The sequence below is a fragment of the Lycorma delicatula genome, chromosome 3 (assembly GCF_047948215.1).
Source record: "Lycorma delicatula isolate Av1 chromosome 3, ASM4794821v1, whole genome shotgun sequence".
Lineage (NCBI taxonomy): Eukaryota > Metazoa > Arthropoda > Insecta > Hemiptera > Fulgoridae > Lycorma > Lycorma delicatula.
In genome coordinates, this window is record NC_134457.1 from 134,148,690 (window position 1) to 134,292,868 (window position 144,179).

Here is a 144,179-nt window from a genome sequence, read left to right on the forward strand (position 1 = left end):
AGGGATCTGTATTTTCTATAAGTTTGTATGTTGTGCGTAGTGCTTGGTATATTACTTTAGCTGCTGCATTATACCTGGTTTATATTTGGTTCCAGCTAGAGCTTTGCATTCATTTCTTATGTGTTCCACTGTTACCTTTTGTTGGTGGTATCTCATGTATATGTCATTTGTGGTGGGTGGGTCGCTGATTTTGTACTTTTTGTAATTTCGAGTTGCTATGACTTGGTCTTGAATGAGACGTAGGAACCCTATGTTTCGGGGAAAAGCTGATTGTCCTGTAACCAGGTTATGACTATTTTTTGTTGATGTGGTCTTGTGTAATATGATATCTGTGTTTTCCATGGAGTGTTTTCTGTGACTAGGTGTTCATCTTTTCTTGTGATTGTGCTTGGTTGTGTGTCTGCTGCGAGACTTGTGTGAGATAGGGCAAGTGGTGTGTAGTTTTTGTCTGCTTTTACTATCACTGTATGTAGGCTGGTTTTCTTCACATGAAAGAAATCCCTGAGTGTCTGTATTTGTTTTGTGTGTAGTGAATGCATGTATATGATTCCTCTCCCCCTCTTCTTTTCTCTCTGTGGTTAGTCTTTCTTTGCATGTGTTGTATTGTGACATTCTGTGTTTAGTGAATTCTGAGTGGATGAGGATAGAATGTTTTCTGATTGGTCACACCATTCAGAAAACATTTGATAATGGTAAAGAAGTACAAGAGGATGGGTATAGTAAATGTGTTGATGGCTTTGTTTATGTTTTTAAATTTAGTTTTGATTTTAGAGGTGTAATAGTCAATATTTGAATTCATTTTTAGGTTGCATTTTTACATGTGTGTGATTGATTTTTGTATTGTGATGGAAGTCTAGGTATTTGTATGTTTAATTTTTGAGCATGTTATCAAGTGTTTCATTGTTTACATTTTCAGTTTAAGAGTGATTTTCCCATTGGCCTTTATTAATACCGTTTATTTATTTACTTTACTTCATTTTTTTACTTTATTAGTACCGTGTATTTACTTATTCCAAACTCCATATTGGTGTATGAGGTGAAAGTTTCTATGATTTTGAAGAGTCCTTTTAGTTGTATCTCTGTGGCTACATATAGTTTAATGTTGTCCATATAATTCTGTGGTAGTTAATTCTGTGATGGTCTGTTTTTTGGTATCTGATGTGGTAGCAATAGTCTGTACCGTTGAGTGTGTTTGAGAGTAGGTTGAGGCAGAGACAGAACCAGAGTGGGTTGAGGCCGAGACAGAACCAGAGGGTGCTGAGTGAGTCTCCTTGAAAAATACCATGTTACATTTAGAGGTCATCTGTTTAGATTTGTCCAGTTTGTTTTTCAGTTGGATTTTGGTCTGCCCTGTCTACATGATTTGTGAAACTGTGAAGAAACTGTTTGAGTTATAGGTTGATCTTGTAAATTTCTATGACTTTGATTAGCCAGCTATGGGGTGGTGAGTCAAAGATTTTTTTGTAGTCTATGTAACAGGTGTGAAGGTTTCCATTTTCTTTTTCAGTTTGTCCTATTATAACACTATCTGTGATGACTGTTCTTTGCATCCTGGTTTTGTTTCATGCGTTCTTTCTGCTCTTCTTTGAGAATGTTGTTTCTTCTGTTAGATATTGTTCTATCTTCATGCTCATTGTTGCAGTTATGATCGTATACAGGGTTGGGAGGCAGGTGAATCTGCTGATAGTTTGATGGGTTTTTGGTGTCTGAGCTTTTGGGTTTTATGTATGTTTTTTTATGCCTGGGGTGAGGAATTTCGGGAGTGTGTGAGGTTGAAGTACAATTTTGTTGATTTGTTGGGAGAGTGCTTCATGTGTTGAGGTGATTTGTTTGTACCAGAAGTTTTAGATATTATCTATGCTGGGGCATTACCAGTTGTGTGTATATTTGATTGTTTCTATAATTTCTTGTGTTGTAAGTGTGGTGTCTTCTTGTTCTGTTATGTGCTAGTGGTTGTTTTCTTCTGCTTTTATCCAAGGCATGTTATTGTTGTGAAATTTGGGTTCTGATCAGACATTTTTACAGAAATCTATGAATTCTTGTTTGTCTCGTGGTTCTATGCTGTTGTTTGGTTGTTCAACATTGTGTTGAACTGTTTCTCAGTACTTTGGAAGAGATTGTTTGTTTCCTTTCTTTCACCTATGGAGTGTTTTTGCACCAATGGGGTCTTGTAGCATAAATGTATAGTTTCTGTTTGAGTAAGTAGAGATTTCTGGAGAGGTGTTTGTTTGAGTGACTTGGATTTGAAATTGGTTAAAGCTTTTCTAATGTGTTTTGAGGTATTACCATTTGCAAATTGGGTGAGATTCCCCAACTTTTTTTTGATGTTATTGATTTTATTTTTAGTTCTATTTGCCACCTGGACTTTGATTTTGTGTTAGGATTTTTTTATCTTTGTGGTAGTTTCTGTTTGTTCAGTATGAGTGTGATGATTGCTGCTGCATATGTTATTGTAGTGGATTATTATTATTAATGAAATCTTTCATTTATGAAATTAAAACAACATAATTATCTATTTTATTAAAATTGAAATTTCTTAATAATATTTGTTGAATAATTAAATATGACTGAGAAAATTAAATATCTATATATGTATATTATATGTAATAATATATATGAAATGTATAATATATATATAAAATACAGTTCAGTATAATCCTACAATTAAATTTGAATTCAAAATGCTAGAGTTTTATAATCATAAGTGAAACATCAGAATTCTGATGAAGTTTTTTTTAAAGCAAGTGTACATGAATACATTTAAAAATTACAAATAACTCTACTGTTTCATGAAAGTAGGAATTATACTAATAGAGTATGTAATAAATTTTATTTTTGTTAAGCTTATGCTTTCTAAACTGTGCCTCCATTGAAGACTTATGATGAAGATTTGCTCTTTTGAGAACTATGTCAGCAGATTCACATTATGGAAGAAAACTTCTTTACTGATGTTCTAATGTATCTACCGCTGTCTCTACCTGACTGGTATCTGAATAATCAATCTGTGTTTCCTCAATATCATTTATATGTACCTGCTTACTCATTTGATTTTATTTTAACACTGTAAATCAATCCTAAAAGTATACATTCAGCCCTCACTAATGTTCATGCTATCATACCAAATTTCATAATATTAATTTACATCATTTCTGAGATACAAAACAAAATAATTAGAATAGTGAATTCATGTTTCAGCAAGAAATAGTATTCATAAATGTTTAGTATGGTATTCATAGTACATTAAACTTGTCTCACATCAAATCCAAATTAGATGATGTTTTTCCATCTTGGACAGAACTGTTGGAAAATTGGATAGATTGTAGAGTATAAACAAAGTTCTGAAAAAAGTTATTTAAAAAAATATTTTTTAACTTTTAATTTTTTACATTTATTTTATTTGTTTGTGACAAACACATTTTGATTTGAGAAGATAAACAGTGCTAATGGACTGTTTGTATTCTTTTGATATATTGCCAAATTTTACTTTTTTGTGGTCATTCATGATTTATATTTCTTTTTAATGTTTTGTACTCCTTCTGAAACTTTTATAATATCGTACCTATTTTTCTGTTTACTAGTTTAAAATATAATAAAATGGTTAAATGTAAAAGGTAGTTTAATTGTTTAAAAGACAGATTAAAGACTAATCCAATTACTGTATCACTCAGTCTTACTCAAGTCATGTAAGAGTATTTACCTAAAACTGTCCTATACTTTTATTTATTCCTCATGAGTTTTATAAGAAAACTAGTTTTTAAGCAATGTAAATATTCTGTCAAACTCAAATTACTTCTCTCTACTTCTTGGTAGCTGTTAAATTAAAAAATCTGTCTGCTTGTGTTTTTTTGTTTTGAACTGGTAACCATATAATACTTTCTGTTTACTGGAGTTTTACCACAGTGTATGATTCGTAACTTCAAATAAAAACTAACAGAATCAAAATATTGCAAAAATAGGCACTTTTAAACTTTCAGGAACCTAAGTTCCTGTGTTTTTAAATAATTTATAAACGTTGTGGTTTAAAAATTATAAACAAATATAATATTTTCCCGCTAAAATTAAATATTGAAACTTTCAAACATTTATCGGAATTTCTCTGTCTTAAGAATCATTTTTAATATCTATTTACGAAAAAAAATCCTGAAATTTTAATGTATAAAAAATAGACTTATATTTAGGGAATAACGTTTTTCACTTAGTGTTATGTTACTTCGAACACAGTTTTTTTTTAAAATAAATAAAATATAGTTACTTTGTTATTAGGGTTAATTTAAAACTATAACCACTGCTTCAATATTAATAAATAATTAAGCTTTATCAGATAGTAAGAAGTCTTTAATTTATTACGTCATTTAAATAGTACTTCAAAAGACGTACGAGATAATCAAACACGTCATTCAGCAGATATTTTAAGATGGAAATAGTTTGTAGTGGCAACATTGTTTCTCTAGTTTTCTCCCTATTCGTTATACAGTGTTCTTCAAATTGGCCGTAAATTGTGGCTTGAACTTCTATTTCGCGAAGATGTTGTTTATTAGTTGAGGGAATTGAGAAAATGACTGATAAATCTGTAAATTTGGGTGCGGAATTGCTCCGCGAAGAAAAGAAAGAGGAAAATCCAGGTATTCATGTTATTTTAGTGCGTTTCTGTACATTAATGTTGTCATTTTATTTTCATGTTTACTCTGTAATCACATTATGTTTGATGAAAAAAAGTAAAGAAATTGTAAGTAAAAAGTATTTTGATTAATTTCCCTTCGTTTTTGTTTGTTCTTGTTTAATTTTCATCTTGAAAACTTTGTAAATTAACGACCTAACCTAATCATAATTAACTTATGTTTACAGTAGTTCTTGAAAATTTGTAGTGTCTTTTTATTACAGATTAATATTATTATTTATCTATATATTATAATTACTAAATATTTTCCTCATATTAGAACATTTTTTCGTGTTAACTGTTGTAGAAAGGTGAAAAACCAATATTAAAAATTTTAAGGAATAAAAAATTTCCCTGAATGTTTTTTTTTGAAAAATAAGTAAATCTAAGTTAAACATAATTTTCTTACTTAAAATAGTTTTAAATTTATTTAATAACTTTTTTTGTGTGAAAAAACTCATAAAAACTGGAATATAATTATTGAAAATTTACTATTAGTATTTATTTTCTTAAACTTAGGATAAATTATTTAACATAATATATGCTGAATTTTAAATAAATATAATTTTCTGATTTTCCCCATAGGAGAACTGAAATTAATATGGTACTGATGTTCAGTAACAAACTTTAATTATTAATTGAGAATGAACCTCTCAGGATTTTAGAGAATTTGGATGAATGTTAGTTTGAAAAAAAAGAGGAATATTCTTGTTATATTGTTTTGTGTGATTTTAAATTTTATGATTTATAACTTTTAAGTGAAGCAAATAATCTTTGAAATATATAAAGCCAAAAGTACTAATATTCTAAACTTCGCTGATTTATCTGTATTGTAAAATTATTTTATTATTAATTTTTTGATAGAAAATTGATGGGCTTATTTTCTCGGATGAATACATTTTGTGAACATTTCCTTGAAAAAGAAACAAATTACCGTTCTTTAAAATTATTTGGACAATAATATGCATACATAATTCTTATGTAGTTGTCCCTAATGTATTAATAGCATTTTTAATAATTGAAATGTTATTATTTATTTATTTTAAAGTCTTTAATACAGTAAACTTTATTAAATTTTAAGAACTTGCCAATTGTTTAAAATACAATATACCATCGTTATCAAAATTTGAATTTATTTTTTAGGAATAATCTTAAATTTTATATTTGTGTTACAGACTCATTGTAGCATACATGATTAAGTGAAAGGCTCAACTTTAAACATTTTAGATAATGTTCTAAAAAGTTTGAAAAATTCTTCAAAAAAAGAAAGAAATCACAAAATAATAAAACAAAGAAATGGGAAGTAAAAGAAATAAGCCTACCTATACATGTATATTAATAGGTCCTTTATGTATATAGACAGTGAGCACAATTAACAATTGTGTATTAGAATGACCTGCAGCCTCTTAATTATTGCAATGTTTGAATTTCTTGGAAACTTAAATTCAGTGGTAAAATTTATCTAAAGAGACCATCCATACATTCTGAACTGTCTTCCTATTTATTTTGAATTGGGAAATGAAAAATTTAATTTTGGTTTTTCAGAATAAAGCAAGTTTGTTTTTGTTAATACAGTTATTAAGGCTTATTTATTCCATATTAATTATGCTGTGAAACTTTCTGAATTTTCATATTTATCTATTCAGATTATGTAGTTGATTATTGTGAATTGTATACATTATGAAGTTTTCTGAATTATCTTTTCACATAAGACTTTGATTTTGTTTATGCTATCCTTCACAAATAGATTCTTTTACTAATGTATAAGAAAACCACTATAACTTTCAGAGATCCCTACTTTATTTCATCATTTCTCCTTAGAACTTTTCCCATGCTTCTCTTCTTCACTGGTTGTGCACTGCTTTCTGGATGTGCCTGTGCCCACCACTTCTATTTTCTTTCTATCATTTTTCTTGCTGTTCTAGTTTCACATGTTTAACATGCTCAGACTACTGTAACATGTTTTGTGTAATAATATGTGCCATACTTCTTACTTATATCTCTTTTCTTAATTCTCATAAATGACCTAATTCACTACAGCTCTTTGTAACGCATATTTCTCACATACTTCATTCCACTGTTTGAATCTTACATTTTTATCTTGACCAGTGGTCCATGTTTCTGGGCTATGTGTTGGTATATTAGGCAAAGTTTCCTTATTCTTTGCACTTGTTAGGAATCTTCTCATTTCAAACTAGTTTTCTCACCTGGAAAAGAGTTTCTTGCTTCCCGGTTGGCTCTTTTGTCTTCTGGTATTTCTTAAGTTAGTCGATAAAAAACGGTTATTTAATTGTCAGTAAATGCGTTTTTACCTCTCTTCTTTCAGTTCTCTCCTTTCTTGACCCAATAAAAAGTAAAAATCATACTCTTTAAACTTTTATTAATATCCCATTTCTCAGTTTTGCCATTCCCCACTTAAAGTAGCTACTTATCTTCTTCATTCTGTATTGTTTTTTTTTTATCCAGTCTACATTTCAACTCTGAGTTTTATACAAGGAAATTATAAATAGCAATAGTTCAGTACACCGTCTTACCTTAAATGAGTTTCATCAAACAAGTCAGACTTTCATTTTCATCTTGCTGCTATTTTTATAGTTATTTGTCTAATGTCATCAGAAATTCATAAAAAGAAAAAGATTTTTCATTGGTTTTTAGAGAAGCTATCTGCATAAACACTTTATTCCTATAAAAACTAGAATCAAGTATTTTCCTACTTTCTAACAACTTTCATGATCTTACAGATTTTTCTTCTGCCAAAAATCTCATCACTTTCTGTGGAACCTACGTTGTTTTTTTGTTAAGTTCTGTTTCCACTATCTCCTTATCCTCTTCTCCAGAACTCTAAAAATCTCTATAGATTGCATGTAGTGTTACCCCTCTATTAGTTACATTTCTTTCTATCTTCTTTTTTGGAAAATGGATAAATCCTTTACTCAGTATCTTCCAAATTTCTTTGCTGTTTGTGCAGTTTTCAGCTGCAAAGAGTGGTGATAAGTAATAACCCTTAGTGCTTTGCTGCTATTGATATATTAATTTTGTTATTTCCTGATTTTTTTCGCATCATTCTCTTAAGCACTAGTTCCCCCTTAATATATTTGTGTCGTTATACTTAGGGCCTCTTCTAACTTCATTTCTTTCTTATTTATTCCACTCAAAATAACTATTATTTAAAATCTAATGAGTTAAGTACATTTTGTATCTTTAAACCTTCTCATCCTTTATTAGATTACCTTTCGCTTCTTGTTATTACATATCTCTTCAGCTATGTCTTCCCTTTAAGTTTATAAATTAACAAATATTCTTTTTATATAATATATAATTGTATTGGATTTATTGTTAATTTTGTTGTATACCTCAAAAGATCAGTTTTAACATATTTGGCTTGCATGTTTTGAAGTGTATTTTTTTAAAAGAAAATGTATGCATTCACATTCATGCATGCATGTACTTGAGCATGCATAGAGTCATCATATACATGCATACTTGAGAGTCACACACCCATGGTGCACATTCTTGCACACCTGCATAAACCAACACCACACATATATACATACGAACATACATAAATACATACATACATACACACAATGTAAGAAATCATATTTTCATGAATTTTGTAATTATTTTTTTGTTACTTATCTTTGTGGTTTTTTTATATTTTTAAGAGAGTTGTGTGATTATCTATATCCCATGACTAGATTTTTCTATTCAAGATATTTGACAGTAGTCAAATATCTTGATGACTAGAGTATTAGGTATTCGGTATTAGGTAAATAATTAGATATTAATTTACTAATTGGGTTATTGATAGGAAAGGATTAGGGGATCTAACTTTACCTATTTGCCATTTCAATTTGGTATTTAGTCACTGGACAGGAAACAGGAGTCTTACTCAAGCCATAGATAGCCGATGTCAGATATCACAGATGCATTGGCTCTTCAGGTCTGAGCATCCTCAGCATGAAGAACGTAATGGTTTCAGATCTATACTTACAGAACCAATAGTGGAAAATAATGTATCAGTGATAAGGAAAGAGGATTGACAGTGAAAAAGGACTACTTGCCCATTTGGAGTACTATCAGGAGAGTTTAATATCTGGCTCAGAACTATTGTATTTTGCTGAGGTATCTTCATAATGCATAAATCTTTTTTGTTTTATTCTATTTATACATATATTTTTTTGTATTATTATACAACAGTCTCTTACCCTAATTATAAACGTGGTGGATCACTCCTTTATACTTAATTGAGTCACCTGAAGCAGTCTGCTAATGTCATTATTGAAGTCCATATAAAGTTTAGAATACATTTATTTAGATTTAAATCTGGTAATGTATAATCACAGAACATGTGGGTTATAACTATTTAACATCTAGTAATAATGCTAATCTGTAAATCACTAATAATATTGATAATTGGTTAAATAACGTTACAATGAATTTAAAATCAGTATTATCTATTTAATGATGATCATAGAATTTAATTGGCAAATTCTTTATAAAATTTCTTTTAATGTGTATTTTTAAATTTTTAAAAATTTGTATTATTGAATTTGTTTGCATTAATAATAATTTGTTTCAGATGACTATTTTGTATGGCAAGACTATCTTGATGCAACTAATTCCAAAGAGGTTCCACAGATACTATTTGCTCATGTAAGTAAACATTAGAAGTTCACAGTAAGTTCTGCTTATTGAGATTTTAATTGTAATGTAGGTATATTGTGTAAAATATTGTAGAATTTTCAATTACTGCAATTTCAGTATTGTTTGATAGTTTATTTCCAATTAGAACATTGTAAATTTTTTTTTTAATAACAATTTTTCTTTATTGTTAAGAGTAATGTATAAAATGTCACTATTTGGAAAAGTAATTTTAAAAATGTTTGCTATTATTTTGATTTATTTATTTTGTAAGAGTTGTATGAAAATAGAATTCAGCCTGAAAAAGTAACATATTTGATGATTTTGATATAGTGATAAATTAATGAAAAACGTTTTAAAACTAATCCATTAAACCATAATTCCGCAAATAAACCATAAATTATTACTTGCCATCAATGATATACATATTTTACATCAAATGAATATACTTGAAATATACTCAAATTAATTGGATAAGAATAAAAGTGCAGCTGTTATTTGTTACTATGAACAGCAATTGTTAAAATTGATTAGTAGATATAATTCACTGTAGTGGTTTAAAAAAACATTTATTTTTCAGCTTGAAAAATATAGGACTCTAAAATGATTTTTAAGCTGATTTCTTGTTTGTTTTGCTTGTGGAAATTCTCTTAAATGTTTAGCACTAGTTAAGCATATTAAGAGTGTCAATACTTGGCAGTGCTTTTTCATACTTGAAATATCTTAATGAAGTTGCTCACACTGTTGACAAAAGTAAAATTTTCAGGGAAGTAATCAAAACATGGGTTCAAGCTATTAATCCTTAGGGACATTTTACATATCATGGTGTAGAATAAATCTATTAGGCTACTAAGACATGATAATTTTCTACTTTATAATATTCATCAAATTATGATATCCAAAATTATTTTTACAATAATTTCCACCAGGTTGTTTTTACAATTTGATTATTCACTTCAAATTCTTTGTTCCTGTATTGCATCAACTTCTATTTATAGGCCTATAAAAACCTCTTGAAATTAGCATCATGTGGGAACTAAAAAAAAAATATATTATGTATACAAAGAGTGGTGTATCGCGAAGTTCTCCTGGCTCGTGGGAATTTCACTATCTAGTCTACTCATGAAAATAATGGAAAAAGTTCATAAACATGTGTCCTTAAATCATTTGTTTGTGAGTTACAGCTAGTGAAAGATTTCACTCACGTTTGTGCTACCCTGGTGAAATGAGGTTGTACTGAAATTTTTAGGACATTAATTAAAGGGAAATTTCATGATTACGTATGGTTTTTGATCTGAAAAATCTAATAAAACAGTGTGTCAGAACCATATCTTTAGTAATTTTTGAGAAATCTGGGGTGAAAACCAATAAATTAGGGTAAAAAATCCTGTTTTTTGTATTTGACGTACAATAATTTTGTTAGATGGGTAATAAACGTATAAAACTTTTAAACAAAACTTGTAGAGAACTCAATTCTGAATAAAATAGTGTAAGTTAATTGAATGAAACAAAGAAAACTTAGAAAAATTCAGATTTTATTTAGAACAGCACATTATTACATTTGTCAGAAAAGTATTTACTTAATCTAAATACAAACCAACATCTTTTTTGGTGTTGTGAAAAATTTGTAAAAACAAAATGTACTGTTAAAAATTGCTATTAAAAAACTAAACAAAATTGGAAATTACACTTTTGTAAAATAAAAATAAATAAATAAAAATTACACAGATAAATTTTTTATTGATGACAGAATACAATAAATTATTTGAAAAATTATTATTTCAAAGTTGGCAATAAAATAACAACAGCTGATCAACATATGCAATACTGTATTAGTGTCTAAATCATTCTGTAAATTACATTAAGTGTATTGAGTATGAACTGAGCTGTCGATAGCAAAGGTTTTCTGTGAATTTTAGTTTGAACGTGATCAGTTTGCCATTGAAGTAATACTGTACTTATTTACAACAGAGGAATATGCTAATTAGGTATTCATTTTTAGTATTTACTATCTTCGGTAAACAGGTTCACTATGTTGTATTCACACCAGCTATGAACGATCTGTTCAACATATACTGTTACTGATGCGATTCAGTGCAGTCCAGGCATCAGTACATGACGTCTTAGCGGATTGGAGTTTTGCCTTTGATGATTTGGAGGACACCTTTAAGTGTCCTTGTTTTATGATAAAACAAGTTTTATCATAAATAGCCAGTTCAACACCTACACCCAGGAGGTGGTATGCTTTTCTTGGAGTTCTGCAACTGGTGGAGTACAACCGACAACTCTACAAGTATATTTTGTTTACAGTCTAGGCAAATTTCACTTAAGATGACATCAACAACTTAGGCAATGAGCATAAATGGGCAGAAGTAAGTGGATATGAAACAGTGGAAGGCAATTTTCAATACTGGTTTATCAGTTTACCAGTTTCTGGGACCTATTTTATTCAATTTTTCAGGTCAAAAACCATAAGAAATCATTAATACTGCTCCTTAATTAACATCCTGAAAAATTTCAGTACAACCTCATTTCACTGGGATAGCTGAAAAAGGAGCGAAACCTTTCACCAGTTGTAACTTGCAAACAAAGCATGTTAGGACATATGTTTATACAAACTTTTTCCATTATTTTCACATTAGGATAGGTTATGAAAGTCCCGAGAGAACTTTGTAAGGACTTTACTCTTTGTATACACACATACACACACACACACATATATTTATTATATATAACTGAACTTGATCCACCCACATATAAATATATATATTCACATAATGTTACAGGCACTTCCTGAGCTCATGCATGATACTAGTAAAATGATTAAAAAAATTCATTTAAACATGGGTCTGGAAACACTCTATTAGCGATTTATGGCTAGTGAAAGATTTCACCTGATTCCTGGGCAAAGAGAAAAAAAAACATACTGAAATGATAGGAACTCAAATTAAAGAGTAAATGTGATAATGATTTCTTATGGTTTTTTTACTTGAAAAATGAAATATAACAGGTTCCAGAACCATAACTCCAGTAGTTTTCTTAATATCTGACATAAAATAAAAAAAATTGTTGCCTAAAAACACGTTTTTTTTATGTTTGTAATACAAAAACTTTGTTAAATGAGTAATAAATGCATATGTGTAATAGAGGTGGTAATGATTTTTATGGTTGACAAGGGGAGGATTCGTAAAAAATGTTCTTTGCTGAAATAAATTATGCATATTTTATTCAAGAAAATATTACCATTCAAGAGAAGAAAAACATTTTTTTTTCCAAAACCCAGTGCATGCTTTTTAAGTAAGGCCCTTTTTGAACAAAATGGACTTTACTGGTGACTGTCAACAAAAAGGGACTGTGCAATTGCTCTTCAGTGTTATGTAATTACTAGGTGTTGACTATTTAGTTAGCATGAGTTACAAGATGTGGTGTGTGAGAAATTTAGAGTTAGTTTTATGATAAATAATCCTAACTGTGAGGTACATGTCTGATATGTTTTTTATTAGAAAGAAACTGTAGTGCTACAGAAATTCATGGGCAACTTTGTGAGATGTGTTATCAAATGTTGTGAGTGATGGTATAGTTAGGCAGTGGTTTTATTTATTTATAGAAGGATGAATAAATGTTCATGGTGAAGATGGTAGCAGTCACTTAACAGTGATGACATATGAGTTAGTGGAAGAAGTGGATGTGAAAGCTTGTAATGGTCAGCAATTTATGATTTCTGAATTGTTTATTCAATTTGCTTATTTTTCATGCTTTGCAACATTGTGACAAAGAAATTTGGTTAGAAAAGCTGTGTGAAAGATGGGTGCTGAAGGTTTTAATGGATTTGCTTAAGCGGCATTCTAAAAATGACTTCATTTAAAAACTTTTTGTAGCATTTTAAAAATGAGGGGATGTGCTATTTGAACACATCACTGGAGGTAAAACCTGGAACTCCTACACAAATGTCAAATCAAAAACAACTTTCAAAGCAGCTATGACACATCTCTGAAAAACAAAGAAGTTTAAGCTAGCATCTTCTGTTCTAGAAATCATGGTCTCTGTTTTCTAATAAAAAAAGCCAACTTGTTGAATACAGAATGAAATTAGTGCTGAAGTATGAGGCACAGTTCAAAAGTAAGGGCCGATCTATAACAAAATGAGAACAGTTGAAAAATTAAAAAATTTGTTAATGATTTCAAATACTTATATATTTTCTTAATTTTTCTACGTAATCTCCTTTTGTTCCAAACATCTTTGATATCATGAAACAACCTTCTTCAAATCCACTGCATAAAATTTTACCACCTGGGATTGTAGCTACTTTTACACTGAGATTTTCAACTCTTCACTTTTGAGGTATAGGATGAGGTGGTAATCACTAGGCATGAGATCAAGACTCTACGGGAGTCAAAAATTTCTCATCCAATTTTTTAATTGTTTCTGTTGTGCATGCAGCAGTCATGTGTGGATGTGCGTGAAGAAGAACAGTAATTCCTTTTCTCAGCATTCCCTGTTGGATTTGAATGGCTCTACGCAGTTTAGAAAGTGTCTCACAATAGACTTGTGATGGATATTTCAGGTTCTATGAAATCAAAATAATACACCCTTTTGATCCTAGTATATATTTGCCATGATTTTTCTTCGAGACTGGGCTTGTTTGAATTTTTTTGGTTTAGGTGAATCGTGCATTGTTGTTTCATCTCAGTACTGACATATGAAATCCCCGTTTCATCATCACTGATGATATGGGGAAAAAATCTGTCTTCCTCATGATTAAAATGGTTAAGAAAAGCATGTGTAGATATCATTCTGTGATCTTTGAGAGCACTTGTTAACATTTTCGGCACCCATCGTGCATATAGTTTACGACAGCCTAGAGTGTCAGAGTCATGATTCTCAACAACATTGTCTTTGAAGCTAGAGGAAATTCTAGACAAAATTACTAATCATAAAGTGATGATTTTCTCTCACGTTTGCATTCGTACGTTTAAGATCATCAGACACTTGGCCTGCCATTTCTCTGTTCATCCTGATCATTTGAATGGCCTTCCTTAAACTCTGTTTTTCTGTTTAGCCTTTGGAACCACCGTAACTTTTTCAGAGTAGTTACTTATGAATGTGAATAAACTAGAGTCTTGTGCAGTCTCAGATCTACACTTCATTCACATTCATATATATCATCCTCTGAAGTAATACCTTATGGTGATTCCAGAGGCTAAACAAAAAAAGAGGGAGGTAGGCTATTCCTAAGTTGTGTGGTTAATTGAAACTCAACCACCAAAGAACTCTAGTACTCACAATCCAGTATTCAAATCCATATAAAAGTGTAACTGCTTCACTAGGATTTGAACCTCTTGAATTCAAAATCAGCTGATTTGTGATGACGAGTTAACCACTAGACCAGTCTGGTGGGCTTTTCCTTACTCACAACACCATTACTTCACTTTTCTTTTCACTCATTTTGGTTGGCCCATATCTTTGTTACAATTGATGGTGAAATTCAGCAACATTTTGTCCTTGGGTCAAAATGCTGCTTAGAAATGCCTAGTGTGTTTAAAAATTTAATCATTAATTGAACTTCACAACTGGCATGATTTGTTAACACTTTATTACTACACTCATTTTAACACACTGTCTCGCAAAGGCAAACAATAATGAACTGATGGCAGTGCGGTGGTTATATGCCCGACAGATCATTTAAAGGTAGTGTGCAAGTGTTAACTAATCAGTATTGCCATTCACTATTTATAACTCATTGACCCTTACTTTTGAATCGCAGCCCTTGTAATATTGTAAAACTGTGTAGAAATTTAGATGTGTCTTTTGGAATGAAAGACATGGATACTGGACATGTCCAGTAGGGGTTGTGCTTTTAAATGATATATTGACTTCAAACAGCAGCTCAAACTGTTCAATTATTGGAAAGATTTTGTCAGAGAATTTTTGACCACTTGTATTGAAGATTTTTGCCCTACAGCCTCAATGTCGAACTAAGTAATTAACATTCATTAATTATTCTTCCATTTAAAAAAATGGCTCAGATAGCAGTGAAGTGAAGCTTGCTGTTACTGACTTGTCCAAAATACAAGTGACGGGATTTATGATAACGGAGTAAGGAAGTTGTTGAAACAGTAATAAAAATGTGTAGAAGTCAATGATGTTATGTGGAAAATTGAAAGAGGTTATAGATTGTTTTGGTTATACTGTAAAACTTGAGTTAATGGAACCTGGATTTAACGGAATCCTGTCTACAACAGAAAATTTCCCTGGTCCTGTGAATTTTACCCAAGATATGATGTTAAATTTCCTTGAAAAAACAAAAACCAGGCTGATAAGGAAACAGAAAAAATCTCACGAGGAAATGTTTTTTGAGAATTGTGTTAGAGTACTGTAATTTATGCAAAATAATACGTATACCCAGTTAATGCTATACATAAAGTACAGTAATAAATTTTCCCATGATATAAAATAGAATAAGTGTACTATACAGTACAGTACATACATACAGTATACATACATACATACAATACATACTGTATTATGTTATGTTACAAATTATCCTGCGTAAACAAAACTAAAAATTAATCATGTTGGAGTTGTTACTGATAAATTCGCATTTAACTCTATATAAATTATTTTCATTTTCAGTAACTTGTTGCTACTCAAAATAGGCAACGACAGACAGACAGTCTTAAAACCTTGTACAGATGACGGGAGACAGTCATCATTGTTTTGGTACTTACAGTAAACTAGCTCTTATGCCTACTGCTCTGTGAGTCATAACTTAACACACACTCATCATTCTTTAGCAATTTTTACTTAAATTAATTATGTAATGCCACTACATGTAACTTAATCCACGTGTCATTTTTATTCATTACAATGAAGTCTTCTTTACTGTGGGTGTGCGTGCTTACATACATGTGTGTTTATATTTTTGTTTTCTGTACCTAAATAACTATACAGAGCAATTATTAGTTTAGTGTTCTTCCGGATACTGTGTATTAAGGTAACAAGTATGGCATCGAAAAAAAGAATTGCATGGGACTTAAACACAAAAATCAAAATAATCGAAGCCAGCAAAAAAGACAAACTTCTGTTAAAAACGTAGTTGAAAAATTTAGTGTAGGTAAGACTCAAATCTATGAAATTTAAAAAAAATAAAAAATGAGTAAAAATTGAATAGTTAAAAGGGAGTGATTCAAATAAAAGGCATATGTGAAAAATTGGCAATGAAGAAATTTACAAAATTGTTTGGGAATGGTTTGTGAGTGCGAGGACTAGAAAATTATCGATTTTAGCAGTAATTGTACAGCATCAAGCAAAGGAATTTGCAGAGAAATTATGTAGCACCAATTTCAGCTGTTTAATTGGTTGGCTGGAAAGTTTTAAAAAGCAGCATCATATTGTGTTTAAAGAAGTATGTGATGAGGCTGGAGATGTGTGTGATAAGACAGTAACTGACTGGAAAACAAAACTTGCTAATTTGTCTGAAAATTACAAACCTAGAAATACTGAAAACGGGGATGAAACCAGAGTTTTTTATTGTGGACTACCGAGTAAGACTCTTTGTTTGAAAGGAGAACATAGTACAGGAGGGAAGCATTCCAAGGAAAAGTTGACAGTTTTTGTTTGTGGTTTTATAACAGGAGAACTGGAAAAACTGCTCGCTATTGGAAAGGCTGATAAGCTGAGGTGTTTTAAAAAACATTAATAAAGACAATATTCCTGTGGTATGGAAATCCAACAAATAATCATGGATGATGTCACTTATTATGGAGAAGTGGTTGCAAGAGTTTAACACAAGAATGAAGCAGCAAAATAGACGTGTTCTTCTTAGATAGCCACATGTCATCTGGATATTGCATTAAGCCATGTTAAATTAGCTTGGTTTCCAAGCTACGTCAAGTGTTACCTAGCCTATGGACCAGGGTGTAATTAAATGTCTAAAATTGCACTACTGTAGATTTTTAATGAAATCTCAGTTAGCAACTACTGAAACGGCAAAGTTAACTATTTAACTGACTAAATCTTTTTATCAGTGCTTGACGCTATAATTTGGTTGTTGGAAGCATTTAATGTGTATCAACAGAGACGGTTCAATACTGCTTCCAAAAAGCAAACTTTCAATTGCATATGGCTACAGAAACAGAACTTACGACGACATTTGATGATTTGCAGGAAGAACTGAACCTTTTGTTAACGTGGACAACTTATTAGAGACTGAGGCTAACATAGAGAATATAGATGAATTTAATGACCTCCATTGAGAGAAAACTGATCAAAACAAAAGTGATTCTGATGATGAGGACTGTAACAGTAAAGAAAAAGCTTGATCATACAGTCAGCGTTATCCAACCTATTAGACCTTCAGGAATTTTTACTTACAGCAATTGATTCAGAGTTGTTTAACATAATTTGTAAAGCCAGAAAGTTAACAGAAAACAGAGTAGCTGAAAGTAAAAGTTCAGTATAAAAAAATAACCAATTTGTTTTCTTATAATAAAGACTAAATTACATAATGAACAGTTATAAAGTGCATTTAGGTTAATTTAAATTATGTTTATTTATTAAATTGCATTAGTTTAAGGTACTGAAATTCATTATTCTTCAAAATTATCAGTTCCTAAATTTAAGATTTTTTAAATTAAAGTACGAAAATTATTCTACAATCCAGTATACTGTTCTGTATGTGCTAACCTAAGATAGAAAGAAATGTTGTGTTTATGAATTTGCTAACAAACTACTCTATAATCCAGTTCTGAAAATGAGATGGGGTTCTGGTAAGTACATTACCATATTTTTTTTTTTAATTGTGTAGACCACCATTTCATTGCTGTATTCACTGGAATCCTGTTCACAACAGAAAATATTTTTGGTCCCGTGAAATTCCTTTAACTCTGGTTTTACTGTAATAAATAATTTTTTATTTTTTGATGTTTTTTAAAAATTTCAAAATGGGTGTTCAGACTGCTTTTTTAAAAAAAATCAATAAATTCTAATCACATACTAGTTCTTTAAGATGCTCTGAATTAATGTATTTGAAGAAGTAGTAGCTTCAAAATTAGTATCAAACTGGTGATTTAAATTTTGTTTTTGTTTTTCTTGATTATTATCACTGAATGTTACACGAGGTTACAGGACAGGTAAATCTTCAATGTAACAGAATGTAATTTATTGTAATGTATACAGAATGAGTATTTATCTTATAGTGTTTGTATTTAGATGTAATCATCCCTGTTTTGTTTACTAAATTAAGATAACAATCTGATAAATGGTTTTTCAGTTTTCTCCTTATGTATAGAATCATTTATCCATTGTGTAAGCAACCTAAAATAGATTAGACAACAAATGTGACAGGGCAAACTTTTATCTTGATCATCCATTTTACTACCAAAATAAAGTTTATGGACTATATTGAGAGAAATAATTTTTCATTACTTGGATTTCAAAGTTAATTCATCACACGTTTAGCAATCAGTATTAGGATGATCACACGCTTCCTTGGCTATAAAATGTTAAACTACATTTTTGAATTTATCATAAAAGCTACATAAAGAACACTACCATTATCTTATTTGACAAGAATTATCTTACTTGTGTTGTTTTGAACTAAAAATTAAGTAGGATTAAGATTATTTGAAAATAGTGTTAATTTGTTGCAACTGATTGAAATAATACAAATTATAAAAGAGAGTTGTAACATACTTAATATGTTACAGCAAATACATTTTTATAGAACTGGATTTTTAACATTTTTCTATTAATACTAATAATACTTTACCCCATAATAGTAATCAATCTTTCATGATAAAATAATATTATTTAAAATAAAAATTATTACATTAATTTTAATTAAAATATCATTGAAATATATATTACTGATTAAATTAGTCCTAATCACACTCTCTTATTGTAATTTTGCTATCTTGCAGCAAGAAGTCAAAAGTCTTGAAACAATAGTTTGTCATTTTGAAACATAGATGAACATTAGCAAAAATAAAAATAAAAATATATTTCAGGATTTATTTGAGTAAAGGGTAATGTTATAATTCAATGGGTAATTTATTAAAAAAAAATATAGATTTTTTGTATTTTCTGTTTGTTCCCTTTGGCTGTCACATGCTTGCATGCATGTGAGTTCACATAAACACACTCTTATTTTCTCTTTTGCAAATATACTAATCTATCGAATATAAAAAGAATAAAGGTTATTTATCTTTATTAATTTTTTTTAATGTAGTAAAAACCATTACCTAAATCACTATATAAATAACTGTAGTATGTTTTGGTTATATCTTTTTGAGACTTTAATTTAGTCTTTATTATAAAAAAAAATTGGTTATTTCTTTTGTAGTGAACTTTTACATTCAGCTACTTCAGAAAAGGTTTTTACTTACAGTTTTATTTTAGTAGATATCTACTTCACTTTTTCACATAATTACCATTCAGTTTTAAGTACTTTTGTAACGCTGCACCAGTTTCTTTAATCCCTCTGCATAGAAGTTCGCTGCCTGGGAATTGAACCAGTTGACAACAACAGTCTTGAGTTCCTCATTGTTTTCACACCGTTGTCCGCGAAGCCACTTTTTCAAATGCAAGAATAGGAAGTAGTCACTAGGTGCAAGGTCAGGAGTATATGGAGGGTGGTCAAAAAGTTCCCAACTAAAATCTTGAATCTTCTTCTTGGTTAAGGCAGCGATGTGAGGACACATGTTGTCATGGAGGATATGTTGGACAACAGTTTTCCGCATTGTCGATTTTGGAATCGCACGACTCAGTTTGATGAGTGTTTCGCAGTACATGTCAGCTGTAATTGTTGATCCATAATCCATGAATTTAACCAAAATTACACCCTTTTCGTACCAAAAAATAGTAGCCAACATTTTTTGACTCGAGTATAGAGATTGCTAAAACGTTTTCAGTTTTGGGGAACTTGAATGGCGCTACTGCTACTGCATTGGTGTAGGATATCTGTGTCTCTTCGCCCGTAGCAATGTGGGAAAACAAATCATCTCCATCTTGTCGATAGCAGTTCAAAAACGCTTGTCCCACTGCCTATGCTTTGCTCTTTGTGTTGGTTGGTGAGCATTTTCAGTACCCACTTTGTACACAATTTGTGATATCCGAGCTTCTCTGTGACAGATAGAGGTGTGTCCAACATGCGGAAATTCAACAGCTAGAGCACTATTATTCAAATGCCAATCACATCGCAGTTTTCGGTTTACTTGTTGAGCGATTTTGTTGGTCTGAATACTGGGCCTGCCACTCCGCTGTTCGTCATGCACATTTATGCGGCCATTTTTAAAGTATCGACACCATTGTCTATACTTTCCTTCATTCATTACTGTAGGTCCATACACTAGGCACAACTCCCGATAAATTTCAGCAGCTGAAGATCCTTTTGCACACAAAAATCAAATCACTGCATTCACTGGCTGGCAAACCACTGCTGAATCAAACCAACAACTGCAGTGGCTTTGTAAATAGCCGATAGATGGCCCTGCATGCGTGAAGCTATGTTCAGACTCGCTAATATTTAAATATAAGCCAATGACCCTTACTTTATGAATATGCCTCGTAATTATGAGTCAGCATTTTTAGGTTTTGTCAAATTTGTTAATTAAAATACTTATTATTAAAACAAAATAAAATTATAGTAAAAATAAAATAAGTTAGTTATTAAAATCAGTTAAAATAAAATAATAGGATACTTATCTAAAATTACTTTTTCAAGTACTTATAATTTAAATTATTATTAACAATGAAAGTGATAAAACACACACACACAAAGTATCAAACAGCTTGATTTCTTATCTTTACAAGAAAATATCTCGTGGAAGCATTTTACATTTTGCTTAGAAAGAGAATTGTGAATTTTATTTTAAAATGTTTATGCATTTATTAAATTGATTGATTCAATTTTATATATATATATATATATACAAAATTTCTGAGTATGTTATGTATTGAAACTTTGGATTTAGTGTTGAGGACTTGATTTTATTAAAAATTCTATGACCAAACCATAAACATGGATTTTATTTGAGTTATTGAGTAAAAGAAATTAAGTTTAAAATGTAAACATAAATGTGTCTTTGTATCTTTATGTAACCAATAGAGTATCTAATCAATCATAAATAAATCTGTAAATATTTTATTATTTACAGATTTATTTTTATAATTTATTATCTCAAGGTTTTATGTAATATCTGGTTATTCAGATGATAGTGAACTATGTGTCCATCTACAGAATTGCTTTGATTTATTTTGGTAATCTTTAATTTAAAAAATGTGTTGTACTGATTAATTTAATGATAAGCATGAGATATTTATTAAGGTAGAGATCATATTATTTTTAAAGCTTGAATTATAGATTAGCTGCATAGTGGATTTCTATCTAGACTATTTTATGTTTGTCTTGTCCTTGCAAGTAATAAATAAAATTGCTCTACATTATAAATATTTATAATACTTTTAAAAGCTACATGTGTTAAGATTTTTTTTTTTTTAATAAAATTATCTTTATTATTAGTAATAGAATATTTGTAATTTTATATTATCAAGTATTTATTTCTTGTAATGAGTAGTTGTTGCTGTACAACAACACATATTATTATGTACTTCTTAATACATATTATATATTTCTTTGAACTATTGTTAATGTTAGTAATGAAAGTAACAAAATGTTACTAAAATAAATAATTTATCAACCTAACTGAGGGTAATGTAGATATTGTAATTTGAAACGTAATATTACTTTGTTGTATTTATTTAAAGAGAAACAGTATGATTGTTATATATTTGAACTGTTACTATTTCTGAGTACATGAACCTGTTCATATTAACATAAAAATAAACATAAATAACATTAAGATAAATTTGCATTGGTGATTGTTTGTGTGTAGTCTATGTACCTGCAGTATTTATCATTTGTTTGAAGAAAACTATTAAAACACATTTTTAATGGATATTCATATATAACTACACTTACACATGAAATATTTCATAAAATAGAGAAAAAAAGATTGAAAATGTACTTGGTAATAAAAAAATACAAAATTCTAACATATATTTACAAACAATGATAAAGTTGTCAACATGATCAGAAAATAAGTCTATTGTGATGTTTTAAAACTAAAAAAAGAACGTACAAGACCTTACATATAATAATGAAGTGCACATCAATAAACACTGCAACTCAGGAGTATAGAAATTAAATTATAATTATTGCATTAAATGCTATGTCAAGCAAACTGAATGCACATTCACCTATATATACAAAGAGCTTATACACAATCTATACAATGTCAGAATCAACTTTTCCAAGGCATCTCATAAAATAGAGAAAATACACTTGCGCGCACACACACATTATATATATATATAATATATAAAAATTCTATTAAATAAACCACTTAGTTCAGAATATTGTGATTTGCCATTAAAGTACTTTCACAGGATCCCGCATCCTCAGTTATGATTGAAATAATTCTATTATTGCATAATGAAAATTTAAAAATAAAAATTCTAAAATAATGAAAGTAACGTATTAATTTACGCAGTGATGCTATTTGTTGCAATCTTTATAAGACTGTTTTCCTCAAACACTGTCTGATGGTTTGTCGAATTGCAATTTTGTTAATATCTATAATATTTTTTTGACATATTTAATTTCATGTCATCTTAAAAATATCAGAAATTTCTGATATTTCTAAGTTTGTGTTAATATCAGAAATAAAATGTTTATTGTTTATTAGATAGTCTGCCATATTAGATAAACCTAATTTATTATTTTTGTAATTTCTGCAATGTTCAAGAAATCTACTTTTAAAGGATCTTATTTGTTTTTCCTATATAAGTACATCACAATCACTGAATTTAATTATAGATTCAACACAGATTGTTTATTTTATTTTATTTGTTAAATCTGTGTGTTATAAGGTTTTTAAGCTTGTTTAAATATTTCATTATTGTAAGTTTTAGTAATGTTTTCAATGATATCATTAGTATCATATCATTTTGTATCTTATTATTTATTGGTTGTAAGGCAGTTATTTTGTTTTTTGATAGTTGATTTCTTATAAATATTATTAATTAAAGTATTATCATATCTATTTTCAACTGCTATTTGTTTTATGGTGTTTATTTCATTATTTAATTTTTTGTTGTTATTATGTGTGTATTTGTTTGCTGTATTAATCATATTTGTATAAGTGTTAATTTTATGAGACCAAGGGTGATTTAATTTTTTATAAATTGTTATATAATTAGATTTAGGTTTTCAATATACTGCTGATGTTTCAGTTTGGTTGTCCTTGTTCATTTCGATATTGAAATCTAAGTAATTTAACATTCTGTTATTTTCTATTTCAGATGTGAATTTAAAATTTTTATTACAAGAATTTAATTTAGTATTATTAAATGTCATTGTTTATATATAATGAGAATATCATCAAAATTTTGTGTCCGTTTTAAAATTTTATGTATGAGTAATGCCATGTACTAATTTCCTCTCAAAATTCTGTAAATATATTTCTGACGCAATTACTGATAGTGTAAATTTCATAGTTAAGGTATTTTTATATTTAAAATATTTGATATTAAATTCAAAATAGTTTTACTGACCTATATTTCTTATAATAGTGATGAAACCTTTAATAGATTATGGATCTTCTGGGTTACTTTTTAATTTATTTTTTATTATTTTTATGCTATGGGCTGTAGGTATGCTAGGAAACATGGTAGTTGTCTCATAACTAACTATTCTAGTGTCTTTACTTACATTTAAGGTATTTAATGTATTTACTAATTTGTAACCATTTTTTATATTAAATGTGTAAGGTAAATTCATTTTATTCCTAAGAATTTTATCCATTATTTTGGATTTAGCAGGGGACAGATTTAAAATTGATTAAAGGTTGCATTGGGTTGTTTAATTTGTGAATTTTTGGTAGTCCAGTTAATCTAGGGATAACCCACCGGATTGGTCTAGTGGTGAACATGTCTTCCCAAGTCAGCTGATTTGGAAGTTTGGAGTTCCAGCGTTCAAGTCCTAGTAGTTACTTTTATACGAATCTGAATACTAGATTGTGGATACCAGTGTTCTTTGGTGGTTGGGTTTAAATTAACCACACATCTTAGGAATAGTCAAACTCAGAATGTATAAGACTACACTTCATTTACACTCATTCATATCATCCTCATTCATCCTCTGAAGTAATACCTGAACATTAATTTTCAGAAGCTAAACAGGAAAAAAGGAAGTAATCTAAGGGTAATCTGTTCAAAAGGATATAATCTAGAATATTTTAAGTTTTTATTATTATTATAATTAATAATTAATCTGGATTTTTTTATTAAACTTTTTGTTACTTTTAAAAATTTGTTAGTTGGGTCATTAATTTCCTCAAATTTATTATCAACAATGAGTTGTTTCATTAAGTTATATTTTTCAACTGTCACTACAAGTGGTGTATTTGTTTTATCTAATTTTACTATTAGCAAATTGTTAGTATTTAATTTTTTTCTTAAAAGGTAAATTATTTGTTTATTAATAAATAATGTATTTGTAAATTTTGTATTTTTAATTTTTTGGGTATTGTAACTGATAATATTATGTAAAATATAGATGTAACCGTAATTGTAACTTATCTGTAGGATTCTTTCTGTTGGAACGTATTTCAGAATCTAGAAAAATGTTCTTAATAATATTAATTTTATTATCAAATTTAAATGCATTATTGATGCATTAATAAATTAAATGTATAGTGCATTTTTATCATTTAACAAAAATATTTATTAAGTTAAATTTTTTTTTGAGATGACTAGCATCGACTGCTTTGGCCATTTTGCCCAATGAGAATGGAGATTTGTAGCATATGAAAAATGCCATGCCTGACTGGAATTCGAATCTAGGACGACTCCGCCAAGGGGATTGGCAAAAAAATTATTTTGTGTTATCTGAATTTTCTTGAGACTGTATAAAATTAGGTTTAAATTTGTTTGAAGTATTATTATTATTAACGTATTGAATCTGATAAAATATTTCTGAATCATAATTATTTGTATTTTTATTGTTAATTTTGATTAGATTATAAATTTTAGTTCATGAGTCTTTTTTAGGCTATATTTACGAGGGTTTTTTTTTCAAGGTCCAATCGGTCACGAAATTAAAACCACAGTGAAAATAAAAAATTTTTTATTTGTAACAAGTGCTTACATAGTTACGTTATTTTTCTACATAGATGCTACTCCGATTTAGACATTTGTCGTAGCGTGGTACCAACTTTCCAATACCCTCGTCATAGAACGGAGCCATCCGTGTTTTCAGCCATGTTTCTATGCTGGTCTGCAGTTCGATGTCTGAGCCAAAATGTTGTCCTCCTAGCCAGCATTTCATGTGAGCAAAGAGGTGAAAATCGGATGGAGCCAAGTCTGGACTGTATAGTGGGTGATCAAACACTTCCCAACGAAAACGCTGCAGAAGCTTCTTTGTTACAGCTGCAGTGTGCGGCCGAGCATTGTCATGAAGAAAGACAATGCCTGATGACAACATTCCTCTCCGGTTATTCTGAATTGCCCTTCGTAGACATTGAAGAGTCACGCAGTATGAGGCTACAGTGATGGTCGTACCACATTCCATGAATTCCACCAAGAGAACTTCATTCCGGTCCCAGAACACAGTAGCCATACACTTTCTGTTGGAGAAGGTTCGCTTGAACTTCTTTGGTTTACTGGGAGAATGAGAATGCATCCACTGTTTGGATTGTTCTTTTGTTTCTTCAGTTTTGAAATGGACCCATGTCTTGTCCCCTGTGACAATTTTGTTCAAAAAATGTTCTCCTTCATTGTGGTAGCACTGAAGAAACGTTAGGGAGGTGTCCATTCCCATTGTTTTGTGATGGTTGGACAGCATCTTGGGAACCCATCTCACACGCAGTTTGCGGTACTGAAGTCTCTCACTCACAATGGTGTAGAGAGCTGACCTTGAAATTTCAGGAAACAAATAACAATACAGAAATTGTGAACCGACGATTTTCTCGAATTGCCTCATCCACTCGCCCAACGAGATCATCGGTTGACACTCGCTTCCTTCCCTGTCCGCCTGCATTATTAACATCTGTATGTCCTGCTTTGAAGTTCCTGCACCATTGTCGCACTTTGCTGTCACTCATTGAAGTTTCACTGTACACATTACTTATTCGTCAATGAATTTCAGCTGCATTACACCCCACAGCCTGAAGAAATCGAATTACTGCACGCACTTCACACTTGGCGGGAGATGCTATTGTTGTAGACATGTTTATGTGTTCAGAACTAAACAGAGTGACGCGGCGTGATTGAAGGCTGTAGTAGAGACGCTGCACAACACATATGCACAAAAGTTCATCCGATCTTTGTGCGGGTTTTTATTTCACAACCGATCGGACCTTGAAAAAAAATAACCTTCGTATGTTTTATATTAATTTTAATTAAATTTCTTACACAATCAAAAATGAGTGGTCCTAAGCTTTTTTGTAATTTTAAAAATGTATTACATAATTCAATTTTATTTTCCCATCTAGTGCTATATCAAAGCTGTTTAGAAAGGAAAGTATTGTAATCAGTCCAATTTGGGCATATGCTGTTTTCATCGGATCTTTACATTTTAACACCTAAGAAACCCAAAAAACCCAAAAACTGGATGGAAATTTTATGGATGTCATGTGTGTGTGCACTAGTTAGCTCTGATGTACAGCTGCTATTGTTGTTTGCTATGTTGTAATGTCACAGGTGAGTGAGAGAGTTAAATAGATGAATAGTATTTAGAGTGTAAAAAAATATTTAAATTGGCCACTAGTACCGCCACATCTGTGTGAATGAAATACGTTATGCACACACGCTTTAGTTAGAATCATTGAATTAAATAAACAAAAAGTATTTGTTTTAATAAAATTATAAATATTTTAAATTAAGTTGTATGTATAAGCCGTGCATCAGAAAAAGCTCTGTGATGGGAAAGTCATACAACTGTGTTGTCAGCTTTTTGAAAATTGTAGTTTAATATTTAAAATTCACCTTTGAAATGGATAACAATAGAATGTTAAATTATTTGATGTCATCGAAATGAACGAGTACAGCCAAATTTAAAAACCAATATGTAGAAACCTAGATCCAGTTATACGAGTTATAACAATTCATAAAAAATTAAATCACCCTTGGTCTCATAAAGTTAAAACTTATACAAGTATTATTAATAGTGCAATGAAATACATACATAATAACAAAGAAAAATTAAATAATGAAATAAACACTGTAAAACATATAGCAGTTGAAAATGGATATGATACTATGTTAATTAAAAATATTTATAAATAGCAGCTATCAAAATACAATAACTAATTTACAACCAATACATAATAGCACACAAAAGAATGAAACAGTATATACATAAAGTATTTATACACTAATAATATCACTGAAAGCATTTTTAAAACTTATAATAATGAAATATTTAAACAAGCTTAAAAACCTTATAACACACAGATTTAAAAAATAAAATAAAATAAACAATCTGTGTTGAATCTATAATTAAATTCAGTGATTGTGATTATATTTATATAGGAAAAACAAATAGATCCTTTAAAAGTAGATTTCTTGAACAGCGTAGAAATTACAAAAATAATAAATTAGGTTTATCTAATATCACAGACCATCTAATAAACAATAAATATTTTATTTCTGATATTAATACAAATTTAGAAATATCACTAATTAATAAAGATGACATAAAATTAAATATTTTAGAAAAATGTTACATACAGAGCGAGTCAAAAGTATGAAAACTCAACAACTTTAATATGGTTCCAGATAGAATACTGTAACTTTCAGGATAAAGTATCAGTCAACTACTGTACCTTTTGACGAGAAATACAATTTCAACCCCATTTTTGCAGGGGGTGGCTCAGTGCTTGTAACTCAAATATTTTAAATGGTAACACCTTTTGTGGGATGTCATTTTAAAGATCTCTTAAAGACGAGAAAAGTGGTGTAAATAAAAAGTTGGTACTATGTCTGTACTCAAAATAGCGGTGAGATAAATTTTGGATTTTGAAAATTACTAAATTAAATATTAAGTTCCAATAATAAAATTAAATTAAAAAAATTAAACTGAATTAAATTAAAATTTATTTTAAAAGTTAAATTTAAATTTAAAAAAATTAATTTTCTAGCATAAAAAATTGTTTTTGTTCCAATTTAATGAGTAAATAAATGAAAATATTATCATCTAATCGTGCTGATCAGTTGATCATTGATGGTCTCTTACCATTATTAAAAAAATGAAGCTTACTTCAGTACCAAAAACCGTCAAACGATTTGAAGAAACAGGAGCATTAATAATAGGGGAAAACCAGGGAGGTCTAAATCTGAAACAAATAATAACAAATCGTTAGAGATTATGCAAGAATTTATGGAGAATCTTCTTTCCTTGACTTGAACAGCAGCATGAAAAATAACATTAACCAAAATTCAGTGATTTGAATATTAAAAAGTGAAAATTTCAAACCCTTCAAAATTCATCTGGTGCAAGAACTTAATGAAGATGAATATGTTCAATGACTTGAGTTCTGCAAAGTTATGATGAACAATATTTGTGGAGATCCTAATTTATTAATCAATATAGTTTTTATTGATGAGACCACATTTTTTATAAATGGCAATGTAAATCGCCATAATTGTCGATACACTGGACTGATATTAATCCACACTGGTATCGTGAGGCATGTACACAGTATCCGGTTAAAATAAATATATGAGCAGGTATTGCTAGTAGACAATTGATACGGCCTATATTTATTAATGGAATTCTAAACACAATGAAATGTGAGGCTTTGCTTCTCAACAATATCATTACAAACATTCAAAACATTGTTGGTCCCAACTTCCAAAACATTTGGTTTCAAGAAGATGGTGCCTTGCCTCATTTCGGTCTTCAGGTACGTGAAGTTTTAAATGCATTTTTCCCTGGAAGATGGATTGGCCAAAGGGGTCAAGTAGAATGGCCAGTGAGATCACCCGATTTATCACCATTGGATTACTTTGTATGGGGGCCACTTAAAAGTATTGTTATCATAATAAGTCTCCAAAATATTGATGATTTACAAAATAAATTCGAGAATCAGCCCAAAATATCACTAGGAAATCATTGAATATTGCAGTATTATCCTTTTTCAATCGACTGGCACACTGTCAAACAACAGAAGGAGAACATTTTGAAAATTTATTAAACTGAAATGTAAGTAAATAAGTAAACATGCTTAATAAATAATTTTTTTAAATAAATTTATTTGATCAAATTTTATAAATTTATTTATTTGCGATAACAGTTCTGTAAATTATCAAAGTAATGTTTTTTGAAGTCCAAACTTTATCCTGTTGCCATTTTGGGTACAGACATTGTACCATCTTTTTATTTATACTATTTTTCTTTCTTAAAGAGATCTTTAATGATAATCACACAAAGGGTGTTACCATTTAAAATATTTGAGTTTGCTTTTCTAAACCTTCCCCCCAAGAAAGGTTTGAAATTTTATTTTTGTAAAAAGGTAAAGTAGTTGACTGATACCTTATCCTGAACATTAAAGAATTCTATCTGGAATGATTTTAAAGTTTTTGAGGGGTTTCTATACTTTTGACTCGCTGTTTATAAATACTAACAAAATTTCAATATGATAAACTATCAGACAGTGTTTGGAGGTGACGATCTTATAAAAACTGCAACAGATAGCAGGACTTGCATAAATTAATATGCAGTGTTCATTATTTTAGTATTTTTATTTAAAAATTTTTATTGGATGCGTGATCTGCGAAAGTACTTTAATGAAAAATTAAGGTAAGATATGTCTTACTTCAATATTCTGTTCTAGGTGTTTTTTTTTTGTTTTTTGATTTAATGGAATTTAAATACAATTTAACAGTTCAGAGGAATAATATGAATATTAAAAATATTAATTTCAGTAAACTAATACATATATCACAACAAACAAATTGTAGAAATAGCAAATAAAAATTTTCAACTCAACATACTTAAGTAATTAAAACAAATATACTAAATTTGAGAAAAACAAACTTAATATGATCAAATGTGCTGATCATACACTGTCTGGATTTAGTGCACAAAAGTAAGACACAATTTATTAAGAACAGTGCAACTGCTGAGCTACAAGGAAGGTAATGTATTAGTTTCATGCAGATCTTCTGTAAGCATGAAGACATGGTACAACTTTTTAAAACAGAAATCACTGGAATCTAAAAAAAATTGTTTTTGCGGTTCACAAGATAGAAGAACTGTATTGTATAGATAGAATTGTAAAAGAATTTAATATCATTGTAGTTTTTTCAGTTAATTAGTAAAAATTGTCTGTTCAAATTAAATTTTAGTGTTCCAAAGAATTGTTTTGAAGATAAAAAATAAAATTGAATATCTATTAAAATAAAATAGAATATTTAATTATCCATTACATTTATCATATATTATTTGGGTAAAAATTTTTATTACAGTAATCTGTAAAATGCCTTTGTTTCATTGCTAATCTATACATGTCCCTTTTATCACATCTTTAACCAGTGGGAGTTATTTTCGCATTCCAATGCCGCAATTATCAGTTGTCATTGTCATAAATTTTACTGTTAACTGTGTACGATGTTGTGTGATTTAGACCATTAAGACAAATCATTGGTTTAATTAAATTTTTTACCATTACCCTTGGACTTTCAAAGGTTGATGTTGAATTATTGTTCTGAAATAGACATCCTATTTGTTTGCACCTTTTGACAACTACTCTCAAATAATACAGTTAACTTTATCATTATCTGAAGTCATTTAGAATTATTTACTTTGTTTTTACATTTCCTTTTTTTCAGATTTTTTATTTTTATTATGTTATATAGTTTTGTTTTAATGAAGTGATATTTCACTTCAAAATTCACTTCCAAAACATTTCACCACAACGTTTGCTTTCAAGATAGAATTTCAGTTTTTTTTTTAGATATCAGTTCAGGTAATTGGTTTGATAATATTTAACATTCATTCTGTTGTATGCTGACCTCAACATATTAACTACATTCTACTTGTATATCCCTAATTATATGTTTAATGTTTTCCAATCTTTGTCTTTCTCTACAGTTTTCACCTTCTACAAATTTCTTCTTGATAATTTAATTAAGTCTGGTTATTTTTCTCTTCTATCTTAAAACATATTTTAAGATAGTGGATTTATAATTTTATTAATCCACCTAAATTTCAAAAAGTTCATATAATGCTACATTTTTAAAATTGTATTTTCTTTTCTTTCTGATTTTCCTATTTAATTATCCATGTTTCACTACCATAAAGAGCTATACTCATCATGAATAATTTTAAGAAAATCTTTCAATTTCCTTCATATTTTTTAGATACTATCACGTTTCTTTTTAATAATTAGAAAAAAGTAATATGCTGAAAGAAGATAGACTAATAAATGGTAAAAATAAATTGTTAGTAGCCATTGTTATAAGTTTTCTGAATTATGTATATAATGAAGTGTATATAGAAAAAGTAGTAATTTTTAATGAATAAACAATGGTACTATTTTTACTTATAGATAATATAAAAAGTAGAGTTAAATTCAAATAAAAAAACTTGCCAGCTTCCTCCAAACTTTCAATGCACTATTTTCAATGAAATACCGAGTGATTCAAAAAGAACTTTACAACTTTAAAAGTATATAAAAATTGATTGAGATAACTTACAGATTCAATTTGTCATCAAGTTTGTTACCCAACATTTACTTTGGTTCGATATGGCTTCCATTTGTATTGCGACTTATATTCCACTTGAAGTCGATTTTATTCCAAACTGTAGCCAGCAAGTCGGGCGTTACCTCTGCAGCTGCAGTGTTGATTCAAATTCTTAGCTCAACAAGATCAGCAGGCAAAGGTGGTAGTGAACCCAATCTAATGAAACCACACAAGAAAAAATCTTGTGGCTAAACAAGACACCATTTATGGTTGCCTCCTGGAAGAAGAATCAGCTGTACAGTCTGTTTGCTTAGGGCACAAAAACATTGACCTTAGGGCTGCCATGAATGTTCCTGAAAGTTTCGTGAGAGTTTTTGCTACCCCATATTCAGCAGTTATGGGTGTTCACCTTACGACTGATGTGAAACGTTAACTCATCACTAAAAATTACATTATCTAAAAATGTATTTTTATCTGCAGTTCTTTCCATCATTTTCACACAAAACTGCAGCTGAGCAACTTTGTTGTCAACTGTAATGTGTTGAATCACGGTTAGTTTGTATGCTTCAATTGCATTTGTTTATGTAATAAACAGGTGTCAAACAATCAGTGGAATGCCAGTCCCACATGATGCACCTCGAGTTGATTTCTTCAGACTACATGCATAGCTTTCTCTGAGTTGTTCCACAGCAGCCTTAGAGACTCAAGGACATCCTGGTGATTTTGTGTGTTTTACAAAACAACCTGTCTCAATGAAGGTTTAGTGCCAAGAGTAAATTGTATGCCTAGGAAGCTCCCTACCGTATGCTCTACAAAAATTACATTAAACTGCAGTTGCTGACTGCAAATTGTGAAACTAAAACACACAGCGAGCACATTCTGCACCAGTAAATGTATCCATTTTTAACAACATTGGTGACAGTGCTTGGTGGTTGAATTTAGTACTAGTGAACTAGTGAATCAAAACTTGATACATTTTGCTATGATATGAGACCTCAACTGAATCTGTAAGTTATCTAAATAAATTTTTATATGCTTTTAAAGTTGTGAATTCCTTTTTGAATCACCCAAGTACTATTATTGTAGCCTTCAATTGTAATGTGGGTTTATATACTAGAAAATTAAAAATTTGTGATCTATTTTGACTAAATTAAACATTTTTAATGATAAAAATAAATACTGAAGTTAATCAAAATTATAATTTTTCACTTTGTTAAATATAAAGATTAACGTTATCATTTGAAATTTCTTTTACAAAGTTAATTGTTAATGAGTAATTTAAATTTTTATCAATGATTTTACTTTTTTGTCTAGTCTGATAACTATTCTGCTGAAAACAAAATACTATGGCACATACAGGCTGGCTTGAAAAATATTTATTTGATGACTGTAGTAAAAAAATATGTTACTGTTTTAAAATACTGGACCCACAAAAGTTTGTCAAACCACTGAAAATGAATTACTTTTGAAAAGTACTACACTTATGTGTTTTTTTTTTTTTTTTTTTTTTTGTATTCAGTCATTTGACTGGTTTGATGCAGCTCTCCAAGATTCCCTATCTACTGCTAGTCGTTTCATTTCAGTATACCCTCTACATCCTACATCCCTAACAATATGTTTTACATATTCCAAACGTGGCCTGCCTACACAATTTTTCCCTTCTACCTGTCCTTCCAAAATTAAAGCGACTATTCCAGGATGCCTTAGTATGTGGCCTATAAGTCTGTCTCTTCTTTTAACTATATTTTTCCAAATGCTTCTTTCTTCATCTATTTGCCGCAATACCTCTTCATTTGTCACTTTATCCACCCATCTGATTTTTAACATTCTCCTATAGCACCACATTTCAAAAGCTTCTAACCTTTTCTTCTCAGATACTCCGATTGTCCAAGTTTCACTTCCATATAAAGCGACACTCCAAACATACACTTTCAAAAATCTTTTCCTGACATTTAATTTAATTTTTGATGTAAACAACTTATATTTCTTACTGAAGGCTCGTTTAGCTTGTGCTATTCGGCATTTTATATCGCTCCTGCTTCGTCTATCTTTAGTAATTCTACTTCCCAAATAACAAAATTCTTCTACCTCCATAATCTTTTCTCCTCCTATTTTCACATTCAGTGGTCCATCTTTGTTATTTCTACTACATTTCATTACTTTTGTTTTGTTCTTGTTTATTTTCATGCGATAGTTCTTGCGTAGGACTTCATCTATGCCGTTCATTGTTTCTTCTAAATCCTTTTTATTCTCGGCTAGAATTACTATATCATCAGCAAATCGTAGCATCTTTATCTTTTCACCTTGTACTGTTACTCCGAATCAAAATTGTTCTTTAACATCATTAACTGCTAGTTCCATGTAAAGATTAAAAAGTAACAGAGACAGGGAACACCCTTGTCGGACTCCCTTTCCGACATGTTCTTCAATTGCTACTGTTGCTGTTTGGTTCCTGTACATGTTAGCAATTGTTCTTCTATCTCTGTATTTGAACCCTAATTTTTTTTAAATGCTGAACATTTTATTCCAGTCTACGTTATCGAATGCCTTTTCTAGGTCTATAAACGCCAAGTATGTTGGTTTGTTTTTTTTTAATCTTCCTTCTACTATTAATCTGAGTCCTAAAATTGCTTCCCTTGTCCCTATACTTTTCCTGAAACCAAATTGGTCTTCTCCTAACACTTCCTCCACTCTCCTCTCAATTATTCGGTATAGAATTCTAGTTAAGATTATTTTGATGCATGACTAGTTAAACTAATTGTTCTGTATTCTTCACATTTATCTGCCCCTGCTTTCTTTGATATCATTATTATAACACTTTTTTTGAAGTCTGACGGAAATTCCCCTTTTTCATAAATATTACACACCAGTTTGTATAATCTATCAATCGCTTCCTCACCTGCACTGTGCAGTAATTCTACAGGTATTCCGTCTATTCCAGGAGCCTTTCTGCCATTTAAATCTTTTAATGCTCTCTTAAATTCAGATCTCAGTATTGTTTCTCCCATTTCATCCTCCTCAACTTCCTCTTCTTCCTCTATAAAACCATTTTCTAATTCATTTCCTCTGTATAACTCTTCAATATATTCCACCCATCTATCGACTTTACCTTTCGTATTATATATAGGTGTACCATCTTTGTTTAACACATTATTAGATTTTAATTTATGTACCCCAAAATTTTCCTTAACTTTCCTGTATGCTCTGTCTATTTTACCAATGTTCATTTCTCTTTCCACTTCTAAACACTTTTCCTTAATCCACTCTTCTTTCGCCAGTTTGCACTTCCTGTTTATAGCATTTCTTAATTGCCGATAGTTCCTTTTACTTTCTTCATCACTAGCATTCTTATATTTTCTACGTTCATCCATCAGCTGCAATATATCGTCTGAAACCCAAGGTTTTCTACCAGTTCTCTTTATTCCGCCTAAGTTTGCTTCTGCTGATTTAAGAATTTCCTTTTTAACATTCTCCCATTCTTCTTCTACATTTTCTACCTTATCTTTTTTACTCAGACCTCTTGCGATGTCCTCCTCAAAAATCTTCTTTACCTCCTCTTCCTCAAGCTTCTCTAAATTCCACCGATTCATCTGACATCTTTTCTTCAGGTTTTTAAACCCCAATCTACATTTCATTATCACCAAATTATGGTCGCTATCAATGTCTGCTCCAAGGTAAGTTTTGCAGTCCACGAGTTGATTTCTAAATCTTTGCTTAACCATGATATAATCTATCTGATACCTTGCAGTATCGCCTGGATTTTTCCAAGTGTATATTCTTCTATTATGATTTTTAAAGTGGGTGTTGGCAATTACTAAATTATACTTCGTGCAAAACTCTATAAGTCGGTCCCCTCTTTCATTCCTTTTGCCCAGCCCGTATTCACCCACTATATTTCCTTCCTTGCCTTTTCCAATGCTTGCATTCCAATCTCCAACTATTATTAAATTTTCATCTCCTTTTACGTGTTTAATTGCTTCATCAATCTCTTCGTATACACATTCTACCTCATCATCATCATGGGCGCTTGTAGGCATATAGACGTTAACAATCGTTGTCGGTTTAGGTTTTGATTTTATCCTTATTACAATGACTCTATCGCTACGCATCTTGAAATACTCCACTCTCCTCCCTATCTTCTTGTTCATCACGAACCCTACTCCTGCCTGCCCATTATTTGACGCTGAGTTAATTACTCTAAAGTCACCCGACCAAAAGTCGCCTTCCTCTTCCCACCGAAGCTCACTAATTCCTACTATATCCATGTTTAACCTATCCATTTCCCTTTTTAAATTCTCTAGCCTACCAACCTTTTTTAAGCTTCTAACATTCCACGCTCCGACTCGTAGAATGTTATTTTTTAATTTTCTGGTGACCCCTTCCTTAGTAGTCCCCACCCGGAGATCCGAACGGGGGACTATTTTACCTCCGGAATATTTTACCAAGGAAGGCGCCTCCATTATTGCTTTTGAAAATGCAGAGAGCCACATTTTCTTGGAAAAAAAAAGACAGCTGTAGTTTTCCATTGCTTTCAGCTGCGCAGTACTCAGAGGACTGAGTGATGTTGATTTGGCCGTTTAAGTCATTGTGACTCACGCCCCTATCAACTACTGAAAGAGCTGCTGCCCTCTTTCAGGAATCATTCCTTAGTCTGGCTCTCAACAGATACCTCTCCGATATGGTTGCACCTTCGGTCCAGCTGCTCTGTATCCCTGAGCACTCAAGCCCCCTACCAACGGCAAGGTCTCATGATTCATAGAGGAGGACACTTATGTATACAGTATTATTTCAATCAGTGATATCGCATTATTGATTAAGAATTATCATTCAGTTATATCAGTCATTTCTACATTTCCCTCTATCTTGTAAATTGACTTTTCCATACTTTAAGCACTATCTTGTTGAGTTGTTTTACATGCTCAAGGTCTTGTTTGTTTCCTCTTTAAATTAAATTTCATAGTACTCTGTTTATAAAGTTATGATTTCTTACTACAGTGTCCTCAGTAATATTTATTATGTATTCCATCTATTGATAGCTATGACTTGATCAACTTATTCCACATATTTTTGTCAATTTTCTAAACAGCTATTTTAATAGCCAAGCAGTAGTCACAGTTTTTATATACATAATTCAATTTTTTTATTTTAAAGCATTTTTATTAAAATGTAATCAACTTACGCATTAGTTTCTTACCAAGCAGGCAGTCTCTGTGCGAGTCACTTTCATTTTATATTTAAAATAAATTTTACTGCTAGTGGTTAGGTAAGATGAATTTTCACTTGATATATGTTGAAGATACTTGAAATATTAATTACTGTATGTATAAGGTTGATAAAGTATAAGTTTTATATGAGGTTAAATCTTCTTATACCTTATATTTACTGAAATGCTCTACTTAAAATAGAATAGTATTTGTTGTAAGTGTAAATATGATATATTAATAAATACAATTAATAATAGTATAATATATATAAATAAATATCTGATTTAATGTTAAATAGAAATTAAATATGCTAAATATAATAAAAAGTAAAAATCTTATGGCATTTTAGACATCATAAATTGTTTAAATTGGCTAAAGTGAAAATTTGGCCTAAAAAAAAAATTAAAATCAACAAACAATTTAAATTTGTGTTTAGTCATAAATTATAAATGTTAACTTATATTTTAAATCATTCTGAATGACTAATATATTTCTCTGTCATACGAAAAGCATCTTGGAAACTGAAGGCCGTGTAATTAGTTAAAATACCATCAGCCAAAGCCATATTTAACGAACCCATTTCCATAAATCTCCAAAGTTAATATTTACCATGTTCCAATAAGTGTCTGGGCAATCTGTACCAATTTTTGATGTATTTCAAAAGTTCATAAAACGTTTTTATAAGTTATTAAGGTAATTAATTTTTTATTTTATATTTTTCAGGATCAGTCAAAGTGTATATAGATAGTCTTGTTATTGAATTAAAAAGCGCAAAATTCATTTAAAAAGTATTGATAAACTGTAATTTCATGTTTTCAATGTAAAATAAATGTAATCTTATAATTAATTTCAATAATGAACAAAACATTTGACATTTAGTCAAAATATTTCCTTAAAACACAATAAAACATGATTGTATTTTACTAAAATACAGCTTATGTGTGATAGATTTTAAAACAAAAATCAAATTAATAATTTTGCAGTATAATTGCTACAATGTTATTGCAGTGTTAGTTACCTTTGTAAGAGAATTTAAGAATATGGAAAATGCACTTAAAAATCTTCCAAGGGATTACCAGATCAAAAAAATAAAAAAATAAATAAATTTGGAAGTAGAAGTAAAAAGAAAAATGTTGTGGAAAAATCCTGTTTTTGCATGATATTCAGCATTATTATTTTCACACCAGATACTGACTGAACTGCCACTATTTAGAAATAAATTAATGTTTTGATTACTGTTCATCAAAACCTTTACAAATATTTTTATTCAGTTCAGAACTATCAAATGATGGCTTTACTGAATGCCAATAAACAACATATGAGAATATCAATGAATTTCGTTATTTTTTCCATGCAGAAAAACTAAAGAAAATATGTATAGTGTTGTTTAATGTGACAGAATTCATTTTATTTCTGATTATTTTTATTAACAAAGTAATCTAAGAATTGTTTAAAAATCACAGAAACCATAATAATTTAACTATATTAAATGAATGAAGGTGAAGATGTGTACGCCTTTAGCTTCACAGAATTCTGGCATGCAAAAGTTATAGAAAGATATGAAAGAAAAATTTAACTACTAGGTCCTGTCATTACAGTCTTGGCATGGTAAGTCTTAAGAAAACTAGGGGAGGTTGCAGTTTAATGCGTGCTGTTTTTGTTCTGCATTGGCTAAAGATGATAGAAGTTGATGTGACTTAAATTATCAAAACAAGTTAGATTCATTATAAAAAACACTTCTCAAATTATATAATATATTGCTTGATATCCTGCCATTATTTACTATTGTGAAACAGGTGTACCATGATATCCTTTAATGTTAATCATGTTAAAGTTGAACATGTATTTATTAGAAATGACAATTATTAACATAACATGGCTGACTAGTAGTTGTGTAAGCAGAAGTCTTCACAGTTAAAATCATCTAGGTAGAGTATATTAGTCAAACTAAAAGAAAATAATTTGATGTTTCTTAAATTTATCTGAGGTTAAAAAGTGCTTTAAATTTACAAATTATAAAAGCATAAGAATGTACTTCAACTTTAATTTCCATTTATGGAATATATATATATATATATATATATATATATATATATATATATATATATATATGGTCAATTATTATTAATCTCAGCCTTGCGTGGGAAAAACATACACATCTTTTCTTATGAATTGTATTGTAACAATCACATTGTAGCAATACTTGTATGTATACACTTGTGAGGGGAAAGGAGTTGTGTTAAGTTTTTTTATAATTTTATTCTTAGTACACTTTACAAATTTCCACTTAATATTTGTTTAAATAGCTGATATTAGAATGGGTAAGAGCCATATACCTTAACACAGTTTTTATGTGTTTATAATTATATCTAATAATAATCACAACTTCTATCATCAGAAAGTTTTACGTTAATAATGTATCTATGAAATATTTATGAATATTGTTTTAAATCAAGAGAAGAATTTTTAGAAGTGCCCTTTTCACAGTTGCATAAAATTGATGAAAAATAATTAAGTAAGGGTTTTAAAGAGAAAGTTAGACTTTTTCAATATTAGACAAAATTTATTAGGTTGTGTGTGGCATTTTGCAGATTGCAAATTATTTATTCAGTGATTTATTTAAATTTAGCTATTACAGGCTAACTGTTTGATTACAATTACTAATGAAAATTGAATTTTGAAGCATATGAAATATATCAGTCCTACTGCATAATATGTCATTTTTTGGTATCATCTGAGAGGTAGCTGGTCAAAATGAATGATAAAACTGGATTCTGATACTTGATTCAAAAAATTGAGAAACAAATGTTTCATATCTTTTCAATACAATAAGTAGGTTGAAGCATTCATTATCTTAATAAAGAGTTAATATATTATATTGTTATTACAGTTTAGTTATCTTTACTCATTTTTATTTCTAAACACATGGCTGTATTATGTTAGTGAATGTTTTAATGCTGGTTTTTTTTATCGTAATGTTGACCTTATTTTTGAATTTAAGAATACTTAATGCTTATAACCATTAAATAAAACTCTTATTTCCAGGTCGAGAAAAGTCTTCAAAGTGGATTTCAAGAGGGTATGAAAGTTGAAGTTCCCCTTAAAGATGATTTAAATAATTATTGGGTAGCAACTATTATTACTGCTTGTGGTCCACTTCTAAGGTATGTTATACCTTCTTATGGTAAAAATAAATTGTTTTATATATATGATGAATCTTAATCTTGTGTAATATCTGATCATGTACTAATTTAACATATGTTGTAAGATGAAAGAGTATGTTAGATTGGAGTACTGGATTGTATTATTTGATTTATGTTTGACAGGTTGCTATCTTGAAAATCTGCCAAGCAATCTTATATAAGTGTGTTCATGAAAATGAAATTTTTGTATTGTAGAGGGTATTTGTAATATTTAAGAGTAATTGACTATTTCTATTAAAATTCTATTTAAATTAAAGTAGAATTAGCATTTAGAGCCAGCAAAAAAAAAATTATAAAATTATTTATTTAGTTTTTGGTCATTTTTGAATAACTTTATTATCTAAAAAAAAGTATTTTTTTGTTCTGTGAACAAGGAATAGGAAAAGAGCTTGTGATTTGATTTGAATTGTAATTACTTCTGTTTGAAGTTTAATAAAAAATTCTAATCAAATTGAATAACTACTTATACATAAAAAAATGAGGATCCATTTTGAGTTAATAGTTGAATAGCAGTATTCAAGAAATGAAATAATTGATGATGTTTAAAAATAATTTTATTGAGTTTAATTTATAATATATGAGGTATATGAGGGTGAGTCAAACATAAACCTGAATTTTTGTTATCATTGATGCACAGCTAATGGAGAAGGGCGTAGCTTCTCAGTGCTGTATGTGCGGATGCGTGGAGGGGATCTCACTATTACAAAGCCAGCTCACTACTTTTTTCTAGTCGGTATCACAATGACAGAGCAGGAGGTATCATTTTGCGTTGTGTAATGTATTATTATTAAATCTCTCATGGAAGAAGGTGTGAAACCATCCCAAATTTTGAGAAGGCTTTAGGCACAGTTCACAGACAACACACTTAAAAAGACTCAAGTGTATGATTGACATAAGTAGTTTTTGGAAGCGCGAGAACTAGTTGAAAATGGTCACAACTTCATCCAAGGAGAAGTGCTACTGCTAAAAATGTTCTCATGGTTCGTTGCTATATATGACCAAATCAGTTGTAAAAATTGCTTCTGAAATCAGAATAAGCTACGGTAGTGTTGAGGCAATCATTACTGGCAATCTTGGATTTAAAAAAGTAGCAGCACGATGAGTTCCTCATCTTCTCACTGAAGGTGATCTAGCTGTATTGGCTAGAGGTGTGTCAATGGTTATTGAGTCATTACCAAGCTGAAGGAGAATTTTTTTGCATCAAATCATGACCTACATAGAAACTTGGGTGCACCATTACACCCCCGAAAACAGGCAAGTATGAAGTGGTGAAACAAGGGAGAAACTGCACCCATAAATGCCAAAACTATCAGTTGGAAAGGTTCTGGCCTCAGTATTTTTTGATTTCAAAGGAATTTTGCATGTTGATTTTCTCCATGAATGTCATACAGTGAATTCTGTGTACTACTGCCAATTTTTAGATGAAGCAAAACTCACATGACATCAAAAAAGACGTCAATTTCCAATCTGAGACGTCATTCTGCTTCACGACAATGTTTGGTCCCATACCGCGGCTCAAATTCAAGAAAAAATTGCATCCTTATACTGCACTACACTGGAGCATTCTCCGTTCAGTCTGGACTTATCGCTCTGTGATTATTATTTGTTTGGGCCACTAAAAGAAGCACTTGTAGGACAGAAATTTGAAGACAATGCTGCTGTTGAAGTGTTCATGTGTAATTGGTTGATGTTATGCCCATCTTCATTTTACAATATTGGGATCAAAAAGCTACCTATCCTCTGGGAAAAATGTGTTTCCAAAAGAGGAAATTATATAGAAAAATAATATTGTAATAAAAATACATATTACAGTATTATTTTTCTTATCCTTCAGAAAAATAATAAAACAAAAATTCCAGTTTATGTGATTCACCCTCATATAAAGTAATTATTTATTTATAAATGCAACTACAGGAGTATTGTAAGATATTTTATTACATTAATTACTATAGCAGTAGATGATTATAGCAGGATTAAGTGATTTTTTTTGCAACAAATGCTGCTTTTTATATCACTTTCATAATTGTCTATATAATATTCATTAATAAATTGAGACTTTTGTATTCAAAGTACTTCAGTTATAAACTCTAGATATTGAAACAAAATTATTCTGTTCTGTTTTGAGTGCGAAACCAAAAATCACTGTCTTGCTTAAGTTGTTCTGTATGCTTAAAAGTTGTAATAATAGGATAAAATTTTAATGAAACTGCAAAAAAAAATTTAATTAATGATTCACATACTTGAATATTTTTATTTCTCCAGTTCTTTGTTTGGTAGGTGTTTGTACTTGGGCGCCTCAAAATACTGCTAAAAACCGTAACTTCTCCATTTTGTACAAGTGTAATTTAACTGAGGATGATAAAAAACTGTTACTTCGTGGACAAAATTAGTTATTTTATGCTGTTAAAATTTTTTTACACAATTCAGTCTGTTTTGTTTTTTAATAAAGTTACATTTCAATATCCTGTTTCAATTTTTTTCTTAAATAATTTACATGAATCTTTTCAGAATTAAATTTTTACTTTTCTGATTGAAAAAAAAAAAAACAACTTAAATTAACCATATAACAAAGTTTTCTTATGTTAAACCAAAAAATGTGTTATTTCTTACCCCCTATTTTTGTGTTTTACATCCGATATTTTTAAAACTAATGGTTGTACAGTTCTGGGACCCATTTTTTTTTAATGTTTTTAGGTTAAAAACCATATGTAACGACTAAATTTGCCTCTTATTTTACTTGTAAGAATGTACCTGAGTACCTGAGAATGTAAAAAGATAACAACTGTAAGTCTAAAGAAATATTGTTAAGTATAAAAAAGGTTGAAAAGAGTAAAAACAGTTAAAATCGGAAGGGAAATTTAACAAGAAAAGTTCAAATAAAACCAAGCACAAGCAAATTTAATTAAAAGATTGTAAAAGAAAGGAAAAAGACTGAAAATATGACATCACCTAACATTACAATAATAATATAAAATTTGGTATTTATAAATTAAATAGAAGTTGAGGTAATTTAAGTAAAAGAAAAAAAACAAAAATGGTAGAACCATAATGATAATGGAGGGTGTGATTAAGCTGGATGGGAAGACCCATCCCAATAATGTTCTTGCATGTGCTTTTAGAAATTTATAAAACTGAAATTTTGTATAAAAATAATTTACGAAGGTATAAGAAATACTTCATTTTTAATTGGTATAAAGATTTCTTGTAACTTAAACTAAATTATTATTTTTTTGTTAAACTTCCAAAATTGAAATTGACTTTTCCTAATTTTTAATATTGGATTAACTAAATAAAATTATATAATTTAGCAGTCAAAGTGAAGTTTTTAACAACTAGACTTCACAGAATTTTAGTAAATATATTACTTTTTAAGGTAAGTTAAAGTTAGCATAATGACTGAACATTATGTAAGGTGATTGTTAAGTTGAATTGTAAATGATTTATGACCACTTGTAACATACATGTAGGCTAAATTCCCTATTGGTAACTTGTCTCTACATGAGTCAAATTACTCCTCAAAGAATATACAGCCTTTTTTGAGAACATTTAAGATTTTTGCAGGCCTCCATGGCAAAAAGTTTGCAATACATTTTTTCATTCAAATGGTCTTAAATTATAATCCCAGTCGGTCTATAAACCTAGGTAATTTTACTAGAATAGATCTACCAGGAAAGAAGTGGTTTCCCGTTATTTTAAAAATTAAATTAATATATTGTGATGCAAACTGAAAACCTCCTTTTTTTGAGGTGGTTAAAAATATAGTATTTTCACCATTTTATTTCCTATGTAATTTCCATCTGTGATACGGTCTTTGGAGATAAAGAAAAATATGACTCTTACAGTATTAAGTGGTGTACTTAAATGTCAAAAAGTTGTAGTTATTAATATGTAATCTTTACCAGTGCTTAATTATGTCATTAAAAAGGATTTACAAAAAAATTTCTATTATATAATTAATTTAGGTTGATTAGTCACAAGAATTATAATTTTTGGGTTAATTTTATTCACCGATCGATGAGTAAATAAGTTAACGAAAATTTTGAAATGATTAAATTGTTCAGAGTTATTACATCAGGAGTCTTAAACCTTTTTTCACCCTTAGACCAATATTTCTAATATGTTCATTTGTAGGACTGAATTGCCATCTTAAGTGAAAGATATGTCAATTTTCTTTTAAGTATGTTAAAGAAAATTTTTGAATTTTTTCTGACATTTTTTTATGTGATTGTATTTCAATCCTTTCTTGTATAATAAATTTATTAATTAACAGTTATACTATTTATTTAAAAAGTTAGTTTGTAAAAAGTTTTATTTGAGAAGAAAACTGAGATATACCCATTTGGTTTAGGAAGTTCCTAAACTGTTATATATTCACTAAATTGAGTTCTGTGGTGTTTATTACTGTAGTTTATTAATGATTGAAATTAAATACGATTGATATCAGTCTTTTATATTTTAACTATTTTGCATTTATTTAACAAAGATTCTTTTTTATAACTATTTTTTTTTCTGAGTTCATGGACCACAAAAACACTTTTGAGGCAGGCCATGGATTTGAAACTCATCTGTTAATTATTTAATTCTTTATTAAAGACGACTATTGAGGGGATCATTAAAGGAAAATTTACAAAGCAAGATGTAGGCTGGAGTACATAACATAAATCATGGATGATACAAATTGCTCAAACTAGGAAAACAACTACAGAGAATGGCTCAAGAGAAAAGGCTGTGAAAACTCATTGGAAACCAGCCTGCAGATTGATAACAAGAGAAATAGAGACCAACGAAGCTTTAATCTAATTTCTAAGTTTTATTTAAAGGAACTACCTGTGATTCTGTATTTAAACAATTCATTACACGAAAAAAATTATCTAAATTCATTTGTAACAACATTCATTAGTGGCAGTTTTTGGTTTTCCGGTGTGAGGACAATTTCTTATAGTGCCGGCTTCTTCAAATTGTTGTACTGTCTTGGTCACAGTTTACTTATTGGGTCTGTGTTGTGAAATCATACCTCTTGTAAAGGCTGTACTCTATCACTGTACCCGTACATCAACTGAGTTATTCTTTTGTGTTTCACTTAAAGGATGCATTATTATTTGATAAAGCTAAATGAAAAAAGAAGGAAATAATAACATTTTGCACTAGAGAACAAATATTTGAACCACTACAACCTAATTCTCCAATACATAATTAATTTAGAAACGATCTAATACTCTACTTATATGTTGAAGTAAGTAAACAAAATAGAATTTAGTAATTTTGATTGTTGTAACATAACACAAATTACATTGTTATAATGTAATAGTTGATATACTACCCTAAGTTTGTAATAATTTTTTCAAATTTTAACATTTTTTAAATTGTTAAAATTTTTCAAAAATTTATTGTGTTAGGTAATTTTTTACTGAAAACATTTATCTAAATTTTAAAGTGAAATATTGTAATAAATAAAGTAAATAATATCATTTGACCTAACCATTTAAATTGTAGTAGTCAATTTTTTTTGTAATACTGCAAATTGTTAATTATTGATTATTATTTTTATTTATTATTGTGAAGGCAGTTATTATTTTTTTTAATATTAAAATCATGTATCATGTCTACCTTTCTATTTAAGAGAAGATTGATTCAGTATTCTGACAGTCTGTGGTGGAGTGGTAGCATCTTGGCCTTTCATCCAGAGGTCCTGGGTTCGAATCCCAGTCAGGCATGGCATTTTCTACACGCTACAAAATATCATTTCTGTAGACTATGTAGATACATAACTACATAACTATGTAGATCCACACTTGTTTCTACTTTCTAGTATATCTCAGTTTTGAAATACAAAGTCATTTATTCCTCCCCTCCCCACCCCACAGACAATATATATATATATAATATATATGCTATATATATTTAGCAAGAGGCTATAGGTCAAACATGAATGTCAATTTCTATATTAGGTTAGAGCTTAAGAGTAATGGGAAGTCTGGCTTTACCTGTTAGGCACCTCAGCTGCTAATTTGATTTTTAGCTCCAATAAAGAAGTGGCTGCCAAGTTAGTTGATAAATTGTGTTATCACTCACTACAGATGGACACGTATGGCATTTTTCTAAGGAAAAAGATATAATGATTAGGAGAGGGGAAGGAAGACAAGGGAATATTTAATCCAGTAGGAATTGATTGTAATTTAATGTTGTCTCTATAAGTGTGATAATTCTTTGTAGAAAATTTTGTAATAGCTATTTAGGAATTATCTTTTAACAGTTAGGTGGATAGATGAATGGACACATGCCCAGATTTTGTAATATATTTAATTTTTTGAGTATTCCAGGCAATAGATTGGAGTTTAATTTGAAATACTTTGTAACTGTATTTACATAGGTACTGACTGATCTGAACCCAATATTTTTTTTATTCTGCATTTTGTTGCAAAAAAGCTACTTTTTTGTAAAACACTTTAAGAAGTGTGTCTTCTAATATTGAAAAAAAAAAATTATTTAGAAAAACAAAATTTTCTTAAAATGCTTGGTTTTATATCATCATGTTTATGTTATTTTATGAAAAATTCATTTACTTAAATAATTGCCATTGCATCTTTAATATGATTTAAAGGATATTGTTTAGTATAGAAATAGTGTAGTTGTGAGAGTATTATTGGGTTTAATTTTTTTGTAAGAAATTTAATGAAGAAATATATGGGACATAACTAAAGTCTTGTGTGAAAAAATTTTATAGTTTTCTTTTGTTTTTTATAATAGTTTACGTTATGTTGGTGATAAAGAAGATCGCAGTAAAGACTTTTGGTGTGACACAATGAAAAATGAGTTGCGTCCATTAGGATGGACTGAATCAAATGGTAAAATACTTGTTCCTCCTAGTCATTTAAATGGCATTATTTCACATAAAGATCTTAAAAGCATGTTGAAAGGATCTCGCACAATATCACCTGATCTCATTAATTCAGTAAGTCTGCCTATTTTATTTTAATTTAGCTCCATGTTTGTGATTTAATTTATATTAAATTCATTAGTGAAAATTATATTTTGGGATTTATGTTGATTAAGTATTATATAGTGTGTCTTAACATTTTTTTATATTATCTTAATGAGTTGTATTTACAAAATTACTATTTATGACCATCTTCTCAGTAGTTCTGCAATCATAATTTTGTCTATGTGAACTGACTCCTTTCATGTTTCAGCAAATTTCCCTAAGGCTGTTAGGAGAAGCTAAGGCATATTATGTTTACTTCATGTTTTTTCTGTTTAAGTTGTTGAAGTTAATCAGATTGCTGATCAAGTGTAAAATTTAGTTATCAGTTTTCTGCATTCCAGAAATATGAAAATAGTTGAAATTTTCATTACCATGTACAATAGCCTGCAAATTAATCTGAACACTGGGAATTTTTTTTGTTTATTACTGTGTTGTGGCTATACTGCTTGATTACACTCATTCTTTAAGTTTTTTGTGTAATGTGAGGTTATTCTTTGATTATTTATCAATTTTTACATTATGAATTGTGTTTTGTGAAAGCTTATTTCATTTTTTATTAGAAAGTCATATTTTTGTGTATTTTGTTGTGTGTGATTTGAATATAAAAGGGTGAATCAAATTTAAATGGTAATTTTGCTCTTCTACACAGCAAGCAGTTCCGAGTTGGATGGTGGAGTAGGAGGTTAAGTTTGGTGTGTTAGAGAGGGGGAACCAGCTTGGTTAGCTCCTCTGCTCTGTTCTGTCATTAGTACAACTGTGAGTGAGTACGAGGTTCTGTTGTCTGTTGCACAACGTATAATCATAAACTTTTTAATTAATGAACATGTTAAACCCGTGGAAATTTTAACTCGTTTAAAGGTACAGTTTAGATATGTTACACGTCCCAGAATTGAGTGTATATGTGAGCCAGACAATTTAAGGGCGGGTGAGAAAGTGTAGAAAATGAGTCACGATTGACACCCAAGGTTAAGTATCACAGCTGACAACACTGGTGCTGTTTGAGAACTTATCAAAGGTAATCGCTGGTTCACTGTTGAAGAAATTGCATCAGAAGTGGGTTTTGTGAAGTGGGAGCTATGGGGGTGCTCAGTCCATTATCACTGATCATCTTGGCTTTAGAAAAATTAGTGCTCAGTGGGTACGAAGGTTGTTGACTGAAAATCAAAACAGGTCTGTGAGAGACTTCTGAATCGATTTCGGCAAATAGGGTATGCATTTTTGAGGTGCATCGTCACATGTGATGAGATGTGGGTCCATCATTACACTCCAGAGTGAAAAATGGAGATTAAGGAGTGGCAAAGGACGGATGAGGGCTTCTCAGTGAAGGGCAAAACCCGCCTGTAGCCGGAAAAGATGTTCCAACAATTTTTTTTAATTAAGGGGAGGTTTACTCATTGATTTTCTCCACAATCAACGGTGAATGTGACTTATTGTCAGCTGCTACAGTCAACAAAAGCTGCACACTTACACCAAAGATGGAATATGCCAATCAGAGATGTCATCATTCTCCATGACAATGCCAGGCCACTCACTGTGATTTTGACAAGGGATATATTGGAAAGAATGCACTGGAAAACCCTTGGTCATTCTCCCTACAATCCCTAGATTTGTCCCCTGTGACTATTTTTTGTTTGCATCCCTGAAAAATCACTTCAAAAACAATGACAACGTCAAGGAGTGCATGTGCATCTGGTTGGTGACTACTCATCCTCAAACATTTTATGAACAAGGAATATTCAAGCTTCCTAATTGTTGGTAAAAATTGTAATTGTTGGCAAATTGCGTAGGAGATGGAGAAATGATAAATGATATGAATTTTGTATATTACACTAGTCAACATAAAATTTGGAACTGAAAAGGGAGTAGGTGTTCTATATAGAATTTTATATGCTGAATCTGAGTAATTATTCCAAAACAACCCATCATGTAACGTTCTTACGTTACAATCCCTTAAATTTATTTGTTCCATCATTCGTTGAACAAACAATACAAATAAGTTTTACATCTGTATGTTTGCTTATTCACATCTGATTTATATTGTGATGCATGCTGTAGACCTACACTTGATACATAACTGTCAAATGATGTCATTTCATGTCAAGCAAGACATGTACAGGCATGTGAGTCAAGTAATGAGTAATTCAACATGATGAAATTTTCTTCAGTATGAGTTCAGTTCTTGGTATGACTTGCTGTGTTCTTTAGTTGTGATAGTGGTTTTATTGTACACATATTATAAAGATTGTTTCATAAGTGATGCCATAAATTTAGTGAAAGATTTTTATGACAGAACAACTTTTAGCTTTAATTCTATTATACATACGATGTACTAAGTTGTGTGTGTATTTTGTGCTGTGTTTAATTCACTTCATGATGAAACAATTGTATGAAGTATTTTAAATAATTACGTATTTATAAATTAAAACTTAATTATTTTTGTAATTAAGTAATTTCCATTCATTAAACCTTCATTCACTAAACTTTACTTTCATTTATTAAAACATATTGAATTTCACAATGAATAAAAATCGGGCTTGTAAAAATTCTCCAAATATATTTTGTTTCATTTGCGGAGGATTGTCCATGAAAAATCAATGAAAACCAGTACCGAATCTGCTGTAAACTGTTTACAAACATTATTTTGACTATCCCTTGGGAGACCAAAATAAATCCTGGGTTCCACATGTAGCACGCATCAAGTGCCATATTAAATTAACCCAGTGGTTAAAAGGAAATAAAAGAGCATTTGTCTTTTGTTGTACCTATGATTTGGTGAGAGTTTACTAATCATTATGATGATTGCTATTTTTACTTAGCAAATGCTATTGCTTTCAACTTAAACAATAAAAGCAGAATTGCATACCCAAATATTTGTTCAGCTATGAGACCAGTACTTCATGGTGTTGATTTTCTGATTCTGATTGCTCCAACTTGGAAAGAAATGCATGATTCCCCAGATGGCTCAACTGATGAACCTCAACTTTAATAGATGTTAATTACATTCCAGAAGAATCAAATACTGAAACTCACCTCACCTCATCATAAGCAGAACTGAGTGACCTACTTCATGACTTATATTTGTCAAAACAACATGCAGAACTCCTAGGAATGGAGTTCTGCATGTTCCTTAAGAGGAACTCCTCTTAAGGAATGGAATTTATTAAACAAGGATATTAAAATTTCAGTATATAGAAATTGAAATGAAAACTGATCAAAAAAGAAACTTTAAGCAGTGTTGTTGCATAACTCAAATAAGTTTTCTTTTATACTGGTAGCACATGTTGTAGGAATGAAAGAAATATATGAAAGTATGTCAAAAATTTTAAAAGCTATTTAAGTATGATGAACATTCATGGCGAATCATTTGATAGGGCTTCTTCTTGGTCTCCAGTGTGAATTTATAAAATATATGTGTTTCTTGTGTTTGTGGATAGTCAGGCTACAGATAAATACTTCACAATTAAAGACTGGCCAAAAAGAAATCAGTTTATCCCAGGAAAGGAAAATGCTGTCAATATTCTCCTTCTCGTAGCAGATCGTATTATTTTACCTCTGCATATAAAATTAGATCTGATGAAAATTTTGCAAAAATTTTGTTTTTTGCAAAAGCATTAAATAAAGATGGAGATGGCTTTAAATATTTAGCTGAGGTTTTATCACAGTTAAGCGAGGCCAAATTAAAAGAGGGAATATTCATTGGGTCACAAATAAGAAAATTAATTTGTGGACATATATTTAACATCAAACTGAATCCTAAAGAACTAGCAGCATGGAAGTCATTCAAAGTTGTTGTTACTGGTTTTCTTGGAAACAAAAAAACTGAAAACCATGATCAGCTTATAAATGAATTCTTAGTGAACTACAAAGATTTAGGCTGCAGAATGTCTTTTGAAATTCATTTTTTATATTCTCATTTGGATTTTTTACCTTTAAACTTGGGTGACATCAGTGACGAACAAGGAGAAAGGTTCCATGAAGATATATTGCACATGGAAAAACATTATCAAGGCAGATGGGATGAATCTATAATGAGTGACTACAACTGGATAATAAAAGGAGAAGACTTCACTGAACATAAAAGGAAAATAAGAAAAAAGAGATTAAGATAATATTGTGAAAACTTTCTCATTCTGTGCCTTCGTGAAAAGGACTTTGGATTATGAGCTACATGGTCTTTTTTTGCCACCAGCCAGGGGAAGTCACCTTGTGATGGTATTGGTGAAACTGTCAAGCGTGTTGTGACAATAGCAAGGCTCCAACATACTTCTGGTGATGTTATTGATAACGACCAAAGATTCTTTGATTTTTGCAAGACAAAAATATAAAATTCATTATGATTAATAAAAAAAAACCAATGATAGAGGCATGCCAAAAACTAGAGGCCCGTTTCGCCAAAGCCAAGGCAGTTCCTGGAACAAGTAGTTTTCACCACTTTGAACCCAAATCTGAAGACTCAATTGCAACAAAACATTAAGTTTTGATGAAAACTTCTGCACAGTCTTCAGTTATTGTGGAGAACACCCATCAGTGAAGATGTCTGACATTGATGTGCACAACTATATTGCCTACACTTTATGATGACCAGTGGTTTTTTGGATTAGTTTTATCAAAACATGAAGATGAAGGTTACATTAAAGTTAAATTTCTGCATCCCTATGGGCCTGCTCTGTTTTTTCACTGGGCCTCAAAAGAAGATAATTGCTGGGTTTCTGTTACCAGCATAATTTCACGTGTCAACCTCCCAGTCACAAGCATCCAGGAGAATGTATTATTTTCCTGAGAAGGAAATTACTTCAGTCAACCTTCAGTGCAACAAGATGTTTAAACAAACACAAGTTCATAAATAACATGGTGTTGGTGTTTCGTTCAAAACAGTTTTATTGTAAGAAACATTTACATAATTCCACTGACATAACAGGTGTAAATAGTAAATGAGCTTATGTCAAGATTTTTAGAAGACTTTGTAAGTTCTTTCATTCACAGATTTTATTTAATTCGTTCGTTGTATGTTAACTTTAGTCAAAATGAAATTATACACTTTTAGGTCTTAATCTTTAAAAATGGTACTAGTACTCAAACTTATGTATGATTTTATGTACTAAATTAAATAAATACAGATGGTAATGTATATTTTAGGAATGAACCGTAAATTGGTTTATAGGATCTTGATACTATCTCAATAGTCCAATGATTGCATCATATTAATGTGAATTATTTGTCAGTTGTTTCATGATGTATTAAATATATTGGCAGTCAAAAAAAACACACATTTTCTTCCAGAACCTACTTGCTCATATTTTTAGGATTATATAAAAAAATACTTTGGTTACTGTAGTGTCTTTTTAATTTTTTATGCTGCCATTTTAAAATTTTATGGTTTTTCTTCAAAAAAATTATGAACTTCAGGTTTGAGCTTATATTTACTGTAGCAATTAAGAGATAAGTTGCTACATGCATTTTTACCTTATTCTGTGTATTTTTCTGAAAATTTTAGTGAAAAAAAACCATTGTGATATGATAAAAATTGACAAACTGATGAGTTTTTTACTAAATCAACGTCACAATCACTAAAAGCCTCAGAAACAACAATAACGCATTTTTTATCAAATTTATACTTGGCCCAGCCAATGTACGAGCTTGTAACATTACAAGCAAACTGTGTATTACTACTCAGCCTGAAAACATAACACCGCATATCAAATCGAAGTATTACTTATTATATTTTGTACGTGGTAATAACTATCATATTTACATTTATTAATTATAAACAATACTTAATTAATTATTTTAAAACCTTTATTTATATAAAATTATTAATTTTTAATAATAAACAAAAGCTTACTGGAATTTTCTTCATGCTTCTAAATCAGACTTCTAGCAAGTTCACCATCTTTGCTAAATGAACACTGTCAATTTCATTTTCACTTTCACTATCAGAGTGTACACGTAAAATATAATGTTCTGTCATGTTATCCATCAGTGGTTCCAGTTTTTCAATATTTTTTACTTTTTTGTAATAGGGTTTCCAGTCATCTTTATTTATGGAATTAATTTTCTCCCTTGTTAATTATTCAACATTTGTGAAAGAAAATGTTGTGTTTTGACTCACCAGATATCTTTTTACGACCTACCATACCATCTTGTTTGAATTCAAATCAGGATGGTACAGTGGGAGTCTAAGAACACGATGTTCATGTTTTTTCAAAAGTTTAGCCTCTGGTAACTACCATTTAGATAATACTTCAGAGGATGAATGAGGTTGATATGTATGAGTGTAAATGAAGTGTAGTCTTGTACATTCTAAGTTCGACCATTGCTGAGATGTGTAGTTAATTGAAACCCAACCACCAAAGAACACCGGTATCCACGATCTAGTATTCAAATCCGTGTAAAAATAACTGGCTTTACTAGGACTTGAACGCTGGAACTCTCGACTTCCAAATCAGCTGATTTGGGAAGACGCATTCACCACTAGACCAACCTGGTCTAGTGCAGCAGCAGTTCTTCACATTTTTGAATGCCAATTTTATGTTTGTCAGTTAATTTACCTACTTTTAGAGCTTCTTTTTTCATAAAATCATAAATATTGATAATTTCACATGCTTGACTCCTAACTTTTTTTTTCTTAACCACGGATTTAAATTCTGCCATAATAAACTGTACTAATAACATACAAACAAAAATAAACAAAAAATAATATGTTACAAAAAATTTGCGAAAAACAGTGAGTAATTATAAAATAATATGATCGCACAAAAATTCTATTCGAATACCTTCACTGAACATGATATAAACTGGACTAAAGTTTATTTCTTTATACACATATTGTGTACTACGAATGATGGATGTAAATATAATCATGACGAAAGACATCATTTCTAACTGCATGTATAAATTTTTATAGGCATGTACATAATACCAGTCAGAGCATTAGTCATTGGTGAAGGATTGTTATTGTTTACAAGATTGTGTAATTCAGCATTTTTATAATTGTAATAAATGCAAGTGGAAAGAATTGAACACACAACAACATAAATGTATTGTTTGGGTGCCTGTATTGTTTGTAAATTGAATAATGAAATAAAAATAATAATTAAGTGCAAAAAAAAGTGTTTTGGAAAACAGTAATAAAATAAAATGTCAGCATGTGATGTTACAAGCTCATAGATTCGGTGGGGCAGCTATAAAAAATTAATAACTTAAAAATTATTTAAGATATCAAAATAAAATTTTACATGGTTAATAAGGGTGGCAAGTAGAACAAAAAAAATTCATGATATTCTGAGACCATGGGTTTCATTTTAATCTTTAGCTGGATAATTTGAAACAGACTGACGACCCTCCTTCACCTCAAAGGAAAGGCAAATGTGGCCATCACTATTCCAAAAAAAAACCAAACTACTCCACAGAAAAGAAAAACTACATCACTCAGGGATCGGTTATTACTGAGAAAAAGTAAGCTTGATCCAAAATTATCTGCCGTGGACTTAAATTGAGAATTAGCAGCCAGTGGAATAAATTAACACTTCACATCTGTTAGATGCCAACTTCTTGCAGCTGGATGGAATACTCATTGGTCAGCTAAGGCCCTTGTTCATTACTTCCAGTTGATATATTGAAAAGTGATGGATATATCAAGATTTTGAAGGATAGAGTTGTGACAACTTCAAAACAAATCTCCATAAGGCAACAGAGTAAAAAAAAATTTGGCACCATGCCAAAGAAATGGAAAAACTTCTTAAAGAACAAAATATTAAAGTGCTCACATGGCCAGGGAACTCTCCAGACTTAAACCCAATTGAAATTTTCTGGACAATATTCTAAAACGACTCTCAAAAATGAATTGTACTAGAAAGATTGACTTATTAAGATTGACTCAAGATCAAAACATTAATAATATCTGTTTAATTTCATGATGAAGAAGTCAGAAAAATGTGTAGTAGACTTGTTGAATCAGTGCCTAATGATGTATGTTAAATGATTTAGAATAAAGGAGGACATATTATTACACAAAATTCACAAATTGTATAAGTATGATTTTTTTAATCATCTTCAAAAAAAGGGGAGGTTATTAATTCTACTGTGGTTTTTTTAATGTATATAGTTGCCCAATATCTCCACTGTTAGTAAACCGATTTTGATCAATTTTTTTTTAATTTGGTACTTGCAACCTTGTCCAAATGTTTGTTCGCAATAATGAAACCTATAAATTGGGTAGATTATGCGATCTCATCATTTCTGTCACAGCTTTATCATCATGTCTATTTAACAAGTTATTTGGGTCCATATCAGATAAGGCGTTGCCCTCTGAAGTTTTAACTCAACTAAGAGCGACATAAATCTGCCCCTTAGCAAAATTTTTCTTGCTGAGGTCTATCACTGTCCTGCCAAGATGTACCCTGCAGTTTGTGAACAGTTAAAAAACTCAGCTTAATATTAGAAATAGCATTCTGCGCTTTACATCTCTATCCATTTGTCGCTTGGTATATTGTACAAGCTGGTGAAATGGCTATGCAACCATCAACATCTTTCATTCTAAGACCAATAGTCTATCATCAAATTTTATGAGTACAGCTTCTGGTAACTCTCCTTCCTCATATATCAAGTTGTGGTGTTGAGTATGTTGCTCTTGTGTTTTGTTTCACAAACATTTGTGTATTAAACTGACACTATGAGCATGACTCTAAACTTCCTCTCTGTAAGAATTGACTGTTATATGTTCTCATTTGTGAGAGTCTACATTCTTGTTGTTCAGAAGTCTCTGCAGAAATGTTCATGGCACTTCTTTCTCTGTTTTTCCTTAAACGATCATTCCTTTCTTGACAACTTTCCTTTAAACATCACTGTCTCATTTGAGTATTGCATTTAGTAGGCCTACTCATTTTAATTATATATATAATATATTAAATATATTTTATATATATATATATTATATAAATTATATTCATAGTAATAAGTAGTACAAATTCCCACCCCAAAAAACTTTTGCCTTAAACCAACTAAAACCAACACAAGTTAAACAAAAAGAAAACCTATGATCTGTATAATATAAATCCTACTTCAAACAATGCAAAATTGGTAATAGAAGTTTTACTATAATAAAATGAGATCTATGAAAATATAATGCAACAATAAAATGTGACATATAAAAATATGATCTAAGAATACTTTATAGATGCTTAGATACATACATTATTACAAAGTATATTGGCCTTAGTGCAGTATTTCTCAACCTGTGGGGCATGCTGCCTTGGGGTGGGGGGATGGGTGGGTGATAACACTAAATAGGGGGTGTGAGCATATCGAAAAGAAAATATTAAAAAAATTTATTAATTTACTGAAAGGAAAGCAAAATAAAATACATTCTGACATAAGAAATAATAAAATATACATTTATACTGATATAATACACTTATGAGTAGGATTGTATCAGTACTGCACAATGTATTTAATTAACTTGTCAGTACTAAATTAAAAACAAGTTTAATAATTAATTATTAGTGACTCCCTTGGGCCTGTCTCGCAGAATAGTTTTTCAAACGAAGGTTTAATATTAGAATTAGATACTCTGATTTCTTTTTCTGTATTTAGCTAATATCTATATTTTGTTTTCAAAGCAGTTACCACAGAAAATCCGGTTTCTTAAAGATAGTATATTAAAAAAATGGTAATAATATACGAAATGCCCTTATTTTCAGTGCAGAAAACTCATCATCCACCCTTGCCCAAAATTCAAAGAGTGATTTAGTACTAAATTATCTTTTGATTTCACCAATTGCCAAAAAGTCTATGAAGATTTCTTCAGCAGTTGAGAGCCCTTAAGGAGTATTTTGAAATGGATCCTAACCCATTTGTTATCAAGTTATCATCAACAAGAAGATACTTTTTAAAATTCTATGCCAGCATTGTTAAATGATCTTTAATGGTTACAAAAACAGCTTTCACATGTTCTTCAACCTTGTAAGTTTTAACATATTCATCCACATTTGCAAACATTTCTGTGTTTTTTGCTCCACAATTCCAATTTTATACAAAAAGCATTAATTTAATCACTCATATCCAACATAAGTGTATTTGCTCCTTGGAGTTGAAGATTCAAGGTATTTAATTTCTTAAATACGTGGACCAAGCAGCTCAATTCCATCAGAAATTAACCCTCTTGAAACTTCTTGGCTCCCGGTTGGTTTCCCTCCTCAAGAAAAATGGCAATTTCATCTCTTAATTCATAAACACGTTGCAAAAATTTCCTACGTGATAACCATCTTGCCTCGCAATAAAATAGTAACGATTAATCTACTGCACCCATGTCTTTACAAATTGCAGAAAAGATTCCTGATTTTAGAGGTCTCATTTTTATACAATTTACTATGTTTACAACTGTCGTTAGCTAATTATTCAGACTAGGACTCATTTCTTTGGAAGCCAGAGGTTCTCTATCGAACATATAATATATTCAGATATACTGTGGAGATTTTTGTTTCACAAGTGCATGTGTATATTTTGGAATCTTCCAGACACTGAATGAGCACCATCTTCTGACCCAATTTTTCCAGTTTATGTTTGCCTCGTTTATAAAATCATTTAATATAGCAAATAATGCGAGTGCATTTGCTTTCAGTTCTATTTGCTGAAAAGTAGTTCTTCTATTGCTGATGTACCATTACAAAATCAAACATAGGCAATGAAATGAGCATCTTTATTACTTACTATCTGTTGCCTCATGAAGCTGAATTGAAAATAATTTGTCATGCAACTTCCCAAAAAGGTGATGCTTTACATCCTCAGCTATATCATCAATTCAGTGGGCAACAGCATCATTTGATAGAGGTATGGACTGCTGTTGTTTGGCAAAATAATCTCCAAACATAGTTTCTACAATTTCAGTTGAAGCTAGCAAAATAAGCTCTTCACCAATGATGTAAGGTTTTTTTTTACATCTGGCCATTTTATATGAAACTTTTTAAGAGGCAAGTAAAGCTTTTTCATTCACAGTTTTTTTAAAAAAAAAATGATGTTTGCTTTTCATATGATTTTAATTTTAATTCAAAGAATTCTTGGGGTTTGTTAACATACTCACTATGAAGTGATTCCAAATACCGTTTAAGTTTATTAGGTTTTATGCTGTCTGTTATCAAAATTTTTGAGCAAATGAAACAAAGTAGTATTTCTTCTTCCTTTACTCAAGTACTGAAAGGGGCCTTTCTTTACTTCAGTACTAGCAAACCCAAAATTTAAGTATTTAGAATATTTTCTTGGTTTTATTTTCGGAACCACGCTTTCTGTGTACTGTTGATGCTTCACTGTTGTCTAATGCTCGCTTACGCCCACTTAAAAATGTATCCATGATTATGTCTAAATCTACTGCTGTGAATTACAATTAGCAAGCAAATTACAACATACACATTCACAATAGATTCAGTAATGATAGAAGGATCGACTCAACTGAAACTGGCTGGAATTGAATGAGGTGCAATATTTATATATGTTTGTGCAGACAGTCATTCAGACGTTCCAGAATGTTTAAGACAAATTGGAACTTGTCATGAAGCCATGAGAATTTCCACTATGGTGGGCGTAAGACAGAGAGCAATAGAGAGGCATTGATTCTGGTTTTGTCAATGCAGTGGATCAGTGTTGCCAAATATCAATAAATTTACATATTCTTGGTAATTTGTTAGGTTTGTAGTTAAGGTCTTAGCGTAGCTTTTGTATAAAAATACTCAAAATACATTATTGTATACATTGTTATTATATGAGAGAGGGGGTGCGATGAAAATTATGTTTGAAAATTGGGTCACAAGTACTGAAAGGTTGGGAAGATGCTGGCTTAGCAAACTGAAGATGAGATATGATCATGAGTCACTCTCTCTTATTTGTTCTTGAGATCCCATTTTACATGTGGGAATCTCATTTAGCCGCTTAGTGGTTGGTTGATGTACTAACTTTACGTAAGTTTGTGTTTAATTTGTGTTGGCTGGCATCAATTTCAAAAATACTTACAGGTTGTAAATACTTTTTCTTTAGTTAATAAATAAAAATATAATTATTTATTGAAGTCTATTTTTAATTTTTATTTTGTATAAATTATTTTATTTCTAAATAAAGCTACTTTTTATTAAATATCTATGTTCAGATAGATTTGCACGCTACTGTATACTGAAATTAATTTGATAATTTCAAAATATTATAATTTACTGCTGAAATCTGAGTTTCAACATCTTGTTTCATAGCCGAAATTTGTCACCTTATGTATGAAGTATAGGTTAAAATTTCGAGAATGATTGACTGGTGACAAAATGAGTCGAGCAGTTCAGTGAAGGATGCAAGAATGTATGTGATTTGTATAGGAGGTGACTTTCTATGATGATTGATGATTTTGTTCATTCAATCAACTCAAAACTTTGTGAGAACAGATGGTTTACAATCTCATCATACCCTTGTCTTTCCCTGATGTTTCAAGAAACATTCTCAAGAAAATTGTGTTTGACCGTTTGAACTATTGCAGGTTGTACTCCTGTTGGTTATAAAAAATGCTTATAAGAAAAACTAAAAATGATGGCTATAGTATGATTTTTTTGCACAATGTATTGAGAAAAATTATAAGTTCTTAAACCAAATTGTTTCTAGTGTGAGATTTCTGACATGACATTAAAATCAAAATAACTATAATAATTTGTGATAAAAAAACAAATTCAAGCAGTGTCGTCAATCTACAAGATCATATGCATTGTTTTTTTGTGATGGATAAGTTCTGCTTATTGTGAAGTCTTGTTACAAAGTACAATGATAATTGTTGTCTAACTATAAAACCTTGAAGAAATATCATCACATTACAGTTTCTGAAATAAACATGGGATTCTTTCACATGCTTCATGATAATACTAATAATAAAAGTTAAACTTTTGATATATGGTAAAAATGTTTTCAAAATTAAAGATGTTTCGCATAAACCTGGTAAATTCTTAAATTGTTTAAAAAACAAAAACTAAAACTAAAATAATAAGGATGTAAGGGTAAGTGAGCTGTATTTTCAATTGAAATACTGCTACTATTTTCTTCAGTACATTAATTTATCAATAAAAATCAGTATTTATAGCAATATGATCATATTAGCAATTATGAATTAAACGTTTTTTTCTATTTAACATTTTACTCTCATTGTGAAATTAACATACAATGGAATAATAATGGTATGTAGCGATATGTATTTCCTATTGGCAGACCAATCTATTACTAAGTAAATAATTAGACTAAATGCTTCAGAAAGATTTGTCATTAATTCAATTTAAAAAAAAAATTAACATTGATTTTACTGCATTATTTTGACTGAAAATGTGGTTTACTTACCTTTGTTCTTTTTGCTTTTTTTTAACAAATTCTTCAGTATTAAATTGTTCTCAAGAGCTGTAATCAATATTTTTTATTCAGATATGTATTTTTTGTAAACAAAAATGTTTTGAAAACTAACTTTTTAAATTGTTAAAAGAATTCTCTTAGAAAGCATACAATTTCCAGTTTTTGAACAAGCTTTTTAAAATTTTTTAGGTAAAGTAATGTCTAAAGTACATAATCTTGTCTTAATAAATTGCATTCATATTATAAATGTGTTGCATTGTTTAACCTATGAGGCAAATGAAACTTTTCTAATTTTGATCAGAAATGTATCTATGAACCAGTTCCTTGAACTTATGAAGTTGTTTGAGTAGTAATGAATTAGTTTTTAAAAATTACACATGCACCAACTGGTATTACTGGAATGGCATTCCAGTTACGGCAATGGATTTCTGTTATAAATTTTGTGGCTATTAGTGTTTAAGTTTCCTCAATTTTTAAGTTTTTATTTCTTTTTTGTTACTTGTTGGATGTAATTAAAGAATTGTGTACGACTGAAGGTGCGGGATCCTGCAAGAGTTAACTATTAGTATTAGTTTTTTTTAGGTTTTCTGATACTATGTTTTGGTGGTTGAGTTGTTATTTTTTGAAATTAATTAGCATATTGGTCAATATGTTGATGAATTATTTGAATTTTCATTTATTATGAAATTAGGAATTTTCATTTACATTTATATAGGGTGTTTCATTTTAATTGCTCCAGGTGGTTTTCTCGTAAACTACGCACAACGCAAAAAATTACTTAAACAAAAGTTACTCAAATTAGTGAGGAACACCTCATAGTGACCTTGAATTTGACCTTGACAGTTAATTTAAAGTTAATATGATTTTTTAAATGGAATAACGTATCTTTGACCTCACCAATGAAAATAACAGAAAATTTTATGTTAAAATATGTGGTCAAACATATGTCCTTGGAGCTTTTTTGAAGGTCATATGGCTAACCATCAGAGATAGTGTTATATGATAGTGTAAAGTCATTTTTATGCTCTTTCCCAAAGTTTGCGAGATAAATGGCCTGGAATATAAATATTCCAGGAATATTGTATGACCTTAAAAAACTTGTAACTCGTATAACACTACCTCCGTATAATACTTTCACCCATATAACACTATCTCTTATGACCTTAAAAAAAGGCCCAAGGTTGTATGTGTGACCACATATTCCAATGTAAAATTTTCTGCTCTTTTCATTGGTGGGGTTAAAAATGGGTCGTTCCATTTGAAAAAATCATGTTAACCTTGAAATAATAGTCAAGGTCAAATACAAGGCCACCTTGTGGTGTTCTACAATCTGAGTAACTTTTATTAGGTAATTTTTTTGTATATGTGTAGTTTACAAGAAAATCGCCTGGAGTGATTAAAATGAAACACTATATATACACAGGTGTATCATGAAATTCTCCTGGGACTTTCATAACCTATTCTACTTGTGAAAATAATGGAAAAAGTCCATAAAACTTATATCCTAAATTGCTTCTTTGTGAGTTACGGCTAGTAAAAGATTTCTCTCTGATTTCAGCTACCCTGGTGTAATGAGATCATATTGAAATATTTAGGATGTTAACTAAGAGGCAGAAGTAGTGATTTATTATAGGTTTTAACCTGAAAAATCAATTAAAATAGATCCCAGAACTGTATCTGCAGTAGTCTTAGAAAACCAATAAATTGATGTAAACCCTGTTTTTTATATTTGACGTGCATTATCATTGTTAATTGGGTAATAAACACAAACCTTTTAAACAGAACTTGTAGAGAATTTAATTTTGAATAAAATGGTGTAGTAAAACAAAGAAAAGTTAGAAAAATTCAATTATTTTTATTTTTTTTATTTTTTTATTTGGAAACAGTAAATTACTACATTTGTCAGAGAAGTATTTATTTAATGTAAACAAAAACCAAATTATTTTTTGGTGATATGAAAAATTTGTAAAAACAAAATGTAATGTTAAAAATAAAAAAAAATTGAAATTACTCAAAAATTATAAAATAGAAATAAAGAAATAAAAATTACGTAGATTTGAAAAATTATGTTTCAAAGTGAGCAATAAAATAATGACAGTTGATCAACAATGCACAATTCTGTATTAGTGTTTACATCATTCTGTTAGGTACATTAAGTATATCAGGTGTGTGAACTTTGTTGTCATCAGTGAAGGTGTTTTGTGAACTTTAGTTTGAACATGATCTGTTTGTCATTAAATATGAAATACATCTTCTGAATTGAAGGATTCCAGATCCCAAAACAATTAGAGCAAATTTGCAGTCTTTGGGAAACAGGTTCACTCCCTCCCTATATTTGTACCACCTAAGAAAGGTCTGTCCAACACAATGCTGTTGTTGAAATTAATATTGATGCAGTTCAGGGCAGTCCAGGCGTCAATACATGACGTCTTTCTAAAGTGAATTGGAGTTTTGCATTCGATGGTATGGATGACACTTAAATAAAACAAGTTTTATTCTTATCATAAACAGCCGTTTCAACATCTGCACCCTGGAGATGGTAATTTTGGAGTTCTGCAAGTGGTGGAATACAAATCAACAACTCTGCAAGTATGTTTTGTTTATCAGTGAGGCAAATTTCATTGGAGATTGTGTCAACAACTTACATATTGAGCATACATGGGCAGAATTAAAGGCAATTTTCAACATCGATCTAGCATCAATATATGCTGTGGCCTTCTTCACATCAGCTGTTTGGACCGATCGTCAGCTGTTGTACCTGGCTGCTTAAATGCTGAGGTCAACTTGCACTTTCTTCAAGAAGAATTGCTGCAGGTGCTTCTAGATGTTCCTTTAGTGCTGAGACATCTCCCCCATATCTCTTGTCCATTTTCACTCACTTAAATCATCATTTCCCTGAGTAATGGATTAGTCATGGAGGTCCACATTCCTGGCCTGATCCACCAAGATTGCCTAATCTAATGTCTTTTGATTTTTGCATGTGGGGATGGATGAAAAATATATAAAAAATAAAAATGCATTCTCATGAACAATTAATTGTCAGCATTATGGATGTGACTGAGCAACTTAAGGAAAGCCCAGAACAACTAAAAACAGCAACCAAAGCAGTACAGAAGCGAGCCAAGAATTGTGTTGAAAATGGTGGGCTAATTTTTGAAAATGTATTACAAACTGGTACAATACGCGTAATGCACTTTGGTGAGTGTACTGTTTCTTAATAAAATTCAAAATTTTCTTACCTTTCTTTGTTTTATTCAACTTATCTTGTAATAGTTTGTTCAGAATTAAATTTTCTATAAGTTTTGTTAAAATTTTTTATCTGTTTATTAACTAACCATTTAACAAAGTTATTGTATGTCAGACATTAGAAACAGGGTTTTTACCACAGTTTATTGGTATTCAACCCAGATTTCTCAAAAACTTATACAGATAAGATTCTGGAACCTATTTTATTCTACTTTTCTGATTAAAAACAATTAATTATGTCCTAAAAATTTCAGTAAGATTCTATTTCATGGGGTTTGAAATCTGGATGAAATCTTCCACAAGCCATCACTTGCAAACGAAGCATTTTAGGATATATGTTTATATGAATTTTTTCCATTATTTTTACTAGCAGAATAGGTTATGAAAGTCCTGGGAGTATGTTGTGGTACACCTCCTGCGTATTTACTTATTTATCTTTTTTAATAAAACTAAATATTTATAATATTTTGGGTTTTGTAATTATTTGCTTGAAAAATAACTGCGATCATGGTACTTATTTAATTAAAATTTTCAGTTCAGACAATATATAAAAACATTGAATTTCCTCTTAATTTGGAATCCAAAAAAGTCAGTTTTTCTTCATTTTACCCAGTGTGTTGAATTCAGGGCAAAATATCTTGCTAGCCACTGATTCAAAAACAGTATTTCCAGACACAAGTTTTTAGGAATTTTTCTGTTTACTAATGTCACTTTTTCTAAAGTTTGACTAAGGGATTTTGATTCTCCTGAATGCCCTGATTTCTTAAAAAAGATGATTTTGAATGATAATTAGGCAGACAATTTTTCTTGTATGTTAATTTATGCAAGTTCTTAGCATGCTTTTTTTAGTCTGTCATGTAATCTTTAGTTCGTCTATATCTAAAATATAATCCTTTGTTTTAATATATATATATATATATATATATATATATATATATATATATATATATATATATATATATATATATATATTAATTAATTATTTATTTTTTTGTATAATTATTCATCCTTGTTATCATTAAAATTAAACTTCTTTTTTTGTTTAAACAAGCATAATATGTGTATTTTATTTCACTTTTAAACATGAAGGATTTGTATATTCATATTTATTAGGTGTGTTTCAATTAAATAAATTAGATTCAATTCTTTATATTGTTTTTTAGGATGGCTTTACGCCCATTGATCGCATAAAACAAGGAATGAAAGTTGAAGTTCAAGATAGTCTTAATCCTGTACATTTTTGGATTGCAACTGTAAGTTGTTTTTGTTATTTTATTCATCTGTTATTATAATTATTATTTTTTAAAATTAAACATATCATTTATTATCTCACTTAAAAACTGTTATCTAGTTGAATTTCATTTTTTCCTTAGTGAAATTAATCTATAAAATCTATCCTATGCTGTAATTTGTATTTTAACTACTTGATGTGACACTGTATGTAGTATAAAAATAAAAAGAAACTTGTTATTAATTTAAACCTGTAATATAAAAATTTGTTATTTAGTGTACACTGACATATACTGCACATTATACATTATTATATCTAATAGTAAAGAAATAATTTTCTGTCTATTCTCAAAGGATATAAATTTGCCTTTTCCAGACATTCCTCCTTTAAACAATTTTTAACATTTGCTGAAAAGATTGATATATTGAAGCTACTGTAACAATTAAATTTTTTATATATATTGTTTTTCTAAAGTTGATCCTTTAGAGAATCATATTCCTTTGCACTATACAAATTATATTAATCCGATCAACCTAAGTACAGAATTAATAAATAAAATAAAATAGGATGACACCTACCTTATTCAATTATTCATGTAAGAGCGCTTTCACAAGTTAACTCACATCATCAGTTGCTCCACATAACTTTTACAAATCATTCGTATCAAATTACATATCAAAATCACAATTAAAATTAAAAATCATTTTATGCTGTACTTAAGATTTAAAATTTAAAATTGTTAAAAGATCCCTTTCTAAATTAAAATCAAATCAAAAATAAAACTAAAAATTTAAAAATTCAAAAAATTTAAGATTTAAATTAAAATTAAAAATTGCATATGTATAAATATGAAGTCGTTTACTAAAATTAAATTAATAGTTAAAACTAAACTCAATAATAAAAACAAAATAAAATAAATTAATTAAGCAAAATAGAAATCCATGTGGACTAGCTAGCCAAAGTTATGTTACCTGTACAAAGTTGAAGTATTATGAATAATTAACGTCTAAAGAAGTGCTGCTACCTTCAGCGGCTTTTATGATTGTCATCCTCATACCCTGCATGTTGGTTGATCAAATTAAATTTACTTTTATATTTATATATATAAATCTTTCTTTTTTACTGACTACAAAAGGCACTCATTATTTTGACTTGTATCTCTGTTTTGTTATCAAGTGTTCTTTTTTATTAATGATGTAAGATTACAGAAACATTTAATCATGTTATTTGTGCCGATTTATTACTGTATTAAAAATAAAATTCTGACTAATATGATGTTAAATCATGTACTAGTTTGTATATACTGTATTATATTTAAGTATATCTCCTCATTTTTAGTCAGTATTGCTTAATAGGCCCAGCCATTTAATAATATGATACCAGTCCTGAAGTGGTCTGATTATCCAGAACCAGTGTGTAATGTATTACATAGGTAATGCAAAATATTTTTTGTTGTTGATTACTGAATAGTTTTCATATAAAATCATGTAAAATAACAATTATTTAATCTATAATTTATTTTGTTTGTGTTATTTTTAACAAGTTTGCTGGTACACAGTTTTCAGTATATGTATTCTTGTACTGAATTTTTTTAAATATTTTTATATTAAGTGACCTATAATGTGGCATATTCATTTTTTATGAAAAAATCTATTTTTTTTTAATTTATTGTGCAGGCCTGTGCCTGGTACAGGAAGTATTTACATTTTGAGAGGTACATAACATATAAAAATACATTTGTTTTTGCTGTTTTGATTAATCTGTTTTCATAAAAAAAAAAATCAGCTTTTCACTTCAAATTTGTCCATTCACTGTTATGAACCGTATAAATATACATACAGTGATCTTTTACATTTTTTTTTTTTATAAAAACTGTACGAGAGACATGATTAACTATACTCATCTTAATTTATTAAATTGTTGGATCTAGTAACATACATTTGCAATGTGGTACTTATACACGTTCTGATGATAAATTCTTAATGTTCATAATTTGTTGTGATGAAAAGTGAACTCATGTTTAATTTAAAGTGTTACTGTTATTGTATTTACTATAAAAAACTTTATTTTAACATTTTCAAAGGCAAGCTTTTTCACTAGAAGTAGCCTATTCAAGATATCAATAGTCAAATTACTATGATAATGATAATAAATATTACCAGTTCTAATTCTGCAGGAGTGAATAGTTAACAAGAGACAACCTTTACTGTTATTTTTTCTCTCCTTTCCAGTAAATGTTATTAAACAAAATAGAAAGGTAGAATATATGTTATTTCATAGCTGTGTTAAAGCTTTTATTGTAACATTTGGAACAGGCTCCCACTCCTAAGATCACTTTCTGAACAGTAAATGTTTTGTTGTAAGGTATCTTGTGGTATTTCATTAAAAAATTCACTAAATCTATCATTCCAAATATCTTTAAAAAAAAGTTAGGAATAACTGAAAGCTTTTCATTCTCTGGTAATAATTAAATTAGTAATGCTTAAATTAATTAATTTATAAGCATTTATAAACCATGCCTTATAAAACTGCTGTCTGTAGGAATTATTTATTTAACCTGCTGTTAACAAATTTACTTAACAGAAATGTTTAAACACTGTTAAGTTTTATCCTGGGTATTAAATATTTCATTTTATGTTGATATATATGCTGCACTGACTGTAAAGTGTGTGTTATTTTTTGACTGTATACTTTGATTTTGTTTCTTGTTATGAAAAATGTTACAATTTTACATGTATAAACTTTTCTAACATTCTTTTTTTATTTTTTTCCATACTATATCTGATTTGGTGTTAAAATATCTGTTTTAATACTTAATATTGTATCCCATTATATTTAAAATATATATATGCATGCACTTGGGTAAGCTTCTTGAAAATCATTGGATATTGTGCTTTAGTTTGTAGATAACTGTTTTTTAATTTATAATTTTTAGATTATTGAGAGTGTGGGTGGTCGGCTATTATTACGTTATGATTCACCAGATTCCACGTCAGATAGAGATTTTTGGTTATTTTATTTATCACATCGTATATTCCCTATTGGATCAGTTGAGAGCAAAAGTAAGTTTCACTTAACTCTTTTAATTCATTTTATTCAATATAGTGTTATGATCTCAAATTTTCTTCTACAAGGTGTGGCTAATAAATAATGAAACTAATGGTGTAAAATATAGTTTATTTTAAATTTATACATATTTAGTTATTATCCCTTTCAATATACAACCCTCCTCTATCCCTACAATACTGCATGCAAATTTTCCATTGTTCGAAATAGTGCGGGAAGTCTTCTTCTTCATCTTGGTATCTGGTGTTTGATTTAGACGTGCATCCATCTCATAGAGGGATTTGTAAAGTGATAAAATTTTTGTTCTACAAGGCATGTTATGATGAAGTGGCAACAATTGATGGTGTAAGTATCTTGTATCAAGCAAGGGTTCACCCAGGTAGGGCTCGCCCCATTTCTGCTTTGACTCTTTTCAGAGGCTCTAATCAATGTTTTTGTAATTACTTGCACTTGCGTAAATGGTCACATTTATGGACTTGCCTGACGAAGTAGAAGTTATCAACGAGTAAGTAGATTAAGGTTAGCTTATTTTATTTCCTTAGGGAAGCATTGGTGAAAATGTTGATTGTAGAGTTTGGAGAGTCTCAAGGGAAAACTCAAGTGGGTTAGAAATGAAGAGGTTGTCGGTAGGGGGTGTGAAGGATGTTTCTGTCTTCTCCTCTGATGATGAAAGCCGAGCTAGGCAGGTACATCCACCCAGGTACCAAAAAGTTAAACCCACCGGGTTGGTCTAGTGGTGAATGCGTCTTCCCAAATCAGCTGATTTGGAAGTTGAGAGTTCCAGTGTTCAAGTCCTAGTAAAGCCAGCTATTTTTACACGGATTTGAATACTAGATCGTGGATACCGGTGTTCTTTGGTGGTTGGGTTTCAATTAACCACACATCTCAGGTATGGTCGAACTGAGAATGTACAAGACTACTTCATTTACACTCATACATATCATCCTCATTCATCCTCTGAAGTATTATCTAAACGGTAGTTACCGGAGGCTAAACAGGAAAAAGAAAAAAAAAAGGTGCCAAAAAGTTGTCTGATTAGTGATTTCGTTAAAGCTGGGGACAGGGCTGGTAGTTCTGTCACTCTTGTAGCACATTGAGGAACAATGTGAGCAGTTATGGGGTTTTCTTCAAGGCCTTTGAAGTACTTCTGCAGTGGTTCACATCCCGAGGCTTAATAAGTTTAAGGCAATGTTCTCTGCTTTGGCAAAAGGGCTAGAGGCGCTTGTTTCTGAGCCAGTTTTCAGGAGGTTGGAGTTAAAGAGGGAGTTTCCATCCTGGTATCAGCTTCTGTGTCTATTAGGGCAGAGTAGAAACGCAATGCTGAGGTGCTTAAAGGTGAGCAGAAGGTAGCTTAGTCTGGAAGCAGCCAGGAGTCATCTTCTTAAACAGGAAGAAGGGCTCCACAAAAATAATTAAAGAAATTAGAGAGAAATTTTGGACTGCTCTTCAGGGCAAGAGGGTAAATTTGAAAATGAGGAACAAAAAGGGTACTAGGTTTGTCATAATGGAGGACAATGACACAGTTAATCATTTCAAAATGTGTCATTAATAAAAAGTTGGAAGTCGAGGTGGATCAGAAATGTAAAACGATGCCTCGAGTCATTGTTTATGATATAAAACATCAGTCTAAGGAGGAGGTTGTATCTCTCATGCGGGAGCAAAACACTAACTTGAATGAGGTGACATTCAAGTATGATTGCAGGTTTTTGTTCAATACTGGTTGACATGATGCCCAAAGATAACATGATGTATTCAGAGTTGCGCCTACTTTGTTTAACAAGTTGTTGCTGTGGGTAGGTTGTTTGTGGATTTCTCTTCTTGTAGACTCGAGGAGTACATTGATGTTCAGAGATGTTTTAAGTATTGTAAATTTAGTAAAATTCTGTAGATATGCTTCACTCTGTACACATTGTAGTGAGAGGGTCACAAGTGTAAAGAGTGTCTTAAAAAGAGTGAGGTTCCTACTTATGTAAATTGCAGAAGGAAGGGGATTGCAAGCACTCGGTTAATGGTAAGGGCTGTGGTTGTTATTTGAGAGCTGTTAAGATGTATTTTAATTCATTTCATGCTTATGTTTGGACAGATAAATTCTCAAGGTGTTCAACATTGCTCCTTTTTTCCTGTTTAGCTTGCGGGAACTACCATCAGGTATTACTAAAGAGGATGAATGAGGATGATATGTATGAGTGTAAGTGAAGTATAGTCTTGTTCAGTATTGGGTCAACCGTTGCTGACATGTTGCTGACAATTGAAACCCAACCACGAAAGAACACCGGTATTCACGATCTAGTATTCAAATCCGTATAAAAATAACTGTCTTTAGTAGGTCTTGAACACTGGAACTCTTGACTTTCAAATCAGCTGATTTGCAAAGAGGCATTCACCACTAGATCAACCCATTGGGTTAGGTGCTTACATTGCTCAGATCAAGTTAGGTGAAACTGTCCAAAGGAGGCCCCTATATATAATTCTGCAACATCCATATATGGTACAGGGCGATCTGCCAAGTTTTAATAGTTCAATATGTCCACTGTTCTATGTAGGAGGACATTGAATTGTGTTTTTTGAGGCAAGTTTCTGATACTCATCATGCCGCTATTAAACTTGTTATTAATGGTCTTGATTTCTGTGTTGTTAAGTTCATATTTTCAGTATAGAGATCCCACTGAGGAATATTTAGAAAAGTGGGATAGCCTGTTCTGTCGGAATTTGTGTTGATACTTTGACTAGAATTTTTAATAGGCTGCTCTATGCTGGCTATTATCTTGTTTGCTGGAAAAAAGGTGTTCAAAAATTGTTGTTTAAAGGTGGTGACAAGGCCCCTACTGTGGGTTCCTGTAATAGGCCTTTAACGCTAATACTCACCAGTTATTGGAAAGGTTTTTGAGAAGGTTTTGTATCTTTGTATTACTGATAGTTTAAATTCTGGAAAGTTGTTGACAGATGATGAGTATGGATTTTGTCCAGACAGGGGTATGGAAGATGCTATTCTTAAGGTTATGAACATTGTTTTTTTCTAGTGAGTATGTCTTAGGTAACTTTTTGGATATATCAGGGGCTTTTAATAATTTGTGGTGGCCCTCTGCCCTATTTCAGTTGTAGAGGCATGATTGTTAGCAGAATGAGATAAATGTGTTATATAGTTATTTCAGTCATTGAAAGATTGTTCTTCAAGATGGCATCTCAGAATTTGAGATGGCTCTTGGTTGTTGAATTTGATTCTTCGATGCAATTGAGGTTATCCAGTGGATGCCACGTCATCGTATATGTGGATGATGGGCTTTTGCTGGTTAAAAAAGATTTGAGGAATGAGATTGAATTCAGCCCAGGCTTGCAAGATACTCCAGAGTATGGAGTTTACAGTATGGAGTGTGAAGTTTGCAACTTAAGATAGTGTTTAGCCCAGCGAAAACAACAATGGTGTTGCCCAAGGGCAGCTACCTGTGGCAGGTCATCGAATTAGATATGCCCTGCTACAGAAGTATCTAGGTATTATCCTTGATGAGAATCTTTGATTCAAGTAGCACTTTCAATATGCCGCCAAAATGGTTTTGTTTTGCTTTCTTTGTTGTTTGGAAAGCAGTTCATTGTGATCGGCAGCTTAATTTCAGAACCATACGTGATCTATATAAGGGTGTATTTGAAGTTATAATGCTGATTACTACCACTGCCTGGGCTTATCGAATGAGATGCAAATGTTTTAGAAATATTTTGTTGAGAGCCCAGTGTCTCCTATTGTTATCTGTGATTGGTGGCTGTAGGACTGTCTCTTGAGAGGCGATCCTTGTTATTTCTTGTGTTAAGCCTGTTGATATTCTTGTGACTGAGCGCCAATTATATGATGATACCAAGAAGGTAGACTAACTTATCTCTGGGCACATAAGAGAAATAGATGACCAAAATTTCCATTTATGGTAGGTCTGGTGGACTGAATCACGTGATTACTGTTACATCCATGGTATTTTTCCTGTCATGAGAAGTGTGCAGGTAGTTATGTGGATTTCCACAAATCAGCATATTACATAGTTTTTTCTGAACATAGTGCTTTTTGAGATAGGTTGGCCAGATTTGTTTGATTAATTTAGGTTTTTCTCCAGAGTCTACAGCCATTGATGATGTTCACCATGTCTTATATGTCTGCCCCAGATACGAAGCTGAACATACCAAAATAGTTAGAGAGATTGCAAGGATCACTTCTGGTTTTGATCTACAAGTTAATTGGAAAACGGAAAGGGACTGTAACATAATTGCTACTTCCTTAGATTCTTAGTCATGTGTTGGATGGTGGAAATTTGATGCTGTTATAGAAGTATAGATAGAATAGCAACCTGGGTGGCTAGGGGCCCGCCTGGGTGCTTAGTTCGCTTTGCCAAGAGGTGTTTTGGGATCATCAAGTCCTGGTTAGCTAAGATATTTGCTGTTAGAATGAGAATGGATGTGTGGAAAACTCTGTGATGGAGCTGTGGTGTGGGAGGGTGTAGGCATTGATCTTACTTCCTAAAGTGGACCAGAACAGAAAGAGATAGAGTATAGTTTTCATTAGAGGCTTATTAAATTTGTGAATTTGTTTCTTGATTTTTAAGTAAAACAAGAGGACTTTAAGTAAATTGAATTGTAGAACAAAATTGTCGTTGCGACCATCACTTGTTTTGCTGGTATGTGGATAGTATTTTTGGTTGAGTCTGAGTGCATAGTTTAATTGATATTAGATTTATGAATAGTTTTTGTGTGAAACCTTTGGTGTTGGAGGAAAAGGCACGAGGATCACACTTCTGAAAATCAGTTAATTTAATTGTTGAGGGTTATAAATTATGGTAGGTGGTCATGAGAAGAGGCCATACAAAGGCGATAGTAAGTTGTCTAAATACACTGATGGAAGTATTTGCTGAGGCATTTGCATCAGTGGTATCCTGATAGAGGCCAAAATAATGACTGCGTTATGTTATCAGGTTTAGAGTGAGCCTTATCTGAATTCAGGGCTATGAACAGAGAAGGAGGTGTGGCGACCGGGATTCTCGCAAGGCAGGTGTCATTACTTATGGGGGTCAGGATGTAGTGAATTATTTTTATCAATATTTCTTTTAACTAGTGTTTTTAATTATTTTTGTTCGATTTGTATAAAAGTTCAAATTACTGACCAAACAGAAGGTCACCTCTTCAGACCTGATTGAATTAAAAATCCCTGTTAGGATCTCTTCAGCTGAGGTGATATACATTCATGATTTTCTCAGTGAAATTTATTTTTACTTACCTCTTTTAAAACATTAATTGTTTTTAATATCAGGACTATTTGAATTTATTATCTCTGATCTGAATTCAATTTATGTAAGCTATTCTTCTTTGCCCTTGGTTGTTTTACATTTACTGAATATTTTCTGTTACTATATTTTAAAAAGCTTGATTAATTCTGTCAATCTTTAAAAAAAAAAATATTTTTATTGATGTAACAGGTCATCATCAATACAGTCAGAATTTATTTTCATTTCATTATAATCTACTTTATTTTTGTTCAAGCATGTAATATATCATCTTTATTATTACAACTTTTTTTCATCAAATAAAAATATTTATTTGGATCAGGTTGTTGAAAACATAACAATTATATTCAAAATTTTCAATATTAAAAAAAAAATTATTTTATTTTACGATTTTTCTGCCTGAAAATTGTTTGAGCTAGTGACATGGTGTATTGTTATTGTCAGACTATTCTGAAGATGTTGATGTTTTATAGTTGTTTAGATTGTAATAATTTTATTTAGAAATTTGAAGAAATAAAATGGTTGGTTTTCACTTTTATGTTTTGATAAATTGTTAAATAGGTAGTAGGTGGAAATTTAAAAAACCTTCTTGCTTCATTGATTCAAGGCATAGTGATAGTGAGTGGGAGGCTGTATTAGAAATGGCAAAAGAAGAAGTTCGTCGTCTGCCATCATTAGATGTATTTCAGGTATATATAGATATAATGAATGTATTATTTATATGTAAATAATTGTGTTTTGATATCTGAAATATTTTTTAATAGACTTGAGATTTTCCCCAGTTATTGATATTCTGCTTACAGCAAGGGTGTAAAGCTGACTGGCTTCATAGCTATTGTCTTAAACTTCTCTATAAAAGTGAATAAAATTTCCAGTATTAAACAAAAGAAAATAGAAAATCATTAGCTTGTGACCCTGTGGTTTTTTTTTATTGCTATAGCGACATTGCTAATCATATTTAATATTGTTAGTGGTTAAAAATTACAATGTAGTGGTTTATGATCATACCAGTCAATTCCACTTTGAAATAAAAAATAGTACTTGGAAGTAAAAATAGATATTAAAAAAAAATGTTTATTAATTTATATAATACACTTTGAAGTAAAAGATAAATAGAAAATTACATAAATGGTATTTTAAAAGTTCCTGATTGGCATGTACAAAGTCAAAGAAATGGAATTAGAATGTGTTAACGTATTAATAAAAATTCAAAATTGTTAAAATTTGTTTTAAGAGTCCTGTAAACAATGTTTTTATTTTATTCTTTTTGCTTGACAATATCACCACATAAGTGTGGAGCTTGTGTGTGGGATATGAAAATGGAATTTTTCCTATAGACATATGGTTTCTTCTTTTCCATTTTTTCAGTAAAAACTAAAAATTAATATTTGAAGAAACATAACAATCTTTTTTAAAGAATTTCTAGTTTAGGTTACATTTTCAAATAGATATTAAGATTTATGATCTCACTGAATTTTAAAACTTGTATTGTTTTCATAAACATTTTGACTAAAAGTGTATTATATTTAAACAATCTTAACTCTTTTGCATGAACAATAATGTTATGAAACATATGAAAATCAAACAAAGCAGAAACAACCATAAAGTGATTGTTTGTGGTCAACCATTTTTAAAAAAAATGACAACCATTTTTTTTCAAATGTAGTTTATTAGTAAATATAAATATATATATTTAATATCAAGTGTACTTAAACCACCAAAACACAGTAAAAAGACAAGTTATATCATGAATCAATTTTCGTGGGATCCAACATCTTTAGTTGGTATCTAATCCTGTAATTACATTAAACCAATTGTGTTTTAAAAGTTAGAAATTGCCAAAATTGTTACTGTTTATAATCTTGAATTTTATATGGACAGACAAGCCATTCCACTGCCTAATATTGGAATGTTGTAATATTATGTTTAAATATTACATCATTCTATTAACATTTATTTCAATTGCATGTTTTAACTATTTCAATTGATCATTGATTCTGTAAATCAATTTTTTCCCAAAAATTAATTTAATAAATAGATTATGGAAATACATATATTTTAAATAAATATATTTGTGTATACAGAGTGTATCACAAAGATCTTCCAGGACCTTTAATAACCTATTCTACTCGTTAAAATAATGGAAAAAGTTCATATAAACATATGTCCTAAAATGCTTCGATGCTAGTTACAGCTAGTGAAAGATTTCGCGTGGATTTCAGCTACCCAGGTGAAATGAGTTGTACTGAAATTTTTAGCATGTTAATTAAGGGGCCAACTATCTATTTCTTATTATGGTTATTGACCTGAAAAATTAAATAAAATAGGCCAGAACTGTATATGCAGTAGTTTTTTTTTAGAAATCTGGGGTAAAAACCAATAAATTGGGTTAAAACCCTGTGTTTTTTATGTTTGATGTATAGTGACTTTGTTAAATGGGTAATAAACACATACAACTTTTAAACAAAATTTTCCAGAGAATTTAATTCTCAACAAAATGATGTAATAAAACAAAGAAAAGTTAGAAAAACATTACAGTACATTACTTGTCAGAAAACTACTTATTTAATGTAAACAAAAACCAATTTTTTTGGTGATGTGAAGACTTTGTACAAATAAAATTTACTGTTAAAAAAATTAAAAGAAAAACTGGAAATTACATAACATTTGTAAAATGTTATATAATGTTATATTGTAAAAAATTATAGCTAATATTATTTTTATTAATAACAGAAATAAAATAACTTATTTGAAAAATTATTATTTCAAAGTTGGCAGTAGAGTAACAGCTGATAAACAATGCATAATACTGGTATTAGTGTTTAAATCATTCTGTAAGTTACATTAGATGTATTGGGTACTGTGAACGCCCTGTGATTAGTAAAGGTTTTCTGTGAATGTTAGTTTGAACATGATTGGTTTGCCTTGCAGTTCAGTGCAGTCCTTAAGCTGTAATAAATCACCAATTCTGCCTCTTAATTAACATCTAGAAATAATAAAATGTAGATTGGGGGTTTAAAAAATGAAGAAAAGGTGTCAGATGAATCAATGAAATTTAGAGAAGTTTGAGGAAGAGGAGGTAAAGAAGATTTTTTGGGGAGGACATCACATGAGGTCTGAGTAAAAAAGATAAGGTAGAAAATATAGAAGAAGAATGGGAGAATGTTAACAATGAAATTCCGAAATCAGCAGAAGTGAACTTAGGCGGAACAAAGAGAACTGATAGAAAACCTTGGATATCAGAGGATATATTGCAGTTGATGCGGGAGTGTTGAAAGTATAAGAATACTAGTGATAAAGAAGTGAAAAGGACTTATCAGCAATTAAAAATACCATAAACAGGAAGTGAAAATTAGTGAAACAAGAGTGAATTAAAGAAATGTGTTCAGAAGTGGAAAGAGAAATGATCACTGGTAAAATAGATGGAGCATACAGGAAAATTGAGGAGAATTTTGTGGTACATAAATTAAAATCTAATAATGTCTTAAATAAAGATGGTACACTGATTTATAATAAGAAAGAAAAGGTTTATTGATGGGTGGAATATATTGAAGAGTTATACCGCAGGAAATGAATTAGAAACTGGTGTCGTAGATGAAGAAGAAGAAGAAGTTGAAGAGGATGAAAAGGGAGATACAATACTGGTATCTGAATTTAATACAGCATTGAAGGATTTCAATGGGAGAAAGGCCTCTGGAATAATTACTGCCTCTGCAGTAATTAAAGGAATTAAAGGCCTCTGCAGAATTACTGCTCAGTGCAGGTGAGGAAGCGATAGACTATACAAACTGGTATGTAGTAGTTAGGAAAAAGTTCCATCACACTTCAAAGAGAGTGTTATTATCATAATACCCAAGAAAGCAGGAGCAGATAAATGTAAATAATACAAAACAAATAGCTTAACTATTCATGCATCCAAAATTATAACTAGAATTTGTTCAGAAGAATTGAGAGGAGAGTAGATGTGTTGGGAGAAGGCCAATTTGGTTTCAGGAAAAGTATAGGGATAAAGGAAGCAATTTCAGTGCTCAGATTAATAGTAGAAGGAAGATTAAAAAAAACAAACCAACATACATTGCATTTATAGACTTAGAAAAGGCGTTTGATAATGTAAACTGAAATAAAATGTTCAACATTTTTAAAAATTTAGGGTTCAAGTATAGAGATAGAAGAACAATTGCTAACATTTACAGGAACCAAACTGCAACACTAATAATTGAAGAGCATAAGAAAGAATACTTAATAAAAACGGGAGTCTAACAAGGATGTTCCCTATTCCGTTTACTTTTTAATATTTACATGGAACTAGCAGTTAATGACGTTAAAGAACAATTTAGATCCGGAGTAACAGTGCAAGGTGAAAAAATAAATATGCTACCATTTACTGATACAGTAATTCTAGCTGAGAGTAAAAAAGATTTAGAAGAAACAATGAATGGCATGGTGCTCAAGAAATTATGAGAGTAATGAAATGTAGTAGAAATAAAGTAGGTGGACTGCTGAATGTAGAAATAGAATGAGAGAAGATTATGGAGGTAGAATAGCTCAGGTGAAACGAGCTTTCAGCCAGAAATATCATTTTTTACATCAAAAATTAATTTAAACGTCAGGAAAACATTTTTGAAAGTATATGTTTGGAGCATAGCTTTACATGGAAGTGAAACTTGGATGATCGGAGTACCTGGGAAGAAAAGATTAGAAGTTTTTGAAATTTAGTGCTATAGGAAAATGTTAAAAAACAGATGGGTGGATAAAGTGACAAATTAAGAGGTTTTGCAAGAAATTGATGAAGAAAGAAGCATTTGGAAGAATGTAGCTAAACGAAGAGAAAGATTTATAGGCCACATCTTATGGCATCCTGGAATAGTCATGTTGTTATTGGAAGGACAGGTAGATGGGAAAAATTGTGCAGCCAGGCAATTTTTGGAATATGTAAAATAAATTGCTATGAATGTAGGATGTAAGGAGTATACTGAAATGAAACGACTGGCTCTAGATAGGGAATCTTGGAGGGCTGCATCAAACCAGTCAAGTGAGTGAAGACAAAAATAAATTTCAGTATGACCCATTTCACCGTGATAGCTAAATCTGAGTGAAGGGTTTCACTAGCCATAACTCGCACATGAAGCATTTTAGGACATTGTTTATGTGAATCTTTTCTGTTATTTTCATGAGTAGAATAGCTTATGAAGGTTTCTTGAGAACTTCGTGATACATTCTGTATATCTCATATATATATATATATATAAAATATTTTTCTAAAATCGATCCTTTCTAAACCAGATTTGATGAACACTTTAGATATTATAAAAGTAAAAAATTGGGTTTCTTTAATGTTTCTGATCATCTTATTAATTAATAATAAACATTCAATATCCGATATTCATATAAATTTAGAAATACTGGAAATTAAGAAATATAATATTAATTCAAGTAATAGGGTTTTTGAAATTTTAGAAAGATTTTATTTATATAAAATATAAAAGTAAATTTAATTTGATCAGTCTACATACAGAGTATGATGAGGATGGCACAATCATAAAAGCTGCTGTAGATATAAGCACTTCTTTAGACATTTATAATATATAGTATTTCACATAGTAGTCCACATGGATTTCTATTTTGTTTTTATTATTAATTTTAATTTTGACTTTTTAATTTAATTTTATTAAATGACCTAATATTTTTTTTTATATATATGCATTTTATAATTTTAATTTAAATTTTTAAAAAAAATTTAAATATAAAAATTTTTAATTTTAATTTCTGTTTTGATTTTAATTTGGTAAAGGATCTTTTAACAATTTTAAATTTTAAATCTTATGTGTAGTATAGGATTTTTAATTTCAATTTTAACGTGTAATTTGGTACGAATGATTTGAAAAATTATTTAGAGCAACTGATGATATGAGGGTCTCACAAAAGTGCTCTTGCTTGAATTATGGAATAAGGTGTAAGGTGTCATCCTAATTTATTTTATTTTATTATTTTGTATATAGGTTGATCAGATTAATATACGAGGGTAAGTCAATAATTATCCGCAATGTAGTTATAAATTTTTTGCAATACAAATAGGAAACCCACATATACATCATTTTTCAACATAGTCTCATTGCATTTCAACGCACTTGGTCTATTGTTGCACAAGCTTCCTGATGCCCTCATAAAAGAAGGTTTTTGGTTGAGCTGCGAGCCAGGAATACACCGCTTCTTTCACTGTTTCGTCCGAGGTAAATCGATGGACCCTTAATGCCTCTTTGAGTGGACCAAACAAGTGGTAGTCAGAAGGGGCAAGATCAGAACTATACGGAGAATGAGCCAGTACTTCAAAGTTGAGTTTCTAGAGCGTTTCAGCAGTGTGGGCAGCAGTATGTGGATGGACATTGTCGTGCAGCAATATTAACAACTTTCAACAGCAGTCCTCGACGTTTGCTTCGAATTGCAGACTTCAGCTTGGCAGTAAGCATATCATTGTAACACGCACTGTTTATTGTCATGCCCCTTTCCTCATAATGTTCCATTACTGGGCCTTGTGAGTCCCAAAAAACCGTAAGCATCAGTTTTCCTGCGAAAGGTTGCGTCTTGAATTTTTTTTTGCAGGGCATATTTGGATGTTTCCACTCCATACTCTGCCATTTACTCTCCAGTCGTAATGGCGGATCCATGTTTCGTCACCAGTGATGATTCTGTCTAAGAAGATGTCCTGTTTGTTACCATAGCGATCCAAATGTTTTGGCAGATATCCAAGCGCATTTGTTTATGCAGCTGTATGAATTGTTTTGGGACGCATCTTGCACAGACTTTATGAAACCCAAGTCTGTTGTGGATGATTTCGTAGGCAGAACCGTGACTAATCTGCAAACTATGCGCCACTTCATCAATAGTTACTCGTCTGTTTAAGAAAACCATGTCACGTGCACACTCAATGTTTTCCTCATTTGTGGTGGTAAACCACCACAAATGAGGAAAACATTTCTGACTCCTTCCTATTTCTGGCTGCTTCATTCACCACTTGTACACTTGTGCGACCATTTTTGAATTTTTTAATCTATTCGTAGACACTCCATTGCGGCAACACACTGTTCCCGTACTGTACCAAAAGTCTTCAATGAATTTTGGCTCCTGATACACCTTCGACCACAAAATACGGATCGCTGAACGTTGCTCTTCTTTGGTGCAAACGGAAAGCGGAGCAGCCATGGTTAACAGCAGGCAGTGATAATGGAACTAACCTAGCAGCATCAAACCTGCCCAGACATAACAACAATTAAGCCACGCATGCGTCATCTACCCAACACGACAGTACTACCAACATAAACAAAAATATAATTAAATTGCAGATGATAATTGACTTACCCTCATAATATAATATTTATATATATATATATATATATAATGCATCTACATAATTTGTGGCACTGCAACAGCAGATTGGTTGCCCAGATTTTCACGAAAAAGTTAAGCAGATAATTCAGGTGGATTGAGGAACTGCGAATGGGCTGAGAAATAGTGAGTTGAAAAAACCAAATTATGGAAAAAATAACTTATATCTGAAATATGTGTGTGTGCGTGTGCACTCTTGCATGTGTGTGTGTGTGTGTTGAATGTATTTTTTTTGAAAATTCAAGTAATTCATTAACATAATGATCACTGTGTTAAATTAAATGTAATATCAAATGAAACTTACACCACTATATCACAATAAACAGATAGTTAAACTTAACAAATTATTACCAATAATCAATTTTCATATGATTCAACTGTTATTAAGCTTACATGTTCTGTTGTTAATATTTCAGAAATAAAAAAAATTTCTTCTTGGTTTCAGAGTGTTTAATTTTCCTATAAATTTGTTTTACAATTTTTTAGAAAAGTGAGAATGAAAAAATTCCTCTACACAATTTGTCATTGGGTTTGAAATTAGAAGCTGTTCATCCACAGAATAGAGCTGAGATTTGCCCTGCTAGTATAACTAAGATATTTGATGATAAGAATTTTCTTGTTACTGTTGATGACATGACCCAGAACATTGAAGAAGCAGATGATAATAATGATTTAACATGGTTGTCTTGTTTGGCTGATCCTTATATCTTTCCTCATGGTTAGTATTTATAGTTTACTACATTGAAAACATTTCTAAGTTAGTAATTAAAGAATAGGGTTAATAAAAAAAATAATAAAAATTATACTGTTTTCCTTTATAAATTCATAATTAGAAATTTATATAAAAAGAAACTTTATTACACTTTTGGTTAAAAACTTTTTTTGTGTTCTTTCTGCTATTAAATAGATTTTTCCTTTATTGAAGTTTTTCAGTAATGCTGGGGGATTAATTGTTTTGGATATGAGTTTTCAATTCTTATGTTATAAAATTACATGACGAGTATAATTATATATTGAATGAATTTGTTAGATCTGGTCAAAAAATAACATTGCTTAAACTTATACAGTGAATCTACTAAAACTTGAGAATATCTCTTGTTATGATGGTCTTTATTTAGAAGATGGTATATTGTATTTGATTTATATTCTGAATTTTATTTTAAAGCTCTCTTATTTTATTTGACAGTATGTTATACTGCTGTAAGTGTTATATTAAGTGCTTCAACTTTTATCTCAAAAGTTGTCTGCCTTGATTTTTATGGTTACAATTACTATTATAATTTTATTCATTTGAATGAACGTGATTATGTTTTATCAGCTGTCACTTTCTCAAATGTTTATGGTAAAATATCTGCTAATTGGTTGGGATGTGGTAGTCAGCTGTGTTGCTGGCCCATTATCCCCTTGTTTATGTTGTCTAAAATGTGAATCTGTGCCTGCTTTGCTGTTTCTCCAAAGAATGAATAGAATCAGAATTTCAGAAAACATTTTTTTATAGTTTAATATCAAAAACTTATTTTTAATTTGCACTTATTGATCCTCTTTAATCAGCAAGTATGATTTTTTCTTTTTCCTTAAAGGTTGGGCAAAGTCACATAACTTAAAACTGACACATCCACGTGGTTGGATATCTGCAGAGGAAGAATTTGACTGGGATGAGTATTTAGAAATAACAAAATCTTCTCCAGCTTTATTTACAAAACTTTACAGTAAGAATATTGCTGTTGATAGTGGGTTTGAAGTGGGAATGAAATTGGAAGTTGTTAATCCAGATAATGAGCATCAGATTTGTGCTGCAACGATAGCCAATGTAACTGAACACTTGATTTGGATTCATCTTGACAGCAATGATTGGTTAGTAATTTGCAATTAATTCATTTAATTCAATTGTAATTTAATTAATTCAACTGTAATTCATTTTTCTATGAAATAAATATAAAATATATTGCCTTTTTATTTTGCCTTAGCTCAAAATTCTTGCTATCTTCATTTTAATACTATTAACAGTTCTTCATATTAATAATTTATGCTCTTGTTGGTGATACATTCTTGACAACAGTTTGATAAGGATTAAAAGCACATTTTGGCCAAATTAAACTGCTGAGAGGAAGAGGATTTTAAGTAAAGGATTTAATTTGTGTAACTCTTTTACAGTATTTGTGTAATTTAATTGACAACTATATTTGGTTAAGTTTCTTTCACTTTTATTGACAATATTTTGATGTTAAAACATTCTACAATTAAAAATTTTGGTCAGAGCTTAAAATTTGCTGATTTTATCAAGTAATTTCTTAATTTTTTTTTCAAAATATATTTGATATTTCACTAGTAACCTGTATGTTTGTATCAGATAAAATTTATAAAAATATGAGGCATGTTTTTGAAGTAAGGACCATTTTGAAATTAAAATAAAACTGAAAAATGTGAACTAACTTTTTTACTTATGCGTAAAAGCAACATTTATAGACTATTTTTCTACAAAGCTGCCTTCAACTTCAATATACTTTTTATAATGTTTCACTAGCTTCTTCATTTCCTGTTTAAACAATTCTCTCACCAGTATAGAGGGGATGATTGAAGATTTCCAATAAAGTTTTTCCAATTGCTGTGCTATCTGATTTTTTGTTTATGACCAGTCATTATCATGCTAAAACAAAATTCTGCGGGATAGCATCTTATGTTGTTTGTTTTGAAATTTTGTTCTCTTTTAAAATTTCTTAATGTGTATTGGCATTCACAGTAGTTCTGCGGTTACTACATTTGACAAGCAAGACATGCTTTTTGTCCCAGAAAACAGTATCCATAACCTTCTTTATCAAATGTTCTTGTTTGAACATCTTCATTGTAGGGATTGATGTATGTTGCCGTTGCATTGACCGCTGCTTTGTTTCAACATTCAAATAAAAAATCCATGTTTAATCTCTGGTAACAGTGAGATGAAACAATTCATCACCTTCTTTTCTGTAACGCCACAAAAATTCATGGGCTGCAGCAAGATGTTTTTCTGTGCGTGTTGCTTAATATCTTTGACAATAATCTGGCATACAATTTTTTGTAACTCAATTTTTCAGCCAAAATTTCATAAATAAAAGATCATGAAACATCAAATACAATTTAACACAGTGATGTGCCAGTTTTCTTGAATTTTTTCATCAGCTTTTTCAATAAAATCATCTGTTATCACTGATGGTCAGCCGCTATGTTCTTCATGAATATTTTTTCACCCTTGTCAAAATAAACAGTACCACTGTCTTATTTTAGTATTACTCATGATATTCAGCCCATAAACAGCACAAATTTCTCTGTGAATTTCAGAATTGTTTTTTTTGCTATCATAAATTGGATTACTCCTCATACTTCATACTTGGCAGCATCCTGAATTATAGCACTCATTATAAATGGGTGTATATAATCAACTAACAATGAAATGTCTAAACTATTTTTGCTAATAGCTGACTACTGATCGAAATAGCTGAGTTATGCAAGTGCATCTATTTATATTGTGTATATATATATATATATATATATATATATAATTATTAGTAATTAAGTATTATATTAATATTAGCAAAATTAATTCTTTTATTGTATGTGTCCATATTCTCCTCCATACTAACTATACCAAAGACAAAAGTATAACCTAGCTTTCCACCAACAGTATCGAATTCAATAATGTCTCTTACCTTATCTTATTGCTCTTTCATATTAAGAGTGGTCGAAGGTTTCCCTCATCGTCAGTTAATAAAAACTTTCCTATTTTAAAAATTACAAATAAAAAAACAAATTGTTGCATATTGTAAAATATTACTCAAAATATTTATAAAATAAATGTCTATTTTCTATAAAATAATATGCAGTAATTATAACAAAATTTGTATTGGGAAAACTAATAGATCATTTAGGGCAAGGTTTACTAAACAGTTCATCTGTTGAAAACATCTTGTGAAAACAATAAATTAGTTTATCTAATCTTGCAGACCATTTAATAGTCACTAAACATTCAATCACCGACTTAGATACAAATTTAAAAATAATTGAAATTACAAAAGAATGTGATAATAGCAATAAAAAATTAGACATTTTAGAAAAGTATTATATATACAAATATAGATAAGAGTTTGATAATTATTTTCTTATCAAAACTGCCATAGATAGTGTACAGTACCAGCTTGGCCATGAATGACACAGGTTTGCCAACCTTAAGGAGAGAAATTTCCCAGTGGTCTTTACTTTAGAGATATCCCTCGTAGATGCATAAATATATTAAATGATCGATGCATAGATTATTTTTCAGTAAGATAGAAAGTGTCATAAAATTCAGCATTTAATAAAATTTTTAAATTTAGATTTTATTACTGCTAAGCAGTGTTCACATGAAACTAAGATGTAAAACTAGACACTATTGCAGTGTATCACCATGGCCCTATGATTGTGATTTACATTTGACACTTTTTGAAGCTGGGAAGTATATCATGAACATGGTTTTCTTTATCATATTATCTTTTGTTAAATTTAACATAATAATGCAAATAAAGAACTATGCTAAATGACTGTAATAATTGTTGGAAAAGAAGGAAATTCTTATAAACCATGTACAAAAATTTTACATAAAATCTAAATATAGAAATTTATTTCATACGTTAACAGTCATCTTTTCCAGACTCCTAAGAATAGTATATAAATGAAAATAATAATGTTATTTAAAAAATATTGTTAGATCACTTTTGCAGTGTTTCATAAGAATTGTTTATTTGTCAATATCTTTTGTTATTTCTTCTTTTTTAATTTGTTTATTTATTAATTTTCTTATTTAGGCTGTACTGTTTCCTTAGAATCTGCTGATCATGATTATTTAATGATTGAAATGGCTTTGTGGTTTCAGATTTTAGATAACATCCTTTTTAAAAGTTTTTTCTGCATTTTTTTATTTTTCAATTTATATTATTAGTGGAAGTAATTCATTTGAAACATAAAAAACATGATTGTGCAAAGAAAAACTATTCCAGTCTTCCTCATGCAACAACAGTATTTCAGCAGAAAAATTTGAAAACAAGCTTTTGTAGCAGTGATGTATAAGTTCTTCAATAACAGTCTCATGTTTGCAACACTTGTCTTTGAAAGGTTAATAAAAATTTATAACAAAAAAGTAAAGAGAAAATTCTATAAGAGGAACACTGCGACAAAAGTTTCCATTGCATAAAAGAGAATTGAAACTTTTAATCTCGTAATTTGTAATATGTATATCTGTCAAATTTTTTTTGCAATTCTCGTTTTTTCTGCCTTTTTTCATTTTGTAATTGTAATTAAATTTTAATGAAACAATGAGTGAAAGATGAATATTTAAGAAAAAATAATAATAATTTGTAGTTGGTTTGTTGTACTGTACTTAAAAAAAAAATGTTTAATTTTGTAACATTTAATTTTTAATATTTACTGTTTTCCTTGTAAACACAAAAAAATATTTATCAGTTTTCTTCATTAGAACCTTAGGCTTTTTACAATGATATAAATATTTAAAAAAAATCTATTTCCAAACTTTTCACTGTTTTTGAAAAATTATGAGAAATATTTTTACAAAAATAGCTGCTAATTTTATTTGGTGTATTTTGTTAGGCACTTGATTTTGGATCTTTTTATGTCTCGCATCTTGGTTACTAGTTAATCTTCAAGCCAAAAGAAGATGGAGTTTTTACAAGTGGACTTACATCATTATAATTATTTTATTTGTAGAATAGTGTTATTCATTTTTAATCTAAATTGACATGCATATTTTATAACCAGTTCATTTGTAAATTACTATTAATACTAATTAATTCTTGTGTGCATTTCTACTAAATGTATCATATTGAAAATATTTTTCAAAAGATAGACAAAACCTAAATTTTTGGAGCTGGTTTTTAATTGTTATGAAAATTATATATTTTTTAAATTGTCTACTTTTTAATAATAGATCTTGAATTAATTAAAAATATTCAATGTACTATATGTGTTTAGAAATTAATAAATATTTCTTTTTTCAGTTTCCAGCCGAGTGTAATTTTTAGTTTAGATTCTCTTGAAATGTTTCCAGTTGGATGGTGTGAGATGAACAATTATTCTTTGAAACCACCACAGTCATACCATCCATCACAGACATTGTCGTCATCACAGTCATCCGAAAATGCATCATCTGTTACTAATGAGTAAAGCATTAATGTTTATATTCTGATACTTTCATTAGATTATTATTTCAAATTAATGATTTATATTATGATAAAATTATTCTCTTTATTTGGATCATAATCATGTGATGATTTTTCTATGAGTTCTAATTTTTGCAATTTGGAATTTGAGAACCTTAAAATATACTACATCAAAATATGTTCTAGTTTTCAAGGAATTCATCTTTTATTTATCACATTTAGTAAAGGACTGTAAGTTATGTACAAACTAGCAGATAGAGCTTTGTTGTTTTGAATAAATACTGTGACCTGATTTGAATTACCCAATAACAGTAAACTATTTTATTATTTTTTTTTAACAAGATACCTAAACACATTGTGCACAGTACTTTTTTTTAGTATATTTTTACTGAACTTGTAATTTCTAATAAAAGTACTAGGCTGTTCAAAAAATGTATACACTTTAAAAGCATGTCATTCATTTGATACTCTTCAATTTGCATTGTCTACAGGTTCAATATATAACACTATTGTTTAGCAACACCAACAGGTTTCATTATGTTAATCGATCAATGTTACGGGCTACATGATTCAATGCAATCATTTGAGAGAGTGCAGTATTGGCGCAAACACAGCTGTCATTTAAGAAGAAAAAAAAACATTCTGAAGTAGTATTGGAAGTTCAAGAATTCTTTAAAGTTCGATGACAATGGAGGCAGGGATATGGAACTGAATTACTGGCACATCTAAGCATTACTCGCTTGCATGATTAGTAGTCAATTCTCCAGGGTTCAGTGTTAGGTGTGGACTGTCAAGGGAACTAATCAGGTCAGTTTTTTTCCAAGGTACAGTTACTGGCTAGGCTAACTTGGAAATGCTAGACACATTAATTTTACCATCCATTAGGGCTTTATTTGGTGATGATCAATTTCTTATTCAGCAAAATAGTGCCCCGCCACTATTTTGATACAGATGTGCTTGCCTACCTTGATAACATTGCATTGGAACATTGGATAGGATGAAATAGACTAATTGAGTACCCCTCACCTGTTTGCTTGATTTAACACCCTAGATTTTTACTTGTGGGGGACTGTCAAGGACGTTGTTACAGTAAAAAGCTGTGGTCACTTGTGGAATTACACCATGAAATTGAAATGGCTTGAGAAGCAATCCCTGTGGCTACTCTGGACAATGTCACCAGGAGTATAGCATTGTGCTGAAAAGTGTTTGCAGGCTGGTGGTGCAGTTTGAGCACTTTTGAAATAATATATATAGGAATTGTATCTGTGGTAACTTTTTCTTTCGTTTTGTTATAATATTCACAGTAATACAGCAGCTATTTTATTTTAAAGTGTGTGTATACATGTTTTTGAACAGCCTGGTACTAAATAGGTTTCATCAATAATAAAAAAAAAAAAAAAAATTTTTTTGTCGCCTCTTGCAAATAAATCATAATATAAATAAACAAAAAACTCCATGATCCTTAAATTCCATGATATAAGGAAATAAAATGAATTTAATTGTAAAACTTCTAATCTCTGTACAATTACAGTTCATCCATGTTACCTTTCAGGTTGTCAGACATTAAACCAACAATCAAAAAGCATAGTACAATAAAATATTAAAATTAATCAAATATAAAACATTTTCCATTGCTAATCTGTGTATCATTTTCCTCATATAAAATCATATTTATAATTTTTCTTCAAATAATCATTTACAGTTACAACCCATTGTTTTTTCCTCATAGTCATATTCTAATTCATTTAGTGTGACCTAGTCATGCATTTTTCTTTTAACTCATTGTTAATGTTAATCACATGGGGAACAGCAATCCAGCATTGAACCTCTGCATATCTTGATTCAAGAATTGACATTTGCTGTCATTTCATCTTTCTCTTTTGTGACATATCATGAACTATTCTCCCTCTAGAATATAAACTGAGTTGTTTAGTTTTCCAGAATTTATTGCTAAAAGAAAAAAAAATTAGGAGCACTATCCTGTCATAATCAACTGTTCATGTTTATCTCTATTTGTTCGCCGAGTTTCTGGGTGTTTTCTGCAGCTCTTTGTTCTCCTTCTTGCACTCTTAATTTGCTCTTTTTTTGCTTGATTTCTTGTTCTCAGCAAAAATAAGAAAACTCTATGAAGTTGTTAAAGTCATGAATTATTATTTTGTGATTACTGCAATGCCTGAAATGAGTTAAACACTTTTTATTTATATATTAAAATTTTTAATTAAAAAAAAAACTTTATTCTATTTATTTAATTTAAGAATGAATTTTGATTTTTTGTGACTAAACTCAAACTTGAGGAAAATTAACACTATTTTCAGACAAAAATAAAGGAGATTATTAAGAATGCAATAATCTCCTTTATTTTTCCTTTAATTTCCTTTATTACATTCTTACCATTATATCTTCAAAAAAAAAAAAAAAAATGGATATATAAGTAAAAACAAAAAAATCGCTCAATAATTGACATTAGTTATGAACACCATTTACAGCAGCCCAGAAGAAATCTTTCTGAATAACAATGGCATAAGTTACATGGCTGCTAACAAATGCTAATAAGAACAACCGTTGCATACATGTTAAACTAAATTTCTGTTTTTAAAAAATTTAAAAAGGGAAGAGACTGTACTGAGTGCAGCTAGTGTTAAATAATGATCTGCAAAGTTCTCTTCCTTGATGATGAAGGTGTTCATATTTCCATTTTCTTGAACATGGATTAAAAATGCCAGAACTGTCAATATTTGCTAGGAAATGATGATGTATATGAGAGCATGTGTAAGTGTGATATGCAGAATTTAGAAAAGGACCTTTGGATCTATATTTTTTTAGTTATTTTTCAAGTACAGATTATTGCTATGTTCAAAATCTGTATCCTGTTTGTATTAAAAATAAATAGATTGCAACTCTATGATTTTAATTAGATTTATATAAGATGTGTAAACTTAGATTTATATTTATTATATAAGATGTGTAAACTATTTTGTCATTTTTTTTCATTCTTCAAATGTGAAATTTTATTAATTATTAAATAAGATTCTTTTTCTTTGTAGGTCAGAAACATCTAATGTCAAATCAGAAGACTGTAAAGATAAACAAAAGGATTCTAGTAAATCAAATGGTGAATCAAGAGGTAGTTTTTGGTGTCCTAAAATATATTTCAATCACAAATGTTTCTCAGGACCATTTCTTAGTAAAGGTAAACTTGCTCAGTTACCTAAAGCTGTTGGACCTGGTCCAGTTACTCTGGTTATGAAAGAAGTTCTTTCAATGCTAATATCAGTTGCTTATATATCTAGTCGTGTTCTTCGAGAGCTACAGTGCAAATCCAAACCACATCCTGGAATGCACCTTGAAGTTTTAAAAGCAAAGTTAGTATTACATGAATCATTGATTATATCATGCAACTCAAAATATTTTACCATTTATCATTAAATTTCTTGAATTCATTAAACAGCATGATGAAACATTATAGTTTAAAAATTGAATTTCTAAAATATGCAAGTTGTATCTAAATTCAAAAATGCAATAATTTGTTTTTTGTAACTACAATTGTGACATGGTAGATTTATTGTTACTTCATTCTAGATTTCTTAAATGTGACTTCTTGTTGAGTTGTGGTTTATCGACCTGTAAAGTGCATCTATCCATGTTATTTACATTATGTTATTTACTCTGCCCTATATCTGTGTTTTTATGTAAATAAAAAAAAAAATTGTATGTACTGAAACAATCTAAGAGAAAATCATAATTTTTCTGAACTGATTTTTAATATTTCTTGAGATTTTTTTAGTTGGATTGCCTTATATTAATTGTTGGTACCTTAATAATATACAACAGTATTACAAAAATTAATGTATTTAGGTAATAGTTTAAACATTTGAAATTTAAGCCGCCACTGCGTTTAGTTAAGAATCTTGAAACCGAATAATGAAATTACTTGCAGGTAACTAGTTTATGCTGAATATAATTTAGATTTTATTAAAAATCCCTTGATGTATAGTTACAAAAATGTATTACTGGCTATTAATCCTAAAAAGGTAAACTTGCTCAATGCAAGTTATGTTTATCAGTTTATTTTTATTTTATCAGCTAAAAAATTACCCGATAAATAAAGTTTATCGGGTTGCCTGTAAAATTTATTTGCCTGTTTTATCAATTATCAATTATTTCTACCTTCCATTTCATTGTTTTCTGGGCATTTCATAATATTTATTATATCATTGTTTCAGTTATAGACGTATAATTGGTTTTCTATATGTTCGTTAACCATATTTTAAACTCATTTTACAGAAATAGGATAAAATACATATAAGAGATGTATACTGGTTTAGATAATATCTTATAGATAGGAAACAGTTTATAAAAATTAAAGAATGGGTATGAGAGTAGTGAGACATAAAGTTATGAGCTGCAGTTACACAATTTTTTATTACTAGGTCCAGCATTTTTGTTAATTTGTTTCAGAAGAGTTGAATTACACTTTATGAAATGATAAACACTGATGCATCTCTAATATTAGTATATTAGAGATTATATTTTCGTATTCGACTATTCAGTATCTCTTTCAGTGTAATTTAATATTAAACAAAAATAAGTTAAACTAGTTTGCTTTAAAAGTAAATATAACAAAATATTAAAAATAATGTTACTATTTCGTTAGTAATAATATAGAAGTTACCAGTACTGGGGGTTCTTATTTAAGTAATCATAAATAGTTTTAGAATGATCATGCAAGTAATATTTAAAAAATAAAAACTTGTTTATATTTCATTAGTAAAATTAATATCTAGATTTGGAGATAAATTAATGACAGCAGTTTATCCCGTAAATTGATAATCTATCATGTATAATGTTTTGGGTATTAACCAAATAAAATTGAGATAGAATTTTCAGGTTACTGAAGAAAGTTATTATATGAGGTTTATATGTAAAATTCTGAACTTTTTAAATAAAAAATAATCTCTTCTTCCTTAGAAGTTATTCAGCCTTGTTACCTTCAAAATAGTTCTTTCCATTCAAATACACTGGTCCCAATGATTCTTCCATCCTCAAAACATTTCTGAAACTCTCCATTCAAGACGTTGAGCAGTTCAGTTAGTGAGTTTTCCTTTTTTTGAGTTAGTCAATTAAAAATGTCTATCTTGCAACTTCATCTTCAGTTTAGGAAATAAAATAAAAAATTATGAGAATAAAAAAGATCTGGAACAATTCACTATGTATTGTAAAAAACTAACTATTATTGCAATTTATGTGAAGGCATATTGTCAGCACCGTGCATTGACCATTGGTTTGACTTTCAAGCTTTGTTTGACCCTTTTTTTTGTTGTAGCCTTACAATGTTTAATTACTTCAGGATACACTCTTTATTTACTCTCTTGTTGCCTGGAAGAATTGATGGTGATCAATCCTCTTACAGTTAAAAAAAACTTTCAGCATTACTTTTAACATTTGATCCCACTTGTTTTGATTGTCAGTCATGGGGCCTCTTTTCATACCCACTATGGTGTTAGACAGAGCTTTGTTTTAACATTGTATTCATACACCCATGTCTCATTACCAATAATGATATCTTTTTAAAATCTTCGTCCACGTTAACTCGATTCAGAAACTCTTGACTTGTGCTGAAATATTGCATAATAATTTCATGGTACACACGTTTTGAAATGATTGCTCTTTACTTTGTGAAGTTTAAAACAATGGTTAAAACAATTAAATTCCTTAACTTTTGCTACAATTTTATAATTCTTGGTTGTTGACAGTCTTATCTGACTAAGCATCATTATCAGTTGAAGTTTGGCCATCTTTGAAATGTTGTCAGCACTTGTATGTCGAGTCCAGTTTAACGTTTCAACCCCCATATGCTATTTATAAAATGTTTTACAGTAGTGCTATTTATCTCACAATTTAAAAAGTTTGGGAACTTTATGGACAGATATCATATATATATTATATAGTAGGAATAAGGGAGTTTGAAACTTATAGGTAATCTTTGAATGATGTACAATTATTGATGAAATAAATTTTAAAATGAAACTAAAAATACATGGAAAATTTTTTTTTCTTCAGTCATTTGACTGGTTTGATGCAGCTTTCCAAGATTCCTTATCTACTGCCAGTCGTTTCATTTCGGTATATCCCCTACATCCTACATCCCTAATAATTTTTTTTATGTATTCCAGACTTTTCCCCCCTGCACAATTTTTCCCATCTGCTTGTTCCTCCAATATCAAAGCAACTATTTCAGGATACCTTAATATGTTGCCTATAAGTTTGTCCCTTCTTTTAACTATATTTTTTCCAAATGCTTCTTTCTTCATCAATTTGCCATACCTCTTCATTTGTTCCTTTAGCCACCTGTCTGAGTTTTAACATTCTCCTACAGCACCACATTTCAAAAGCTTCTAATCTTTTCTTCTCAGATACTCCGATCGTCCAAGTTTCACTTCCATATAAAGCGATACTCCAAACATATACTTTCAAAACTGTTTTCCTGATATTTAAATTAATTTTTGTTGTAAGCAAATTATATTTCTGATTGAAAGCTTGTTTTGCTTGTGCTATTCAAAATATTTTAACGTTCCTGCTTCGTCCACCTTTAGTAATTCTACTTCCCGAATAACAAAATTCTTCTACCTCCGTAATCATTTCTCTTCCTATTTTTATATTCAGTGGTCCATCTATGTTATTTCTACTACATTTCATTACGTTTGTTTTGTTCTTGTTTATTTTCATGTGTTAGTTCTTGCGTTGGACTTCATCCATGCCATTCATTGTTTCTTCTAAATCCGTTTTATTCTCAGATAGAATTACTATAGCATCAGCAAATCGTAGCATCTTTATCTTTTCACCTTGCACTGTTACTCCAGATCTAAATTGTTCTTTAACGTCATTAACTGCTAGTTCTGGTAAATATTAAAAAGTAATAGGAATAGGGAACATCCTTGTCAGACTCCCTTTTTTATTATGGCTTCTTTCTTATGTTCTTCGATTATTACTGTTGCAGTTTGGTTCCTGTAAACATTAGCAATTGTTCTTCTATCTCTATACTTGAACCCTAAATTTTTTTAAATGCTGAACATTTTATTTCAGTCTACATTACCAAATGCCTTTTCTAAGTCTATAAATGCCATGTATGTTGGTTTGTTTTTCATTAATTTCTACTGTTAATCTGAGCGCTAAGATTGCTTCCTTTGTCCCTATACGTTTCCTGAAACCAAATTGGTCTTTTCATAACACTTCTTCCACTCTTTCAGTTCTTCTGTATAGAATTCTAGTTAAGATTTTTGATACATTAGTAGTTAAGCTAATTGTTCTGTATTCTTCACATTTGTCTTCTCCTGCTTTCTTTGGTATCATGACAATAATGCTCTTTTTGAAGTGTGACGGAACTTTCTCTTTTTCATAAATATTACTTACCAGTTTGTATAATCTATCTATTGCTTCCTTACCTGCGCAGTAATTCTGTAGGTATCCCATCTATTCCAGGAGCCTTTTTGCCATTCAAATCTTTAAATGCTGTATTAAATTCAAATCTTAGTATTGTAGCTCCCTTTTCATCCTCTTCGACTTCCTCTTCTGCTATAACACCAGTTTCTAATTCATTTCCTCCATATAACTCTTCAATATATTCCACTCACCTGTCGACCATTTCTTTCATATTATAATTGGGTGTACTGACTTTATTTAACATATTAGATTTAAATTATGTACCACAAAATTCTCCTTAACTTTCCTGTATGCTCCGTCTATTTTACCAGTGATCATTTTTCTTTCCACTTCAGAATACTTTTCTTTAATCCAATCTTTTTTCGCTAATTTGCATTTCCTTTTTATAGTATTTTTAATTGTCGATAGCTCCTTTTACCTTCTTCATCACTAGCATTCTTATACTTTCTACGTTCATCCATCAGCTAGAATATATCCTCTGATATCCAAGGTTTTCTACCAGTTCTCTTTGTTTCGCCTAAGTTCGCTTCTGCTGATTTAAGAATTAACTTTTAATATTTTCCCATTCTTCTACATCATCTACCTTATCTTTTTTACTCAGACCTCTTGTGACCTTAAAAATCTACTTTACCTCTACTTCCTCACGCTTCTCAAAATTCAACCAATTCATCTTTTCTTCAGGTTTTTAAAACCCAATTTACATTTCATTATCACTAAATTATGGTCGCTATCAATGTCTGTTCCAAGATGTGCTTTACAGTCGATTTCTAAATCTTTGTTTAACCATGTTATAATCTATCTAATACCTTGCAGTATCGCCTAGCTTTTTCCATGTGTATATTCTATTATGATTTTTAAACTGGGTGTTGGCAGTTACTAAATTATACTTCGTGCTAAACTCAATAAGTCGGTCCCTTCTTTCATTCTTTTTGCCCAGCCTGTATTCACCCACAATATTTCCTTCCTTGCCTTTTCTGATGTTTGCATTCCAATCTCCAACTATTATTAAATTTTCATCCCCTTTCATGTCTTTAATTGCTTCATCAAAAATATAATTGCTTAAATTTCCATGGTTTTACCAGATTAAAACCAAAAACTTATCCTTAATTTTGCAGTGGGATTAAACATTGACATTAAAAAGAATTTTTATATATTATTTTTCTTATATTGAAGTATGAACTAATATGTAAAATTACCTTAAAAAAAGCTTTTTGTTATCAGTTTTATTGTTATTTAACGTTTTTTTTTAGTTTACTTTTTGATATTATTTATTTTTTTGAAATATGATTATGCCTGCAAAAAATGATGCTATTGGATATAAAAACAGTAAACAACACAAAATCCAAAAAAACCTGTCTCTTAATAACCATACAAAAAGGAGTGCAGAGAATCAATGTAAAGAGGATGATATTAAGCATGCATTGAGGCTGCTAGGAGTGTGGGGAATGTGTTTTATCTATCTTAAATTTACAAGTGGGTTATCTTTTATAAATTATAGTTTTATGAAATTAATAGGTTTTCAGTATTTGATTTTTTATTTAGGGAAGGAGTATTTGTATAAAATTTTAACCACTGTTTCAATTTTTAATTTTAATCACCTGCTTCAGCATTTGTAAAAGGACTCCCTCAACAAAATATAAAAAAAAATTGTAGAGATACGTGCATTTGGTAAAAAGAATGACTTGTATAGCCAAGCAGTTATAGCAAGGCACTTGCGGAGGGAAGTAAATGTATGGCTGTTAGTAGAGGAAAAAGCGTCTTGCTAGAATGACTCCTGCTATATGTACATTTAAGAAACACAAGGAGATGAGTTGAGAACCTCCACTTATTTTAAGACAATCAGATAAATTTATTGTATACTACATTATTTATAGTTAATACAGTTAGTGTGCAATGAAATCCAAATTCAGATGTAATTTATCAGTTGTAATCACCAATTTTTTTCAAAAGTTATTTATTGATTTCAGACACTGAGTTCAATGACATGATATTTTTCTTATGAATTAAATTCAAAATTCTGTTGTTTATCTTCCGTATTGTTTTTATTTAGTTATACAGCAAGTGCTCATGAATATATTAATGTTAAAAATATTCTTAATTAAATTTCCTTTGTATTATTTTTTATAATTTTTCATTTTGAAAGATTTGTTTTTAATGTCAGTCTATTTTTTTTTACTTTTAATGTGTTATGCAGGAAATTGTTAACAAATGATACATTTACAATGTTAGAATTAGAAATGCTATTGTTAAATTTAAAAAAATAAAAAATAGGAAGCTTTAATTTGAATTAATAGAGGGATTCTCTGGAAAATTACTGTTTACTGAAAGTGAAGTGAATGGTTGTGATTTGAGACTGAAAATGATAGGATTTATAGAAATGTGGTTTTGATAGTGCTTCTGAATCATTTAGAAAAAAAGGAAGTGTACAAAGAATTATTGATGAACTTTATCAAAGGAAATATCAGAAAAGTGAATCATTTGTTGTTTTTTACTTTACAATAAAGGAGCATCATTTCTTGAACTTGTGATATAAAATTTTGTGAAGAATTTTACAGGGACTCCTCTTATATTAAATTGTAGAGTTTACAAAGCTTGGTAGATGAAAGAAGGATCAGGGGTTACAGGGGTTTATTTATGTTGAATAACTGCCTGGGAACTTGGATGCTGAATTCAATTTTAATGTTAAATTTAATTTACACTACCGAAAACCTGGAGAATTAGATTTATTATTGTGAAGAGATTTTTTTTTATTGTACTTCCTAACCTGATGGGTGTTTTGTGGCGAGTACTGTAATTGCTACATTTTTTTTGTGAGTAATAATTCTAATCAACTTTAAATGTTTTTGAAGACCCAGAAGATGATTTGAATTTACTGTTTGTGATCTCACATTGATTCTAGCATATTTCAAGGTATTACTGCTTCTCATAGGAGCTTGGAACCTGAGGGAAATTTTACATTGATGAGTAATTTTCAAATTGGCCATAAGGACTCCTTAGCCAGCTGCATAGCTGCATCACTCATTCTAGGCGATGATAACATGGAATTGTTTTTCGCCCAGAAAACCCCCCCCAAAAAGAAAAAAAAATGCTGATTACAACTTTGCTACAGATTGCTTCCATAGTTGAACAACAGTACTTGCATATATTATGTCAATTGATTGACTTTTTCTTATTTTTACACTTGTGCATATTCTATCTGAGAGTTCAGCATTTTAAACTGATGTTTACTCATAAAGTGCAAATTCTCTTTTTTACGGTATAATGTTCAATCTCCAAAACCTTGGAGTATTTCATATGTGTTAGTGCTTATATCCTGAGATTACACATATGAAAAACACAGGTTTCCGTGTGCACATTAGTGTCTTGTGGCACATGAATGACTGAATCCGTGGTACATCTCAAATCACTAAATAGTTATTACAGTCTAGAACCTCTTTGACTTCTCCTTATTAACCATATAATCCTAAACAATGTCCTATCTTGAACAGGTAATAATAGTTTATTGGTCAAAGATTTAATGTTTAGTTAATAATTATTTGATAGTATATATGAAAACAAGTAATTCAAATATCTTCTTTTTTTTATTTTCTACTTTGAATTTATACTACCATGAAACAGGCGGTAAGCCTGTCAACAAGTAGAAGTTTTTAGGGTTTAGATTTGTCGGTTCTTAAGTTTAAAAATAAATTTCAATCCTAAAATAATATGTCTTCAATTTCAAATTTCATTCTGTTGTGTGTGATTATTTTACATTATTTTTAATTATGAATAAACTTCTTGATTTCATGAAAAAACGTTGTAGTTTTACATCATAATTGCATTTTTTTTAAATTTCTCTGAAACTTAGAACTGTGAATCTAAATAGTGATTAGTTTTTACATATAGAATAATAGAAGTTTGTATTACTGATTGAGAATTTGTTTATGTGTAAGAGAAAGTAATTTACAATTATTGTGGAGTGTTTTTTTCAATATTAGACAAAAAAAAATTATTGCTTAAACACTGGTTAATGTATTTTATAATTATTAAATAGATTTGAAACTTTTGTGGACCTACAGCAATAGGCTTTGCATGTGTTGGAAGAATTATTTTCTATGCTTGGATTGCATTCTTAAATATGTTTTATGTCAATAATTAGTCTTTGTTCCATTAATATTCATTGCACACAGTAGGGCTATGTATGGGATTAATATTGCTGTGTTTATCATTAGACCACTAAGGAGGATTGCGGGATGTGTTCACATTCTGTGAATGAAGGAATTTGAGAAATTCTTTTATAGCTCTTATAGAAGATATAGTGTAGGGTGTTGTAAGAGTTGATAAATTGGTAAATAATGTGAAGTTTGAATGACCTTGGTGATTATCTTGAAAAAGTCTTTTTTTTTGTTATTTACTATTGGATATATAACTTAACTTTATGATCAATTAATTGCTATGCATAACAGTAACTATTGTCTTCACATATTGGTATAAAGTTGTATGATCATTGTTTTACAGGTATAAATCAAATGCATATCGTGCTAGTGTAGAAATTGTTACAAGTGCAGATAAAGTATCTGATTTCTGCAAAGATGTTTGTCGAAAATTACAAGTTTGTCCTTATTTATTTGGCCCAGTTGCAGTCGGTGAAAAATCTTGTCCTGAAAATTGTAGCACCTTATCAAAAACAAGATTCTGTAAAAATCGCACTACTGGATCCAGTAATGATAATAGTAATTCAAATAATTCAAGTAACTGTAAGTAAACAAAATTAATAATTGTTATCATTCTTTATTTAATTACGCTGATAACACAACTTTTGTTTGTTAACATGTGATACATAAAACTTATCTCGTTTAATGTTGAAAATGAATTTGAAGTCAAAATTTTTCCATCATACTATTTTTTTGAAAAATTACAAAATTTAAATTTTGAAAACTGTTGATATTGTATGATGCATTATTATACACATATGGTTTTTTTTATTTTTTATGATTACTTTATATTTATTTGTTTTGTATTTTTAACTCTTCAGTTGATAATTATGAAACAGTAACTTAAGTCATCACACAAACATCATATTATCTACCTATTGAAGGATATAAGAACAAGATTCTAATGTTCAAAACAACACAAAGCTTGTCAGCTTTGTTAGCTTACTGCTTTTGTAAGTAAATCTTTCAGTCAGTATGATAGCTCTATTAAGTGAATCAACAGTGAAGACTCAAAATGTCTTGTAAATGTGTAAATGATTTGGGCAGTTTTTGTTATGTATCTGGTGAGTTCAACATAAGAAAAAACATTAACCTTTAACTAAAAAAGTTATAAATTGTACTTTGACTGTAAAATCGGTTTGTACAAAGGCAAAAATTAAGTAAAGGAATTTTTGTTGTCTCACATTTAAGGGGACAGAGTTTAATTTTCCCTGTGAAAATTTTCTGGGTGTCCATAAATCACAAAATTACCAGGCTATTGTAGATAAATTTATACAGAACTATGGGATGGAATATGCCACTAAAAATTCATTTCCTGCATTTACATCTGGATTTATTTCTGCCAAACCTTGGGGCAGTAAGTGATGAACATGATGAACATTTCCACCAAGATATTTCAGTGTTGGAATGCTGTTACAAAGGCAAATGAAGTGTTTGTATGCTAGCTGATTACTATTGAACTTTGAGATGTAGCTGAGGCTACCTGTAAAAGGAGAGCATCTGCTAAGATGTTCTAATGACATCACATATATTTCATTATATTAACTTTTATAGACCTTTGTTGCATTATTTCTGTTAAACTGAGAGCAATAGGAAGATTCTGTGTACAAATATGTAATTTACACAAAAAACGCAATGCAGAGAAAGGTTTCTCACGTAGAAAACATTAAAGAAGTTTAAGTTTTATTTTGTATATCAGAGTTATTCAAATCTAATATTTTTGTCATTTAACTACTTTATTACTTCATGAACAATGATAGAAAAAATACAAATATGGTAGAACTTTATTTTTATTTACTTATGAACAGTGATAGATGAGGATATATTGAAAATAAAATAAAAGATTGGAATTTTCGGTATAACCACAATCTAGATTCAATGCATAAATAAATTTTATTTATTAAATTACATTTTTTGTATTAACCAATAATTCTTTTTTTATGTTCAGAAAATACTGAATCAAACTATTATAACAGTTGATAGATGTTATGTTGTTTGTTCAGTACTTTGCTCTTCTTCCTTGAGGAGCATGATATTTTGTCAACTGTTAATTTTGTCTGTATTTTAATATGTAAGAATTTCATCAGAAAATATTTCTAATATTTTCTGATGTAACAAGAACATACATTTGAGACAAGAGGTATGATAGAGTGTCATGTTACAGGTATATGTTAAAATTTGTTCCATTTATGACATTGAATGTTGTGTTTATTGGACACTTATAAATGATAACAGTATGTATTGAAAGTACATTCAATGTAATTTAACTTTGTTGTTCTATAGGAATCAGTTTATTACATTGTAGTTTTGGCTATTGGCATTCTACCTTATTTCATATCCTTCATTTTCCAGGACAATACTTTTTGAGAAGTTCCAATTATTATATATAACTATCAGGTTGTTGGAAAATGACCCACCAGGTTGGTCTAGTGGTGAACTCGTCATTGCAAATCAGCTGATCTCAAAGTTGAGAGTTTTAAGGTTCAAATCTTAGTAAAGGTGGTTACTTTTATTTGGATTTGAATAGTAGATCATGGATACTGGTTTTCTTTAGTGAATTGGGTTTCAGTTAACCACACTTCTCAGGAATGGTCGACCTGAGACTGTAAGACTACACTCATTTATATTCATACATATCATCCTGATTCATCCTCTAAAGTAACATCTTATGATGTTTCTGGAAGCTAAACAGAAAAAGAAAGAAGATAGATTGTTAAAAAATAGATTATTTATTGTCTTACCAGGTATGGGAAAAATATCAGTACAATATCTTATAATTCAAACTGGATATTTATTTTTATGTGTATTTATTAAACTGGAAAGAAAAATTAGTTCTCTATTAATTTGTATTAATTTACACTTTCCTTCTACATTTCAGTTATTTTATTTTAGGATTAAACATTTATTTTGTTTATAAAATTGCTAAGTAGTGTTTTATTCTTGTGTTATAGTAATAAAAAAAATAGTTGTAAATCCTGGTGTTGATAGCAGTACATTACCTTCAAGTCGAAATAGTAATAGATTGTTTACCTGGCCTAGAAGAAAAAGAGGATTGGAAAAAGATTATTTTTCAGGCTTTGGTAAAGGTAAGTTCAATATTTATTTTTTTATAGTATGTTGTTTAGGTCAACAAGATTCCCTTTACTCACTGTGTTCATTTTGCTTTGTAGAATAAAAGATAGAAATGTTGAAGGTGTTTTATTTATATTAAAAAGGGTGTTATACTTCGACTTTAATATAATAGTAATAAATTTACCTCTAATGTAAATTTTAATTACCACGGATGTGATATATCATTTTAAAAAGACAGTGTTTTAATAAATTGAACAAGTTAGACACGAAGAGAAGTAAATAAAAGAGAAATGAATTAAATATACTGCCTCTTGTAGAAGATATTAAAAGACATAAATCTAACTGTATGCTCATGTAAGCTGAAGATAAGAAAATTTTTACCAGCCAAGATAATGGAGTACAGACCGAGTGGAAGAATAATTTGAGAAAAACCTTTAAAAAGATTACTGACTGCTGGAACAGGCTGCATAGTCTATCTGTAATTATAGAAAAATAATATATATAAATTAAGTGTAAAAAAAAAAAAATGTTAAGAGAAATCTTTCTAAAAGTTTATGCAAAACAGGCCATATTTATCAAGTTTATCTTGTTATACTGTCTTAACTTGTCCTTAACAGAAATCAAGTGACCAGCAAAATATTCTGTAAACACTGGATTCTATTTAATACAGTTTACCAAAATTAAAGACTTGCTGCTTACCTGGAGTTCCATATGGATGTCAAGGTTATAATATTGCTTATTCATTATCTTAGGTATTTTACGTACACTAAAATAAATGTTTTAACATTTGTTAAAACAAATTATATTTGTACAATTACATTTATAAACATTTACATTTACAAGTATATTTACATTTATAAATATACTTAGAAAAAATACTTTATAATTTTTTAAAAATTCATTTATTTTTTATTTTTCTCCTTAGCAGTTCTACATATTGCCAGTCTAATAAATTTACTGGACTGTAAAAATGTTTGTGATAGAAAGGTATGCTGTTTTAAACATTAGTCAAACAAAATTTATGAAGATCAAATGAAAAAACTATCATTCTTTTGTGGTTTTAAATATATCTTAAGGATTTGTTATGCTGAAAGAAAATTTTCTATATAAGAATGTAATATGATAAATTAAGATATTATAACAATAATGACAGTAATTATAACCTTGCATAGAAATTAGTTGTAGATATGTTATTAACATTTTTTCTATCTTCATATTTAGGATGTAGATTTATAAACCATCATTTTATTTCTGGCCTTGTCTATTTTGTCTTAGTATACAATTTATTAGTACACTTTAGAGTTATAACCATATGTTTAGAGAGTGTTGACTTGTTTATTTGTATGATGTGCAAGTGAAATGTTTCTTATGATTATTAGGTAAGTAGGTATAAGTATTATAATTCCTTCTAAGTACTGTAAGTTAAGTAAGTAATTCAGTTATTTTAGTTTTTAAATTATCATGATTCTATCATAATGGTGGATATTATTTGATTACAGACCTTGATGATAATAGTAGCTCTTCAGGAAAACGTGTCAGATATGAAACAAGAGGTGTAAAGCTACCAAATTTTGGTCTGAAAAAACCAAATGGAACAAATATTAGCAGTAATGGTAGTAATAACAATAATAATAATAGTAGCAGCATTTCAGTAAGATCACAGAATCATCATCATTCCCCAACTGGTAGTGAATGTTCTAGTATTTCTAGCAGTATGAATGAAAATTCATCTTCTCTCCATCAACCACCATTAAAGTAAGCACGAACAAAACTGATTGAAATGCTTATTTCTGTAGAATGCTTTAAATAGTGATCTAACAGGTTGGTTATCTTTTCTTTTATTCTATTCTTACAATACTGTTTTCATAATGTAAAAATTTTATAAAGACCCAGCATGCTATTGGGAACCTTTTTATTTGCTGTGTTATTGTGTTGTAACTAGTTATCCTAGCATGTGGTATTTGATTTTTTTAATATATTGTATATTATATCACCCAATATGACATGTGGTTTATTGGTTGTTGCATATCTACTTTGTGTAATTATTTCTCAGTTGTGCTTCTAGATTTTTTTTCTGTATGGATGTTTTTTCTATTATTATTCTTTTGCATGAGCTGATAGTGGTTTGGAATTTTTAATTAGATTATATTAGGTGTTTCATGCTACAAGTTCCTCTTTTCTGGAAAAAAAAAATAGTAATCTGAAAAAATATATCAAGAATAGTAGGATAAAAATATTCTGAAGGTGGGTTTACTTTCAATGTGTTTTCCATCATCTGTTTGTTTCATAATTAGTATGGTGCATGTTGTTATTTTTGTATTTGCTTAAAATTACTATTTTAATAAGCCTAATTACCACTTTACTTGTTTAAAGCAGTTGTTTTAATTGCCGTAGTTGTTTTAACTACCTTCAGGTAAGTCTTTTGGTTAATGCTGTCTTCTTGTTCTTCTATATACACTTAAACCTTTGAATTCCTGATTGCTCCCATTTCCTTTCAAATTTCTTATAATTTTTATTTTTATATTCTTTTTTCTTTTCACTGTCATAGGTCCTTCTAGAAGTGCTTTAATAAATTTTTCTCTTCTCATGAATTATCTTATTAACTTGGTTAATATTCTGAATTGTTTGATTAAGTTTCTATACTTATTTGTTCTTCCCATTACTTCTCCATTTTTCACCCTACCTTTATTCTCTCCATTCTTCCCCATGTCAACATTTTAAAAAGCCTTTGTTTGTTATTTTCCTTGGTGTTATGATTCACATCCATTTGCTTGAAGTGTGCCTATACATTTAAACAAATCATTTTACGAGATAATTTTTCAATTCTGTCTTATTACGTAACTGTTCCTTTCTATTAAATTTCTATTAAATGGATTCACATCCATTTGCTTGAAGTGTGCCTATACATTTAAACAAATCATTTTACGAGATAATTTTTCAATTCTGTCTTATTACGTAACTGTTCCTTTCTATTAAATTTTCATAGGCACTGTTTATTCAGATTTTTTTCTTTGTGAAATCTTCTATTAATATGCTTTTTAAGTTTTTGTTTTAATTCCTCTTCTGTTATTTCTTAACATTTTCATTTCATTCTATATTGTTTGTATTCTGAATGTTTTTTTCATTTTGAAGTTTATGGTGGTTATTTTTTTGAATGGTATTGGAAGAGTACATTAAAAGTAAGCAGAAAATTAAAAGGAAAATAAATTATTTTAATAGAGCTTAAGGCCAGGAGTTATCTGATAGTCATCTCAACCATTAATTTGATTTATTCAGTTGCCATTGAATAGGATACAATACTTGGATAGCTTTCTTACAGTAAAAGTAATCACTTTATTTAGCTCCAATAAAAAATCTGCTAGAGTAGATTCTGGTACCATATATGAAACTAAGGATAGAGGTTGACAGAATTCTTAAAGTACCTTTCCTAAAAAGAAAGGATTAAGATTAAGGACAGATTAACACAGAGGGACTGCCTCAGATCTAGATTATATGATGCACAGAACCTGCCTTTGTATGTTCATTAAATAAGTAAAAAATAAATAAAAATTTGGAATGTACTATAAATTACAATAAACGTGTATTTAAGTATAGCCGAGCAGTTGTAGCAAAGCGCTTGCGAAGGGGAGTAGATGTACGACTGTAAGTAGAGAAAAAAGTTACTTGCTAGGACAGTTCTGCTATACATTCCTTAATTCTTTAATGTTATGTTGATGTAAAAAAATACAAAGAAATGATTTCCTTGATATATCTAGTAGCATTGTTACAGATGAGCTTCAGTGAAAATACTTTCTGCATGTATATTTTAAAAGTTCATTCTAATTAATTTTCAGGAAAAAACGTGGACGTCATTCTAAAGCTAAAAAAGAAGAATTAAGAAAGGCTGCTGAGTTAGCATCTGATGCCAGAATGGATGATAGTTTATATCAGGTTGACTCTAATCCATTGTTATGGACTGTTGAAGATGTTTATGATTATCTCCGCAGCACTGATGACTGTGATGTACTGGCCAATTTACTTAAAGAAGAGGTAATTGTTTAAATTTTACAGTTTTCTTGTTTGTTAATTTTCAAAGAAAGATAATAATGTTTGGATAGATTAGAATGAGATTTATCCATATATATATATATATATATATATATATATATATATAGTTATTATACTTTTGTGTAATATATAATATCATTTTTTCTTTAAAAAAAAAGGAAAATGATGATTTGTTGTAGCTTTTGAAATCATTTAATTGTTACTTTCCTGGCACCATAGCTCTAGCTATGCAGCAAAAAATAAAGTATGATGATAATTAGCTAAAAAATGGGGTTTTGGATTTTTCTGTATTTCTCGTTTCATGATCCAGGTACCAGAAAAAACAAAAAAAAATTGGTGGAGAATAATGTTTATATGTGTACATATGTTGGCATGTTTGAAGCTTAATAACTTTTGACTGGATAAACCAATTTTGATAAAATTTTTTATAGTGACTTCTGTATGTGGGACAATTTGTTGCCCCAACATTTTGGAACCAATATCTCCAGGAATTAGTGTAGATAATGTTTTGGGGTCAATTTTCTCAGAGTTTTGAAAATATAACTCCACTTTAATTGAGCTCAGTACATGCATGCATGCATGAATGCACGCATGCTTCTTACCATTAAAAAAAAAAAAAATTGCCCCAAAATTTCTCCTTCCTCAAAACTTGAAAAAAGTTATCTTTTTATTTATTGTGAATGTTTTACAGGAATTTTTTTTATGCCCAAGAGACTCAAAATAATACTTTGGGCACAATATTGGGTTTAGGGGAAATAATCAAAGTTTAAAAATAAAAATATAAATATTGATTTTTTTTTAAATTTTTTAGTTTATTTTCATTTATCATTTTTTTTAGTATATAAGAATAAATGACCAATGCCATGAAAGAATTACACCTTTGTTATCAGCTTTTTTTTGTATTTAATTTATGTTAATAATTAGTAATTTTAGTCATCATTTTTTTTGTGATATTTTAAAGCATTAAGAAAAGATTTCTCTGCTTTATATTGAAAAGTTTATTATTTGAGTATCTTTTTTATTCTTTTACAATTGGAACTTTGGATTCCAAGAAATACCCCAGGTACCAAAACCATAGTGTATATTTATAAAACTGCATTAGTTCCTTCTATTTAACTTATGTATGTATCTGTGATGTTTTCTCCACTATTTATTTAATCTATTCTCATCATTGTTAAGAACTAATTTTTCAATTTCCACTTTTGCATTTTTTTTGTTTGTTTTTTATTCAGTATGTACAAAAAGGAGATGATAAAAAATTATAACTTTTGAAACTATCTTAACAATTTTTATTCAATTTTGTATGCTGTATGATGTAAAAAAGAAAGAAATACGTCATAAATGCCTCTCCTAATTAATAAAATAAATATAATGCATCATGTGAAATATGTTTTAACATTTACCAAAACCCCTTAAGGTAAGCATCAGATAATTAGAAAACCCAAATATAACCAGGTTAAGCTTTTCCGTAAAAGCAGATAATTTCACAAAATAGAAAAAGGCATGAATATCCTTGGCTAATGCATATTGATTGTCATATATATTAGAAATAGAAATATAAAACCATAAAAATTTCCATTCTGTACATAGGGTACTTTACGTCAAACCAATAGCTCACCCACATCATACAGCATCACTACACAATTGATCAGTATTGTCTACAAAAAATAACAAATCTTTAAACTTTTCTGTAAATTTATACAAGTTTTGAAGTTTCTTAGATCTATGGACAATTTATTTGCCCTCTGGGTTTTGAGACTTGGTTCGGGTTTTCCATAAAAAATTAGGGAGGAATTCTTTTGGAAAATTTCATTTTAAACATTGAAGGGCCCTCCAGAGGGAGTTGAAGTTACACCCACCTGAATTGTTAGATTACTCCATCATTCATCCAGTTGGTTGTGTAGTATTTGCATACATTACTTACACTGACTTTGCAGGTGTTATTTAAAAAAAAAATTCTTATTTTATTCTTAAATTTTTTTTCCGTCAAATATACCTTTATTTTATTAACATATTTAGGGGGGCATATTTTTAAAATAAGTTTAAAACCTTTTATTTTTTCCTGGCTTTTCTGGTAATTAAATGAAACTTTTCAAAAATACATAATGAACATTTTTAGAAATTGACCACTCTTCACTTGACAGTACTTCGTTAACTAATTTTTTGTGTATTTGGTTTGGAGTTTTTCACATTTGGTTTATCTAGTGGTTTCCTTGATTGCATAAATATAGATGTAGAAAACAAAACACTTTCAACATCATGATCTTTACTTTAGGATTACTGTAATTAAATCTTTTTTTTTGCTTGATGAATTAATTTAACCCAAAAACTTACAGAGAAGCTTATGTGTGAAAATATGGAAATGGAATTTTTGTAGCGTATGTAAAATGTCATGCCTGACCAGGATTTGAACCTGGGACCCCTGGATGAAAGCCCAAGACGCTACCACTTCACCATGGAAATCGACAATTTACATTATATTTTCCATCATGGAGATTGGGTTTGCTTGTTATTGATCTGAAGAATACTTGTGCAAGAATAAAAAGTAGAAATTAAGTTGTAAGATAAACAAGACTGAATTATTGCATATTAAAATTTTTAAATGTCTTCAGAATGGAAATTACAAATTTTATGGAATTCTGTTGTTAGAGGGCTTTAATTATAAATTTTTGGAAAGTTCGTAGACAAAAACAAAAACCAGATATTCTATCACAGTTAAGAAGTTTATGACAAATTAACAGACCATCCATCTCAAGAAAAAAATCATACTTTTTGTTTTGGACCAAGGATAAGCATCAGTGATCAAATCCTGCTTCATGTTCTGTTTAGTAATATGTTATTAAAACACTGTAAAAAAATGTTATTTAAATCATTCCCTTGAATAAAGAAGAAAATGGCTCAAAACTGAGTTGTGATAATCCATAATTTATTGTAAGCGATGAACCTATGTCTCATTACAAATCTGTTGTTAGGTAACTTTTAAAAAATATGTAAACAATACCTATCAGGTCCAGTTACCAAAGTACTTCTAGTAAAAGAGCATTGTCTACCCCATTAAACAACTTTGAGAGATCAATTATCAATAGAGATGTAAAGCAAGGCCAAGGAAAAAGGCTACACAAGACTTTCCATAACAGGTGTATATCTCACTGCTTAAGCCCTTCCAAAAATAAAATCAATTTCATTAAATTAATTGCTTATTCAAAAAGGGCAGTAGTCTACTTTTGATGCATTGATGACAATAAAAAATATGATCCTAGAGTATTATGAAAATTTCACACTGAGCAAGTTAATATATACAAAGAATGAGAATTACGTGCAAAGTTAATGTATTACAAAGAATTATGCTACAAACAAAGTTGAAAAATATGATTCAGGGTATCATGTGCTGAAAAATAAATGTTACTGAAAAACTGCGCTTATTATATTTAATAACTTTTACTGAAGGGTTCATTAATCATAAGCCAAGCCATTGAGGAGGCCCTGAGCACATGGAAAGAATGAACTCCTATGGTATTTTTCTCATAACTACTTGGGAAACTTTGTATTGAAAAATAATTCTAGTGAATTTATATTACCTTAAAGTTATTTTATTTTCACTAATATCAGTAAAAATAAGCCTGGGCATTTTCCTCTTTTGCTTTCATCTTGGTTATCCTCATTAGTTAGTGGAAGAAGTCAAAGTAAAACATGTATTTTGTCATTGGTAAAGTGTGATTGATAAGTATTGAGAGATAAAGAGAAAGAAGCAGGAAAACAATCAAGAAGATAATTATAATTATTTATAAAGTTAGTTTTTTCACTGTATTGTTTTTTTTCAACATTTAGTATTTTTGCAGAAATCTTTGATTCATCAGAACATCTTTTATGAAAATTAAATTAGATACTTTAAAATATTGAGGATAGATATGTTTATACTTTACAAAAAGAATTAACAAGTGGATTTACCTTTAAGTAACATAATGTCAGAAATATGTATTCACTTTTTAATAGATGTAGATATTAAAAACAGCCATAAAACATAATTATGGATTAGATATCTTGTTGGCATTTTGCCAACAAGATATGAAAAATAGTGGTAATATACTGTGAACAAATTAGTTTAGAATATGATATAAAATTAAGAAGTTAAACAGTTTTCATAAAAATATTGAACACGCTTTAAAAGTAGAAATAAATAATGTATCCATGTTTTAGATATTATGCCGATATGATGTTGATCTCCATGGTGGGAGTGGTAATATTTCAGCCTTTCATCTGGGGGTCAGCTGTTCATCTGGGTCAGGCATGCTAATTTTTATGCACTACAAATTTCCATTCTCATGGAACAAAATGACCAAGCACTTGATGCTCGTCAATCTTAATATTGAAAATAAATTAAGACTGTGCACATATCAAAACCAATATTTCCAATAAGAATAATTAATAATAATAAATCAACACAACCAAAAATTAACAGCATACTGCATTGTGATTTATATAAGCTTAACCTATATAGAAAATAATGTTGAGTTAATTGAAGAATTTAATAAAATACATAGCAAATGAAAATGGTTTTAATGTAAAGGACATTAATAAATATAAATTTAAACATAATTATAAAATAAATAAATTTACAACATTAAAAGAGACTAAAATAGTTTGAGACTAACAATGTAAATATTTAATTATTTTTAAAAGTAACAAAAAAAATTAGATAAAATAAAATTAATAATTATATTATTTGTAATAAAGTAGGAGTTTACCTATAAAATAGATTGTAGAGAGCAAAATTGTAAAAAATTAAACATAGGAATGACAGAAATCAAAAAAAAAATTTCAGGTCATTTACAAGCATATAAATACAATAAACAAAAATCTAATTAGAGTGGGTTTTATTAAGGAAAATAAACATACTTTTAAAATGTATAAGATAGTGAAACATTAGAAATAAATAGTAATAAATTTAAATCCTTATTCCAAAAAAAAAAAAACAAAATAAAAAAGCAGTGAAAATACAGTGCATTTGGAAAGTCACTGTGCAATGTGCTTTAGAATTATATGGTGCATTCTCTTCTTTTGGCATTAGGTTGGTTGCCCTGTGGGTTCATTGGACATTGCTTAGTAATAAACCAAGACGTCAATTGTTGAGTTGTGATTGAATATGCTTTGTTTCATGTTTTGTTTATCAGAATCAGTTGCGAGAAACGTAATGGTTTTTTTGGTAGATGAACTCATTTTTCTTGTTGAACATGCCTTCATGAAAGTGACAAATGTATTGATTTAGTAAAGTTTTCTGAAAAGTTTCCAAATACTTCTGTTCATTCCTTTTATGAAGTGGAAGAACACAAATGAACAGAAGCTGCTTGATATTTTGGATGCTGTGGCCGAAAGTCTGTCAAAATCAGTGCATAAGTTAGCACAGCAGCAAGACTTTCTATCACACGTAAAGCTATAAGAAAAGAACTGAAACTTTTATTTTATAAAGTAGTGTGTGTTCAAGAACTGAAACCTACAGATCATGCCAAAAGAGTAAATTATTGTTAGTGGTTTAAACGTTTTATTGACCAAAATTTCATAGGTATCCTTGACATTACATTTTTTATAGATAAAACTACATAACTGTGGTCGACAACTAATCCCTATGAATGACATGAACAATCTTTACACAAAGCGGAGATTGGAGTCTGGGTCAATATGAGTAGAATGCACACTTTTTGATCCAATATTTTTTGAAAATGCAGTTAATTATTGTGCTGTTTTAACAGATTTTATTAATCACTTAACAGAAATGAAAATCAGTCACAATTGGTTCCAACAAGATAATGCCACAGCACACAGAGGTAACAGGTCAATGACTTTTTGTGAAATGTGTTTGGTGAACGAATCATTTCGAGAGGTTTGTAGCCTGCACAATCGCCTGATCTGACTCTGCCAGATTACTTTTTATGGGGCAGCAGCGAAACATGCAGTGAATCGCAACAGACCATGCATGATTGATGAACTAAAAACCACAGTGACGGCATACATACAAGACATTTCAGTACATCACCTGATAAAGTGTTTGAAAACAAAATGAAATGTGTGCAGTGTTGTACTGAGTTGGAGGAGGTCATTTTCAACACCTTTTATAAATATCTGTTTCTATAAAATAATGAAATAGAAATACTAAGTTAAGAAAGTTGTATCACTACACTCCTTAATTCCAGTGCTTAGCAACTTTCCAAGTAAGCTGTATAATTAATGAAGAAGAAACGTTTTAACATAATGTTAGGATTAGGGTAATAATTCATTTAATATTAACTATTCAAGATATATTTATAACATATATTCAAATTTTGGTAGCAAAGCAATATTTTCATTATCTGCATCAGATTGTAATAGCATCAGAGTAGCTCATTTTCTAATTGAGATAAAACTGATGGTAAATATACTTCTGTGTAATATAATGTAATATTTTAAATTATGTTAATTTTGTTCCACATAAATTGATAAAGCAAAGATTTCTGCAAAAGTACCTGACATGGAATAAAAACAAAGCAGTTACTGAAAAAATTTATTTTTTAAAATAATTATAGCCTGCTTGTTAGCAGGATGCAATTTATTAATCTTAAGATAGACCATAATGTAAAAGATTAATAAGTCCAAATTAATTAATGACTTAAGATGTGAGCATTAGGAAAGAACTTTTACAAAAAATGTTTGTTCTATTAGCATTAGATCCTTTGTTTGTGCTTTCTAAAATGTTTTCGTCAAAGGGTAATGAAAAATGTAAATTTTTCTCTAAATATAATTTTAATTTTTGTATTTAAAATTACAGGAATTTGATGGTAAGTCATTTATGCTCTTGAATCTCCCTTCTTGTTTGGACAGTTTGAAACTGAATTTGAAGACTGCCCTTAGCTTATGCCGACATGTTGAAGCTGTTAAATATACGTTTTTTTGTAAATATGTTATACCTACTACCTCAAATCAACAAATTGATGAACCAAGTAACTAATATTTTCATTTTGTGATGTTTTTAATTAATTTTTTAAGTAATTTATATATTCATTTTTAATGCATTTCATCATTGAATTTCAATTTTTTTTTGTATTTAAGTCTGCATTTGTTAACAAAAAAACTTTATAGTTATTACTGTATAAAGATATATTTGTAATATAGATTATTTTTTTTATGAATAAATGTAAAATATTTGTTGCTCATATTTTGTTAAGTCTTCTTACAATGTTCAGTGATAATGATTATAGATATTATAATAAAAATATCTAAAAAAAAGTTGTATTTTTTCTTGGCCTTAAGTTTTTGTACTATCAGTGAATTTGTGAAAGAGAAAGTTGTTCTTTTTCATATGTTTGTTTTAAAATTTTGTAGTTTTTGTATTTAAAATTGATGTGTTTGTTTTTTCTTTGTTTGTATACTTATACACTTTACTTATAATTTATACTCTTCCGAAAGTTTAAGTACCTCCTTTTCTTGCACTTGTACTTATACTATGTTTAGAGATACAGTTATTTTTTTCCTGTTCTTATTTGTTAAAAAATTATCTTCACATATTAAGATTTTATGAAATATTGGGGAAAAAAGACTGGTCTATATTTAAATTAAAAATCAAAGAGATACCAATGAGCATTCTTTCATTGCTGAAGATTTTTATGAATGTCTCTATTAATAGTATCTCTTTATATCTTTATATATCTCTTTCTCTTAGTATCTCTTTTAAAAGTATCTCTGTTATAACTAATTTTTTGTATCTCTTCTATAAAGAGATACCAATGACTATTTTTTTATTGCTGAAGATAACTATTTCTTTTTTAATTGTTTGTCATCTAATTTTGTGTATTTAAATATTTTTTGGATATGAATATTTAAGTGGATATGAATCTGAACCATTTCTAAAATGACTCGCCTCTCATCCTTACAACTTGCCAAGTACTCAAATTTCATCTGGTTGTTGGCGTGTATGGGAAATGATGTAGTTTAGTTGATTAGTCGTATGACATGTATAGAAACTATAAAATGCAACTGTACTGGTGTGTTTATATATGTAAAATGTATCCAACAGTTACAGTTTATTTTAAGAGAACCATTTAATGTAATTAATGTTTTTTTATTATTTTTTTAATAAATACTACAGTTTTAATGTAGGTTATCAAGTTCAGTGAGTGCACCTTTTGTAGCTTGGCAAATGCCTAGAAAATAATCTAACTCTTGCCATGTACAGGTGCACCTGCAGCATTATTAGATCAACAGGTTCAAAATTCTCCGTTTTAAATTGTCCAAATTTCAAACTTTTCTTTGGTATACACAACTTTTAATAAATCCCTAAGCAAAAGTCCAAAGGAGTGATATCTGGAAATCTAGGTGGCCATGCAGTTAGACCACTTCATCTGATCCAACATCCAGAGAAAGTGTTGTTCAAGAACATGGTAACATCTTGATGAATGTGTGGTGGAGGACCATCTTTTTGGAAACTGAAGCATGCAGGAATCTGAGTAACTTTAAAGTTCTCAAGTATGTTGAGGTACATGTGTCCTGTCAAAGTGGGCTCTATGAAAAAAAAATATGGAGAAATGATGCCACTTTTGTGCAGTCCTAACCAGACATTGACTTTTGGAATGTCTCTTTCATTTTTGATTACTGTATGGGGGTTTTTAGTACATCAGATTTGACAATTGTGTCTGTTAACTTTCCCACATGTATGAAAGATTGCCTCATCACTAAATAACATATAAGATAATTAGTTTTCGTCATGGTGTATTACCTTTGCAGCAAATTGATATCATAGGTGGTGATCATTTGGTTTAATGTGTTGGAGTTGTAATTTGTATGCTCACAAATGAAGCTGCTTATTAATATCATGAACAATGTAACAAGAAATTTTCAGTTCGTAACTAACTTGCTTAATTAACTTTCCAGGACTGGAGTGAATGCATCATGTACACATCACAGTCTCATCAATAACTGAAACTTTTGGATGATTTTCGGTTTGTGAAACTAAACTTCCAGTCTATATGTACCAGGTGAACATTTGAAAAGTTACCACATTTATTATTCAACAGCTGTCAGTCCTGTCATATTTCTGTTTGCAGGCATTATACCATTCTCGAGGGGAACCTTTTTAAAATTATTTTCAAAGGGGTAGAACTCACCCTCTCTGCTACACCTACCCTAACTCAAAAATCTTAAATGGCAATGGTAACATTTAATTATATTAATTGACAGCCTGAAAAAAATAATGAGTTTTGGTGAAAAGAAAATTAAGATCCGTCCAGCCCTTCGCTCGGTAGGTGAGAAAAACTATTTGGGTAGTACTTCTTTTAAATTTCAGCCCAACAAAACTAACTATAAAATTACATGATATTACTTCTTAAACCATTTGAAATAAACATAATGTGTGGATTAAAACTGAAAATTATTTCTTAAATTACTAACAAAATTTTGGCTGTAAATGTTTCTAAATTTTCAAAGTTTGAAAACTTATTTTTTTTAATTGAGATGATGTAGCTTGTGACACCACGTTGGAAGGCCCTTTGAATAATAAGTAATTTGGTATAAACAAAATAAAAATTTGTTCACTGGTATTGAAGATATGTTTAAAAACGTGTTTTTTTTTTTTAGCGTATGTTGGGATACAGTTTACTGACCCAAAGCATTAGGTCTGAAATCACTCGTTCTTCTTAAAAATATAGGTTTTAGGTTTCTTCAGCATTGAAAAAATGTTCCAGTAAATACAGCATTATAACATCAGTTAAACATACGAAAAACCAATAATAAGGACCTACTTCTTTGCTGGTAACATGTTGAAAAATGTATTACCAGACAAACTTAATGATTAGATAATTAAGTAATAACTAATTCATAAATGTCTAATTGTTAATCAAGAACTAAAGCTTAAAGTACCCCAATGCACCCAAACATAGCTTAAATAGCTATGTAGCCAATAATGTATGTGCATGTATGTATTTGTATCTGTATGCAGCATAAGAGTCTGTATGTTGTATTAAAGTATGGGAGCAATATGAAAGTGAAAATTTCAATTATTAGTATGCATCTTAGGATATACATTAGTACAGTATTTAAGAAAATATTAACAAACATATAATGAGAGTACAAAAGAAATGAAATTATATGATAATACAGAACCATAAATAATAAATAAAATAAAATATTGTTGCAGATATTATGATCTTAAAAAAAACATGTTATTACTTATTAAAATATATTATATTAACTCAATCTTTTGCAGTTGGAAGTAGACATAATTTATGCATGTCTTCTTAGTAGACCTTTAGCAGTGTTTACATCAGCTACCCTCATTAGATTGTCAAAACCAGGATAAACTTGGGTGACAATACCGTGCTTCCATTGTATGGGAGTGAAATCTTTGTTGGTGTTCAAAGCTAAATCCCCAACATCAAAATTACGTGAGGAAAAATGCCATTAATTTCGTTGCTGTAAATAATTCAGATAGTCTTTAGACCAACGCTTCCAAATAGACTAAGTTTTTGAAGTAGTTGCCAATGTTGTAAACGATTCACTTCAATTTTCTGATAACTGGGATCAGGTAAGGATGTAAGTGGACACCCAATTAGAAAATGTCTTGGTAATAGAAGCTCTGGATCTCTACAGTCTGTAGAAACAGAAAGTATAGGATAGGAGTTAAGGTGAGCCTCATTCTGCGTTAAAATTGTATATAATTCCTAAAAGTTAAGAATCGTTTGACCAATAACACGCATGTAATATTTAACACTTTTAATTCTGCTTTCCCATGAACCATCAAAGTGGGGAGGTGCAGGAGGAATGAACGATCAGTTAATACCTTGTTTTGTTGAAAATGATTGAATGTCTGTTTTAAAATTGTCTGATTTTAAGATTTGATGTAAGTTATAAAGTATGTTTTTAGCAGAGCGAAAGTTAGTAACATTGTCAGAAAAGATTTGATTAGGAATACCTCTATGAGACATAAATCTTTTTAAGGCTGCAATAAATGACTGTGAAGTCAAGTTAGGGACTATTTCTAAATGTATTGCCTTAGTTGCAAGACATACAAAAAGTGCAATATAAGCTTTAGTCAAAGACTTGGATTTCTGCCCACCATTGTATATCATAATTTGACCTCCATAATCTACTGCACAAGCAGAGAATTGTTGTGAAGGAACTACTCTAAAACACGGTAGTTGACCAAGTTGTTGAGTTTCAGTTTTTACGTTAAACTTAAAGCAAGACAAACATTAATAATGATTAAAGAAATAGTTATTTTGGTATTTAGCATCCAATACTTCTGACACAGCAAGTGATGTGTTACTGAGTCCCAGCATGCAGAAGTTGTAAATGTTCGACCTAAATGATTAGTCTTGTGATGTTAGCATCTGGGTGTAATATAATAGCATGTTTTACGTGGTAGTATAATAATGAATGTTGCAGTCTGCCTCCTTCATCTAATAAACTTGAATTATCCAAGAATGGATCCAAAGAGATAACTTTACTATGTTTAACATCTGCTCTAACTGATTAGTTTTAGTATTATAAATAAATCTAAAACAGAAGCTAAATATGCAGAGTAGCATGTGTAAAGATGAATATATTTGTGTAGTCAGTTATGGCATAGATACACATGACAATAACATAGTTTTGCATTTTTCTGCTACATTCTGGATTCAAATCACAATTATTAAAGGTAAAATTATTATTATTTGGCCAATAGGATGAAAATCGTGAAAGCCAATCCGGACCATGCCACCAAAATGACATGTCAATTAATTTGCTGGGAGAGCAACCCCTAGACAGTATATCAGCATGATTGTCTGAAGACTTGAAATAATGCCAAATAGCATTTGCAGTATTATGTTGTATTTTTGAAACTCTATTGCTAATGAATATCTTCCAGATAGATGGTTATGCATGAATTCAGTAAAGTGCAAGTGTAGAACAGTATACAAGTGTATCTTGTCAAAATGTATCCTTAACGCAATAGTTACCTTTATTAATAAGCGAGTTAGTAACAAACAGCCACACAGTTCAACTCTTGGTAACGTTGTTTATTTTAGAGGGGCCAGTTTTTATTTTGAACACAGTCAATTAGATGAAATTGTATTGACAAATAATGTTTGTATATAAATACAACAGCTGTAGTCCTTATTGGAGAAATCGGAAAAACCATGTAACTGAATTGACTTAACCTTAATATTATTATTATTAGGAATTATAGATCTATTTATTTTTATTCACTCAATTAAATAGAACTGACTATAGAGCCGGCTATTGAGATAGTATTGTTTTGGGTATTGTTTCATTCCAATCGATTTTAATTTGCCATTGTAACTGCATAAAATGTTTGTGAGAAACATTATAGGATCAGTGAGTCCTAGTTGATCGAATATACCAGCTATGATGGAGAGGATGTTTCTTTTTGTATAAATATTAGAATTATTGGAATGAGTGATTTTGTAAAGTAATGTGTCTGAAGTATTATTCCAAAGAATTCCTAAAGTTCGAATGTATTGGTTAGGCAGAATAGAGGAATTATGATCAAGGGAAGCACTGATGGAGTTGTTAGAAAACAAAGTATGTACTGAAAAACCATACTGTTGTAACAATTTAGTAATGCCAGTTTTCAGTTGATTAGCTTCATCTAAGTTATTTGAATCTCTAATAATGTCATCAACATAAAAGTCATTTTAAATAGTGTTACAAGCTCGTGGATAATTAATTTCATTTTCCTTTGCTATTTTTATTAGAAATTGTGTAGCTAGGTATGGTACACAAGCAGTTCCGTAAGTTACTCATAATGTTTTATTTCCCGATCTGGCGAATCATGCCGTAGTATACATTGTAAGTTTGAGTCACTAGGGTTTGATTAAAACTTGTCAACACATTTTTGTTACGTCTGATGTAATGACATAATTATGTGTCCTAAATCTAATCATTATAGAAAATGTATCTTGTTGGATTAGTGGACTGACTAATAAAGTATCATTAAGTGATAGGCCATTAGAAGTTTTAGCCAAACCATCGAAAACCACTCAAAGTGTAGTTGTTAGGCTAAACAGTTTAAATGCTTGATGGTGGGGTAAGTAACACACATTAGATCATTTAATTGATAAGTCATCATAGTTAAATGATGACATGTGACCTAAATCTAAGTATTCTTGGATGAAGGTGGAATAATCTCCTTTAAGTGTAGAATTATTGCTTAGCCTTTTTTCTAAATACAAAAATCTGTTCCTAGCAATGACAAAGGAATCGTCTAATTGAATGTTATCATATTTATGTGTTAATGAGACCACAAGTCTACCTTGATCATTTCGTATCAAATTAAATTGGAAATGTTTTTTCACATAAGGAATTGTCATTAAGTGAAATATCAGTATTAATTTCTACTATCCTCCAAAATTTCCTGATTATATTAGAGAGGTCTATGAAAGCTTTATGCGAAAGAAATGACGTAGTGGAATTATTGTGCATCACATTAGTTGGAATGCAACTGCTAACTATATATCCTAATTTAGTCTCTTGGACAATAGGATCTTTAAAAGTTTGAATAAATTTCCGTGGAACAACGAGACTCAAGTAAAATTGTGCTCCAATTAATATATCAGTACCATTTGTAATATTAAAATTGGTATCGGCGTAAAATAAATTATGAGGTATATTAAGATGTGAAATGTCAAAAGTGTATGATGGAAGACAATTTATTATATTTGAAAGAACAGGACATTGTACTTCAAATGAAAAATCCATATGTAGGGAATTCAGTGTGAGTACAGCACTATATTGAGATTGAGTAATTGAGTTATTTATTCTAAAAATAGGAAGATTGCATTTCACAAGCGGAAGCCCTAGAATTCAGGCAAAATCATGCGTATAAAAATTTGCATGACTGCCTGAATCTAATGATTTGATATGCATAAGAATTACCATGAACATCATTGGCATTACATATTGCAATAGACAAAATTATGTTTTTGTTTAATTGCAGTTTAAACAAAGAATAATTATTGATTTTAAACTCTTTGTCCTTTGATTTAGAATCAATACTCTTATCCATATGTACAAGAGTATTTATTATGTTTTTTAAAGAAAATGTTACATGCAATGGAAGAATGACATTCATTAACAGTGTGGTCATTACACAAATAATTAAAGCAATAATTATTATATTTTAAAAAGTTTCTTCTATCATCAATAGATAGATCTAAAAAATCTTTACATTGTTGTAAATTAATATTTGAACTACACATTAGACATTGTTGTAAATTAATTTTTGAATAACCATTATAAATTATTTAAATGGCTTAGTATTTGAAGTACGTCGTTTACTGAAAGATTTGGCTGTATTGTTGTAACACTGTCTCCTAGTGTTATTTTCCTTATTTAGGTTTGACCTATTTGGGCAGCGTCTGGCTATTTCAGTGGGTAGAGCATGAGACTCTTGACCTATTTGGGTTGTTGTTCTCAAGAATCTGTCATCTTGATTCAATGAACTCTTAGTAAGTCTTGAAATGTGGGAAATTATTTATTTAATAGTTTCTGCTTCCACCTTTTAAAGGTGTTAATCAAATTTTGAAACTAAAAATTATATCACAATAAATTCAAAAATTGGTATTTGCAGTACCTCAAGAGCATTTACATAAGATGATACTTCATTAATAAAATTTGACAAACTGTCCAAAGATTCTTCCTTGAAAGCATTAAATTTTAAGATTCAGTCAGCATTATGAAAAGTAATTATGTATTTATTATCAAATCTCTACTATCAAATAGTTCTAATACAATTAGATAATTTTCATTTATAATTGGCAAATTCTTAATATCAGCTAGCACTTCATCTTTCAAGGAAGAATGAAGGTAACGCAATTTTTGTAAATTTGTCAAGTCATTTCTACTGTGTATTAGATCATTAAATATATGATAGTAATGCTACCAATCTAAGACTTTGCCTTTAAGTACTGGTAGGTTAATTGGCTGTAGTTGGATTTGATTAATCCTTGAATTTAAATTGACTTCTTGATTTTCTGCTTTTTGACTATTGTTTATCAGATATTGCAACTTACATTCAATGGTAGGTAAATCATCTTCAACTTTAATACAATCTGATGAGAGAACATCATCATCAAAGTGAGTTTCAAGATGTGACTGAATAACATCATATTTCCCATGTAATTCAAGAAGGTTTCTCAACTTGATTTGTAGGGCATAACTATCATCCCTGAAACATCAAACTTATCAGTAAATGTACAGATTCTTGTTATGGTAGACTATTTAGTCTCCTTTGCTTTAACAAATTTTCCTTATCCATAATAAATTAAGAACTAATAAGTAATGTACATCCTTAATATTATAAAATAAATAAAGATAGATCCAGCCCAAAGGACCAATAAAAAATGTTGAATCACATAACCAGCTTGTTAAATTAATTTTTCATCAAAGCACTGATTCACATATATTAATAATTAAGAACATTGATTAGTCATATTTTTAAGTATATTCTTTGTTAATTGTGTAATGTGGAGTACATGTTTTATGTCTAATGATTGTATGTGTTGCTGTTCATGTTACTGTGTAGTTCAATAATTAAAGAATAACTAATTGCAATAATACGTATAAACATAGCTCAAGCTGGTAAGTAAGCCAGCAACATAGTAAAAAAATTGTTTATACTTACATAAAGAATAACAATAGTAAATATCTTTATTTATATTAAAAATAAAGAGGAAAGGAAACATACAGGACTGATCAATCCCTTTATTTCAGTTTGTTTAAATAATAAACTCTTATTTCATAGGTTATATATTTTTTTGTACAAAATTAACTGTTTTTGCAATCTGCCTCAACACAAACAATTAATTTAATATTTATAAAAAAAAAACAGAAACTCTTAAGCTTACATTTTAAAACAGTTAGATATTATTAATTTTTAAAAATGGATTTGTTGATTGCTTCTTTAGAAAAATTTGAGTTCTTGCAATTCAAATAAATGTCAAATTTTGCAGAATTACTAGTGATTACAATGTAGATAGTTTTCAAACATTATTTCACTTGTTGCAACAGTTTTGAGGCAACTAGATAAAATGTTTTGTTAAATAAAAGATATGAGGTAGTATAAAAATCCGAGGAATCTGATGTAAATTAATTATTTTTATTGCAATTAGAAAGAAGTAAAACGTAATGGTAGCGATGTAAAAGTATATAAAATGCAATATGATGTAATTCTTATCTTGATTTTTAATATCTGCATTGATAATTCAAAAACTGAAAAATAAAATCTTGTTATACAAAAAAATTCATTACTGAGTGAATTATCAGAAGTGACGTTAAATATTGATTATTTAATAAAAAAATATTAAGCATAATACATTAAAAATATTATATCCTGAAAATGGAATGCAATAAACTATTAAGTAAAAAAAAAAAACAATGGACAGAACTAGCAGATAGTTTAGAGTACAAATGTTTTAAATACCAGCTGGGGAGTAATTTTTTGCAGATACCTTGTGGAGCTGGATGCAATGGATATAGCTGCTGAGCTTCGAACCCAAGAAGTTGTAGATGTGAAACGTTTAATGAAACGGCAGAGCGAAATGGAAGAACCAATACCTTCTCTTATAATAACATTTAATCTACCAGTACCACCAGAGAAGATTAAAGTGGGTTACCTGTTGGTTCACACCCAACTATGATCATTCACACCCAACTCGAATCGATGTTTCAAATGTCAAGGAATGGTCACACTACAACATCTTGCTCGAATACAGAGACTCGAATACTTTAGCTCAATGTGCTAAAGAAGACCACAATGACACTAACTGCCATGAAAATGAAAAATGTGTGAACTGCAGTGGTTCACATACAACCTGCTTCCATGATTGCCCAACTCTTAAAGAAGAAAAGGCAGTTCTCAGAATCTCTACCGAGCAGAAATGATATTTTTCGGCTGCATGCAGAGAATATAAAAAACAACTCACAGGACCTGGTTAAACCAGATGTACGTTTTACCACCGCTGCATCGAAACAAGCTCCTGCAAATTTAGGTAATTAGTGGTGCGAATCCTGTAATGAGCTAAAAAAACTTGTTGAGATGTTATCTGATTAAGTCACTTCACTTACAGCCATTATTTCAGAGGTGATGAAAATGAACAAAACATCAAAGTTAGTGAATCACGCAGATGAATCACTCATGCAAATTACATCACCATCGTTAATAGTAGGAGACTTCAATGTCCACCATATTTTCTGGGCTCATCTTTCTGCTCTTCTCAAGGAAATTTGATAAAGAGTGAGACAAATCTTGGACTTTTGTCTACTGAATGATGAGTCACACACATTCATGTCCTGATCATCTGGTACATTGACCTCTCTGTTTGCTTGCCGAGTATACTCCCTCATCTTAATTGGTCTGTTTGTGATGACTTTCACAGCAGTGATCATAGGCCAATTATTGCTTTTGGTGTCAACCGCGAGGTGAAAAAAAGGCCATGGAGATGGATTGTTGAAAAGACAGATTGGAACAGTTACCATAAAGCTTTTCCATCACAGTATGACGGTGGCGCGGGCATCCTTGATCAACTTTCCTCTTTTATGTCCATGATACTTGAGAATGCTAATAGATATATCCCACAAACATTGGAAAACCTAGACATCCTTCTGTTCCTTGGTGGAGTGATGATTGCCAAAACGCTATTAGCAAACAACTGCAGGCAGTGCATGCCTACAAATGAACATCTAGATTTGTACCATAAGGCTAGAGCAGTATGTCATCGGGTATTCTTAGATGCTAGGAGGAAGTTATGAAGGAAATATGTGGACACCATCTCATGCACTACTCCCACATCTATTGTGTTGAAAAAGATCCGTGGAATTTTCGGATCACCAAAACAATCTATTCTTGGACATATTCATGAAGGAGAACTCCTTTCATCAAATTCTGCAGTGGCAACTACCTTAGCAAATTCTTTCCGCTCGGTGTCTCTCACTTCATCATATAGTAATGAATTTTGGAGGTACAAGATACAGATGGAAGTATTATCGTTGAACATTGGTGATTCAATTGGTGAATTAAATGCTCCATTCGCATTCAACGAGTTGTCACACACACTTAAAAACTCATGTGGCACCTTCCCTGGACCTGACAACATTCGTCTCAGTATGCTGTCACACCTTCCTCATTCGGCGTTACAACACCTACTGAACGTTTATAATGATTTACTCTCTGCACAAGTCTTCTCACCTGTCTGGTCAAAAGCCATTGTCATATCAGTACTTAAACCTGGTAAAGACAAAGCAAGCCCCTCAAGCTACTGCCCTATCTACTTTACAAGCGTCTTATGCAAAATAATGGAGAGAATAGTGAACCGCAGACTTTACATGGTACTTGGAGAGACATGGCCTTTTATCTCCAGAACAGTGTGGTTTCCAACAAGGACAGTCCTCCATTGACAATTTAGTATCATTGGAAATGGCTATTCAAAACACTTTCCTACTATGTCAGCGCCTTGTCACTATCTTCTTTGATATCAGAAAGGCGTTCGACACGATCTGGCAACCTGGTATTCTATACACCCTCAAAAAATGGAGAGTCAAAGGCAATATGCTTGCTTTTATTTCTTAAGTGGTTTCTTAAATGACCAAACGTTCTGTGTTTGTGTTGGAGATTCTGTCTCAGATAGCGTCATCTTGGAAAACGGAGTACTTCAAGGATGTGTATTAAGTGCCACCTTATTTTCTGTAGCCATCAACAATATTGCTAAATGTGTGCAGACGCCTATTTCATGTTCTTTATTTGTTGATGATTTTGCTATATATATTATTATTTGCTATATATACAGTACCAGTATTGAAAAATAATTTTTTGGTTATGGTACCTGAATTTGCAGGTGACCCATTAATATTAAATCATTTCATTACTTTATGTGATAAATTAGTAGGAAAATCTTATGTTGCCAATAATCCGGACAACTTTCAGAATGAATATTTGTTTTCCATGATTATTTCTAAAATAAAATCACCTGCATTAGAATTAGTAATTGAATCTAATTATTATAAATGGAATGATGTTAGACAAGTATTATTAAATGGTTATCTCGACAAAAGAGATTGTTTTACATTAAATTTAGAATTAGCTGAATTAAAAGAAGAGAATGGTGAAGTTCCTTTTGATTTTTATGAACGTATATAAAAATTATTAAATTTTCAAATAGCATATTTTACAAATAAAAAGGCAGTAATAGCAAATGTTTTAATTGAACGTGTAAAAAAGTTAGCATTAAGAGTATTATTAAGAGGCTTAAATGAACCGATAAGATTGCTAATGCGAACAAAAAATCCTAATTCTTTAGAAGAAGCACTAAGCATGTTAACTAATGATTTCAGATTAAAATTAATAAGTATCATTTTGTTAATAATAATAATAGTAATCGAATCGTAAAGAAAGCTGCTCCGACCCAAAATCTGAATACATATAAACACCAGATGCCAAGATACCCAAGTTATTACCAAAATTATATTTCTAAAACCCCAAACTTCCAAAGAACACCTTTTAATAGACAACCTTATAACCACACACAGCCCAATTATCAAGAAACTGCCTTCCAAAATCCCAGTCAACGACCATCATTTAAATGAGCAGAAGGAGTACCAATGCATATAAATACAAGAAATTCTGTAGAACCTTTGAATAAACACCCAAAACTACATCAACTGACGAGAAATAGGTCCAGAAATGAAAAATTAAAAGAATCTTGTGATAATGATACTACACATATGCATAAAATTCAATTAGCAAATAATAATAATTATTATAATAAAAATAAAACATGTAAGAGACAAGTAAATTTAAATCAGGTGTCAGGAAAGAAAAATAGGAACAAAAAATTGTTATATCCTAGGAAAAGCATTTTTGAAAAATTAAATAGAATTAATTCTGATAATGTTGAAGATGAAGACAATGAAGTAGAAAATCTTAATTTTCCACATGAAACTATTTTAGAAGATTTTAAGATTAGTAATTTTTTCACAATTTTGAAGATGAAAGTAATCAACTAGGTGTAGATAATGAATCATGACGAAACAGTCTCGCATTCCATTTATCTAACAGATAATATTAATCTCCCAAGTGAATTTAATTTAGAGGATGAAAATAATGAGTTTAATGAAGACCTTTTGAAGATTGAAGAACTTTTCTAATCTGTGATGAGGCACGAATTCACCATTATGAACTGGAGTCATGAACTAATCTAGTTTTTCCAAGAAAAATATTTTTATCAATAAAAAATAAAACAATAAAATTATCAATTTAATAAGTTTCATATAAATTTAATTTGGCATAATCAAATTTATTTCTGTTTCTTGAATCAACTATGCCAATAAATATATACAATTGAATGTATATTTTTGAAAAAAAAAAAAATTTTTAGATTACAAAATTATGTTATTCATAGTTGTTATAAAAAATCAAATAAGAGAGAGAAGTCTGTTAAAACTGCATCTAGTGCTTAGAAACAGATTGGTCTTTGTGAACATGTGTTTTTAACTACTTGTAACTGATTCAGTTTTTAATGTGTTTTTCTGGTCAGACTTAAAAAGATTGCTTTTGTTAGATATTAAAAAATGTTTTATTAGTTTATAACAATATAGTAATTTGTACTTTCAGAAAGTTATTGTGCCAAATGTAAAATCTTTTCTTTCAAATACTCAACTTTAGTGTGTACAAGAAGAAAACTATACAACTTGACAATCTTTTTCCTTTGATACCTTTCAATTAAAATATTTTATTAGAAAAACCTGGAATTTTTTGTAATTTGTTTTTCTTAACTCACCTGTTTAGCTTTTATAGCTCAATTGATAGAGTTGCTTCTATAACAACAGAACAGCTTCAATGGTTTTCATGAAATAGTGACAAACTATTGTTCAATCACACAAATGACTTATTATTCAATAATTTAAAGAAAAAAAAGTGGTTGGTGTAAGATACTATTTTCTAAAGCTCAAAATACTGAAAGTGTTTGAAATTTAAGTGAGGTACTATAAAATAAGTTGAAGAGTCGTTCAATAATTAAAAACACAAATAACAATGGGGCCAAACAATAAATAAGAGAGTTATGATACTTTCAGAATAATAAATTTTTAACCCTGTGGTGACTTTTGATCAACTGTTTGAGTAAAATTGTTTTGTTTATAACCTCAAAATCTCATTTTACAATGGCGATTCCAATTAAAGTTTGTGAATTAGTTGGACAGCATGCAGTGATCTGGTTTTGCTTTCTGAAGGTGAAAAACATTACTCTCATATGACCAGACAAACAATATGGGTAAAGTTGTATGAACTACAGATATTTTTCAAGTGGATAAAAAAATTTAAAGATGGAACTTCAGTGATTGATGAGCACAGTCTTTGCATGAGACAGAGCTAAAATAACAGTGTCAGCAGGAAGGTGATCTGTTTTGCCCACTATTCTAATCTGTATAAGACATGGATTCACCATTATAAATTGTAATCAAAAAGGCAGAGTATGAAAAGAAGCACAAGAGTTCACTCGTAAGAAAAAATTCTGAACTGAATATTAGTAGAAAAAATTATGATAACAATCTTTTAGGGTGCAAAAGATCCAGTTTTTGATTTTCTAGGTCATCTCTCTTTTCTGTTTAGTCTCTGGAACCACTATAAGGTATTACTTCAGAGGATGAATGAAGATGATATGTATGAATGTAAATGAAGTGTAGTCTCGTCCAGTCTCAGTCGACCATTCCTGAGATATGTGGTTAATTGAAACCCAACCACCAAAGAACACTGTTATCCACAATCTAGTACTCAAATCCATATAAAAGTAACTGCCTTTACTAGGATTCAAACCTTAGAACTCACAACTTTGAAATCAGCTGATTTGCGATGATGAGTTCACCACTAGACCAACTAGACCACTAGACAAAGGCATCATTCTGCTTTACGATAATGCCCACACAGCTCAGGTAACTCGAGAGACCATTGAAAAATTACATTGGGAAATACTACTTCACTTCCCCTATAATCCTGACTTGTCCCCACTGGATTTCACATGTTTGGTTCACTCAAGGAGGTGTGTTATGTGGTAAAATGTTTAATAAGAATGATGATGTCAGAGAAAATGTGCTAAATTGGTTCTGACATCTACACAAAAATTTATTTGCAGCAGGCATAAATAAGCCGATTCAGGACGGGATAAGTATTAAGTATTAATGTTGCTGGAGATTATGTTGAATAGTGAAAATAATATCACATTGATTAAATTGGTTTAGCTCCAGAGTAATTTATGTCTTTAATTATTGAAAGACCCTTGTTTAGTCATTTGAAATTATATTTGTTTAAATTGAATCATTGGAAGTTCTCTTTATATAGTTCAATTTTCGTTTATTTTAAATGTTGATGAGTTTATGTATATTAAATTTTTTTAAAGAATTTAAGAATATAATATAGTATTTATGAAGTATGGTAGTCATTTTCATATGAGAGAATTTTACTTTAAGTCATGATTTTTTACCCTCTTTTTTCATAATAAAATTCATCTATTTATAGGATTATTAGAAAACATTTATATATATAGGTTTTTTTCACATTAAGATGGCAGTATCCTGCCATTTTCAGGATGGGAACAATCATCAACTTCTCATAATAAATGCCATCCCTAAAAATAATAAGTAACCCCCATATCTAATTATAGGGGTTATTGAAGTTTTATATACTTCAATAACCCCTATTGTATACAATGTATTGTATACATTGATTGTAACATTGATTATATAATATTTTTAAAATTATTTTTGTAAATGAAAATTGGATTGATGTAATCTCTTATCACAGGAGATAATATTGTATCATTAAAAAAAAATGCTGAATTTTCATATTTAAGGTATTTATTCATTCGAGGTATTTTACTCATTTGTTCTACGAGTGATATTGAGTTTATACCAGTATCCTCAATGCTTAGGATTAATTAAAAATTTCTTAACATATTTGAACATATATTACTTTTTGTTTATGAATAGCCCTACTATTGTTCTTTAACTTGTTTTTAAGAAACCTTTTACCTTAGAGTAGTAAATACCTAACGGTAGATTTGGAACTAGTCTGAATTTTCATAATTTTCTTTTCTCAGACAAATGAAAGTAGAAAGTTATTTTATTATTTTTCTTTAGAAGAGTAAGTATATAAGAGATCTTCAAGGTAAAAATCACTTTCAAATTGGAAGGGTTAAATTTCAGCTCTAAATGTATATTGGAAAAGTTTGTAAATATTGTTGACAACTTTTTTAATTAGCTAAATCTGATTATAAATTAATCATTATTTTTTTTAACTAGAGTTAAATTTGATTACAGAATAAATCAAACAAAATTATGCAGACAAAAAACTTTTCTTTATAAACTCAAAAATAAGTTTGTTCAAATATTTGTACTCATAATATTGATCTTAAAAATAAATGGTTGGTTATTGATGTTTGATTTAAAAAAAATAGATTTCATTAAAATCATTTATTTTTTCTTTATAATATGGTTAAGTTTAATATGAAAAAGTAATTATCATCATAAAAATATGAAGTGAAGACAAGAAATAAGATTATTTTTGTTTGGAATTATATGAATATTCTTTTCTGTCTACTAGCTGAGTAAAAGTTAGTTTTTTGTGTGTGAATAAGTGTTTTATGTAAAACAACCTTTGCTAGTTTTAAAGGATTTGTTTACATTTTCTTTGAGAAGAATCATTAAATGTAATGTAGCGTATTTGAAACAAAAAAAAAAATGAAGAAAGCTACTGAAAAGGTAGGTGTAAATGTGACAGTTTAATCTTGGTAATTAAACTTTAAGAGTTATTACAGAAACTGTTAATTTGTTCATTTTATCTTCATTTTACACTACAATATATGCATTTCCTTACATAGTCTTGTTAATGTCTTTAAATAAATTTCAAGGTTTTCTTAAATACTATTAACTAAAAATTCTACAAAATGGATTAATTCTATAAGAACTTTATTCTTTTGAGAAGAAGTATTTTTAATACTTAAAGAAAATAAGGGTTACCAGAGAGATGATTGAAAAAAACAGAAGACAGAATAAAATAAAAGAATTGATCTCCATGGTGGAGTGGTAGCATCTTGGCTTATCATCCATAGGTCCTTGATTAAGTCCATAGGTCCCAGTCAGCATGGCCACAATTTATTTTTCATATGCTACAAAATTACAATTCATATTCTTATGCACAAGCTTTGAGCTTATGTAGTGAATTATTAATAAATTATTAAGCAAAAAAGAAAAATTAAATAATAAATTGAGAAGAGAAATTTAAAAAAACAAAGGAGGGTTTGGAGATGTATCCAGCCATAGAAGATTTAGAAAGAAAAAGATTGTATGAATTAATGTAAAAAAGTAAAATCATGGGATTAGTGGTGAAATTGTAGAGGAACTAAAAAAACTGCCATTAGAGATGACAAAGTGTTGTTCAAAGAGGAAGCAACTTTTAAAGTGAAAAGAATGTGTGGAGGGATTATATATTAGTACAATAGAAAATAAAGTCATATGCTCTCTTTATAGAAGATCAAGGTGAAATAGGGGGGAAAAATAGGAGCAAAAGTCCTATAGTTAATATATACAATACGACATATGAAGAATAGAAAAGCTGTGGAAGTTGTTAATCTGCCTAAAAAAATCACTGAAATAAATGATTCTTAATAAAAATAAGCATTGCAAGGGGGGGATGAAATTCTTATTTACAGTAGTGGATATCATCATAACTCATTTATATTATTAGTAGTTATTAATAGTTAGCAGTCAGTAGTGTAGTTATGATTACTAGATTTTCTTAAAACAACCATGATCTCAGTTTCCAAAAGCATGGTTCAATAAATTATTAAGATCACAGGACAATTAGTTTAATTTCACACTCAGCATTGTCTTTTATGAATTCTTAATAATGTAAAACACTCTGAGTATGAAGTAGAAGAAATGGTTTCAGAAGAACAACATAGATTCAGAAAGGGGCGAGGGGACATGACTGGATTAAACAACTATTAGCAAGATAATCTTTCCATTATAGATATGGAAGAGCATTTGACTCTGTCAGATGGTAACCAATGAAAATATTAAAAAGCCAAAAAATAGATTAGAAAGAAAGCAAATTAATTGAATACTATTCCAGAATCAGAAAACAGCTATAAAATTAAAGATATGTAAAATTAGGGTTTGACTCAAGGAGAGAAGTAAGGCAAGAGTGCTTCCTATTCTTAATATTGTTTAACATATGTTTTGCAGTTATGATCATAAATAATTTAGAGCAGAATTACTAATGGAAAAAATAAAATAAATTATGTAAGGTTTAGGTTGCTGATAGATTGCTTGGAGGTAAAGTACAGGATACACTTCTTTTTTCCTGTTTAGCCTCTGGTAACTACCGTTTAGATAATACTTCAGAGGATGATATGTATGAGTGTGAATGAAATGTAGTCTTGTACATTCTCAGTTCGACCATACCTGAGATGTGTGGCTAATTGAAACCCAACCCTCAAAGAACACCGGTATCCACGATCTAGTATTCAAGTCCGTGTAAAAATAATTGGCTTTACTAGGACTTGAACACTGGAACTCTCGACTTCCAAATCAGCTGATTTGGGATGACGCATTCACCACTAGACCAACCCGGTGGGTAAAGTACAGGATACTAAACAGGTGATTTCAAAACTACAAATCATTGCGTTGTACTGAATATGACATGAAAATAAATGAATATTAAATAAAAGTAATGAAGATCGGAGAGTATGAGATCTCTCTGTGATTTAAGTAAAACCTACTTATGTATTGTGCCTTATTAATGAGTTTTTGGCAAAATACTCTATCCTGTTATTCCTCAATCCTACTATTCTCCAAACTTTAATTTTACAGGCTTCTTTTTAAACTGAAATCAACTTTAAAAAGGCTGTCATTTAAAAAAAAATCCAAGCAATTAAAGAAAGTTGAAATTAAAAAAAAAAAAAATCCTGGAAGACGTGCATTAATAGTGCAGGTGAGTTTTTTAAAGGAAATAAGAAGAATAATGTGTTAATAAGTAAATAAATATTTTTTAAAGTAAAGTTTTTTAAACAGATCTCATGCAGGATAAAATCAATAGAAAAAGACAAAGACTGGGGGTTTGTGTAAAACAGATAACTGACAATTTTGAGGTGGTATATGTTTGAGATTGAAAGATTAATACTGAACTGGGAGGAGATTAGCATAAAACCAGATTAAATGACAGATGTATATTATGTTCTAAACTCTGAAAGTATTATTAATCTGTTAAATAACTAGATATTTTTTTTTTAAAAGAAAATTTTCATTGCTACATTCTATGTTAAAATTAAGGTCTGCGTTGTTTGCAGTAAAGTTTATTCAGTTTGTAACATGTTATTGTAATTTTCTTGACTGCTAAATAATGTATTGCTCACTTAAATTTGTTTTCACATATTTCAAAGTCTCATTTAATATCTTTATTTAATGAATGCGAGTGGATTAAAGAACATTACAAATAAAAAAATAAAAATTGTAGGAAATCTAAAATTTTGTAATAAAAGAAATATTTTGTAAGGATTTGCAGCTCTTTTTTTATATTGTATGGAGCTTTGAATTTAGTTTATGAAACCGTGAAAGAAATGTATATGCGCCATTTAACATAAAGTACTTTAAAAATGTAGAATTGGACTCCAAGCAATAATTTGTGTTATTTCTTTCAGGTGTTTTTTCTATTTTTCATCTTGTTTTATTTAATAATGCTAAAAAATTCATTGAAGTGTTTAAAATAATGCATTTTTTTATTGATTGATTATTCTAAATAATGTTTAATATCATTTTTCTGAATAACTAAGAGTTGGCAATTATAAATTGAAATTTATTATCAGAATTTGTCTTGTATTTTATGCTAGTCGTTCATATCTGTAAGTATTCAAATTATTGGTATCATATTGAATAAATCTTTTAAGTATTCTGATTAAGAGTATAAGTTGTATTTGGGGACAAGTTGTTCTGAAAAGAGTGTTTGCATTCTGGAAAGTTTATAATAATTTAGATACTCGTAAAGAGTACCAATTGTGAAATTAGTAATACTAATTAAGAGCAATTTTTTTGGATATAAATGTAAACAGAAATGAGTGACTTAATGTATGGCTTCATACAGGCTATAGTTTGAAGGAAATAGAACAGCTTATCTAAACACCACTGTTTAGGGAAATTTAAAAGAGGATTTTTTTTTTTTAAATGTGTTCAAAATTTTAAATAATATGTACATACATACATTTAATTTTTCTTTCTTAAATTCTTTCATGATCATTCAAGTAATGCTATGTATTGAGTAGAAAATCATTCAATTTAATGCCTTATATGTTATTAATTTATTGTCTCAGGTTTTGCTGCGTCTCAAGTACTATACATGTGTTACAGTCATAAGAAAACTTGTGAATGCAACTAACTATTTTATTCTTTTTTATGTTGATATAATGCAATGCATACTAAAAAATATATTAAAATTATTCACAGAAGTGAATTAAAATATTAATTAAATTTCCCTTCTGAGAATTAAAGATAATGATTTTCAGAAAAATAATATTTTTGCAATTATTAATTGTTATAAGTCATTTTATCTATATTTACCTTTATTGTGAAAATAGTAAGGAAAATTCAGTCATCTCTAATTTGTATATGCGTAACAAAAAAATATGTATTAAAAAATCTAATCATATGTAATTTTTTAATTCTATTTTTCTATATTCACTAATTTTGAGAACAACATGCTGGTCTCATTGATTTCTTTTTATTTTGATATTATTATTTTTAGTGAAATTTTTATTTTTTGCTTGATAATCTTGTCACGTAAGCTTGAAGCTTGTCTGTGGAAATGAAATTTTATAGTGTATGAAAAGTTGCCATGCCTGATTGGGATTTGGGAACATGGGAAAAACAGATTTTTTGTAGTTACTATTAGTTGTAAGACTTTTAATCTATATTTTACCTTTATAGTGAAATTGGTAAGGGAATTCAATTTTCTCAGTTGCATATGTATATAGTTGTGTATGTATAAGGAAAACAAAAAAAATTAATCATATGTTGTTTTTTAAATTTCATTTTTCTATATTCATTAATCTTATTAATGGAAACCATTCCTGGTAACCAGTAATTCAAATTTCTTATTAATTATTTCATTTTCAAAATTTCATGAAAACTATTCATCAAAACGAAAACAATTTCATACCAGGAAATGGTGAAATATCAGAAATGGTTGGCATAAAATAGGACAAGAACAATTGCTAAAATGTCATTGAGCTTGCCTGGCTGATTGTAAACAGCATTATTTAAAAAATCAAAAATCAAGGGGCATCGCTAGCACCCCCTCTGGCAAGTACAACTTGACAGAGAGGCGGTGACCCTATTTTTAAAATAGGGTTTGTCGACACCTTTCATACCTTCAAATACATTTTATTAAATAAATAAGAATAGTTTTGGATATATGAATTGCCTTTAAAAATTCTGAAAAAATGTAATCTTATGCACAAAATAGTTTTTTCAATTAGCATTCTTGTCTTTTTATTGGAACGCATCAAAGTCCAATAGTAACTACCATAAAAATATTAAGACTTAAGAAGTGGTCTAACCAAGATCAGCTGATCTTGATCGGTCAAGAATGACTCGGGAATGGCTCAACAAATTTTCATCAAAATTTCAATCAAACTGCTGTAATAGTTGGAGATTATTGATCCTCAAAATTTAAAACATAGGCATATTTATATAAAACACATCTCGACAAGTATTTTTCATGATTAATTTAATATTTATATTGAACACTGTTCAAGCATACAACCACTCTTTTTCAAAAAGACTCTTTTTCAAAACAGAAATTTGTCATTGAATTTATTTTCAAAGTAAGTGATGATTATTTTTTTTACAAGAAAAATTATTTAGGAGCAAATATGACTTTATATATTATGAACTATGTGAACAATTACATCTTCAACTCTATGCAAAAAATGAAATCAAAATACATTCTGTCAAGCTTAAACTTTCTTTTAAGTATTACTTTGTAATACGGGTAATTTTGTTCATTTTATATTGTTTTATTTATTTGATTTCTTCTTTTTATCTTCGTCATTATAATCAACCCAATAATGAATAATGTGTTTACAGTTGATGGTGTTCCATAAACACATTGTTAGACATAAAGAGAAAGTTGCAAGATGGGTTTAAATCAACATATTTATTTTCTGAATCTGTTAATGTAATTCAGAGATCATTAACAATTAAAAATAAATCTTAAAGCCAATCAAGTACATTTGGTATGCAATTTTAAACTGTCAAAGCTGAATTTAGTCAAAATCACTTTAAAGAGCCAATTTATGTATATGTATATATAAAAAAATGTTCCTTTTTAAATGTTGTAGTTCATTAATTTGGTAATTGGAATACCATCATTTTCTTCTAATATCAGTATAAAAATAAAAATATGAGATCAAAAAGTAAAATAAAGTATAAAAACATATTAAGATATTAATTTTTAACTTTTATATCAGTCAGAGAAATACAAGTAGATTGTTTGTATACATTAGTTACCGATATATATATATATATATATATATATATATATATATATATATATATAATAACTTAATTATTATATAAATAAATTTTCTTAGGAATATTTTTAATGAAAATTAAAAATTTAAATAAATCAGATGTTTAATTGTTAAAAGAAAAAATGTTCGTTGTAATTTTTTTATTGAGCTCCTTGAATAAAATTATTTTGTTATTTAACTTATTAATCAGAATCACTGTTCAATAAAAAAATTTCTTTTCATTAAAAAAAAGCTGACAACAAAGTTGTAATAATTTCCTGGCATTGGTTATTCATTCTTATATAGTGGAAAAATAATTTTACCTGAAAAAAGTTACCTAAGATTTCGTTTTTGGGGTGGTGGTAATGTATGATAAAGTTTTATTGAAAAGATTATCATTGTATGTGTAAATAAACCAAAAACATTTAAAAAATTAAAAAAATCGGTATTTTTTTTTCTATTCCCCCATCGCCAAAACTAGCTTTGAAGAAAATTGTTTGATTTTTCTACATTTAAAGTACTAACTGTAAGACACTAAGAAAGAATCACTAAAAAATATACAACCAATAAAACGTTACCTATGATTACTTTTTTTTTTTGAGTGGGGAATTATGATGAAGTTTATTATTTAAACTTTTAATACAATTAAAAATGTTAACTATTAAATTCTTTTTTTTTCTGTTTAGCCTCCGGAATCACCGTAAGATGATAATTTCAGAGGATTAATGAGGATGATATGTATGAATGAACTATGCCTATTAAGACATTAAAAAAAAATTCTGTTAAAAAATATGAAATAATTAAAATGATAGCTATGTTTAAATTTTTTAGGAAAGGGGGAATTTTGGGGCATATTTAAAAAAAAAATGGTAAGAAGCATGACGCAAGTAACGAGTTTAATATAAAATTGGGTTATGTTGCAAAATTTTGCAAACCCCCACCATCTGAAGATGTTGATCCCAACATTTTACCAACAAATTTACCCGTAAATTTTGTACGAGTCTGTACTAAATTTCACCAAAATCGTACGTTGGCGTGTTTAAAACTTAGTCACGTTTGAAATTTAAAGAATTTAAAAAATATTTTTTAAAATTTTTAGGACGGGCCTTTTTGTCAGTTTTATTTTCTCAAAAACTAAGTGTTTGCAATATTTGTAAAAACATATTTGAAGGTAAGTGTAAACATATAGAAGTGATATTTTCTATTAGCCACTCTATTTCTTGTTTTTTAAAAAAATTGTTTATTACGAATTTACAATAATTAGGTTAAAATTAGCGAAACTTGAAGTTTTTTTGAATAAATTTTAGTTTAATAGTAGAGTATTATTTGGTCTGGAAAATAAAGCTAATGAATTTTTCACCGCGAATACGATTCGAAAGTATTTTTTTATTGGGAATGGATGTAATGCTGCGGGCATGTTTGAATCATTTATACTTTCGAATCGGTTGCCCGGTGCGAGATTCATTAACTATATTTACCTAGCCGAGTGATGGCTTGTATAAAATATTGCATTTTATGCAAAATAGCCAATCTAGGAGAAGTTGTGAAAAATTGTTACGTCAGGATTTATTAAAAAGTTGTAGTCTCTCTTTACCTCTAAGTTATGCGATACTTATATCATCAGCTTGGAATTTGTATTATCTTTGCAAATGACAATATTTTAATTACATCTAATTGAAAAGTAGGCTATTGTAAAACATTAAAATATCACTGTAAAAAAAAATTGGAAAGTGTGTTTTTATAATTAGTACAATTACATTATTAATTTATGCTTTTAATAACTTTTCAGGCCCATTTTGTTGTTTGTTTATCAATGATGTATTGTAATACTTTATCATTTGTTCAGAAAATAGTAATTGCTTATTCATACATCATACATGTTTATTTATCGCACAAAGAAAATAAAAATGCTGTAAACAGTTCCATACGGAATTCACGTTTAATTGAAAGTACATAAATATGCACTTCTATATTTCAATCATTTCCAAAACGCTGAATGCAGACAGGTCAATCGATGAAACAATTAAAAAAAATCATGTATATTTATTTAATATTATAATTCCATTCAAACTCATTTTTTTAAATAATTTATTTAGTTTTGTGAAATATTGGAAATACAGCTAATAATGAGTTTCTTAGATGTTCAACTAAACTAAATTTTATAGAATAAAAGGAGAGAAAATGAAGTAGAAAAAATAATTAGTAGTGTAATTTTTTTTTAAACATTTATGCCTTGTTTTTTAAAACGTGAATCCACGAAGATTTATCTGTAAATCATAAGGAGTTTTAAATAAGAGTGTAGACTTAGCGTAAAAAAAGAAAAAAAATTATTTTGCTAACTTTTTTTAAGGAAACAGAATTTTGTTTGATTTGCAGCAAATACAATACAAGAATACACAAATGACCTGAAATGGAACAATGACAAACCGAGTTAAAACGTAATTTTTAAAAGCAGTTCGAACATGACTTTGATGGAGATCAAATCCTAGATTGAGGAATTTCTTGTCTACAAGATTTCTCCGTTTCCATTTTATCAAGTAACTACTGATAAAAATCAAAATATTAAAATCATTTCATTAATAAAAGCACAGTACTAATACTTGGTACAAAAAAAAAGATTTCAAACTATTAAAAAAGTAAGGCCAACTAGCAAGATGAGTGCCAAATGGCAGTTTATTAAACTGCCAGTTTCAACAAGATTGGAATTTGTTAACTTTGTTTTTAAGGATCTCAAACGGTTTATAAGAGATGAAAAATTTAACTTTAGCTATTTATTATAAAAATATATTTTTATAAGTAATCAACATATGAATTTTATTAAGCAATAAAGATATTATACCAAGGTTAACTTTTTCCTTTATTATTCGGTTATTTAAATCGTAAAAAAAATAAATGAGAAGTTGTTCGTTTAAGATAAAATGATTTTATGACTTTATCTAATAAAATATGTAATTTTTGAAAAAGTAAGATTTATTGAAATATTAACGTTTTAATTAAGTTGGCTATCATTTTGAAATCTGAAAATGCCAATCATAATATTTTTGTTTGAAAATGTTGGTTTAAATACATAGCAAATATTATTAACATCTCAATCTGTTCTTGAATTTGATTTCTATAAAAAAAAAATTAGACAGATGATGCAAACACCGACATTTACACCGATAATCTAAGCAAAACATGATTAAAGGAGAAATTGAAGCTCACAGTGAATAACTGAAAAGTCAAGAAATAAGTTGAAACCTTGTTTTGAGCTGAAGACACAAAATAAAGGATTGAACCCACTTTTCCTTTTTGCGTTTGTTTTCTTAAAAGTGGGATGATTAATAAATTATATATGGTTTTTTCATTTATATTTATTTTATTCTTTTAAGTTTTAAATCACAATTATATTTAATTATTTACAATACTGATATTTGTATGTTAAAGTTATCTATAGTTGAATTTCCTTCTTAACGCAGGGTAAATAAACCTGTTGAGGAATAAATGTTTTTATAAAAGTTGATTATATGGTAGATGATTGGACAACAAATAAAATTTGTCATATAGGATTTTAACAATCGTAGACTTCTGTTGAAGTGAAGGGAATAAACCAAAATAGAAAGGAATGAAAAAAAGAAAACCAAGGACTGAAGTAATTGATAACAAGAAAAAAAAAATCATTTTACTTAATAAATAAAATAGTAATAAAAAATGAATATTTTTGTGTAATACGATTGTCAAACGGGTTAATATTAATGCAGCATTAAGTACAAATAAATTTAATTAATAAAAAATAAAAAAAACATGCTGTTTGTTGCAATATACTTTGTGCGGCCCAGTGATTGATGCTGGATGTAAACGGGAAGGATGTCCGTTTAGATTCATTATTGTAGATGCGTGCGCAACGTCTATCAATTGCAGTATTTGTGTCTCAGACCTGTCTTGACAGGTACGTTATGATTAGTTACTGCGACTGCCGTCGTGCGTTTGTTAGTGTTTTTACATAAAATCACTTCACATTGAAAATGTTAACTACGTTTGAACGAGTAATGCGTTATTTGGCGACTGCAGGAACGAAATTAATGTTGGGTAAGATATTAAAATTTTATCTGCACTTGATATTTTAATTTAAGTAAAAATAATATTCTAAGGTTGTTGTTAATTATTCTTTTAATGCGGTTCAAATTGCATTAACAAAAATCGTTTGAATCTAGCGAAGCCTTAGTTGAAATATAAAAATTATTAGTTGAGATAATAAATTCTTGGATTCTTAAGTATAATTTTCGATTGCAATTTAAAATTCAGTTTTTCAGTAGCAGCGCCTATTCTAGCAAACGTAGTAGTAGTATGAATTTTTACTGTATTAATCAGTTTAACCATTATACTGATGGGGAATTAAGTGTAAATAAAAACGAATATGAAGCAACGCACACACACGTCTCATAAAAAATCCCAGGCTTACATCAAAATATGTGTCTGTAATATAAATGCTGGTGTTCAAAAAGTATAGGAATCCTTAAATAATTTTTCCATTAAAAGTAAAATTTAACAAATGCTCTTCTCCATCTAAACCAACGTTTCGGTATGAAACCACCACGTTTCAATCTCCCAGAAGCCCGACATTAATAACAAGTCACACGTGTTAAATTGAAAGCGTGTAATTGTGACACAACTTTTTAAAGGGCATTAAAAAAAAACATTTGACGTAAAAACATCGGGATACAACTCTTACCTAAATGGTGGCCATACATTTTTCCTCTGTTTATAAAATAATACAAATACGTATATAAAATTGTAAGTATTTTTAAAAATTTGCTTTATTTGTTGTCTGTTTCATAGTACGGTTCAATAATCTAGTTCAATAATCTTAAAACGGTTTCAATTTACATTAAAGCATCTTTGTTTATATGAAATCTTGGGTGATTCTATTTGACTAAGGGACGTTAAAAAAGAAGGAATGCTATTATTTCATACAAGTGTTTTTTGAAATTTTTTAGTTATTATCTTTCCACTGAAGTGAATTTATGTAGAGATATCCATTTAAAGAATCATTTAAAAAGCTACAATATAGGATAGTTTTATAAAAATTTCAAATATATTTAAAAGACTTATACTTAATATGTGAAATCATTAAAAAATTAAAGTTAGTTAGATTAGTTTTTAATTACCTTGATTATTGTTGTGAGTTTACTTCTGTTTTTAGGTTTTAATTTGTGTATTTTTACTGAATTCGTATGGGTGGCTGCGGGTGTTTGCGCGCGCGTGTGTGTTATAATACCGCGCGCACGTGAAGGAATATCATTATTATAATGAAAAATATATATTTAAATTAGAAATAACTACTTTTAATAAATGTATAAAATAAGTTTTGCAAACTTTTATATTAGTCGCGGTTTGTTTTTGCCGAGGAGTTTAAAGCTTAGTTACTTGCTTCATAATAATGGTTAAAAAATTCAAGACATTCATACTTTCCCCCCAATTTTTTAATATAAAATATGCGATTTCATTCAATTAACTATTCACTTAAATTTATATTAAAGAAATGGAAAAAAAAAACTCTCTTTTTCATTACTTTTAATTAATAACGACATTATTCTCACGGGAAAATGCAACAAAATTAAAAAGTATGATTTTATAACTATAGGGGTTTTATACCAGGTTCGCAAAAAGCGTAATTTTCAAAAAGTGTTCTTTTGAACAAAAGTATTAAGAGATCGGTCACTTTAAAACAGCTATTTCAGTTAGCAATTGTTATTTTTAAAATAAAACTCGTATTATAAGCTAATAAGAAATTAAGTATAATAATGAAGAAAATAAAATGTTATTACTTGAGGTATTATTTGTAAATACGAGGTGATATTTGTAAATAAAAGAGTGATTAAATGTTTCCCGCCAATGCAGATTTGATGTAACTTGTAAGAAAATGTACAGCCGCTGGGTATTGTGTTTTGAGCAGCTTTTCTAAAAAATGCGAAATCGTTTTCATTACAACTCTGACGTTTGGGTCGAGACTGGTGGTAAATCGTAAAGGACTTGATTCTATGGTTTCGAAGGGGGAAATTTGTGCGTACTGAATCGGCTGTAATTATTTTTGAGTTTATCGCCATGAGTAGATCGCGATAAGATTTTTCTTCGTAGTAATTACATATTTTTTATTTCGTTGAAGCAGCGAGCTGTTGCTCAGTTTTTAATTAATATTCAGTCCATGTGATACGTGAATTTTACAATAATTTTTCATTTGCGCAGCACTAAACTCTGTATTTATTTCAAAAGATTTTTGGATTACCATTTATATCCGTCCTTATAATTAGTAATTTTAATTTCTGTATTATTTTATCCAGTTTAATAAAACTAACACAGACTTTTTTGTTATTAAAAAACCATTCCCTGCCGAGGAAGCCATTGGGCGCGGACGCTACCTTCCCGCTCCAACTCGCCGGGCTACAATCGCCCTGGCCAGCGGACTCAGCAGCAGGAACCGGGCCAGCGTGGAATCGATTGGGAAGAACCGCCTCGTCCGCGCCGGGGAAAGACAACCGACGCCGACCCGACACTGGGGCTCTGGGGGGCACCACTGCCGCTGAGGCGAAGCCCGGTCTGATTTCAATGGACGAGCCGCAACTCCCCGACTTCGCCGGAGACCAGCTTCCGGACCCAACAGCTCTTTTCTGAGCTAACGCAAAAAACGGCCCTTTTCAGGGCTACCATAAGGTTATAAATTACGAGCCATCGAAGTCAATCGACGACAACAGCCCTTCTCAGGACTACTGCAAAGTTATAAAGCGCCACCTTCCGTCGAAGCCATTCGGCGACAATATATATATATATATATATATATAAAATAAGGAAATTACATTTTAAGAGAATGATATTTTCGTACTCCTCTTACCTCAAAATGTGAAGAAAATTCAATTTCACTTGGAAAATTCCAATCTTACCGTGCGACCGAAAGTAATAAGTTATCGTACTTTTCTTTTAAGTCGGTAAAAACAATATATATATATAAAAACACAACTCCGTCTTATGTTCTTTTATGTTTAATAATTATTATTAATTTTATTTTCTAATTAACGCATTTGAAAAACCTAATTAAGTGTAGGTTAAACAAATTCCATCAGTACATTTATTTAGAAAAGTCACAGAACCGCTCTATAAATCAACCAGACGCCTACATTTCTGAAAAATGTATTCTTTTTATTACTTATTTTTTTTTTTAGCGACCCATACTGTTGTTACATAATGTGGTAAAGATGAAATAAATTTGTGATTCGTATGTACTTATTGCAGAAGACAATACCCTCTGAATTTACATAATATGTTGTAATCACACGGAACCCACCGTCACAAAACTGGAGCAGACAACCGGTTCCACCGTTGTGGAGCATTTCTGATTTTTTATTTGATGTGAACAGGATATCCATTAATATTCGGCAGGGAAGACTAGTATGGTTAAAAAATAATTCAAAGTACTGGATGTTTGTCCGATAACATGTTAATTATTCTGTTCGTTAATCTTACTTTACGTTTTTGTTAAAACGTTGATAAAATAAGTTATCCTGTTGACAAAATGTGATGTGTTGTATATTAAAAATTTTCAGTATTTGAAACCGAAAAACAGACCACCATCTTGAATAAGTTAATTTTTTTACTGTTTTTCGTGGATAAATTAATTCTTCAAAATCTGTAATATTTTATTAGAGTAATCGTTAAAATGTTATGAAAACGATATATTTCCCCTGGTATACCATAATTTTTTCATTCCTGGAAAAATGAATTTTAGATATTTCTCTAAGTAAAGATTTATTATAATTCAATTGCATTGAAAAATAAGATCTTCACGTTTATTTTCTAGACATATTTATGTACTAGTAAAAGAAAATCTAGTTACCGGAAAAGTTTTTAAATATCTCAAAAATATTTAGGCACAACGTTGAACTCAAAACAAAATTGATTGTACATTTTTAGAAGGAAGAACAAACAAATAAACCTTATTTCTGTACTCTTGTAATGTTGATTTTTTTTTTGGCCAGTAAATTTATTTAAATGAAAGGAGAGTAGCGGTGTTGATGAATGTTATAAAATAATCTGTTTTTTAATTAATATTTATAATTTAATTCAATTCCGTTTTGCATAACAAACACATTTAATGATGTTATTGATTGTCTCGCAGTTCCATTGAAAACTGAATAATTTTCCATTTTCTCAATCGTCCTGTTTTTGTAATTGGAGGAAAAAGTGAAAATTAATATCTGGATTACTATAATTAATTCATAAACAAATAAATAATGAGATGAAAAAATAAATTTAATATGAAGTTTTTTGGACCACGATATTACATGGACCACAACAGACATTACGTCTGTTGAGGAAGTTTGTTGATGAAGATGCTAAGTAATGAACACAATTCGAGTAAGAATTGAATGTTTTCCATTTAATCAATTGTCCTCTTCTTTTTTATTCGTTATGTGGGAAAAATTGTTTCTGGTCGTATAAAAATCCGTTTACGTAGGTGTATTTTATTTTTTACTGTAATTTTAAATAAATATCATCCCTCCAGGGTTGTAACTCGTTTTTCTCGGATGAAATACTCCGAAAATCCTATTTTATGAGAACGGTAGCTATGAAAAGAAAAGAAATTATAATTTCGGGGTTTAAGAATATTTTTTTGAAACCGCTGGCTGTAAGGGGTTACAAGAAATGGAGTGAATAATGCATCT

General features: G+C 29.6%; 1 protein-coding gene, 1 long non-coding RNA gene and 1 pseudogene across 4 annotated transcripts in view; all 3 read left to right on the top strand.

Moving 5' to 3' along the window:
- Positions 1–4,420: 4,420 nt before the first annotated feature.
- LOC142322027 (scm-like with four MBT domains protein 2) lies at positions 4,421–113,137 on the top strand. 3 transcript variants are annotated; one of them, XM_075360625.1, is made up of 16 exons: positions 4,422–4,622; positions 9,240–9,313; positions 40,297–40,415; positions 47,202–47,406; positions 65,202–65,291; positions 68,205–68,331; positions 74,155–74,282; positions 81,463–81,694; positions 82,557–82,830; positions 86,997–87,158; positions 90,203–90,520; positions 99,096–99,334; positions 101,743–101,877; positions 103,363–103,618; positions 105,697–105,892; positions 112,710–113,137. In XM_075360625.1, the coding sequence occupies exons 1-16, from the start codon at positions 4,556–4,558 to the stop codon at positions 112,887–112,889; spliced, it is 2,802 nt and encodes a 933-aa protein (XP_075216740.1). In that variant the 5' UTR covers positions 4,422–4,555; the 3' UTR covers positions 112,890–113,137. The 3 variants fall into 3 exon arrangements, 2 of the variants coding, with proteins under 2 accessions (XP_075216740.1, XP_075216742.1); XR_012755766.1 differs by lacking the exon at positions 112,710–113,137 and having other exon boundaries at positions 4,421–4,622; positions 103,363–103,684; positions 105,697–105,827; XM_075360627.1 differs by lacking the exons at positions 4,422–4,622; positions 9,240–9,313; positions 47,202–47,406 and having other exon boundaries at positions 40,299–40,415.
- A 10,767-nt stretch (positions 113,138–123,904) lies between these two features.
- LOC142321214 (uncharacterized) lies at positions 123,905–135,118 on the top strand (annotated as a pseudogene).
- Positions 135,119–139,431: 4,313 nt separating this feature from the next.
- LOC142322029 (uncharacterized) overlaps positions 139,432–144,179 on the top strand; it is a 285,094-nt gene continuing 280,346 nt past the window's right edge. The window contains exon 1 of the long non-coding RNA XR_012755767.1: positions 139,432–139,551. This is a non-coding gene — a long non-coding RNA (uncharacterized LOC142322029). The remainder of the gene's footprint in view (positions 139,552–144,179) is intronic.

What these genes read in the sequence shown, in the direction of transcription:
- LOC142322027 (XM_075360625.1), top strand. Translation starts at nt 4,556, where the DNA reads ATGACTGATAAATCTGTAAATTTGGGTGCGGAATTGCTCCGCGAAGAA. An exon ending in GCTTGTGGTCCACTTCTAAG is followed by an intron (nt 40,416 to 47,201) that starts GTATGTTATACC and finishes TTTTTATAATAG; the next exon opens with TTTACGTTATGTTGGTGATA. An exon ending in CTTGAAGTTTTAAAAGCAAA is followed by an intron (nt 90,521 to 99,095) that starts GTTAGTATTACA and finishes ATTGTTTTACAG; the next exon opens with GTATAAATCAAATGCATATC.